Here is a 131,307-nt window from a genome sequence, read left to right on the forward strand (position 1 = left end):
ATCCCTGGAAGGTGATCCATTTATACTAGATCAGACCTATGTTGGCATTTTATACCTGGGAGACCAGTGCCTTGAGGAACTATCCACATGCCCTGCTGATTCTGATTATTCATATCCAGAAGACTTCATCTTCAATATGTATTCTGTCATGTGATATCTTTTTTTTAAATGTTTACTTATTTTTGAGAGAGATAGTACAAGTAGGGGAGGGCAGAGAGAGAGAGAGGGAGATACAGAATCCAAAGCAGGTTCTAGGTTCTGAGATGTCAGCACAGGGCTCCAGGACTTGAGGTGAAATCAGACGGTTAGCTGACTGAGCCACCCAGGCATCCATCATGTGATATCTTAAAGCAATGGCCATAATGTTTAAATCATGTAATCTCCCCTCTCCATCCACTGCCATACATCTGGGCCTGGGAAAGTACAGTTATCTCTGTTATCTAATAGCAATGGTCCTCAGGACCACCAGGGATTTCATAAAATTGTGAAGAAAGGATCTGACTCCCTCAATCCTAGAAAACCATATTTCCCAAGTCCCCATACATTTGTTCATTACAAGTAGCTTCCTAGGACCCTGCAGTGACCAAGAGGAGCTTCCTACCAGATCTTTCTCCTCATCTGAAGAGTTCTTCATATTTGCTTCTAGTAGGCTTTATCATCATCATATTTTATCTGTCCTCACACATCTTAGTACCAAGTGGCTGAAGCAATCCTGTGGCTCATTGATGGCATTTTCCTATTCCTTCAGTGAAGTGGTGACAACATAGCATTTAAGTCCTAGGTATGGCCCCACATGATCCAGTGACCAACCACTTCCCATTGAATTAAAAAATTCCAGACTACTCCTAAGAACCTACAAGGACCTATGTGGCTTATGTGGGAGGAAAGAGCAGTGAAAATGGGGTCTCCATAACACAGGGTAGAAGGACAACAGTGATGCCCTCATCACTGGAATGGAGATGAGGACATGGAAGAACTGGAGACGATTTGGAAAGAAAACAAGTAAAGTTTATCCTTCTAAACTTAGACTGAGTAGTGCAGCCTTGGACAGGTGTCCTCTACCTAAATGAAGAATTCATGCAAATGCTTCAGCCTGGATGTTTTATCTTTTACCTTGGGCTGTATTATCACTCTTACTACAATATTGTTTCTTCCTAAGTCTAGAATATCTACTAAACACCCAGGACTGTCCCAAGCTCAGTTCCTTTGAATGAATGTTAAAATAACATATGACTTATGAATCTCCAAGTTTCACCTAATCAAATTGTTCCACTAAAGTGAGTAACTTGGATGATGTCACTTCCAAGAAGGAAAAAGAACAGAAACTAAAGAAATCTTACTTAGTATTCTTGTCCAGTTGGGAAGTAATATGTAGCAATTAAACTACATAGAATTTCATATCCTTACTGTGGAATTACTCCCATATTCAAATTAATTTTGGAACATCATATCATTTCATGCAAGGTATTCTTAAGATCTCTGAACAAGTCATATAAGCAACAGTTCATGAACAAGGGAAACAGTAGATCCTACATGACTAACAGGTAGGTAGATAAGACAGGCTTTGCATGAGGAGATTCTCAAACCAAGATAGACAACGGATTTGCATGGGGAGATTCTCAAATCAAGATACAACTGATTTAGGAGAAATCAATACAATGTAGAGAAAATTATTCCCATTATGAATATATAACATTTTTGCTTGCTAGGAAATCATCAATTTGGAAATTTGGAAATTACCTTCTTTGATCTAATATTCCCTTCCATTCTGAAGATTTAGACAGGGATACACTCACACCTACACATGCATGTCTTCTTAATTTTTTCTCTTACTACAAGACATATCTTAGCTTAACATATTATATGTGCATATCAAAACCATAAAAGTGTGTTCCGTATACTCAGAAAAGCAAATAAGCAACAAATATATATAGTGTAAAGTTTTAAAAATAGTGATAGAGAATTCTGCAGATACGGCTTATAACTATATTTATAGTGACTTTGTTCAATTAGCAGTTGTTAAGTAGAACCACTAGACATTGGATGGTGAGCCAGGGTTCAATAAAAGAAAAAAGAAATTAAAATACATAAAGTTTATTACCCATAGATCCTGGAGGATGTACACAATATCCCTTGAGGGACAACATGGAGAGGTCAAGACTGAGTGCAGGCAGAGAGAATTGCAGGAACTGGGGCAGATGCCTTTCTTAGGGTCCATGTTTGGAATGCTTTGGAGTTCTGTGCTAAGTCTAGAATGCACAATTCAAGTCAAAATGAGTGGAGCATGGTAAACATTATGAGGGTCTTCTCCAAGGAGGGCTCAAGGTAAATACACGAGGAGTAGACACTCATTCACAAAGGCTACTGTATGAGGAACTTACCTTTGCTTATGACTTTGAGGACTGTTATCTAGTGTATTTGCTACTGGGTGGAGCTGGAGTCACCTCAGAAGCCCCTGCAGGCAGTCTAATTATGCAAGATGGAATCCAAGGCAACAGTATCAAGAAATTGATTAGTTACACTCTCAGGAATATTTCTGTATCATCCTCATCAAAAATATCTTAATGGGGACGCCTAGGTGGCGCAGCTGGTTAGGCTTCCAACTTTGGCTAAGGTCATGATCTCACAGTTCGTGGGTTTGAGCCCCACATCAGGCTCTGTGCTGACAGCCAGCTCAGAGCCTGGAGCCTGCTTTGGATTCTGTATCTCCCTCTCTCTCTGACCCTCCCCTGATCACGCTGTCTCTGTCTCTCTCTCTGTCTCTCTCTCTCTCTCAGAAATAAATAAAACATTAAAAAATATATATCATGTTCCAGTAGTCACAATAAGGAAGAAAATATATGATACATAAACATAGGGAAAATAATCTCAAATAATGTTCAGCGTACCCACCACTCATGCAGTTGAAAATCATGTATAATTTTGACTCCCCAACATTAATTTTAATAGCTTTCAAAAAAACAAAAAATAGGGGCACCTGGGTGGCTTAGTCGGTTAAGCGTCCGACTTTCGCTTAGGTCATGATCTCGCGGTTCGTGGGTTCGAGCCCTGCGTCTGGCTCTGTGCTGACTGCCAGCTCAGAGCCTGGAGCCTGTTTCAGTCTGTGACTCCCTCTCTCTCTGACCCTCCCCTGCTCACACTGTCTCTCTCTCTCTCTCTCCTAGAAATAAATAAAAAAATATTAAAAAAAAAACAAAAAAAACCCCAAAAAATAGCTTTCTCTTGACAAAAAACCTTATCAAAACCAGTCAATTAATATTCCTTTATATGTCATATGTTACATATGGTATTTCTACAATAAAGGAAGCTCAAGAAAATATGAAGAAAATCAGATGCAAAAGAAAATATATTTATAGTACTGTACTATGAATAAATTTGACTATAAGTGGACCCACACAGTTCAAACCCATGTTGGTCAAGGGTTGAGTGTAGTTTGTGTTACTGTCTGTTTACCTATAACCTTGATGAAGGTGGGGCAGGCTAAAACTTCATGTATTACATATCAGTGTTAACACATTAAAATCCATTCAGTGTTATTAATGAAAATATATTAAATTCAAACACACTCTAAACAAACCGCTGCAAAATTAGTGTATGATTCTTGGTCAAAATACCCATGACAAGCATTCAAGAACAATTCTTGTTCCTTTGATATAGGAATCTGTGAGTTGTGCTCTACATGCTTTCAAATAATTACTCATTATTGAGTATATGTGGATTATAATAACTTCATACCCTTTTATGGAAGAGTTAGCTATAATTTCCTCTGAGAAAAAAAATTTTAATTTCAAACACATAACTAATATTATTGACTTGTATCAATTGCTATTATGAAGATACATCTAGATTTTAATAAACTGCCATTCTTCTTAAACAGCAACTAACAAAGCTATTTAAAACTCAAATTCTTCTCTATCTTACTTTATTTCAAATAATAATGCCCTGAACCCTTACTTCATCTTGACTTGTATCACTCTTGGACACCAAACACAAACAGCATCTCCAGGTAGATTTTTCTTCATACATTGTACATTACAGTCTCAATCTTCCGTGGAAAAGCAGGTATGAATGAATTCCCCATTGTAAAAGAGCCACCCATGGCTGTGAAACAACAATCAAATCATTTTGCATGCACACAAACAATAAAGGCATTGCAGGACATGATTTAAGAGTAAAATTAGGGGCATCTGGGTGGCTCAGTCGGTTAAGCGTCTGACTTCGGCTCAGGTCATGATCTCATGGTTCATGGGTTCAAGCCCCACATAAGGCTCTGTGCTGACAGCTCAGAGCCTGGAGCCTGGTTCAGATTCTGTGTCTCCCTCTCTCTCTCTGACCCTCCCCTGCTCACGCTCTCTCTCTCAGAAATAAATAAAACATTTTTAAAAAGTAAAATTAATAATATTTGCCATGAAAAAAATTCAAATATGGTCAACAGAAAAAAGAGAGACACACCGAAATTATTTCTCTCTAGACATCCACCTTCCCTTGATCCTTTCAGGCACATTAACAAATACAGTTGACCACTGAATAAGATCACTGAATAAGATGGGTTTGAACAGTGTGGGACCACTTATACACAGATTAATTTTTTTCACAAAAACTTTGCAGTACTATAAATGAGTTTCCTCTTTGTTATGATTTCCTTAATATTTTCTTTTCTAAAGCTTACTTTATTAAAAAATACCATATATAATACAGACAACATACAAAGAATGGGATGATTGACAGTTAATGTTCTAGGAAAGACTTCTAGTCAACAATAGGCTATTTCCATGGAAAACTAAGTATGGTTTTATTTTGGGGGACTCAAAAGTTACAGTAAGATTCTCAGTTGTGGTGGGGTCATACTCCAAATGCCTGTATTCTACAAGGCATTCTCTAAAAGGTAATTTATATTAAGTTTTATACTGGATTTTTCTCTATAATAACTACTCTGATTTAGAATAGTCTCTGAAAAATGATATACGCCTTATTGCTTTCTGCTGTGAAACTTCTCATTTTATTTAGATTTTGTTTTCCATTTCAAAGTTTGTCAATTGTTTATAACTTTAATGTTTTTACCTTTTATAAAGATTTTTTCCCCTAAAGTATGTATTAAAAACAAAGGTCTTCCATCACTCATTACATTTATAGGGCTTCTACCCATATGCCTTTTCTGATGTTGAGTAAGGGTTCAAAGCCAGATAAAGACATTACCATCATTCTTGTCATGTGTAAGTTATCTCCCCAAGAGATATTGCCTATCTCTTGGATAGTTGGATAGCTTTGCTTATGAATTAAAAGCTTTACCATATTCTTGGGGCACCTGGGTGGCTCAGTCGGTTAAGTGTCCGACTTTGGCTCAGGTCATGATCTCACAGTTTGTGGGTTCGGGCCCCACATCGGGCTCTGTGCTGACAGCCAGCTCAGAGCCTGGAGCTTGTTTCTGATTCTGTATCTCCCTCTCTCTGACCCTCCCCTGCTCATGCTGTCTCTCTCTCTCAAAAAAAAAAATAATAAAGAAAGAAAATAAAATAAAAAAATAAAAGCTTTACCATATTCTTTACGTTGGTAAGGTTTCATTCACTATGTACTCTCTGATGTTCAGAAAGTTTATAGTTCTGCTTAAAGGCACTGTCACATTTTTAAAAACATTTTTCAGCCTCTCTCCATAACATATTACCTATTTTTGATATTTTAAGTGGTAAACATTTTGCCATATTGTTTATATTTGTAAGATTTCCCTTCCATTTTTAAATCTCTGTTGTTGAGTGAGTTTTGAAGACTAGTTAAAAGGATCACCAGAGTTGCTACATTTTGAAGTCTTCTCTCCAGTAAGGATACAGTGGAGTACAGTAAGATTTCACCTTTTATAAAAGACTTTCCCACATTTATTACTTTTATACTGATTCACTGGAAACTGAGTTTTCTGATGTTTACAAGGATTTGACCCTTAACAGACATTTTTTTCCCAGATTCATTGCATTGGTAAGTTGTATCTGCATTATAAACATCTCAGTAATTATGGAAGATAAGAGTTCTCACTAAAGGCCTTCTGAAGTTCACAACACATAAGAACTTGCTTCAAATTAAGTATCATGTGATAACTGTTGACCAGTGATGTTGGGATAAAGACCCTCTGAAGTTTATTAAAATTACAGACTTTAGAATGAGGAGGGATTATGTGCTGGTGGGAGAATAATGAACCCTCTGAAAAGAGCTTCTCAGATCAATCACATGTAGAATTTTTATCTTTATTTTTAAATGTCTAACTTTAAGAAGTGTTTCAGTGAATTACTAATCCAATCTTATATTTGAAATGGTTTCAATGATTACTTTCGAGATGGATTAGGTGACTTTCCAGAATTTCCAAATGTTTTTCCAGAGAATATGTAAGATTACAAAATGGATTTTGGTCCTTGGGTTCAAAGATACTTTTCTGTAAATGTCATTGACTTGGAATAGGGTTTTTCCTAAATGTTTTATACCCTTGACCTCTTCTAACAGTAAGGATTTCCTTATGGATAATTATCCCAGTTTGGTTATATCCATTCTGGGCGTCACTACCTTCCACCACCTTCCCAGTGATTCATTAAGTATAAATACTCAAGGCCACAGCTTCCATATCTTCCCATATCACTCTAGGGAATGAATCTTCTTTGCCTGTCTGCCAACAGGCCTAGAGTGTTATAGAAAGACACAACCAAAAAATACAAAATCAGTTATCCCACTTACTACACTAACAAGCATGTACATTAAAATGCTAATGTGCAAAATTAAATTTTTTAAATGTTTATTTATTTTTGAGAGAGAGAGCGGGGGGGGGGTAGAGGGAGAGGGAGACACAGAGTTTGAAGCAGAGTCCTGTGCTTACAGCTCAGTCTGACATGGGGCTTGAACCCACAAACCATAAGATCATAAGTTAGAAGATTAATTGGCTGAGCCACCCACGTGTCCCATTAATGTGCAAAATTAATGCATCAGCAGAATGGAGGAATAGGAAGCAACCAAGACTTTACTCCTCTATGGAGATAAAAATTGACCACATTACCTTTTTGAGGGCTCCAGAAGCCATTTAGAGAACACAGCACACCCAGGCAAGTACAAATGAAGATGAGCCACATCAAAGAGACAAGGAAAGTTTGTGACACTTACCCACAACAGTTGCTCACCCTCTCTGACACTCCATGGCAACACTGTGAGAAAACAGTTACCTTTCATCAGGAGAGAAACAAATAAGTGACCTGTATGTTCAGTGATCTGGCTTCTTTGTAGCTGCCCAAGGGACTTGCTTCTGTCATGCACGACGTGGAAGCAGAGGGAATGAGAGAACCCTCTGGATGCACTGCGATGGATGCTCAGACAAAAGGGGAGTGTTTGTTTAAACAATGAGCTGAAGACAAGCAGAGAGAGGAAGGTATCATGGGCTTGAAAGAAGTAATCACACTTTTGTAAACTGGAAAATTACAAAATTTCAGACGTTACAAATGCCCAGAAGATATATGAAAGGCCCCAGAATTACTATTATGTTTGTTCTCCTGTACAAAGCAAGTCCATAATCCTGGGCCCAGAGGCCTTTTATTTTTGTTTTTAATTCCCCAATGTAACAGAAGATCACAAGGCACACGAAGAAATAGAAAACAATGTTCTAATCAGAGGAACAAAATAAATCTCCAAAACTGGCCTTAAATTAAGAAAGAACTTTAAGTTTCCTAACAAAGAATTCAAATAACCATCATAAAGATGCTTATGGAAGAAGAGAAAACAGGTAACTAAATGATGCTGGAACAACTGGGGGGGACTAAAATGTAAACCCAAAGAGACAGAAAGTATATTAACCAGAAATTGGGAGCTGAAGAGTAACATCACTGAATTTAAAAATACACTAAGGGGTGAGCAACAGACTTGATCAAGCAGAAGAAGGAATCAGACAATCTAAAGACCCCTTGTTTTAAATTATCTACTGAGAAACAAGAAAAATGTGGGAAAGGAATGAGGCTCAGTGACTCATGGGACACCTACACATGAACCAGTATGTACATTAAGGGGACCCCATAAGGAGAGGAGAGTGAAAAGGGGCATAGCATTTACATGAAGAACTAAAGGCTTGTACTTCCCATGTATGTGGAAAAAAGAGACAATTCCAATGAGCTCAGTAAATTCAAAGTAGGATAAATGTCAAGGCATGAACACAGTGACACATTATAATTAAACTATAAAAAATCACAAGTGGTAAGAGAATTTGGAAAGCATGACAAAAGAGAGCTCCTGTAAGATTATTAGCGGGGTTCTTAGCAGATCTGACACAAAGAAACGCATGGGACAATGTACTCAAAACTGATGAGCTATAAGATCATGACCTGAGCTGAAGCAGATGCTTAACAAACTAAGCCACCCAGGTGCCCCCAAAACCTTTCATTTCTAAATAGACAGATATTATCAATGTTGTAAAATATGTTGACAATCACTTTATAAAAATTCAATATTTGGGATTAAATTCACATTCTGAGCAAAGTAGAAAAAATCCTACTGATTAATATTTCCTGAAGTAAAATTACATTTATGAACAATCCTTTTTTATTCAATGAGAATTTTACTAATTTTCTATTTCACTTCTTATAAAGCATATGCCAATATCATCTCAGAACTTGTGATTTAATAAATCAGAAATGAATCTCATATATATATATAGTTAGAAAGTACAAAATATATGACAATGTCACAGGAACTTATTATATAAGACAAAATTATAAAATGATACAGTTATTAAGAAATAAGTTAACAATTGAGAATTTATTTTACATTGTGAGTTTTAAGTTTTAATGTTCTAGTTCTCTTATGGCATTAATTTATATAGGATTCTAGGATATAAAAAGATACATTAAATTATTTCACCACTGAGGAATGAAACACATGGAGTGGAAATTTCTGGTTTTAGTTAACACAAAGAAAAATGAACATTTGAAGTGAAATAAAAGACTAGATTTTCTCATTTTAGGGAGGTACTTTGTTATCTGATGAAATTACCAAGTCTCTATTTTTGCACCCTTCTGCATAAAACCTTTCTAACATTGGAAATCATACATCAGAACACGTGGTATCTGCCTCCGTGTTCCCAGGGTTTCTGCACCAACCCCAAAATGCCCACCCCTACCCTGACACATTTGTCACAGGAAGCAAAGCAGAACTTAGAAAGGGCTTAGCTTAGGGGCGCCTGGGTGGCTCAGCCAGTTAAGCAAACGACTTCAGCTCAGGTCATGATCTCACAGTTCGTGGGTTTGAGCCCCTTGTCGGGCTCTGTACTGACAGCTCAGAGCCTGAAGCCTGTCTTCAGATTCTGTGTCTCCCTCTCTCTCTCTGACCCTCCCCTGCTCATGCTGTCTCTCTCTCTCTCAAAAATAAAACATTAAAAGATTTTTTTAAATAAAAATATTTAAAAAAAAGAAAGGGGTTAGCATAGAGTTCCTCAGAAATTTCTCCAGGGAGAAAGCAATGGAGAAGCTCTCAGAATATGGAGACCCTCAACACTGCAAGAGAAGTCTTCTGGCTCTCACTGTGGACGTGATGGACCATCACTGGATCTGAAGGAGAAGACTTAGAAAAAATAAGAGCATGATAATGTTGGATACCAGATGTCCTATTGTGAGAGGGAGAGACATAAATCTAGGCTTCTCAAACTATTATTCAAGGAGGGCTACTAGAACCACATTTTAAGGTCTATCTTACTCCTTCACATTTGGATTTCACCTTTGTCATCTGGTTCATTCATTTCACCTACCTGGGTGTGAGGCTACCTTCTCCTTTCTCTTCATATCCCAAAGATCCTTCTTTTGCTCCAAAAAGATGTCCAGGCCTGGCTTAGACATGAGACCTGTTTAGTACAAAAAAGAAATAGGAGTATTGCTGGAAATTCTTTCTTTTTAACTTTTTAAAATGTTTTTATTTATTTCTGAGAGAGAGAGAGAGAGAGAGACGCAGCATGAGCAGGGGAGGGTCAGAGAGAGAGGGAGACACAGAATCAGAAGAAGGCCCCAGGTTATGAGCTGTCAGCACAGAGCCCAACGTGGGTCTCAAACCCACAAACTGTGAGATCATGACCTGAGCCAAAGTCGGATGCTTAACTGACTGAGCCACCCAGGCGCCCCTGGAAATTCTAACTTTCAATCCAGTATCGTACTCAGTAGAGAGAAGAGGACATTGTAGAATTCTAGGAAGTGATTTCCCATATGCTGTTGCCCAATAACCCTTTTAGAACACACAGGAGAGATTTCCAACATTCAGATCTTGTCCTCCACTTCCAAATACTAGACACAGTAACAAAGAGAGGAAATTGGAGTTTAAGATGTGGTCAGGACATTTTATGAGTTCTAAACTGTTTAAAACTGCCACTAATCTACAGAAAAAAGTACTAAGCAATGAGACTTTTTTGGGAGATAGTGGGGTTCACAGGGTCCAGAGCCAACGGCCAAGAAAGAATTCTTGAAGATATCTTTGGTGCCAAAAGGTGATTTTATTAAAGCACAGGGACAGGACCCTTGGGCAGAAAGAGCTTCCCTGGGACCATGGAGAGACTCATTACATACTATGGAGTTGGGGAGAGGTAAAGTCCAGGGGAAGTCTCCAGTAAGATTTTCATATGCTAAAGAAGACTTCCAGGATAGTGGAGGCCTAGCTATTGTCAAGCTAAGGTGGTTTTCCCTCTAGCAAAGCATCAACATTAAGACAGTAGGGAGTTCCTGGAAAAACATTTTACTCTGCCTGCTCTCAAGTATTTGCCAATGGGCTACAGGTTATAAGGAAATTTAGTTCTATCTGCCATTTCCTTCTGCCTTTGTTTCCCCACCACTAAGGAAGGGTGATGTTGGGAGTCCAGTATATAGGCTTCTAGAGATTAGGCTATTGAGAAGTCTTTTTCTTGTGATTTACTAAGATAATTGTAAATAGATGGAGACACAGGTCCTGCGGGACTATGATCTCTATTAGTTAACCATTTGTCTGTTCCCTTTCCTTTGCTCTTGGGCAGCCAGGAGTGCCCTAGGAATACCACGTGTATCCCACCTGGGGAAGGGGACACGGGGAGTGGTGAGGCCTGTCAGCTTGCCTTATGCTCCCTCATCACTATGCTTATATCATAAAGTATAATTTGTGTTTATTTCTTTGATATAAAGTTTTGGTGAGTTACAAATATACTTATCAAATTCTAACCTGAATTAGACTTACAAAAGTACACTGGAAATCTTGTTAGAATGGAAATTCTGTTCAGGAGTTCTGCCCTGGGATCTGAGTCTAAATTTCTTTCTTTTTTTTTAATTTAAACAAAAATTTTTAGTTTATTTTCTTATTTTGAGAGAAAGAGAAAGACAGAGAGACAGAGAAGTAAGGGAAGGGCAGAGATAGAATCCCAAGCAGGCTCTCCACTGTCAGCACAGAGCCCGATGTGGGTCTTCATCTCATGAACAATGTGATCATGGCCTGAGCTGAAATCGGATGCTCAACCAACTGAGTCACCCAGGCACCCATTGAGTCTCCATTTCTTACAAGGTATTAGCCTATGGGCCAAGGGATACATTTTCGAATAACAGAGAGTTGAACTCCCAGGCAAGAATTCTTGTAGGACTTAGAACTGAGTGGGTTTTGATGAGGAAAACAAAGGCAAGGGAAATGTAGCCAAAATTAAAATTTCCTTACAACTTGCAGCCCACAGATAGATACCAGAGACAGGCAGAGTGTGACATTCCTCAAGGAACTCATGATTGCCTTAATGGGGATGTTTTGCTACAGAATAAAAGCAATCTTATCTTGCCAATAGCCAGACCTCCAAGGTCCAGTAAACTCCACTTTCAGTATATAAAAAAATTCCTTCAAAACTTATGTTATCTTTCCTCCCCTCACAAACTCAGTGCAACTCTTTCTGCCCACAGGTCCTGTCCTTGTACTATAATTAAAACACATTTTTTCACCAAAAACATCTCAAGAATTTTTTTCTTGGCCTTTTGCTCTGGAACCCAAACTTCAAATCGCATTAGGTTTTATAGCAATTACAGGTTCTACTAGAAGTGCAAAAAAGGCAACAACAAGCCTTTCTGAGCATTTCCTAGTTACTACATAGCACCTAACAGGTTTTTTTTTTTAATGTCTTATTTATTTTTGAGAGAGAGACTGGAGCAAGCAAGAGAAGGGCCAAAAGAGGAAGACACAGAATCCAAAGCAGGCTCCAGGCTCTGAGCTGTCAGCATAGAGTTGGATGCGGGGCTCGAACTCATGGACTGAGAGATCATGACTTGAGCAGAAGTGAGTGCTTAACCAACTGAGCCATCCAGGTGCCTCATCATCTAACAGTTTCTTATGAGTTAATAAAAGCATAAATAATCTAAGAGAGCAAACACATTATTCTTCCATTTATATGCAAATTTTCAAAAAAGTTTTTTAACGTTCACTCATTCTTTTTTATTTTTCTTAATGTTTTATTTATTTCTGAGAGAGAGAGAAAGGAAGCATGAGCAGGGGAGGGTCAGAGAGAGAGGGAGACACAGAATCCAAAGCAGTCTCTAGGCTCTGAGCTAGCTGTCAGCACAGAGCCCGATGCAGGGCTCGAACCCACGAACCGTGAGATCATGACCTGAGCCGAAGTCAGATGTTTAACCTGCTTAACCAACTGAGCCACCCAGGTTCCCCTAATGTTCACTCATTCTTGAGAGACAGAGAGAGAAAAAGCGTGAGTGGGGGAGGGGCAGAGAGAGAGGCAGACACAGAATCCGAAGCAGTCTCCAGGCTCTGAGCTGTCAGCACAAAGCCCACCACAGGGCTCGAACCCATGGACCACGAGATCACAACCTGAGCTGAAGTCAGACACCCAACCAACTGAGCCACCCAGGAGCCCCTGTATGCAAATATTTTGTCAAACATCCAGTACATGCAGTGGATCATGTTTTTTTGTTTTTGTTTTTTAATGTTTATTTATTTATTTTGAGAGAGAGTAAGCAGAGGATGGGCAGAAAGAACCCCAAGCAGGCTCTGTGCTGTCCACCCAGAGCCCAACACAAAGGCCGGATTTCATGAACCCTGAGACCATGACCTGAGCTGAAACCAAGAGTCAGACATTCCACCAACCACCTAGGTGCCACTCAATCATTTCTTTTGAAGGCACTGGATTTTTGTTCTGTCTTACTCAATTTCGACTTACCGAATTTCTCAATCTCAGCCATATCGAGTTTGTCAGACAAGGTTGCAGAGGAAGCAGAGCAAGACTCATGAGTGGGTCAAGTCTAGTCTGTGCAGTGGCCACCACTAAGTGCCTAAAGATTTTATGTTTAAATAATCTCTATACCCAAGGTGGGGCTTGAAATCACAACCCTGAAATGAAGAGTTGGATTCCCCACCAACAGAACCACGTAGTTGGCCCTCTAAAGGGATTTTCTTATGTTAAAGGAGACTTAAAGCATCCTGGAGGTCTGGCTACTGTCCAGCTAAGGCTGCTTTATGCCTTGAGAGTAGCATTAACATTAAAGTAGCTGTGAATCCATTGAGGAATATCTTCCTCTGCCAGTCTTAACTATTTATCAATGGGCTGCAAGTCAAAAGGAAAACTAATTTTATCTACATTTCTTTTGTCTTTGTTCTCCTCATCAGAAACTGCAAGCAAGGAGAAACTCGAAAAAAGTTTCCAATTTAAAGGTGATAATTTCTGCACATCATTCAGTAAACCCATCTAAGATCACTAGGAATGATTGAGAGTAAAAAATATGAACTTTAAAGGGGAAATATCTACCCTAGAGCCTCAAGCCAAGTAAAAGAACATCAGCTATAATGAAACAAATTGATCCCAATATCATTGGTGTGTTCTTGTGGCCAGTAAAAAATGAATCAGAATATAAGTCAAATTATGAGCATATGGTTGGTTTATACAAAGTTCAATCATATATAATTTCTATGTCCCGTAATATTTAGCATATTTTAAATAAAACATCCTTTTCACATTCTAAAGAGCAGGACTCCCTTTTTATTTGAGAACCTTCTGAGTTATTCTGGGTCTCATATCCATCCTATTTATTTGTGCATTTTCTTAATCCTGGTCTACACAGAGCTAATAAAGCATCCAGATGGGACCTAAATGTGAAATGCTTTTCTTGACTGACTGACCCATCAGCAATAGGAATCTTGGACTCAAGGCCTTCCCCTGTGAATCTGTCACAAAGGGAATATTTTCAATATTTGTAGGACTTTAATTCAAATCGACAGTTGTTGATGTGCTCTTGGAGGCCAACTTGGAGAAGGGAGAGAAGGCTCTGGGATATACAGGAGATGTGCTCTAAAGACCTGACCTCGATTGTAATTTTTAAAAAGGCTTAGGGGAGTCTGGGTGGCTCAGTCGGTTAAGCGTTGACTCTTGGTTTTGGCTCAGGTTGTGATCCGACGGTTTGTGCGTTCAAGTCTTGTGTTGGGCTTTGCACTTGTTGTGCCCGAATCACGAGTCCCCAGAGACCACCAAGGAGCCAACACCGATGCAAGTACATAAGGGTCTTTTACAAGCTCAAGCAGGGGCTCACCCGTCAACAGGCGCAGCAGCAGCAGGGTGAAGCTCCGAACAATGGCGAGCAGGGTTTTTATGGGGTAAGGGACGGGGGTGTTGCAGTGCACATGTTGTATGCATAGCATCATCACATAAGGACCAATCATAATTGTACAGCACCCATGGCAACAGTTTTGACCATTCAGTATCTGTGAGGTGTTCGTTACTTTTGGCGGGATCCAATCATGACCTTTGAGAATCCTTTGAAAATGACCAATTATGAGGTGAGTTCAAAGGGCCCACGTGGGGTTTTAGGCAAGCAGTGAGTGATTAGCTAGTTTGTACAAAGTAACTATCTATAGTCCTCAGTCCCTGACTCAGACCACAGGAATGTTTTCAACTTCTTTTGATTGGCTGATCTGAAGGTGGGCCGAGGGTAGCTTCAGCCGTGAGCAATCTGAGGCGTTTCCTGGAACTGGGGCTATGGGTAGCCTGAGGTTGCTCTTAATGGAGGCCTTAATCTCAAAATGACATTACTCAGGCTCCTCACACTGACAACACAGAGCCTGCTTGGGATTCTCTCTCTCCTCTCTGCCCATCTTCTACTCATGTGCATGCACACTCTCGCTATCTGTCTCAAAATAAATAAGTAAACTTGAAAAAAAATAAAATAACGTTTTTAGAAATAAATAAAATGGTTTAAAAATTAGGTGAACACATTAAGTCAGAAATATCAGGTCAAAAGGAATCAACATTTGCATTTTCTAAAAGCATGGAATTTCAGAAGAAGAGGACACAGCCTCTGACGTGGAACACACGGCTTACCAGAGGACTGGCCATTTCTTCTTTCATCTTGTCCTCTAGATTTCTTTCTCAGGAGATGTGGAGAAATCACAGCTGCATCAGAAGATGCCTCTGAAGCCACCAGCAGACTCTCCTCACAGTAAACTACCCGCCTGCAGGCAGGACTTTGAAATGCAGAAAACGCCCAACTTCCTAGTCCTTTGTGTCAGGAACTTTTCATAAACTATGAGCTCCTACTTGGAGACCCTGCCTTTTCCTTCTCTACTTTCGCCGGGCCTCCTCTCCCATAGATGCTCACAAATTCAACTGAAGAAAGCATAGGAAGGTTGTGCTATAGGGTCCTGAGCCTCCCACACTCATGGAGAGGAGACTTGAAGGGCCTAAGTAACGCCATTTTGAGATTAAGGCCTCCATTAAGAGCAACCTCAGGCTGCACGTACCCCCAGTTCCAGGAAAAACTTCAGCTAAAGCCACCCTCGGACCACTCTCAGGTCAGCCAATCAAAAGAAGGTAAGAAAGATAGGAGTAACATTCCTGTGGTCTGAGTCAGGGTCTGGGGACTATAGATAACTACTTTGTACAAACTAGCCAATCACCCACAGCTTGCCTGAACTCCACGTGGGCCCTTTGAACTCACCTCATAATTGGTCATTTTCAAAAGATTCTCAAAGGTCATGGTTGGGTCCCGCCAAAAGTAACGGACACCTCACAGATACTGAGTGGTCAAAACTGTTTCCATGGGTGCTGTACAGTTATGATTGGTGCTTATGTGATGATGCTATGCGTACAACATGTGCACTGTAACACCCCCGTCCCTTACCCCCTAAAAACCCTGCTCGCTATTGTTTGGAGCTTCATCCTGCTGCTGCTGCGCTGGTTGACAGGTGAGCCCCTGCTCGAGCTTGTAATAAAGGCCCTTATGTACTTGCATCGGTGTAGGCTCCTTGGAGGTCTCAGGGGACTCGCGATTCGGGCATAACAGACTCTGTTAGGTCTCCTTGAGCCAAAGCCTGCCCTCAACTTCCATAAATTAACTGGAATCCTTCCTGCTTAACCCAGGGCTCACTTAGAATCACCTGGAGAACTTAATTAAAACAACACTGTTTTTCCACTCACATCAGTTGAAGTGGAGGGCACCAACAATGATCGTTTTTGAAACTCCACACTTGAGCCTATTGGGAAGCATCTGGGGACGTGACCGGACAGAAAACTAACTATGACTATGGTTATTGTCCACATTTAAATCCATGCCTTCTACACTGATCAGAGTTTTCTGGAGATTTACACATTCCCCCTTTCTTCTACACAGAGGAAGACACTCTTACAAATGGAACTTTCCCTTATACATGCAAATGTCTTTCAAAGGAAACTTCTGTGCTTCAGAGCTTTTCCTTTATCTGCTTTTCTTTAAAATAACCAGCCTAAAATAATCCATATTTGGCGGGTGACAAAATGCTTCCCTTCAATAGGTAAATGCCTATTTTCATAAGTAACTGCCAAACAGTTTCCCAATGTAATTTTTACACTCCTATCTGTGGTAAATGAGAAGACTAATTCCTCTACATTTCTTGGAAGGTTGATATTATCCCTTTTTTTATTAATTTTAGCCATTCTAGAAAATATTAAGTGCTTTCTCACTGTAAAATATGAAGCAGCCTTGCTGTTTTTATGCTGGTGACTGAGAAGCCTGTAGGGAAAGAAACATTTTGTTCTTGGCATCTAGATTCTTTGGCTGAACTAATAATCAAACTGACATAAGACAGATTTGATAAAATTTGGAAGTGGGGTTCATGATCAGATAGCTATGAAAGAATTCTTGAGACGTTTTAGGTGCAGAAACATGACTTTATTAAAGCACAGGAGGGGCACCGGGGTGACTCAGTCGGTTAAGCGTCCGACTTCACCTCAGGTCATGATCTCATGGTTCGTGGGTTTGAGCCCCACGTCGGGCTCTGTGCTGACAGCCAGCTCAGAGCCCGGAGCCTGCTTCAGATTGTGTCCCCCTCTTTCTCTCACCCTCCCCTGCTCACGCTCTCTCTCTCTCTCAGAAATTAAAAAAAAAAAAAAATTTAATATGTTAAAAAAGAAAAGCACAGGTTAAAAAAAAAGCACAGGAATGGGAGCTGTGGGCAGAAAGAGCTGCACTGGGGTTGAGGAGGGACTGATTATATACTTTTTTTTTTTTAATTTTTTTTTTAATGTTTTATTTATTTCTAGGAGAGAGAGAGAGACAGCGCGAGCAGGGGAGGGTCAGAGAGAGAGGGAGTCACAGACTGAAACAGGCTCCAGGCTCTGAGCAGGCAGTCAGCACAGAGCCCGACGCGGGGCTCGAACCCACGAACCGCGAGATCATGACCTAAGCGAAAGTCGGACGCTTAACCGACTAAGCCACCCAGGCGCCCCCTGATTATATACTTTTAAGTTTGTGGAGGGAGGGGGGTTAGAAATAAGGTAAATTTCTAAGGCATTTTGAAACAAGGCTTTCTGGACCTTGAGGGGCTGGCTGCTGCTAAGAGGTTACTTTTAAGTCTTTGATAAAATATAAACATGAAGGCATGGAGGCAGCCACGAGTTCTTTGGGGAAGAGTCACGCTCTGCGTGTTTCAGGTGTCTGTCTCTAGGTTGCAAGCTGTAAGGAGATTTAAGCTACATTTCTCTTGCCTTCGTTTCCCTCATCAGCGTCACATGACAAAAACAACTTTAATTTCTTAATTACAGGAATCCCAAAGATCGGAGGCTTAAAAACAGGAGATTCATATCTTTGTATGAAGGGATTTACAGTTTCAAAAAAGGGGGAAGTACATTCACAGGGAAATGGAAAGAAGAAATATTTGGTAAACTAATGTTTTTGCCATACCAGGCAGGTGACTCTTTCTGATACTAAAAACTGTCACTGGAGGCGCCTGGGTGGCTCAGTCGGTTAAACGTCATGATCCCATGGCTTGTGGGTTCAAGCCCCGTGTTGGGCTCTGTGCTGACAGCTCAGAGCCTGGAGCCTGCTTCAGATTCTGTGTCTCCCTCTCTCTCTGCCGCTCACCTGCTCACCCTCTGTCTCTTTCTCTCTCTAAATAATAAATAAACATTTAAAAAAAATTTAAAAAGAAATCTACACTCTTATCCCCAAGGCTCTTCTATCTCATTATGATATACTCTATCCCTTATTGTCAAGCCAAACATATTACAAAACGGCCCATCAGAAGTCAAAACATGTTTTAAAATCATTAGATATGTAACCGACTGAGACACCCAGGCGCCCCCAGACCAGCTTTGTCCAATTGCTGCTGACAAAATCCAAGGCAGAAGAGCGGTAGTGGACAGGAAAGGGATTTCCTCCAGTGGGGCCAAAGGGGATATGCAGGTGAGCAAAACTCTGCTCTCCTTACCCTGTAAGTGTATGCCTTCACTCTGAAACTCTAGACCCCTACCGATATGGGGAATGAAGGCGTAAGAAAAAAAATTAAATCTGCTTGCAACTTGCAACCCATTGACAAATATTTGAGATAGGCTGAGTGACCTTCCTCTAGGAACTCAACTGCCTTCATGTTAATAGTTTGCTAAGGGCAAAAGGCAATCTTTTCTTTCCTTTTCTTCCCTCCCTCCTTCCCTCCCTTTCTCCCTTCCTTCCTTTTTTTCCTTCCTCCCTTCCCTCCCTCCCTGAGATCATGACTCAAACCGAAACCAAGAGTCTGCCACTTAACCAAATTACTACCCAGGCACCCTAGCAATCTGTTGCTTTAGCTTGATATTATCCCACCCCCCCACCCCCCCACCCCAGGATGCTGTAAGTTTCCTTTAACATATAAAATACCTTTGGAAACTGCCTTTATTTATTTATTTATTTATTTATTTATTTATTAAATTTTTAAAAATGTTTTATTTATTTTTGAGAGAGAGAGTGTGTGTGAGCAGGAGAGGGACAGAAAGAGAGGGAGACACAGAATCCGAGACAGGCTCCAAGCTCTGAGCTATCTGTCAGCACAGAGCCTGACCTGGGGCTTGAACCCACAAACGGTGAGATCATGACCTGAACCAAAGCCAGATGCTTAACCTACTGAGCCACCCAGGCACCCCTGAAAACTTCCTTTAACTCTACCTCCCCAAGATAACAGGTTGGCAATCATACTCCAAGCATATGGCCCACTGATATACATCTGAATTGTCTCACGACTGAGTTTTTATTAAATAGTAATAAATGACCTTTTCCTAACAACAGCTAGCCCCTCAAGGCCTCAGAACAAAATAAATAAATAGCATCATAACTGGATTATAATATCTACTGTAAGATAATATGTATACATAAGTTCATACTGACGTGAATACATAATTGAATAAACAAATAAATGAGGCAAAAGACAAATCTTCCTGGCAGAAAAATGCTAAAGAGAATATACATATATTCACATACACACACACACAGAGATATATACCTATACATATACATATATATGCCTCCTTTCAGGAGAAAGACATTAATTTAACCCTCCTTGATTTTGTTTTGGGATGGACTTAGTGACTTCTAAGCAAGTATGGAAATGGGAAGATAGCACCTTACTGGAGATACCTGGCAAGCATCATCTTAACCAAGTGATCAAGGCTAACAGCATCAGTTATACATCAAGATTATTTCCTGAATCTCTGATATGATATGACAGGAGACTGGAATATTCTTCTAAAAATCTACAAATGTGTTCTAATCATTAGATAAATATCAGACAAACTCAGCTTTAGTGATATGCAAAAAACAAAACAAAACAACAACAACAAAAAAACACCTGACCATTCTTCCTCAAACCCACTAAAGCCATGAAAAACTAGGAAGGGTTAAAATACTAACATAGCACAAGGGACACTAAGGAGATATGACAATTAAAGAAAATATGATATTCTGGGGCGCCTGGGTGGCTTAGTCGGTTGGGCGTCCGACTTTCGCTTGGGTCATGATCTCGCGGTTCGTGGGTTAGAGCCCCGCGTCGGTATCTGTGCTGACTGCCAGCTCAGAGCCTGGAGCCTGCTTCTAATTCTGTGTCTCCCTCTCTCTCTGACCCTCCCCTGCTCACACTGTCTCTCTCTCTCTCTCCTAGAAATAAATAAAAATATTTAAAAAAAAAAGAAAATATGATATTCTGAAATGGATCCTGGAATATGAAAATATATTGTTACAACTGGTGAAATGCAAATAAAGCGTGAAGTAAATTAAGAGTACTGCACCGATGTTGTTCTTCAGTTTTGTCAGAAGTGTCATGGGGGTGCCTGGCTGGCTCGGCCAGTAGATCATGTGGCACTTGATCTCAGGGTCATAGGGCTGGGGATAGGGATTAAACAAACAAACAAATAAAAAGAAGTATCTTGGTAATTTACAACATTAATATGTGGAGACATGGAGTAGGAAAGTATACAGGAGGGTGATTTTTTTTAATTTTTTAAAATGTTTTATTTATTTTTGAGAGAGAGAGAGAGAGACAGCGTGAGCAGGGGAGGGAGAGAGAGGGAGACACAGAATCTGAAACAGGCTCCAGGCTCTGAGCCGTCAGCATGGAGCCCGACGTGGGGCTCGAACCCACGAACCGTGAGATCATGACCTGAGCCAAAGCCAGACGCTCAACTGACTGGGCCAGGCAGGAGCCCCCAGGAGGTTTCTATATTATCTTTGCTACTTATATGCATATATAAATTTATTCCAAAATGAAAATTTACATTAGAAATTGTGTAACTATTTGTAATTTAACTATAGAGAAAGACATTGCATTATTAACATGTTTAAGTTAATATCCTTTTGTTGTTGCTGTTGTTCTGAAGTTGTTCTCTGGAGATTTCAAAAGCAATAGAACTCTTTACTAATCAAAAACAGGTTCATGTCTTTTGCCCCCAAATTGTTACTACAGGTGACCCTTAAACAACATGGGTATTTATGGGTATTTGGGCTGCCAACTCCCTGTGCAGTTGAAAATACATGTATAACTTTTTTTTTTTTTGAGAGAAGGAGAGAAAGAGAATGCACGAATGAGGAAGGGGCAGAGGAAGAAAGAGAATCTAAGCAGGCTCTACGTCTTGTCTGGGCTTGATTTCATGACTGGGAGATCATGACCCCTGAGTCAAAATTGAGTCAGACCCTCAACCGACTGAGCCACCCAGGTTCCCCATAATTTCTGATTCTCCCAAAACTCAACTACTGTTGACCAGAAGCCTTACCGAGAACATAGTCTATTAACACATATGCTGTATATGTGTTTTATATCTTCATACATATTACATAATTTATTCTTACATTAAAGCTAGAAGAAAATATCATTAAGAAAATCATAAGGAAAATACATTTATACTATTGTAATCTAAAAAAATCTACACATAAGCAGACCTATGTAGTTCAAAAACCATGATTCAATAGTCAACTGTATACAATATTATAAAATGATTACTTTACAAGTTTGTGCTAATTCATCATTTTCATGTAGATATTTATTATATAGATAGATTTTACTTGTCAATGACCATTCAAGAGTCTTAATAAAATGCTGAATAATTTTCTATAACCAAATTGGGTTTATAGACTGTAGGTCCGTCTTTGGATAGCAACATAAATGATTCTATGCCTTTTGTTTCTCAATGACATCAATACAAAAATTATGTATAATCTAAGTTTCATTCTAATCTATGGTATAGGAAAATTAAGTGAGAAAATATTTTATGGTAGAAAGTAATCATCACTAGAGAATATACAGTTATATATATATATTTTAGAAAAAATTAACTGAAAATAGTGAGTTGGGAATGATAAGATAGAAGACAATAATGCAAAATGGAAATTCAAGGCATTAAATTTTGTTCATTCAATAAATTGAAATGGGAGAAAAACAGGATGAACCTTAAAATAACATTAGATTTTTTTTTTTTAGAGAGGGTGTGTGCAAAGAGAGAGGAAGCAAGAATCCCAAGCAGACAAGGAGCCTGAAAAATGCTGAAGTCCTTAATTTTTCTCCTGTCTGAACCTCTCAAGTGGGATGTTAACTCTTCCAAATGTCTGAACACTCAATGGGTCAAACAAGAAACCAAAAATTATGTGGAACCAAATGGAAATAAAAACAAAACAGTCCAAAATCTTTGAGATGCAGCAAAAACAGTCCCAACAGGGAAGCAATACAGGTCTATCTCAAGAACCAAGAAATAAACAACCTAACCTCACTCATAAGGGAGTTAGAAAAAGAACAAACAAAACCCAAATTACTAGAAGGAAGGAAATAATAAAGATTAGAGCAGAAATAAAATAAAAACTATGAAAACAATAGAACAAATCAGTGAAGCTAGGAGCTGGTTCCTTGAAAAGATCAACAAAATCAATAAATCCCTAGCTGTACACATCAAAAGAGAGGGAGGGAGGGAGGGGGAACAGAGAGAGAGAGAGAGAGAGAGAGAGAGAGAGAGAAAGGAGACTCAAAATCAGAAACGAAAGAGGAGAAATAACCGACACCACAGAAATACAAACAATTGTAAGAGAATATTATGAAAAACTATGCCAACAAATTAGACAACCTAGAAGAAATGGGTAGGCTCCTAGAAACATAAATTACCAAAGCCGAAACAGGAAGAAATGGAAAATTTAATGACCAATTACCAGCAATGAAATTGAATCCATAAATCAAAAAACTTCCAACAAACAAAAGTCCAGAGCCACATGGTTTCACAGGCAAATTCTACCAAACATTTAAAGAAGAGTTAATACCTATCCTTCTCAAACTTTTCTAAAAAATAGAAAGGGAAGGAAAACTTCCAAATTCATTCTATGAGGCTACCACTACCTTGATAGCAAAACCAGATAAAGGCACCACACCAAAAAAAAAGAACTACAGGCCAACATCTCTGATAAACACAGATGTAAAAATCCTCAACAAAATACTAGCAAACTGAATCCAACAATATGTTTTAAGAAATTATTCACCAGGATGAAGAAGAATTTATTCCCAGGATGTGAGGGTGATTCAATATTCATGAATCAACATGATGCATCACATCAGTAACACAAAGAATATAAATCATATGATCATTTCAATAGATGGAGAAAAACCATTTGGCAAAATACAACATCCAGTCATGATAAAAACCCTCAATAAAGTAAGTTTGGGGGAACATTCCTCAACATAATAAAGGCATTATATGAAAATCCCACAGTAATTCAATGGAGGAAAACAGATCTTTTCGCCTAACATCGGGAATAAGAAAAGAATGTCCACTCTCACTACTCTTACTTACCAGAGTACTGGAAGTCCTAGCCACAGCAATCAGACTATGGAAAGAAATAAAAGCCACCCAAACTGGTAAGGAAACAGTGAAATTTTACTATTTGCAGCTGATAAAACACTATATAGAGAAAAATTATAGAGACTCCACCACAAAAACTACTAGAACTTATAAATTCAATGAAGTTGCAGAATACAAAATCAAGATACAGAAATCTGTTGAATTTCTATACACTAATAATGAAGCAGCAGAAAGAGAAATTAAGAAAACAATCCTATTTACAACTGCACCCAAAATAATAAAATATCTAGGAATAAATTTAATCTGAAACTTCTACTCTGCAAACTATAAAACACCAATGAAAGAAATTGCAACACAAGGAAATGGTAAGATATTCCATGCTCATGGATTGGAAGAATAAATATTATTTAAAATGTCTGTACACTTAAAGCAATCTACAGATTTAATGCAATTCATATCAAAATAGCAACAACATTTTTCACAGAACTAGAACAAAAAACCCTCAAATTTGCATGGAACCACAAAAGACCTTGACTAGACAAAGCAATCTTGAAAAAGAAAAAATAATGAGGGGCAGGGAAGGGAAAGAAAAAATTAAAATGAAAAATAAAACATTACTGGAGGTATCATAATACAAGTTATGTTATATAGCTGTAGTAATCAAAACAGTATGGTACTAGCACAAAAATAGACACATAGATCAATAGAACAGGACAGAAAACCTAGAAATAAACCCACAATTATATGGTCAATTAATCTTTGACAAAGGAGGCAAGAATATGCAAAGGGAAATAGATAGTCTCTTCAATAAATGGTGTTGGGAAAACTGAACAGCTACATGCAAAAGAATGAAACTGGATCACTACTTATACCATACACAAAAATAAACTCAAAATGGCTTAAAGATCAAAATGTGAGACCTGAAACCATTAAAATCCTAGATGAAAGCACAGGCAGTGATTTGCCTGATATTGGCCATAGCAACATTTTTCTAGATATGTTTCTTGAGGCAATGTTGAAATAAATACAACAATAAACTATTGGGACTATATCAAAATAAAAAGCTTCTGCACAGCAAAGGTAACAATCAACAAAATTAAATGAGAAAAGATATTTGCAAATGACATAGCCAATAAAGGGTTAGTATCCAAAATTATATGTATAAAGAACTGATACAACTCAACACCCAAAACACAAATAATTCAATTTTAAAATGAACAAAAGACATGAATAGAAATTTTCTCAAAGACATCCAGATGGCCAACAGACACGTGGAAAGATGCTCAACATCACTGAACATAGAGAAATGCAAAACAAAACTACAATTAGATATCATCTCACACCTATCAGAATAACTAAATGCAAAAACACAAGAAACAACAAGTGCTGGCAAGGATGTGGGGAGAAAAGGAAGCCTCTTACACTTGGTAGGAATGTAAACCAGTGCAGTCGCTGTGGAAAACAGTATGGAGGTTCCTGATAACCTTAAAAATAGAACTACATTATAATCCATCAATTGCACTGCTGGATATTTACCCCAAAAAAACCCATAAGAACACTAATTTTCAAAGGATACACACACCCCTATGTTTATTGCAGGATTATTTACAATGGCCAAATTATGGAAGCAGCCCAAGTGTCCACTGATAGACAAGTGGGTAAAGACAATGTGGTGTACACACACACACACACACACACACAGAGGATTATTATTTAGCCATAAAAAAGAATGAAATCTTGCCATTTGCAGTGACATGGATGGACCTAGAGATTATCATGCTAAGTAAAATAAGTCAGTCAAAGAAACACAAATATATGATTCCACTCATAGGCGGAAGTTAAGAAACAAAACAAATGAGCATAGAGGAAAAGAGAGAGACAAACTAGGAAACCGACTCTTAACTATAGAGAACAGACTCATGGTTACCAGAGTGGAAATGGTAGGAGAATGGGTTCACTAGCTGATGGGGATTAAGGAGTGTGCACTTGTAATGAGCCCTGAATGTTGTATGAAAGTACTGAATACTGTACACCTGAAACTAATATTATGCTATATGTTATCTAACTGGAGTTTAAATAATAGCCTTACTAAAACAGTAGGAAGAAAGGAAGGAAGGAAGGAAGGAAGGAAGGAAGGAAGGAAGGAAGGAAGGAAGGAAGGAAGGAAAGAAGGAAGGAAGGAAGGAAGGAAGGAAGGAAAGAAAGGAGAAAGACAGCTCCCACAAAGCAATCCCAAGTTTCTGTCTTCAAAAGGAGAGGGGAGAAAACAGAAATGAACACTGATGCTAATGTATAAGACAAATAACCTTTTCCTTTCAGCTCTTAAAAAACCTGCCTGAAGACCACCAAAGAACACCACCACATACTTTAAAAACCAGCCTGTTTCTCCTGCCCTCTCTCCATTCTGTGCACTATAATTCAATGAGGGTCGAAGAGTGGAAATGTGCAAGGGTGAAAGGAACCTAGGGACAGATGGCCTCCGAGTGGCACGTAACCTCTGAAACCCGAGGGCCCACAGCAATCGATCATTGCACAGCTACATGACCTTAGTGCTTCACCCTAAACTCACAGAAAAGTGCCCTTGAAAAAGTAACCACTTTCCTTTTAAGGTTAATCCTCTGGTTGCTCCAGACTTCGGATTTGGAAGGAAGAAGGCTAAAGGAGGAAAAGGAGGGTAGAGTAATTAAGAAGAAGAGATGATTTTTCCAAAGCCATAGCCTTTACGCCAAAGTGATCAAATCCATACCAACTTCTTGGGAGAAACCATGTTAAAAAGAGCTCCACGTAAGACCCTAAAGGAATACATCCACAACAAAGTAAAGGAAAATAAAAATGTCAGCTTGATTTTCAAGAGGCACCCCGCTGGTGTGACCCCGACGCCACCACACAGCACCTGGTCCCCGCCGTGCCCCCAGTGAAAGTGGAAGTTCCAAGTGCAGACTGTATGGCCTCGAGCACCTTGGCGGCCCAGCGGCTGCGGGATGCGGCGACCACGCGCCGGGAGAGGCCGGGCCGGAAGCCTCTCCGGGCGCCGCTCCTGGTGGGAAGTGCGGTGGAGGCGCGCTGCGGTCCCGCCTGGAGCCAGAGCCGCGCAGAGCCCCCGCCGGCTGCTCTGCCGGCCTCGGCCCGCAGGCGTCTCGCGGGCTGCCCAGGTGGCGCGCACCGGCCGCGGGAGACCCTTCTCCGCAGCGGCACGTCGGGAAGCAGTGGAGTCCGCGGGCGGAGCCCTTGACCGCAGCGCGGCTGCACACCCACTGCTCAGGCTTTGGGACTCGCCTGTCCCGGCCTCCACGCGCTCCGCGCTCACCCTCCACGTCCCTCAGCTTCCGCCTCCGTTTCTCCCCAGCGGCCCCGGGGAAGTTTCCCACAGGCACCCCAAATGCCAGCGAGGATCCATCCCCCGAAGGCTGGAAGCCCTCTCCGCGCCGAGCAGTGGTCGCCCCAGCGCCCCGCTCCTGGCTGGGAAGAGCCGGACTCCCAGGGTGGCACGGGCCGCTAGGCCACCCTGTGGACTCCCCAAGCCCTTGGTGTGCGCGCCGCCAACCCCCCTGCTGGTCCCGTGGAACCGCCTTGGGAGCAGGAGAGACTGAAAGGAGGCGTCCGGGACAATCAAGGGACCGGAAGAGGGTAGTGATAGTATTTCGCTGTGAAGGCTCCAGCTTGTCGCTACCTTTGGGCATCTCATGGTCTGGCCCACGCCCCGGCTTCCCCAACCGGTTAAAGAGGCCGGGATGTGGGGAAGGTGTGAGCGGATCCAGCAGTACCCGATAGAAATGGCGCTTCCGCAGCTGCAGGGAAGGGGCTCAAAATCTTTTGGTTTTCACTAAGGAGATTTAGGGGGGACTCAGGGGCTAAAAAAGGGCACCTGAGCATGTATGTAAATAAATAAATCCTGCTTGCAGGGAATGCCTGCCTGGGCGGCCGTGGTGTCGGGGAATCAGCTCTATCCTTTCGTATTTGAACTGTGCAAGTTGGATGAATCCGGTTCTTGGGGGTTTTCCATAAAGTAGAAGTCTCTACACCATCACAGAACCAAGGATCTACTTCCAGGCTGACATTAAATGGCAGCTGTTTAATGGTGACCAAAGGAGAAGATTCACTAAGGGATAGAAATCAGCCCGTCATGCTCCATGCTCTCATTGGGTCTCCTGGTCTTCTTCTTGTTGGATGGTTTTCCTAACCAAAAAGAAAGACAAAGTGCTGCCCAGCCACGGTTCCAATGAGCCCTAGGCCCCAGTACAGCTGCAGCTCCATGGAGCTGGGGAGGCAATCCTCTGATCAGATGCACTCATCTGGTGGCTCATCTGGTGGCCGGTAGCTCGTTTTCCATCCCAGTAGCACTCCCTCCCTCTGGAGTCCCTCTCCCCTCCGCTTTTTTCTTAAAAGTACAGCTTTTAGCTAAATTGCTCAGTAAAACAGGCCAGCTTTCCTAATGCTCCAAGCCTCAGTCCTCAAAGCTTGCAGGAGTATTGGATGAGGAGCGGGGTGCACCAGCCGCGAGTCTTCCCTGGGGTCCAACCCACACTGGCTATTCTGGTCAATCAAGTCCCTAATTCCCAGGAGGCTTCCGTGGCTACCTGCAAGCTCTCCAGGATCCAAGCAGCCACTAAGGTGCACACCAAGGGACTGTGGATGTGCTCCCAAAGAGTCCCATTGTGAGAAAGGGTGAGTCCGGATGTTGTGAACCCATCTCAAGCCCAGAACAGGGAGCTAGTGGAAGTTTCCTGAAAAAGTGAGAAGTGCTGCTAACTGGGAACTTTTCCTCTGGATAAAAAATGATAATAAAGGAGTATTAAAAACTTAGACTAGTACAATAATAAATTGGCCAGGAACTTTAATGGATCTTTGAATGGTCCTTGCATCTTTGACATGGTTATTGTGTCTGTTCCTCTCACATACAAACACATTGTTAAGAATTAAGGCACACAGGGCTGAGAGATTTCACTAACTCCACACCTTGTTTAGCAGCGGACTGAAGACTTGAACTTATAGGGGATGGTAACAAATCACAGGATTTAACCATGATGATATGCTGAAAAAGCTGGATGGCAATGTTCTTCCAGTAATCTAGATCGACATTTAGGTGTCTTCATAACTTGTTCTCATATTTTAGATTACAGTATGTTATTTATAATACTGGCTATGACAAGTTTCCCTTTATGTGCAACGATTTATTTTGTATGCCAGTAAAAATTATGCATAAAGCTTCTGAGATCTTAATAAATGTAGATACTCTGAAAAAAAAAATAGATACGCTGATTGTAACACAGTACAATAGGAACCTGGCTCAAGACCAAGTTGGACTTAATGACTGCAAGATTCACTCAGTATTAGTATGGTAGCAGAGAATTCTGTTTTTAAATAGGAAGAAAACAGAGTGGTACCTGTCACTATAGCATTGAATTATTTCATACGATGCTCCAAAGAATGGTAGATAAAATACCAATTATACCAAGGCTGCAGGCTACAAGGTTAAGGTACAAAAATTAACTGCCTTCAAGATACCAGAAATGAACAAGTGAATTGAAAATTAAAAACTAAAACCATTTACATTAGACCAAAACAAGAAGTTCCATCACAGACAGCATTATGGCAATACTTCATCTGTGATGAAGACACAGCATCAATAGATTTTCAACCACAGGTTCAAAGTCAATAATAAAGTAACCTCATTAAGAAATCTAAAAGGGGGCGCCTGGGTGGCTTAGTCGATTAAGCGTCTTTCGCTTAGGTCATGATCTCGCGGTTGGTGGGTTCGAGCCCCCCGTTGGGCTCTGTGCGGACTGCCAGCTCAGAGCCTGGAGCCTATTTCAGAGTCTGTATCTCCCGCTCTCTCTGACCCTCCCCTGCTCACGCTGTCTCTCTCTCTCCTAGGAATAAATAAAAATATTAAAAAAAAAAATCTAAAAGAACAGGGATGCCTGGGTGGCTCAGTCAGTTGAGCATCTGACTGTGGCTGAGGTCATGATCTCACAGTTTGTGAGTCTCACGTGGGGCTCTGTGCTGATAGCTTAGAGCCTGGAGCCAATCTCAGATTGTGGGTCTCCCTCTCTCTCTGCCCCTCCCCCACTCACATTCTGTCTCTCTCAAAAATAAATTATTTTTAAAAATTAAAAAAAAAATCCAAAGAATAAAAAGATTCTATAAACTTAAGGGGTTTCCACAGATGTCCCTGATCCTTTGACACCCATCATCTCGTGAATTTTAAATCATTTTGAGTTTTAATTTACCTGCAGAGTATAACATTTGATTTGATTAATCTTGAAGAACTAAGCTTTGTTCTCATTATTAGGAATTCTGACATGTACACAATACATTGTGGAACCTGCTTAAGCAATTTACCACCTAATTATATTTGTAGGATTTTCTCCAACATGAAATCTTTGGTAAATCCTGAGATCAAGTCATGTCATGAGGGTCGTGCTGTTAATTCTTTTATAAAGTTTCTTCACAGTATACATTCCCTTATGACTCCAAAGGTGAGAACACTTAATAAAAGTCTTATCACACTCTCTATATCTTCACTCTATGTATATTCTGATGTCTACTGAGGCTTGAATACTGCTTAAAGGATTTGCCACATTCATGACATTTGTAAGGTATCTCTCCAGTATGAATTCTTTGGTGAACTGTAAGGCTTGAATTCTGACTAAAAGCCTTGCCACACACATTGCATTTGTAAGGCTTCTCTCCAGTATGAATTCGTTCATGACGCCAAAGGTGGGAACGTATCATAAAATGCTTACTACATACATTACATTTATATGGTTTCTCTCCAGTATGAATTCTCTGATGCCTTGTAAGGTTTGAGAACCTGTTAAAGGCTTTGCCACACTCATTACATTTGTAAGGTCTTTGCTCAGAATGAATTATTTGATGATTAGCTAAGGTTGAACAATGGCTAAAAGCCTCCCCGCACTCATTACATTTGTAAGGTTTCTCTCTACTGGGGATTTCCTCATATTGTGTCAGTAATGAAGGATGCATAAGAACATTCCCATATTTATTAACAATGTTGGTTTTGACCCTAGAAGCAACTCTTTGAGGTGGTGAAACTGAGGGTGTTTTGGTAGACTTCTCAGCTTGATTACTTTCATAAACTTCCTCTTGAGTTTGAAATCTCTGCAGTTCAGCCAGATGTGAATGAAAGCTTAATCCATGCCTATTGTCCAAGCAGTTCTTATACTTGTTTCCTGAATGGCCTATCTTGTAGTTTAGTTCCTGGTTCATCATATCATGTTTGTAATATGGAGATGTACTTCTTATGGAAACACTGTGCTTTACAGGGAAATTATTCCAGGATTTAGGATGTTGTTGGTCTTCTCTACAGGTGAGATTTTTACAATAAGATGTAGTTATTCCTTCATATTTTTTTTCTTCATAAATCCACTGAGTCTCAAGTTTGTTCACATCTTGTTGGACTTTATTCAAATCAAAGTCATCAAAGTCATGACTTATGTCTCTTTCAAAAGTAAACACTTGGAATAATTCTCCATTATTAACGTAGTCTCTTGGTGATAATTCTTTGCCCACATATCTAGTAGCAATATCTGTAAAATATAAATAATTGTAGGCTTCTTATTAACCAGAGTTTGAAGATGGATCTTTACACTGAAAAGTATTACACCAAAAGTAAAACTCACAACTGACAGAGTTATCAACTATGGTGTGCAAATGTATAGAAACATAAAAAACATAAAATTCTTCAGTAAAGAAGGATGATTTCATGTGGTTTAAATTATTTTCAGGGAAACCTGTTTTGCAATGCTCTGTGGTCAAAAGTTCCAACTCCAGTGGGGTGCCTGGGTGGCTGAGTTAGTAAAGCAGCAGACTTCAAGTCAGGTCATGATCTCATGACTTATGGGTTCGAGCCCTGCGTCGAGCTCTTTGCTGACAGCTTGGAGCCTGAAGCCTGCTGGGGATTCTGTGTGTCTCTTTCTGTCCCTCCCCGATTCGCACTGTGTCTCTTCTCAAGAATAAACATTAAAGGGGCGCCTGGGTGGCTCAGTTGGTTGGGTGGCCAACTTCGGCTCAGGTCATGATCCCACAGTTTGTGAGTTCGAGCCCCACGTCAGGCTCTGTGCTGACAGCTCAGAGCCTGGATCCTGCTTCGGATTCTGTGTCTCCCTCTCTCTGTCCTCCCCCTACTCACACTGTGTCTCTCTGTCTCTCAAAAAATGAATAAATGTTAAAAAAAAAAAAAAAAGAATAAACATTAAAAAAAAAGTTTCCAGTGCCCTGAAATAATGGAATTTCCGCAGGCACCCTAAAGCTTACAGAACCTCACAAGAGGGATAAAGGTGAATCATATTTGAAAAAATGTACATACTAAAGCTAACAATACTTATTGTACACTATTAAGACCACATTTTGAAGATAATAAAACATTATTCTGAATACTTCCTCCAAAAATATATCCGTGCAAATAGGCATACCACAATGTTAATGATTAGTGCGCTGAGGTTATATACCATAATATACTTAAAAATTAATTATGTGTTAATCATGCGTGTTGAGAGAAACATACAGCAGCAATCACAAGAGACATAAAAAACCCTAGGAAGGGAGAATATTATGATCTCCAAAGTTTCAGCATATTCAAAATATCCTGTTTTAACAAGAAGGTACAAAGGAGGTAACACAACAATAAAATCACAACTTATACAGAAAAATAAATAACAACAAATCTTGGCCCTAAAAAGCCCAAACTTTGGAATTATTAAACAAGCACTTTAAATCAACTATTTAAGCTAAAGGAAATGATGGACAAATAATTAAAAAGAAATCCAGAAAACTGTGTTTAAATAAACAGAGAATATCAATACAGAGATAGAACATGGAAGATGAAAGCAAACACATTCTCAAGTTTAAATGTAAAATACTCAAAATATAAAATACACAAAATGAAAAACTTCACAGAGAAGTTCAATAGCAGATTTCATGAGGTAGAAGTAAGATTCAGGAAACTGGTAGGGAAATCCATTGAAATCACCTTGTCTATGGGGCGCCTGGGTGGCTCAGTCGGTTAAGTGTCTGACTTCAGCTCAGGTTATGATCTCACAGTTCATGGGTTTGAGCCCCGCGTTGGGCTCTGTGCTGACAGCTCAGAGCCTGGAGCCTGTCTTCGGATTCTGTGTCTCCCTGTCTCTCTGACCCTCCCCTGTTCATGCTGTCTCTCTCAATCTCTCAAAAATAAGTAAAACATTAAAAAAAAAAAAAAAAAAGAAAGAGATCACCTTGTCTGAGCAGCACAAAGGAAAGAAGGAATACAAATGAACAGAGTCTAATAGTTCTGCCAGACAACATCATGGGGACCAATATATGAACAATGGGGGTCCCAAAAAGAAAGAGAGGGAGGCAAAGGAATATGGAGAAAATAATGGTAGACAATTTCCTAACTGTTAAAAGACATGAAAATCTACTAATCTAAAAACTCAGTGAACACACAATTATAAAAAATTCAGAGATGCACACTGCAACAATTCATGATCACTACTAAAAAGAGAATCTTGAAAGCAGGAAATGAGAAGTGTCATATAGGAAGCACACACAGTAACTTCCAGAGCTGATTGTTCAGCCAAACCATGAAGTCAAGAGACCATGGGATAACATATTTAAACTGTTGCCAAAGACAACAAAAACAAAAACCTATCCATCAATTCAATCTCCAGAAACACTGTCCTTTGAAAATAAGGGAGAAATTAAGGCTTAATACAGAAACAAAAGGTGAGGAAGTTCCTTATAACTAAAACAGCACTACACGTTATTAAAAAATGGCACATCTTAATTTATTCTCTGAGGCAAACATTATTCTGATACCAAACAAAGACATCACAAGAAAACGACAGAAAAATCTCTTATTAAATAAAGATGTGTAAAAGTCTTCAGCAAAACACCAGCCAACTAAATAGAAAGCATATTAAAATCACAAAACATTAAGTAAAAGGGACTTACTCCAAGAATTCAATGGTAGAAAGTTCAACATATAAACATCTATCATTGTAATAATCCACATTAATAGAACAAAGACAAAAGGAAAAAAAAAAAACCTATTTAATGACCTCATTAAATATAGTGTATGCAGAATATTTGAAATATTCTAGAACTCTTAAATGACAAAATACTCAGCATACTCAGAAGAGAAGTGACCTTTCTCAATCTTTAAAGATTATTTATGAAAATCTACAGCTAATATTCTAGAAGAAACAGGGCAGACTTACCCTAAGATAAGAAATAAGACATGAATATCCACTTTCATTGCTGGTATCTAACACTACTCTGCAAGTTCTAGCCAGCACAATAAAACAAGAAAAAAGGAAATCAAGCACAGATAATGGAAGAGAAAAGGAAAATTATCTCTGCGTGAAGATGACACAGACAAATCGATATAATATACATAAACATATATATACATATATATTTACATACCCCCCAACATACATAAACACATACAACCTGCTAATGTTCAAAAAGATGTCAGGAAAGTTGCAGGATACAGTACCAACACTCACTTGTGTTTTATACACTATAATGAAGAATCTGAAAAGGAAATTTTTAAATTTTAACCAAGGAGGTGAAAGATCTGTAGACTGAAAACTGTAAAACACTGCTGAGAAAAAAATAAACACATAAATAAATGGAGACATTTATATTAAAAAAAAAAAAAAAGTAATATTGACCAAAGTGGTCTGGAGATTCTACATAGAAATGTCAAAATTCCAAAAACCATTTTTAAAGAGGTAAAAAACATGGGGCAGGTTGGGTGGCTTAGTGGGTTAAGCATCTGACTTCAGCTCGGGTTATGATCTCATGGTTCGTGAATTCGAGTCCCACATCGGGCTCGCTGCTGTCAGTGTGGAGCCCACTTTGGATTCTCTCCCCCCCCACAAAAAAATAAACAAACATAAAACAAAATTTTTTTTTAAGTGCAAAACATGATACAATACATACAAAAATGCAAAGGGCTGTGAAGAGTCCAGACAAAATATAAAACCTACAGACAGATAAACAGAGACAGATGCAGACTAGTAGTTTCTGGGACTGGGGACAGAGGAAAATGGGGAGAAACTGCTTAATGGGTAAACGGGAGTGATGGAAATGTGCAACTAGGCAGAGTTGGTAGTTGAACAACCTGTAAATGCGCTAAATTGCTCGCTTGAAAATGGTTAACTTTATGTTATGTGAATTCTACTTTAATTAGAAGTTCTTTCTAAACTAGCTAACAACTGAAGTTATTAATTTCACAAGAGATTAAAAAATTTGAAACTAAGTCTATTTATATAATGTAAAAATAAAAGTGTCTCTTAGGCTGGCTTCCTCTAATACCCTGAAGTTCTATCACTGGATCTATCATACATGAAACATATGTGAGGTGAGGGATGCTTTCACCAAATGTATTAAAAAGCATATAATTATCATGAATAAATAAAAATAACATGCACTTGCCCAAAATTAATAAACCCTGACTTCACAAAATTATCAGGAGACTATAGATAACCTTAAGGATCACATGACCAAAACAACAAGGAATAACTTCTAATGAAGGTGGCAGTAGCAATTAACAGCAGAAACAATATTTGCCAGTTCCAGATCAATACAAGAGGTTGTCTGTGCAGAGATACCAACAACATTAATGGTGGGACAACCCCAGGACACTGGTATGTGGGCCAATAAGAACAACGTGAACCTTAAGAGTTCAGGTTAATTTGAAGATGGGAAACAAAATAGTCATCATGGGTTAACTGAAAAATGGGATTTCCAGAACCCTAAAAATGTTGTAGAAATCTGTGTCATAAGTAACGGTAATAAAGAAGTACTTGAAAGAAATTGGTGATGTTGCTATAAAGTAAAATTAGATATTTAACTATTAGTTCTGTATACTCAGAGCTACACAGTGAATCTATACATAGAGATAATCAAAATAAAACATTTGAACTAAAATTAAAAAATATAAAATTCACATAAAATCCAACAAGTTATCTTTAGACAAATTAAAATATACTATAGAAAAATGATGATATCTTATATAACTGTTTATGGATGAATTTCTTATAATTCTAGAACAGTCATTTTATAACAAAACTACATTCTCAAGATATCAAATATTCCCAATTTTAATATCCAAATTCATTCAAAAGAGAAAAGTACTTATTTTTTTAATGTTTATTTATTTTGAAAGCAAGAGAGAGCAAGCTTGAGGAAAGGAGAGGCAGAGAAAGAGAATTCCAAGCAGGCTCCATACTGTCAGTGCAGAGGCCAATGTGGGGATTGATCTAGGGAACTGTGAGATCATGACATCAGTTGAAACCAAGAGCCAGATGCTTAATCAACTGGGCCACTGAGGAGCTCCAAGAAAGGCATTTATTAATAATGGGTTATAATGTCAAGCAAAACTCACGGAGACAAGATAACTATGATTTAATTTTCCCCACTGTAGAGGTTGTATAGGTTTTGGGAAAAGGCATGCTCAGCCATAACCCTTAATGCTCACAAAGGAAATCTTGTAAAATATATGAAACAACATTCATTCAGTGATTAAGCAGTCCCACAAATTGCAGGTATAAAACAAAGAGCACTAATTTGTTGAAGAAGGAACAAGGGCATACACATGGAATGAGCACTGTTGTATGAACAAGTTTGGTCACCAGTCTCAAAGATAGGGTCATGAAGGCAGACCATGATCTCACTAGAATAACTTCCTGTATTTCTTCACGCCAAATCAAAGGTGATAACTCTTAGTGAACTCGATCACCACAACGACAGTGCCCCCCGAGAGACACTGTCATAACACTCCAAAAACCGGAAGTCCTGGAGCCCTAAGCCAGGCTCTCATGTAATACTTGATGACAGCATCCTGGAACATGCTGACCACTCTACTCAGGTGCTTTGGAGGCACAACTCCACTTAGCAGAAGGGTGCTGTGACATCTAAATATAAGTGTCCTCCATCTAGAATGTTGTTTTTAACCAGTAAAACTTTGCATGGGAGAGTTCACAACACAAGTTGTCCAGCACCTAAACGGTGGGTTATCACAGCAGAAAATATGAGGATAAAATTTCAGACAGTGAGAAAGTATATTTCAGAACCAACAACATTTCAGAGGCAAACCACATAAATAGGATCCTGAGCATGAAATCAGGGAGAGCCAAGGTTTTCCCATATTCCCAGACTAAGGAAGACCTGCAAGACAGAGACGAAGAAGATAGGAGAGTAAGAAAAGGGGGTTATACTTTGTGGGATGTTGAAACAGGACCTGGGGTCTCTCTACAGACTCTAGGCTGATGCCTGAGATATGGTCCCCAGGAAGGACTGGGGATCAAACAAAGGTCCTCCTTCCTCACTCCCCCCCCCCCCGCCCCCACATACACTGTCTTTACAGCATTGCTGTGTAACAATCTCAAAACACCCACTCCATTCCCAGTACACATGCCCCTAGAGGGCGAAAATGGAAATGAAGAAATAGCGGAGGCATGGGGCAGGCAAAGGGCTTGAGACAAACCATGCACCTGACTCTGGCTCCAGATGCAAAAGAGCAGCTAATGTTCCCATGATGATAGGTCACTGAAGCACATGAAACAGGATACAAGCTGGAGAAGACCCACAGTCAGGACGAAGGGGGCCTCAGCTAAGATCTGTGACTGACTACAGAAGGAGATGCAAGAAGGAAGAATGGCCCTTACATAGAGCCCTCCATGTGCTCCCCAGGGTTGAATTAAGGGGCCGTAGGGGCAGAGAACAGCATATCTGGGTCATGATAAAGACTTTGCCCTTGTAACTGCCTGGAACTGCAGTATCACTGAGGGCAGGACCATACACATATGAAGAAGAGAGTGAAGGAGAATAACATCTTCCTTTGAGAGCCCATAAGAGATCAACTCTTCTTTTCCAAACACCTCTCCCATCTGAGGAGACTGTCCCAAACAACATTTCAGGGAGTCAACTGCCATCTGATGCTTACTTGGCTTCTCATCTTTGATGCCTTCCCACCCACCTGAATTTGTCGCTAGTTTTACCTCACTGTTGGCTGTCCAGGGCTCTCCCTTCCTCCACAATGGAGATAATAGTCAGCTCAGAAACAGAGTCTTGCTGACATGGAAACTGGTAGATGATATCCTGCAGCTTCTCCATAAACTAATCCCAGCCCTTTGTCAGCTGAGACCAAGGACATGCAACACAGGCAGGCTGTGCAGAACACTTCACAACTTTGTTCAGTGACCTACTTCTTCCAAATGCTTAAATGCTTGACATATATAGATATCCAGCTCTCTTCCCAGAAGTACTGGCTCAAGAGTCAGGAGTAAGACCAGGCAATCCAACATTCTAAAGTTTTGGCAGGTCTTGTTTCTCCTCAACCTCTAGCACTATCACTAACCTGCATGCAGTGAGCAGATCATCTGAAGAAACAGCGCCATTTCAAACCCAGACACCTCATTGTGAAGCTTTTCATTTCTCAATCAGCAGGGCTTCAATCTCAAACAGGGCAGGGACTCTCAAGTGACTCCCAAAAGAAACACAAAGATCCCCTAGGGCAGCTCCCAACCTCTGCAGGGAAACTATCCTCACCCAGGGAGACCAGGTTCCTGTAGGTCTCCAGCATCACGTCCCTGTACAAGGCCCTCTGAGCGGGGTCCAGGCACTCCCACTCCTCCTGAGAGAACTCTATGGCCACATCCCTGAAGGTCAACCGTCCCTGAAATGAAAGCACATTTCACCAAGAGGCCATCAGGAGAGCACTTCTTTCACAAAAATGAGAGGAGGAGAGAGGTGTAAGCGTCAGCTAGAAATGAGTAATCAGATATGTACATAAAAGATCATTTTAAGCAAGTCATTTTGCTTTGTCACACTTTTCCATCAGAGAATTTCCATCAGATAAACTACAGAGAATTTTACAATATTGTGTCACATAAAATTCACAAATGAAAAAACTTCAACAAATGCTAGACTATATGCCAGATCTAGATAGTATGTTGTATACACCTTATAACACCTAATTTCTACTTGAGCTAGATCACGAGTAGTGTCTTCAGGGATGACCCAGTCCAAAGTAGCATCAACGAAAGGTGAAAACAAGAAAAATGAGAAGCTGATGACAACAGAATCAACTAGAAGTTCTCAACACTTCTTATATGGTTAAGTATCATTCTACCTGTAGAAGAACAGAGAATCCAATTAAATTAGTAGTTGTTCCCATCATACACAGGACCCAACTCTCACACACATTCTAAGGAATGTGTGTCAGTTAGTCAGGTAATATATGGCAAGGCCTATCCCTAAGCAAGTGGTCAGGCTTTAGCATGGAACCCACAGGGCCTCACAGGGATGTAATGGACACACAGTGAAAGTCTGTTCAGAGAACTTCCTAACGGAGAAAATACGAAATAAGTTCATGGGTGAAACATAAGCCTGGATAAAGAGAAATATATTTGCTTGCACAGGCGCATGTGCACACACAGTATTCATACTGCTGTTACCTCATGTAGGTGATGGCACAGAAAAAAATTTAAGGCATGGAAAACATGTCAGACATACTTTCAAAGTTAAAATAAATCTGAAACTTATTTCTGTAATGACACAGTCTTTATACACACCACAGGCTCTTGCTCACATATGTGTGCACACACAACATGTATACTGAAAAAAAAATGAAGTCAAATTAACAGTCTCTACATAACATTTTTTATAGGTAACTCTCCATTCTCTATCATTTTTACTCATGTGCATTTTGGCATTTCTAGTACAATAAACACGTATGAATTGCATTAAAGGTAAATAAAATTGTTAATGTTACTCTATTTAGCCTGCTTACAAAAACAACCCTGCGAAGAAAAAAAATTTAAGTAATCACACTCCCAATGTCTGGCTCAAACTTCCAGATCAAGAGTCACTTGATCTACCTACTGAGTCAGCCAGGCAGCTCCCTGCAAAAACAATATTTAAAAATAGTAACAAGTAATTCAATCTCCATTAAATACATATTCAGTTGAAGTATGAACTGAAGGGGTGCCTGGGTGGCTCAGTTGGTTGAGCTTACAACTTCAGCTCAGGTCATGATCTCAAAATTAGTGGGTTAAAGCCCCACATCAGGCTCTGTGCTGACAGCCAGCTCAGAGCCTGGAGCCTGTTTCAGATTCTGTGTCTCCCTCTCTCTCTGACCCTCCCCTGCTCATGCTGTCTCTCTCTCTCAGAAATAAATTAAAAAAAAAAAAAAAAATTAAAAATTAAAAATTAAAAAAAATATATGAACTGGAATTTGCGTGGAGATAGAGGGGGTGAGGGAAGGTTCTGGGGTGAGCGTGAGCAGCAGGTCAGGAGGGACACTTCAGAGTGAGATGAGCACGTCCCAGTGGCAGTGGAGGACACAGAGGACAGAACTAGAAACCCACATATGACTTTACCTGAGAAAGAGTCATTCTTGAGTCCTGGGCTTTCCTCCTCTGTGCTTCTGTTCCAGGCAAGATGCGTCTTGAGACGTCAACCCTAAATATCAAATATATGCTGGTTAATGCTTAGAGTTAACATACCCCTTTCTGTGCCACAACTGCATGGGAAGGCATGTGGGAGACAGGCCTCATCTGCCCACTGCCACAGGAGGGGTTCAGAACAGTAAACTGCCAGGCAGAGACCTCTTTCTGCAGAACACACTCCCTTCTCGTGAGGCATGTGTACGCGCGCGTGCACACACACACACACACACACACACACACTGCACCAGGGAGGGGTCTGGGCTGCACTAACGCTCCCCTTAAAGTCACAGGCCCCCCCTGATAACACCCCATGTTGAGGACTGACTCCCTCACCTCTCTGGACCAGGGGCTGTTTTCAGTCCTCATTAACACATGAGCCAGAGCCCTGGTGCCCAATGCTCGACAAGTAGAATCCGCTGGGGAATTCTGAACACCACTAAGTCCAGTCCCCATCACCCCAAACACAAGAAGGGAATTCTGTGGAAACTGGACACAAGAGGCATCTGCAAAATACCTCAGTATTCCAACGTAGTCAGGGGCCACCAGCCCAGCACACCTCCCACCTAAGGCTCTGCTCTCCCCGGGGCCCTGTCCCCTGTATCCAGTCAGCTGGAGGAAGGAGCAGACAGACCCATGCAGAGCAGGCATTACAGGCCAGAGCTGGGGTGGGGGTGAGGCTAGAATGTGACAGGGCAGTGTCTGGGATGGCCCCACAAGAACGGGATTATCACAACAAAGCCCTGGGGAAGCAAGTTCACCACGTGCATTTAAGGAGTCTCGGACCTCTAGGCAGAGGGACCGCCCTTGGGAAAGCCCTGATGCAGTGCTGACCCTGGCCCCAGGGACAGCAAAGACACCTGTTTGCCTCTATCCGAGGGAGGGGGGAGGAGGACGCAAGCAGGGGATCAGGTGACAGAAGTAGGTCAGGAATAGCTGGCCACGGTCTCAGACACTGTCCTACCCCATCCCAAGTGAATTCCAGAAATCATGTAGTATTTTCCCCATATTATATATATATATATTAGGGAGAGAGAGAGCATGCGCACATGCGGGAGGAGCACGTCTCCCCCCCCGCCGCCCTCTCCCTCGTCCGGCCGCTTTCCTGGCCTCCCTGCCGCAGTCGCGGCTTCCACCAGGCCCCTCATCCTCGGTGCGGGAGGTGACCTGCGCTCCGACACGCCGTCCTCGGTCCCGCCCCTGAAAGCCCACTCTCAACAGTGTGCTCTTCCCGGGCATCGGTCCTCTCACCGCGTGCGGGGGTGCAGGGCGGATTCTCAGGAGGCGGCAGGGTCTGCGCAATCCCAGCGCCAGACTCCGAGCCCGGATCGGCCCAGACGCGCCGGGCTGCGCGCAGAGCGCTCCAATCCACGCCGCACTCCCGTCTCCCTAGACTCACGCGGCGCGAGGCGCACGGGTGCCCTGGGACACAACGCGGCAGGCGACGTCTGAAGGCCCGAGGGCCCGAACGCCAGAGGCGGGGACCGACTCGGAAAGACCCGAACCGAAACGAACCGGGACCCCCGAGCCGACAGCGCCGCCCTCGGGCTTCGGGGAGTCCGCGATGCCAGACTTACCGCGGGGAGAGGCGTGGGGGAAGGGACGTTAACGAGCATTAAGACCCCCGACCCTGGGCGCGTACAAATGTGACTGGAGACGCTCACGTATTAAAGTTCAAAACCCACTGAAGCCGATGTGACCTTCGCTTCTGCCAGCCGCTTCCGGGTCTTTCAATAACTGCGCGTCAGAGCAGGTGGAAGGTCGGGAATGGGACAGGCCTGGAGCGAGCGCTTCCGGTAATGGGCGGGGTGCGTCTATTGGCCAGGCCCCGACGGCCGGGCTGGGGGCGGGATTGGGGCGGGGCCTAGGTGAAGCGATTCGCGCAAAGGGCTGGACGCACGCACTTGCCAGGCCTTGGCCCAACGCTGCGGGCGGCATGGGGCGGAGCTTCGGGGGAGCGCTTCCGGAATGGGAGGAAAACGAATAGGCCTCTGGACCCAGAATGGCGGCAAGGCGTCGACAGGGCGGAACCTAAGCAGTCTGTTTCGCCCCCGAAGAGCCGCGGTGTTCGCTGGGACTGGGGCTTGAGGGCGAGGCCAAGACCTCTGGGCCGGGTGTGCGGGAGAGGGGAGTGGTCTCCTCTGGGTGTCCACCGCTGGGCGTGTCTTTTTTGGAATTTCTCACCCTCTTGGTTGTGTTTTGTGTCCTCTGGATCAAGACTGTTCCCTCCCCATTTTAAGTTCATGCTTTCAACAGTTTCAGGTAGAGCTTGGAGTTGTGTGGGCCATTTGTGTTGAAAGTTTACATTTTACTAAAGGTCCACTTGTGTTGAAAGTTTACATTTTACCAAAGTGAAAATGACTTTACTCAAAAACTATTTCCGGGACAATCCCTTTCTCTCTCTTTCGCTGCCCCTGCCCCACTTGGACTTTCTCTCTCAAAATACATGAACTGAAAACAACAACAACCTGTTTCCACAACAAGAAAACTAAGCCTTGGCAAGGATGTGGAGAAAAACGAACGCCCCTGCACTGTTGGTGGGAATACAGTGTGAAGGTTGCTTAAAACTTTTAATTGTGTAACTACCTTATGACACAGTAATTTCATTGCTGGGTATTTACCCACCTAATAGGAAAACACTGGTTCACAAAGATATATGCACTCCTGTGTTTATAGCAGCATTATTTATAACAGCCAGATTTTGGAAAGTAGGCAAGTGTCCATCCATAGAAGAATGGGTAAAGAAGCCATTGTATAAATACACAATGGATTATTAGCTATAAAACGGAGTGAAATCTTGTTCCAAAAGACATGGATGGAGCTAGAGTGTATTATGGTAAGTGAAATAAACTGGTCAGAGAAGGACAAATACCATAGAAATTCACTCACGGAATTAAGGGGAGGGGGAAACAAAAGGGGAAAAAAGAGACATTTTTTTTGATTCTTTTTTTTTTTTTTTTACTCTCTCTAGAGAGAGCACGAAGGAGAGAGGAGCAGAGAGAAAGAGAGAGAGAGAGAATCCCAAGCAGGCTCTGCACTGTCAGCGCAGATCCTGACAGACTACAGCCTTGATCTCACCAACTGTGAGATCACTACCTCAGCTGAAATCAAGAGTCAGACACTGAACTAACTGAACCACCCAGGTGCTTCCCCCCCTCCCCTCAAACAGACCTTTAACCTTAGAGAACTTATAGTTAGCAGAGTGAGTGGGGAGATGAGAGAACTAGGTGATGGGGATTAAGACTACACTTATAATGAGCACTGGGTAATAAATATACAGATTGGTTGAATCATGCATGATACTGTACACCTGAAACTAATGTAACACTGCATGTTAACTATAATGAAATTAAAATTTTAAACTTAATTTAAGAAAACTTCACAAAGTGGTAGAGATGCACATCCTGCGAGAGGCAGGCAGGGTCTGCAGTCTGGGACTAGGTCCCTCATGGGGAGTCTATGTGGGGCCATGGCTGGATCCAGAAATGTCTCCTGCATTAGAATTTAAGCAATTTAACTAAGTAAGGAGTGCTCCTGTCTGTGTAGGGGATGCAAACTGAAATGTGGTATGCAATACTACCAATGTGAAATGTGCCATTATTTACCGACATTTTTCAGAACCTCATTTCCATTTCTATCCCCATTTACCATGTGCTCAATCCTGTGTTCATTTCCAGAGATGTTCATAGCCACAAGTCCTGGGGTGTGGGAGATGAGGGATAAGGCGTGATAATTTATCTTACCAACTATTGCTAAAACAAAAACAACAACAAACAAAACACCAAAACTTCAAAATGTGGAACTAAGCTGAGTCGTTCTTTATATTTGTTATCGTGTTCCACAATTGAGGTGACTGATAAACTCAAATAACTTTCAGGTAATCTTTGTGACATAAAAATTCATTTCTCAGTAATTTCTAAATATAATTTCAAATTCACTTTACTCTTTTTAACTTCAGAAGTTTTATTTTTAAAAAATTTTTATAGTTTTTAATTTCACTTAGCTAACATGTAGTGTTGTATTAGTTTCAGGTATAAAATATAGTGACTCAGCATCAGCCATCAGACAACAAAAGGAAATCAAAGGCATCAGAATTGGCAAAGAGGAAGTCAAACTTTCACTCTTCGCAGATGACATGATACTCTACATAGAAAACCCGACAGACTCCACCAGAAGCCTACTAGAACTGATCCAAGAATTCAGCCAAGTTGCAGGGTACAAAATCAACGTACAGAAATCGGTTGCATTTTTATACACCAATAATGAAGCAACAGAAAGAGAAATCAAGAAACTGATCCCATTCACAATTGCACAAAAAACCATAAAATACCTCGGAATAAACCTAACCAAGGATACAAGAGATCTGTATGATGAAAACTATAGAAAACTTATGAAGGAAATTGAAGAAGACACAAAGAAATGGAAAAACATTCCATGCTCATGGATAGGAAGAATAAATATAGTTAAGATGTCATTACTACCTAAAGCACTCTACACATTCAATGCAATTCCAATCAAAATTGCACCAGCATACTTCTCAAAACTAGAACAAACTATCCAAAAATTTGTATGGAACCACAAAAGACCCCGAATAGCCAAAGTAATACTGAAAAATAAAACCAAAACGGGAGGTATCACCATCCCAGACTTCAGCCTCTACTACAAAGCTGTCATCCTCAAGACAGTATGGTATTGGCACAAAAACAGACACATAGACCAATGGAACAGAATTGAGAACTCAGAAGTGGACCCAAAAGTATACAGCCAACTGATCTTTGACAAAGCAGGAAAGAATATCCAATGGAAAAAAGACAGCCTTTTTAACAGATGGTGTTGGGAGAACTGGACAGCAACATGCAGAAGAATGAAACTAGATCATTTTCTCACACCATGCACAAAAATCAACTCAAAATGGATAAAGGACCTGAACGTGAGACAGGAAACTATCAACACCCTAGAGGAGAAAGCAGGAAACAACCTCCTTGACCTCCACCGCAGCAACTTCTTACTTGACACATCCCCAAAAGCAAGGGAATCAAGAGCAAAAATAAACTGTTGGGACCTCATCAAGATTAAAAGCTTCTGCACAGCCAAGGAAACAACCCAGAAAATTAATAGGCAACCAACGGAATGGGAAAAGATAGTTGCAAATGACATATCAGATAAAGGGTTAATATCCAGAATCTATAAGGAACTCACCAAACTACACGCCCGAAAAACAAACAACCCAGTGAAGAAATGGGCAGAAGACATGAACAGACACTTCTCCAAAGAGGACATCCAGATGGCCAACAGACACATGAAACGATGCTCAGCATCCCTCCTCATCAGGGAAATACAAATCAAAACCACACTGAGATACCACCTCACGCCAGTCAGAGTGGCTAAAATGAGCAAATCAGAGAACTCTAGATGCTGGCGAGGATGTGGAGAAACGGGCACCCTCCTACACTGTTGGTGGGAATGTAAACTGGTACAGCCCCTCTGGAAAACAGTGTGGAGGTTCCTCAGGAAACTAACAATAGAACTCCCTTATGACCCAGCAATAGCACTGCTAGGAATTTACCCAAGGGATACAGAAATGCTGAGGCATAGGAGCACATGTACCCCAATGTTCATAGCAGCACTCTCCACAATAGCTAAAACATGGAAAGAGCCTAAGTGTCCATCAACAGATGAATGGATCAAGAAGATGTGGTTTATCTATACCATGGAATACTACATGGCAATGAGAAACAATGAAATCTGGCCATGTGTAGCAACATGGATGGACCTTGAGGGTGTTATGCTGAGCGAAATAAGTCAGGCAGAGAAGGACAAATATCATATGTTTGCACGTATAGGAGGATTAGGAGGAACTTGACGGAGGAACAAGGGGGAGAAGAAGGGCGGAAATGGTGGGGGAAAGGGAGAGAGGCAAACCATGAGAGACTCTTGAATGCTGACAAAAACTGAGGACTGATGGATGTGGGGGGGAGGGGGGATGGGCATGGAGGAGGGCACTTTGGGGATGAGCACTGAGTGTTATGTGGAAAATAATTTGACATAAATAAAAATAAAAATAAAAAATAAAAAGGGGCGCCTGGGTGGCTTAGTCGGTTGGGCCTCCGACTTTCGCTTAGGTCATGATCTCGCGTTTCGTGGGTTCGAGCCCCGCGTCGGGCTCTGTGCTGACTGCCAGCTCGGAGCCTGGAGTCTGTTTCGGAGTCTGTATCTCCCTCTCTCTCTGACCGTCCTCTGCTCATCCTGTCTCTCTCTCTCTCTCTCCCCTAGAAATAAATAAAAATAAAAAAATAAATAAAAAAAATCTTAAAAAAAAAAGAAAATAATTTGACAATAAACTATTTGTAAAAAAAATAAAATAAAATATAGTGACTCAGTAATTCTATACATCACCCAGTGTTCATCAGAACAAGTGCAATCCTTAATCCTCATCACCTATTTAATCCATCCCCCCATCCACCTCCCCTCTGGTAACCATAGTTGTTGTTTTTTTTAATTTTTAAGTTTATGTCTTTATTTTTGAGAGAGAGAGAGACAGAGTGAGAGAGAAGGAGAGAAAGTGGGTGGGCAGAAAGAGAGGGGGAGAGATAAAATCCCAAGCAGGCCTCCCACTGTCAGCACAGAGCCGGTCACAGGGCTCGAACCCACAAACCTTGAGATCATGACCTGAGCTGAAATCAAGAGTCAGATGTTTAACTGAGCCACCCAGGTGCTCCCTACCCCCATCAGTTTGTTTTCTATAATTGAGTCTGTTTCTTGGTTTGTCTCTCTCTCTCTCATTTTTTTCCCTTTGGTCTTTTGTTTTCTTTCCTAAATTACACATATGAATGAAATCGTATGATATTTGTCTTTCTCCAACTGACTTATTTTATTTAGCATAATACATTCTACCTCCATCCATGTTGTTGCAAATGGCAAAATTTCATTCTTTTCTATGGTTGAATAATAGTCCACCATGTGTGCATGTGTGTTTGTAGTACATATTTTATTATTATATTTTAATCTTTTAAGTAAGCTTTACACCTAACATGGCACTTGAACACACAACCCTGAGATCGAGAGTTCCATGCTTTACCAACTGAGCTAGCCACATGCCCCTATACTACATCTTCTTTATCCACTCCTCAATCGATGGACGCTTGAGCTGTTTCCATATCTTGGCTATTGTAAATAATGATGTTTAAAACATAGGGGTGCATCTATCCCTTTGAATTAGTGTTTTTGTATTCTTTGGGGAAATACCCAGTAGTGTGATTGCTGGATCATAAGATAGTTCTTTTTAACTTTTTAAGGAACCTCCATACTGTTTTCCACAGTGGCTGCAATGGTTTGCATTCTCACTAACAATGCACAAGCCTTCCTTTTCCTCCATGTCCTTGCCAACACCTATTGTTTCTTATGGTGTTGGTTTTAGCCATTCTTTTTTTTTTTTTAATATTTTATTTATTTTATTTTATTTTTTTTTACAAATAGTTTATTGTCAAATTATTTTCCACATAACACTCAGTGCTCATCCCCAAAGTGCCCTCCTCCATGCCCATCCCCCCACCCCCCCCACATCCATCAGTCCTCAGTTTTTGTCAGCATTCAAGAGTCTCTCATGGTTTGCCTCTCTCCCTTTCCCCCACCATTTCCGCCCTTCTTCTCCCCCTTGTTCCTCCATCAAGTTCCTCCTAATCCTATACGTGCAAACATATGATATTTGTCCTACTCTGCCTGACTTATTTCGCTCAGCATAACACCCTCAAGATCCATCCATGTTGCTACACATGGCCAGATTTCATTATTTCTCATTGCCATGTAGTATTCCATCGTATAGATAAACCACATCTTCTTGATCCATTCGTCCGTTGATGGACACTTAGGCTCTTTCCATGTTTTAGCTATTGTTGAGAGTGCTGCTATGAACATTGGGGTACATGTGCTCCTATGCCTCAGCATTTCTGTATCCCTTGGGTAAATTCCTAGCAGTGCTATTGCTGGGTCATAGGGGAGTTCTATTGTTAGTTTCCTGAGGAACCTCCACACTGTTTTCCAGAGGGGCTGTACCAGTTTACATTCCCACCAACAGTGTAGGAGGGTGCCCGTTTCTCCACATCCTCGCCAGCATCTAGAGTTCTCTGATTTGCTCATTTTAGCCACCTGACTGGCATGAGGTGGTATCTCAGTGTGGTTTTGATTTGTATTTCCCTGATGAGGAGGGATGCTGAGCATCGTTTCATGTGTCTGTTGGCCATCTGGATGTCCTCTTTGGAGAAGTGTCTGTTCATGTCTTCTGCCCATTTCTTCACTGGGCTGTTTGTTTTTCGGGCGTGTAGTTTGGTGAGTTCCTTATAGATTCTGGATATTAACCCTTTATCTGATATGTCATTTGCAACTATCTTTTCCCATTCCGTTGGTTGCCTATTAATTTTCTGGGTTGTTTCCTTTGCTGTGCAGAAGCTTTTAATCTTGATGAGGTCCCAATCATTTATTTTTGCTCTTGATTCCCTTGCTTTTGGGGATGTGTCAAGTAAGAAGTTGCTGCGGTGGAGGTCAAGGAGGTTGTTTCCTGCTTTCTCCTCTAGGGTGTTGATAGTGTCCTGTCTCACGTTCAGGTCCTTTATCTGGTTTTAGCCATTCTGACAGGTGTAAGGTGATATACCTCACTGTCATTTTGATTTGCATTTCCATAATGGTAAACGGTGATGAACATCTTTTCATGTGTCTCTCAGCCATCTGGTTGTCTTTGGAGAAATATCTGTTCATGTCCTCTGCCAAATTCACTTTACTTTTATCCATAGTAACTAACATGTTTTCATTGAAAAAATTATTTTATATTTTAGCAATTTTGTTTCTTTTCTATTTCATTTTGGATAAAAAGACTTTTAATATATTAAATTTGTAAGGTTTTTCTTCCATATGCATTATGTGGTATATTTAAGTAGTGCTTATAATCTTATGATGGTCATTACATTGAAATCACTTAACATTTACTAAGGTTTGAATATCATTACTCATAAAATTCTTAAGTTTTCATTCCAAAATTAATATTGTGATGATCCCAAAAGGATTGAATTTTGGATGAAAAGGTTGCAACATATATTACATTTCTCATAATCACATAAATTAGATTTCTCAGCACCTGGGTGGCTCAGTCGATTGAGCATCCAACTTCAGCACAGGTCATGATCTTGTGGTTCATGAGTTCAAGTCCTATATTGGGCTCACTGCTGTCAGTCTCTCAGTGCAGAGCCTGCTTCAGATCCTCTGTCCCACTCTCTCTCTGCCCCTCTCCCACTTGAGCTCTCTCTCAAAAAATAAATAAAACACTTTTTAAAAAGGTGTCTCTGAGGTATTTATTTATTGGTGTTTAGTAATGTTTGACTCTTGGTTAAATACAGCGCCCTGTACAGTATAATTGTAAGATCTCCCCAGTTTGAATTTCTGATTAGTGAAGATTTATCTTGTCTAAAGACTTTCCAAGGTCATTACTTTTATAGGTTTTTTTTTTTTTTTGGTAATAACTGTGATATTTTATCAACAAAGAAGGGACCAAAACTTTCCCACATTTTTGCAAATGTTGGTTTTGACACTAGGAAGAATTCTTTCTGGTCGTGACACTAAGAGACTATTCTGATAGATTTTACTTGATTACAATTGCAATGTGCATCCTCAGCCTGGAATTCATCCAGATGTAACTGAAAAGAGAACCCAATCCTATTAAAATCATTCCATGGATTTATTTCCTCACATTAAAAAAAGCACAGTGCTGGAGATAGATTTGGGGATCTTCAGAAGGTAGTGTATATAGATTATGCTGAATTATGTAATAATGACAACCACCCATGTTGGTGTGAAAGAGATTTTAGCATGGACTCCCATGTTCACAAGCAAATAAGTGACTTGTGGAACTTCCATCAAACTCTTTTCCTAAAAAAAATTTTTTAATGTTTCATTTATTTTTGAGACAGAGACAGAGCACGAAAGGAGGAAGGGCAGAGAGACAGGGAGATACAGAATCCGAAGCAGGCTCCAGGCTCTGAGCTGTCAGCACAGAGCCTGACGCGGGGCTCAAGCCCACAGACTGTGAGATCATGACCTGAGCAGAAGTCGGATGCCCAACTGACTGAGCCACCGAGGCACCCCTTCAAACTCTTAATAGTTGGGGAGAGAAGCCAATTATTGGTTGAAGTCATGGACCCATTTTGTTTATGGGGAATTTTGTTCCTTATAAAAATTAATGAGTCAGCAAAATGAAGACATTCACAGGAAAAAGAAGAGACGATTTCCTCAATCACAGGAAGATTTTGACATATGTCTCCCTGTTATATCATTATAAAACAGATGCAAATTATTAAAGATTGGAGATCTCGAAATCATTAGACTTCAAAGTTCAGAAAAACATAGGAACTAGCTTAACTAGGTGAATTAGAAATTAAACTCTGTCACAAAAACAGAAACTATACATTTTTAAGAACACATGATATGTATCACTATAAAATTTTTTAAATCTGGACTTAGATAAGGAGAGACTATATACAAAACATTCCTGCCATACAGAAAATTCTCTGATCACAAAATGTGCAAAGATCTCAAAGGTCAGACAGAAAAAAGTTTTTCTTTTATAAAGAGGAGAAAACAAGACCAGAGAGAAGAAGAGATGGGATAGTGGATGAACAGGTGTCATTAGCTATAATTGATCAGGGAATGTTTTGCCCTGAGGTCAACCCTCTCTTTGGACAGACTATTAGGAGGAAAGATTTTTCCTAATTATAACACTCAAGGATGAGTGAATGTTCAGGCTCCTTAGGAGATAAACTTAACTAACATTTGATTAAGTTATGTTACAAATATTAAATTCTAATTGATCAGTAGGGACAATCAGTTCACCTAATTATTCATAAGACAAAAAATGGGAATTTCAAGGATCTGTGTCTCTTTCCTAAGTAATCTATGGACTACCTGTAAGTCCTACCAAGTAACATAAGAAAGGGTGTTTTTTGTAGTAAGCTGTTTCCTGGAACAGAAATCATTGGGGGAAATTCTTAACCATATTGTTTTCCAGGATTCCATACTCAGATAAATTTCAATACTGTCAGTACTCATTAGGAGACCCTAAAATGAGTATAGTTCAAAAAATGAATACATGTTATATTTGTAAAAAGTAACATTAAAAATGTGGATTAAAAACAATGACAATCAACTTGAGAAGGAACTTTGAAGCATATGCCTTTGTATGTCATTGAAAGGCCCTGTATCTTTATTATGCATTTTTGCAAATTTTTGACAGAAAAATAGTTTAAAAATTATTATACAAAATACGATGAGGTGCAGAATGATAACCCCATTTTGTATGATAGTATGACATTTTGTGAGAAGCCATTTCATCCTAAAGGAGTCTTCTAAAAACCCTGAAAAGAGAGTCCATATGTATTTCCTTGGATACAGGGGAACAGATAATATCTAGGTAAGCAAAAGAACATGGGGAAGCAAGGGTCATATAATTGACAAAACTGGTAATGTTTAGTTCTGCTAGTATGGCTATGACTGGGGAAAGATCGAAACAAGCTATGGGAACACCCGGTCATAGCAACCTAATTTGATAGGTAACATACATAGGCTTTCAGGTATAATCAGTAGTAGTATTTGGGACTAAAGGGAAATTGGTTACGAAACCAAGTAGTCTTCAACACAGTGAAGAGATCACAATTTTTGGTGACAGATCCAACAGTCAGAAAGGTTTTCCCCTTTGGGAATGGATTGAAACAGTGCACATTAGAGTACTGTGTAGGAAAAAAAAAGAAATTAAATCTTTGTGTGAAACCACACAAGAAGAGTGTCCCTTGCTCAAGCACATGAAAAAGTCCTGGAATAGAATCGGGGTAGTGAGGAAACCAAACCCTGACCACTGGCCCCTCCAAGCCAAGGGCTTATTTTTTGGTTGGGAGGTTTTGATAACAGATTCCACTTCCTTACTTGTCATTAGTTTGTTTAGATAGGTTTTGTTTGTGATTTAGTCTTTGTAGATTGTATATTTCTAGGTATTTTTTTTAGGTTATCTGATGTGTTGGATGGTTCATTCTTTCTTATGATCCTTTGTATTTCTATGTTATAATGTAATTCTATGTTGTAATGTCTCCTCTTTCATTTGACTTTGAATTTTGTCTCTTTTTTCTCCTAGTGTAGCTCAAGTTTTGTCATTTGTATCTACTTGCTAAAAAAAAAAAAGTCTTCAGGGGCACGTGGGTGGCTCAGTCGGTTGAGCGTCTGACTTTGGCTCAGGTCATGATCTCGCAGTTTGTGGGTTCGAGTCCCACGTCAGGCTCTGTGCTGACAGCTCAGAGCCTGGAGCCTATCTTCGGATTCTGTGTCTCCCTCTCTCTCTCTGACCCCCCCCCCCCCTCACGCTGTCTGTCTGTCTGTCTCTCTCAAAAATAAATAAAACATTAAAAATTTAAAAATAAATAAAATAAAAAAATTTTAAAGTCTTTAATAATAAAGGGGACAATCCAACAGGAAAATATAACAATTATAAATATTTATGCACCCAACATTTAGAAGCACCAAATACATAAAACAGTTAATAACAAATGTAAAGGAACTATTTGGTAATAATGCAATAATAGTAGGGGACTTTAACACCCCACTTACATCAATGCACAGATAATCTAAACATAAAATCAACAAGGAAACCATGGCTTTGACTAACACACTGGAACAGATGGATTTAATAGATATATTCACAACATTTCCTCCTAAAATAGCAGAACACACATTATTTATAAGTGCATATGTAACATCCTCTAGATCCTATAGTAGCTCACAAAACAAGCCCCAACAAATTCAAGATCACGTTCATATCATATATTTTTCTGACCACATGCTATGAAACTAGAAGTCAACCACAAGAAAAAATGTGGAAAGACCACAAACACACATAAGTTAAATAACATGTTACTAAGCAATGAATAAAAGAACAAATTAAAAAAATATATGGAAATTTGAGGTGCCTTGGTGGCTCAGTTTGTTAAGCTTTTGACTTTGGCTCAGGTCATGATTTCATGGTTCAGCAGTTCGAGCCCCACATCGGCTCTGTGCTAACAGCTAAGAGCCAGAAGCCTGCTTCAGATTCTCTCTTCCTCTCTCTCTGCCCCGTCCCTCCCCTACTCTACTCCCATTTCTCAAAAAATAAACATTAAAAAAAAAATTTTAAATCTCATTTACAACTGCACCCAAAATAATAAGATACCTAGGAATAAAACCTAACCAATGAAGTGAAAGACCTGTACTCTGAAACTTTTAACACTGATGAAAGAAATTGAAGATGATGCAAACAAATGGAATGACACACACATATACAAGGAAAGACATTCCATGCTCATAGGTAGGAAGAACAAAAATTGTTAAAATATTTATATTACCCCCAAGAAATCTACACATTTAACATAATCCTTATCAAAATATCAACAGCATTTTCAACAGAACTAGAGCAAACAATGCTAAAATTTGTATGGAACTGCAAAAGACCCTGAATAGCCAAAGCAACCTTGAAAAAGAAAAGCAAAGCTGGCGGCATCACAATTCTGGACTTCAAGTTATATTACAAAGTTGTAATAATCAAAACAGTATGGCATTTGCACAAAAATATTCACATAGATCAGGGAACAGAATGGGAAGTCCAGAAATAAACCCACAACTATATGGTCACTTTATCTTTGATAAAACAAGAATATCCAATGGGAAAAGCTAAGTCTCTTCAACAAATGGTGTTGGGAAAACTGGACAGCAGCATGCAAAAGAAAGAAACTGGACTACTTTCTTACACCATATACAAAAATAAACTCAAAGGCCTAATTGTAAGACCTGAGATTATAAAAATCCTAGGACAGGAAGTAACCTCTTTGACATCATCCATAGCAACTTTTTCCTAGATATGTCTCCTGAGACAAGGGAAACAAGAAGAAAAATAAACAATTGGGACTTAATCAGAATAAAAATCTTCTGCACAGAGAAGGAAATAATCAACAAAACAAAAAGGCAACCTACAGAATGGGAGATGACATTTGCAAATAACATATGCAATAAAGGGCTAGTATCCAAAATATATAAAGAACTTATAAAACTCAATACCCAAAAACTAACTAATCCAATTACAAACTGGGCAGAAGACATGAACTTTCTCCAAAGAAGACATCCAGATGGCCAAGAGACACATAAAAAGATGTTCATCACTTATCATCAGGGAAATGCAAATCAAAACTACAGTGAGTTATCATCTCACACCTGTCAGAGTGGCCAAAATCAATAGCACAAGAAATAACAGGAGTTGGCACGGATGTGGTGAAAAAGGAATGCTTATATACTGGTTGTTGGGAATGCAAACTGGTGTAGCCACTCTCTTTTGGTTTCCGTTTACATGGAATATTTTTTTCCATCCCTTCACTTTGACCCTTTGTGTATCCTTAAATCTCAAGTCTTTTGTAAGTATCATGCAGTTGGTTTTTTTTAAGTCTTCCAACAACTCTATGTATTTGATTAGATCATTCATTTACATTGACTATTTATCAATAGGTAAGGACTTACTAATGCCATCTTATCAATTGTTTTTCTGGCTGTTTTGTAGTTTCCTCATTTTTTTCCTTTCTGATTTCCTTTAGGAATTGATAATTTTCTATAGTGGTATGCCTTAATTTCCTTTTCTTTGTGTGTGTGTTTGTCTACTGTAGGTTTTTGCTCTGTGGCTGTTATAAGGCTTACATAAACCATCTTATAGATAGAAGTTTATTTTATGGTGATAAGAACTTAAATTTCATTGCATATAAAAAGTGTACTCTTTATTCCTCTCTCACATTTTGTTTTTGACGTCACTTTTTACATTGTATGTGCATTAAAAATATTTGTTATATTTTTATGACTTTTGTCCTTTAATTTTTTATACTTGATCTAAGTGGTTAACACACCACTATATTGCAATATTAGAGTATTCTGAATTTGACTACTTAACTTTACCAGTGTGTTTTCTATTTTCATGTTTTTATGTTACTAATTAGCATTCTTACATTTCAGCTTGAAGTCCAATGTCTGGGCATGCACAAAACAGTTTCTTTTAATTTCTTTTCTTGTGTGACTGAGTCATACTTTTGTTTCTTTGCATTCCTTATAATTTTGTTGAAAACTTGCATTTAAGATAGTATAAAGTGGAACTTTGGAAATCAGATTCTCCTCATTTTTTAGAGTATGTTTTTGCTGTTTGTTGTGGGTTATAACTCGCTTAGTGACTTTCTCAAGCTAATTTTGTAAAGGCTGTTTCCATTATCATGTGTGATCAATGTAGTCTCTCTTCCATTAGCTTAGTTATCATATTGCGGTTTGACAGAGATTTCACCAATGTCTAGTGCTAAAAGAAAGAAAAGAGGAAAAGAAAAAGAAAGAGGAAAAGAAAATTAATTATTCTCCCATCATTTGCAGATTTGCTGTTAGTTGTGACACTCCAACTCTTAACCAAGTCATTTACTACTCTTTTACCTTCACTTTCTGTTCATGCAGAGCCAGAGGAGATAGCTTATGGTCTTTATTCCACACACGTTTCCTTATTTTTTTTCTCAGGTTCTCCTCATGCTTTCGGTCTTTCTATTGCTTATCCCATTATCCCAGTCTGCTATGGTCAATACTTTTGGTTTTAAATACTGTATGATTCTCACTGAAATTTGCCAATTAGAAAAACCTAAATGGAATTTGGAAGACAAAAGTGAAGCAGATAAAGTTAATCTCAGGAGACACCAGTGAACAGATAAAGACTCTGCAGACCTCCCCACTAGCTCTAACTACATATTTAGGGCAACTAGGGCACTAACTTCTCAGACATATGCATGATCTTTGGCTTCTCTACCCACCATGGACCTTTAGGATGTAGCTTTTTTAGTAACTGTTCTTATGATCCACCGGCCTTTCATACATTTCACTGCTCGAACTCCTTTCCAGCTCTTGCCTTAATTTACATAATTCTTACTCTTGAATAATTGTATGTATATGTTTCCTGATATATACTGATCATTACAATCCCTCAGAATACTACTATTTACATGCTTTCAAAGTCTAACAATGTCAACCAGAATGACTGTATTGGTTCAATGGGCCATTTGTCCTACATTTCATCTCAATGAAAGGGAAATTTTGACCTTTCAAAATATAGTAAAGGAACTCTGATGCTTAAAAATATTGAATAGATAAGGAGCGCCTGGGTAGCTCAGTCAGTTGAGCGTCCAACTTTGGCTCAGGTCATGATCTCACGGTTTGTGGGTTCAGACTCTGTGTCGGGCTCTGTGGTAATAGTTAGCTCAGAGCCTAGTGCCTGTCTTCATATTCTGTCTCTCTGTGCCTCCCCTGCTTGCACTTTCTCAGAAAATAAATTAAAAAACATTAAAAAAAATTTTAAAATATTGAATAGGTAAGACAACTGGATATCTACATGGAAAATTATGAAGTTGGACCCCTACCTCACACCATATATAAAAGTCAATTTAGAGGCGACTGGGTAGCTATCAGTTAAACATCCCACTTCTGTTCAGGTCATGATCTCAGAGTTCATAGGTTAGGGCCCCACATAGGGCTCTGTGCTGACAGCTCATAACCTGGAGCCTGCTTCAGATTCTGTGTCTCCCTCTCTCTCTCTGCCCCTCCTCTGCTCATACTCTGTCTTTCAAAAATAAATAAATGGTAAAGAAAAATTTTTTTAAAAAGTCAATTCAAAACAGATCAAATACTGCAGGAATTATAAATATAAACTACTTGGAAGAAAACATAGGTAGAAGTCTTCATAACATTTAAGCAATGGTTTCTTAGATACAACACCAACACAAGCAACCTCTTCCCAAAATAAAGTTTCACTAAAACTTTTAAAGGTTGTGCGTCAAGGACAATGTCAAAAAAAATGAAAAGATAACCCGTAAAATATTTGCAAAGCATATACGTGATAAGGGTGTAATATATCTATCATATGTAAATTATTCTTAAAGACAACTTCCCAATTTAAAAACATGTATAGCATTTGAATATATTTTTTCTCCAAACAAGATATACCTATGGCCAACAAACACATGAAATATCATTAGTCATTAAAGAATGCAAGTCAAAAACACAGTGACATACCACTTGACACCTGCTGGGATAGCTATAATAATAAAAAAAAAAAGATGGAAAATAACAGCTGTTAATGAGGAAGTGGAGAAATTGAAATACTTGTCTATTACTAGTGGGCATGATTCTTATGCTACTGCAATCTCACCCCAATACATGTACCCAAGAGAACTGAGAATGTTTGTCCACAAAACACACACACACACACACACACACGTGTGCACACACACACACACACACACCAAAAAACCAAAACTCAAAAGCTTGTAAATGCATTACTTGAATAGCTTAAAAGTAGGAGTCCAAAGAATTTCATACGATGATTTCATATATCATACAATACTTCATGATATTATTATAATACAACAATGAAGTATTATTCAGCCATAAGAAGGACTCATGTAATGATACACATTACAACATGGACAGTCTTGAAAACATTTTCACAGAAGAAAGGTAGACATGAGAGGCCACATATTGTATGATTTCATTTATGTGAAATGCCCAGAATAAGGATAAACACTGAGATAGAAATTACAGTGCTGGTTTCTAAGGGGTGGGGATGTGAAGTGCTAAAGGGTTTGGGGTTGCTTTGTGGGGTGATGAAATTGTTCTGGAGTTAGTACTGACAGGTTTTACAAAATTATGAATACATACAAAGTGACTTAATTGTGTACAATTAAGGTGTCAGTTTTATGGCGTGTGAATTATACATAAATAAAATGAACAAATATCCATTATATTTACATTGAATTCAGGAAAACATTCTGACTGATCCTAGCCTGCAAGACCTTGGAGATATGGAGTCCAGTCTCTACTACAATAGAAGTGATGTTGACAGCAAATGTAACACCTGGAATAGAATGTATTTTAGATACTTTTCAGGTGAAATGAGCATATTTTAACTAAAATTATAGGGGCGCCTGGGTGGCTTAGTCGGTTAAGCGTCCGACTTTCGCTTAGGTCATGATCTCGCGGTTCGTGGGTTCGAGCCCCGCATCGGGCTCTGTGCTGACTGCCAGCTCAGAGCCTGGAGCCTGTTTCAGAGTCTGTGACTCCCTCTCTCTGACTCTCCCCTGCTCACGCTGCCTCTCTCTCTCTCCTAGAAATAAATAAAACATTAAAAAAATAAATAAAATAAATAAAATTATAGTGTGACTTTCAGGGAAGCACTAGGTCTCCTGCCTCCACATTATAAGATGTCAGTTCATCATCATGTACCATTGTAATTGTTACCTTGAATTAACAGGCACAAAGGACACTCTTTCTTTACATTCATAAAGCACTTTGTACCTCTTAATTTTACGTTGTAAAAGTTTCAGAACCCCTTTGCCATACATCCTCCAAATTTTTTACTGAGTAAAGGGATGAAATGTAAATTAAATATATAAATTGATTTAAAACACACGGAGGGAAAAGTTGTAGGGAAAAAACTTACAAGAAAATCAAAATGAGAGGTGCCTGGGTGGCTCAGTTGGTTAAGTGTCCGACTTTGGCTCAGGTCACGATCTCACAGGTTGTGTGTTCAAGTCCCACATCAGGCTCTGTGCTGACAGTTCAGATCCTGGAGCCTGCTTCAGATTCTGTCTCCTTCTCTCTCCATCCCTTCTCTGCTCACACTCCCTTTCTCTCTCTCTCTCAAAAACATATAAACATTAAAAAAAAAAATTTAGGGGCACCTGGGTGGCTCAGTTGGTTGACTGTCTGACTTTAGCTCAGGTCATGATCTCACGGTTTGTGGGTTTAGGCCCCACATCAGACTCTGTGCTGACAGCTTGCTCAGAGCCTGGAGCTTGCTTTGGATTCTGTGTCTCCTTCCCTCTCTGCCCCTTCCCTATTCATGCTCTCTCTCTCAATAATAAATAAATGTAAAAAAAATTTTTTTAATAAAAAAAATAAATCTCTAGCAAAGTTGAAAAAGAACCATGAACCATAGAGCTTGTTACCATAATCCCAAATTGGGATTTTGATAGCCTTTGAAAAATTCCTTTCCTACTAAAATCCTTAAATCATATCTATTGTCTGATAAAACTTCCTACACATTTTCATGAAATTACCATAAAAATGTCACAGGCAATATATCTAAACAATATTTCACACTTTCAAAAACATATTGTATAAATAATCCTACATGTGAGCAAGAAAGGACATGCAGTTATTAGCACAAGGAAAATTGTCAGCTTTCCCAACCAAGAAGTGAGAAACTTTGAGTAAACATTCAGTGTTGAATTTATTTTTTGTTTGTTCATTTAACTTGAGAGAGAGAGGGAGGGAGGGGCAGAGAAAGGAAGAGACAGAATCCCAGGCAGGCTCTACACTGTTAGCACAGATCTGATGTGGGGCTCGAACTCAGAAACTGACCATGACCTGAGCCAAGATCAAGAGTCCAACACTTAATCGACTGAGCCACCCAGGTGCCCCATTCTGACTTCATTTTTCATTATTTGACTATTAACAGCTTCAAATCACCCATCCGTCCTACCATTCTACCAATTAGGTAAGCTGATTAGATAGCCTATGTACTCTTTCTATGGCACTGGTGGAAAGTTTAAGCCACATTCAGTACCCTCTCCTCAGTTCCGCTATAAAAGCCTCATACCAACAAATCTGGATAAGACAGTCCTTAACACATTAATCTTGATGACTTAGATCGTAGTTTTACATCCACTATATGCCACCCACGCTGTCATTCAAATTTATATTGTATTGTATTATAAATTCACTGTTCTTGTTCTTGCAGGAAACTCTGGACACGGATGAATGTCACCTAATGAAGTTTGCCCTTTTATCTTATTCAACCCTTCCAAGAGATTTTCATGGTGAAATGAAAGGATTGCAATGAAGGTATAACATGAACAGATTTCAAAGCTCAGGATGAAAATCATCAACAGTAACTTGGCTTTTTCATAGATAGCCTTGTAACTTAGTCACTATAGGTATTACTATTTTGATTTTTAACTAATCACTATTAACATTTAGAATTTAATTGAATAATCTTTCAGAAGAACTTAGAGATTGTTTTCTCTACTATGAATTATCTGATGTATAGCCGATTGTGAGAAATTTTTAAACAATTTATCAATCACATCATTCCATTTTTAAGGTTTTTCTACAATATCAATTCTTTGATGAATCTTGAGGTCAGACCATTGTCTAAAGGACTTGCCATCTTTAATACATTTGTATGTTTTAAACCTTAGTTTACAGTTGAAGAAACCTTAGTAAACAGTTGAATATCTGATAGAAGTTTAACATATTCATTATATTTATGTGGTTTCTCTAGTACAAGACATTACATATGCTTGATCTTTGGATAAAAGCCTTGCCATGTCCATTACATTTTTGTGGTTTCTTTCAAAGATGCATATTCTGGTGTCTAATTAAATGGGAACCCTGCAAATATATGCCTTTAATATGGTTTCTATTCAGTATGGATTCTTTGATATTAAGTCATGAACACACATTAAAGGTTTTACCATACACATTACATTTGTGAGGTTTCTCTTCACTACAAATTTCTCTGATGATCCCCACTGCTAGATCTTTGGATAATAGCATTTCTACATATGTTGGATTTACAATGTTTCTATTCAGTATGCATCTTCTGATGTCTAGTAAGGTTTGCAAATTGGGTAAAGGCCTTGCCACATTCATTACATTTGTAAGGCTTCTCTCCAGTATGGATTCTTTGATGTCGGACAAGACTTGAACACACGTTAAAGGCTTTGTCACACTCATTACATTTGTAAGGCTTCTCTCCAGTATGAATTATCTGATGTATGACAAGGTTAGAAGACTGGTTAAAGGCTTTGTCACATTCTTTACATTTGTAAGGCTTTTCCCCACTATGGATTCTCTCATGTTGCGTAAGGCTTGAACGCTCCATAAAGGCTTTGCCACACTCATTACATTTGTAAGGCTTCTCTCCTGTATGAACTCTCTGATGAATTATAAGATTTGAATATTGACTACAGACCTTGCCACACACATCACATTTATATGGTTTCTCTCCGGTATGGATCCTCTGGTGTCTAATGAGATGTGAGATGCGGTTAAAGGATTTGTCACACTCATTACATTTGTAAGGTCTCTGCCCAGAATGAATTCTCTGATGATTGGTGAGATTTGAGCTTCCTCTAAAAGTCTTTCCACACTCATTACATTTATAAGGTTTCTCTCCAGAATGGATTCGTTTATGTCGAGTAAGGCTTGAATACTCAGAAAAGGCCTTGCCACACTCATTACATTTGTAAGGTTTCTCTCCCGTATGAATTTTCTGATGCCGTGCAAGATTTGAATTTTGACTACAGCCCTTGCCACATATATTACACTTGTATGGTTTCTCTCTGGTATGGATTCTCTGATGTCTAGTAAGTTTTGCAAATTGGGTAAAGGCTTTGTCACATTCTTCACATTTGTAAGGCTTTTCCCCACTATGGATTCTCTCATGTTGGGTAAGGCTTGAACGCTCCATAAAGGCTTTGCCACACTCATTACATTTGTAAGGCTTCTCTCCTGTATGAACTCTCTGATGAATTACAAGATTTGAATACTGACTACAGACCTTGCCACACACATCACATTTATATGGTTTCTCTCCGGTATGGATCCTCTGGTGTCTAATGAGATGTGAGATGCGGTTAAAGGATTTGTCACACTCATTACATTTGTAAGGTCTCTGCCCAGAATGAATTCTCTGATGATTGGTGAGATTTGAGCTTCCTCTAAAAGTCTTTCCACATTCATTACATTTATAAGGTTTCTCTCCAGAATGGATTCGTTTATGTCGAGTAAGGCTTGAATACTCAGAAAAGGCCTTGCCACACTCATTACATTTGTAAGGTTTCTCTCCCGTATGAATTTTCTGATGCCGTGCAAGATTTGAATTTTGACTACAGCCCTTGCCACATATATTACACTTGTATGGTTTCTCTCTGGTATGGATTCTCTGATGTCTAGTAAGTTTTGCAAATTGGGTAAAGGCTTTGCCACACTCATTACATTTGTAAGGCTTCTCTCCTGTGTGAACTCTCTGATGAATTATAAGATTTGAATGTTGACTACAGACCTTGCCACACACATCACATTTATATGGTTTCTCTCCGGTATGGATCCTCTGGTGTCTAGTGAGGTGTGAGATGCGGTTAAAGGATTTGTCACACTCATTACATTTGTAAGGTTTCTGCCCAGAATGAATTCTCTGATGATTGGTGAGGTTTGAGCTTCCTCTAAAAGTCTTCCCACAATAATTACATTTGTAAGGCTCTGCATTACTATGTGTTTTTTGATATGTAAGTAATGGATGATGAATAAAAAGTTTCCCGGATTTACTACAAATGCTAATGTTGATGCCAGAAGGAATTCTTTCAAGTGGTGAAGCAGAACTACTGTTGATCAACCTCTCAACTTGATAACGTGCATAAATTTTCTCTTTAGTTTGAAACTTCTGAAGGTCAGTCATATGTGACTGAAATCTTAATCCAATTCCATTTTCAAAACATTTTATATATTTGTTTCCTGTACACATTATGTTATTTTTTAGTTTTAACAAATATCTTTTATATGACTTCTCATATTTGTAAGATTGATAAGTACTTTTTCTTACAGAAACATCCTGCTTTAGAGGGAAAATATTCCAGGATCTGTTATGCTGTTGATCTCCTCTACCAGTGAAATTATGGTTATGGGCTGCAGTTACTCCTTTGTAATTTGTTTCATTATATCCATACTGACTCTCAAACTCATGCATATTTTGCTGGACCTCTCTGAAACCGAAATCTTTGATGTCATTTTTTTTGTGTCTTTCCAACATCAATGTTTGGAATAATTCTTCTTTGTTAATATCCTCTTTTGCTGATAATTCCTTAATCACACTTCTAACAGAAGTATCTGAAAGATATAAAGAACCATAGGTTTCCTATTAACTAGAGTTGTAAAAGGAATATTTTACCTTGAAAACATAATATTAGGCCAAAACTAATTCTTAAATAGTTATAAAACTTCTCAACCAATGTATGCAACTATTTAGGAATACAAGGGGAATCAGATTCCTCAATTAAGAAGGAGTGATTACACATAGATAAAATTATTTTCAGGAAAGCCTACTTCCAACACCCTATGATCAAAACACTCAGAGTACTTACATAGGCCCTGAAACAAGTAGTATCTTTCTGTTGCCACCTCAAAGTCCTCACCATTTGGCAGTAGACATTTGGGTGTCTCATATTTGAAAAAAAAGCAGTATTATATTAATGCATATACACTGTAAAGGTACCTAACTATTTAGGTACAACAATAAAGGGTAAAGCAAAGGATTCAATAATATAATGATAAATAATATCTTATTTTTTATGCTTATTTATTTTTGAAAGAGAGAAAACACAAGCAGGTGAGGGGTAGAGAGACAGGGAGACACAGAATCCAAAGCAGGTTCCAGGCTCTGAGCTGTCAGTACAGAGCCCTACGCCGGGCTCGAACTCACAAACCACAAGATCACAACCTGAGCTGAAGTTGGACACTTAACTGACTGAGCCACCCAGGTGCCCCAATGATAAACAGTATTTTAACAAACTTCTCTAATAAATAAATGGCAATTCACAATTATAAAATTAAAATAGCAATAAATACATTGCCACATTCATTACATTTGTAATGTTTCTCTCTCCCCATGCAAGACTTGAATTTTGACTACAGTCCTTGCCACGTATATTACACTTATATGGTTTCTCTCTGGTATGGATTCTATGATGTCTAGTAAGTTTTGCAAATTGGGTAAAGGCTTTGCCACAGTCATTACATTTGGCTTCTCTCCTGTATGAATTCTCTGATGAATTATAAGATCAGAATGTTGACTACAGACCTTGCCACACACATTACATTTATATGGTAAACTCGATAAAAAAAAAATTCTAAGAATAACAAAATATTGTTCTGAATTTCTATAATAAAACTATCTATATTTGTGCAGACATTAACCACTGGTGCATGACAGTCATAATATATAATACATATTGTAAATTATCTGTAATTTCTGTAAATCATAATAAAAATGAATCTAACATTTTAGAATCTGTATTATCTGTAAATTATCTGTAAATCATAATAAAAATGAATCTAACATTTTAGAAACCCACAATAAATCTAGGAGATAAATAATAAGCAAATGCAATTAGAAACCATTTTAATCTGTGGCATTCTAAAGACCTCTCTCTTCCATCAGAACAAAGAAAAGGCCTCCTATTCCAGAAAGACTACATAATATGAGAATTGCAGTGAGATGTTCTACCACTGAGCTATACCCCCACCATAATAGGAGAATTGAAACATAGATTAAGAACCCCTGACTTTTTAAATAGTTGGTTCACGTATATACATATTTTAAGACAAAGAATTTGGGAAGGTGATCAGAAATCAGAATTATGATTTCATACTTGCAGTTAACTAACAACCAATACAGCTGTTTCCTAACTAAGAAGCAACCGTTAATTATGCAATTCTGCAGTCATGAAAAACATGTACTAGAGTATGTGCCTTGAAAATTCACTAAGGCAGAGACAACACTGAGACAAAACAAATTACAAAATAAATACAAACAATATACTGTAGGCAAAGGTCAATCACATAAGAAAAGATTAAAGAATATTAGTAAACAAAGGTAAATTTTCATTCCTTGCTATATGCTATACAAAAATCAAAATCTTCTAACAGAATTAACATATTTAATATTCTTGAGGTAAATCATCACACTACTTCAGGTAAAAACAATGGGCCCATGGTGTTTATGTATCCAGTACTAATTCTCATAGAAAGTAAATGTGAAAGCAAAAACTTGAACCTGGGCCTGAAAGCTCAGAGCACATGTTCTTGAGCATTAGACACCACTGCCCACTCCAGGAAGTGAGCACAGAGCACAGGGCATAATAAATCCCACCAACCTGCAGAGAAATGCTTCAAGAAAACTACAGGAATTGAGTTGTGTTACTAATATGGTTACTGACTCATCCCTCCTGGATAACAGCATCTGAGTCATCACTCCTTAAATGTGTTGATTTACAGAGTGACCAGGTGTCGTGCTATCCTGAGCAAGCTGGCCTCTGGAAGAATAAGGATCTTTATACAATGTGGGAGATCTTTATACAATAGGGTTCTCTGAGGAGACTTGGGTGTCCAGGGGCTCAACAATAATATGCTAAGGAAGGAACAGTATGCCCCATCCAAATCAATGAACGATCTAAGGAAAGGTACAAGAACAGACTTATGCTTGCGAATTTATGTGAATACAATTGTGCTGGGACAGTACAAACCTTTATCTTAGAAAATTACATGAACTGATTTAGCAAGTGGCACAATATTGACCTAATCTTTGGGAAATGTACTATGAGTGTGGGGCAGGGTTGGGGCAGGGAAGAATGGAAGAGATTAGAAAGGCAGTCATCTGATACAGTGGGAGGAATATAGGTTTACCTTCTATTCTAATATTTGCCTTAAAATTTATCAAATTGAATATCCTTGGCTTTCTGTTTATAAGCATATACTCAAAAGAATTCTACATACATATTACATCAGGCATGTACGATAATGTTCTTAACAGGTATCAAAAGCAAAATTTGTAGGGCGCCTGGGTGGCTCAGTCAGTTGAGCATCTGACTCTTGGTTTAGCATCAGGTCATGATCTCACAGTTCATGGAAATGAGCCCTGTGTGGGACTTTGCACTGACAACATGGAGCCTGCTTGGGATTCTCTCTCCCCATCTCTCTCTGCCCCTCCCTCATGCTCGATCTCTCTCAAAATAAATAAATAAACATTATAAAAATAAAAGCTAAATTCTGGACATGGCCATCAAGGGGAGAATGGATGAATTCACTCCAAGTACACAAGCAGATGCAAAGAAAGTCTGTCAAGAATTCAGCAATGGAGGGTGACGTGTGCAAGATGATGAATCCCTGGTAGGGAAGACAAAGAGTTTGTAGGGAGGAAACAAACTTAGCAACAGGTTTTTGTGAAGGTCTGAAGTTACAGGAGATATGGGTAGATTAGCTAAAAAAAAATAGATAGATAGATAGATATAGATAGCATACCAACCAAATTATTAATTACATATTTTGCAAACAGAAATTTACTAGGTTTGGCATGCTAGACTTTTTGAGGCTAAGTGTCCTTGTTTGTTATATAAAAATAAGAATGCTTCTTTTGCAGCCTCCTCTAATTATCTGAAATCATACATTTGGATCTCTTCATACAACTGTTGGCATAAAGAGACATCAGGTAACGGACGCTCTTATTATATGTATTGGTGGATATTTGGTTATTATGAATCAGTGGAAATTATGTGTACTTAGCCAAAATTAATAAATTCTGATTTCATTAATAATCATCACAACCTAGGCAACCTCAAGAGGAAAATAACTTAGTGACTCACAGTGGGGAATGGATTCTACTGAAGGGCAATGTTAGTAACAGGTGACTGCTTTTGGAAGTGCCACACAGGAGGTAGATGTGCAGAGAGGTGGTCAGCAATGTAAGCAGTTGACAGGAGCCAGAGGACAGTAGAGTGCTGAAATGTGAGTCAACAAGGACCAGGCAAACTTTTTACGGAATCCCTTTTTACGGAATCCATTTTAAAAGATGAAGATCAAAACAGCCTTAAAGTGTTAAGCAAAAAATGTAATTTCCGGAACATGAAAAATTTGGTGGAAAATCCCAGGAGTTATATAAGCAACAGTGGTGAGGATGTACCTGGAGTGGAAGAGATTGGCTAAATTCCCAATAAGATACAATGAGACATTCAAATATTAGTTTAGTATACCAAGATATACATGATAAATCTAGACAGGAAAATTTATTATTAGAATAAAGCACTTGGGGGTGCCTGGGTGGCTCAGTTGGTTAGGAGACCGACTTCGGCTCAGGTCGTGAGCTCATGGTTCATGGGTTTGAGCCCTTCATTGGGCTCTGTGCTGACAGATCAGAGCCTGGAGCCTACTTCAGATTCCGTGTCTCCCTCTCTCTCTCTGCCCCTCCCCACTGGTACTCTGTCTCTCAAAAATAGATAAACATTTAAAAAACTAAAAAAGAAAAAAGCAACAAGCATTTGTAAAAAGTCAGTAAAATTCAAATAAAATTCAAGAAGTTGTATTTATCTATGTATGTACGTATGTATGTATTTTGAGAGAGCATGAACACGAATGGGGTAGGTGCAGAGAGAGGGAGAGAGAGAATCCCAAGCAGGCTCCATGCCTGGTGTGAAGCCTGATGTGGGGCTCAATCTCACGACTATTAAATCAATCATGACTTGAGCCGAAATCAAGAGTCTGATGCTTAACCAACTGAGCCACCTAGGTGCCCCCAAGGAGTTGTATTTAGAAAACTTAAATATACTATAAAAAAGCAATGTATCCTGTATAACAAATTGTAGCAAATCAATTTAATGGTTTCTGGGATGAACACAATAGACTGATACAAAAATATTTTCACAAGATATCCAATAGTCCCACTTTTTAAAATCCCATCAATTTGAGAAAAGGGTACTTTATTAATAGGTAAACCACGTGAAAGAGAAATAAGGGGACTAGGATAATTTTTTCACAAAATTAGGAGTTTGAATAGGTTTTGAGGAAACTGCGGCTGACCATAACTCTCAGACACTGAGAAGCAAAGCAAATCTTGTAAAACACATTTAAAAATATTCATTACTTGATCCAGCAGCCCACAAATCACAGATATAAAACAAAATTCTGAGTGTCATCAAAAATACATAATCAATGATTAAATTTTTGAAGTTCAGTTTTTTTCAATATTTATGAGAGAGAGAGCATGAGTGCGTGAGGGGGCAGAGAGAGAGGGAGACAGAATCTGAAGCAGGCTCCAGGCTCTGAGCTGTCAGTACAGAGCCCGATGTGAGGCTTGAACTCACAAACTACAAGATCACGACCTGAGCCAAAGTTAGACATTCAGCCGACTGAGCCACCCAGGTGCCCCTAAAGTTCATTTTTAATATGTACATAAAAATGTATATAATGAAAACTACTGTGGTTTAAGCATAATAAATTTGAATTTAAAATGGAGGCATAATATTGTACACCTAAAACTAATATAACATTGTACGTTTGATAGGGAAAATCTGTTGTAAGATGGCCGACAGGATTGATAAGAAAACACCTGTCCCTGATCAAAGACTCCCCCTTCCGGGTTCTTCTTCCCTCCCTGCTTGTCGCAGCATTAATGAGGAATGTGGAAGTAACAGGTTATAAATTATTCCCTCTGCTGATGCTCTGGGCTCAGCCCTTGGAGAATGATCTCCTCTGAGCCCACCAGTGTAAAATAAACCTCCTGCCTTCCAAGATCTCCGAGTGCTGCTTGGTTCTTTTGTTGGGTAATCCAGACCAGGTTCTGTAACATGTTAACTACACGAGAATTTTTTAAAAATGGAAACATCATTTAACTTCAGAAGTTCCCTCAAGATGTATCACAATCAGGGACGCCTAGATGGCTCAGTCAGTTAAGTGTCTGACTCTTGATTATGCCTTAGGTCATGATTTCATAGTTTCATGAGTCTGAGTCCCATGTTGGGCTCTGTGCTTACCTGGCAGAAGTTGCTTGAGATTCTCTCTCTTTCTCTCTCTCTGCCTCTCCCCTGCTCATGCTCTTTCTCTCTCAAAATAAATAAACTTAAAAAAAATCATATTTGTTTAAAGGAGAGTGAACAATGGTGCATGCAGGGGGGGAAACAATTTGACATGAACCACAGTTTGGCCAAGTTGTGACAATGTTTTCCTTAGGAAAAGTTCCTACACCTTTGATTGCTGGCTCAAGGGAATGATCATTAGATATGTGATCATCACCACACTGCCTTTGAGAGATACGGTGACACCCTACCAACAGCAGAAAGATACCTATTATCACTGATCAGTCGGGTTACCCTGACACTTTCCATGTCAGCATCCCTAGGACTTGCTGACCAATCCACCCGGTGGCATAAATGGGCACTTCTGTAAGTAGCAGGACAGCACTGTGGTATGTTAATCAAAGCGTTCTTCAAAAATTTTGTTACCCACTAAGCCCCCTCCATGGGTAAGTCCACCAGAAGTTGCCCATCATCGAAAAGTGGGTTATCACAGCAGATAAAGAAGCTATTTCAGACCCTAGGAAAGCAAGTTTCACAAGCAAGTTTAGCAAGTTTCACAAAACTGCAGAGACTCAGGAAAATACAAAATCTGGAAGAGCCCAGTTCCATCTGCATCCCTAGCCTAGGCAGAGCGCTGGAAGGACAAGGCAAGATAACAGAAGTAAAGGAATGGAGTTAGATCTCACAGGGCCTTTGAGAAGACTCAGGTATGCTCCCCATGTGGGGCTGGGTTTCAAAGAGACGCTCTCTCTGTCCACTGTCTTTACTGTACTGCTGACTAACAATCTCAGAAGACCCACACCAACCCCAGTGCCTGATTATACTCTTGATGTGTGGCCACAGCAGGTCAGACAAAATGGCTATGAGGACTTGAGACGGTCCCATGAAGCCTTGGGACGCCAAATGCAATGGGGGAGCAGCCAGTGTTTTGCTATCTTGTAAAAAGGTCTCCCAAACACAGGAACTGAGGACGAAACCTGGACAGGCCCTGGAGCCGGGGCTACAGAGGAACCGATGCATCGGATGCAATCAAGTACAGGAAGAGAGACCACTGGGAAAGAGGGCCCTGTGACACAGCCCTCCTCAACCCTCTCAAGGCCAAGGGACCAAAACGGTCACAGCCACCAGATAATAGAGTGTTGTAGGTCATGATAAAGACTCCGCCTTTGTCTCTGCATCAGCTGGAACACCGTCAGGGGTTTGGAGGATACTCCAACCGCATGACAGAGTAATGGGGAAGATTTCCTTCAGGTGCTCACAAGTGTTTTTCTTTTCCTACAAACCTCTCCTCTTTGGGGAGGGTTTCTCAGACAATATTTGACAAAGCAGCTTCGTCTCTGACCGTCTCAGCTGTTACCAGTGTTCACATTTGACACAGTGTCAAATGTGTCAAAATGTGGAAATAATATTCAGGCCAGAGAGATTCCTGCTTAAAAGAAAGGAAAGTTATGTGCCGGGGCAGGGGGAGGAGTTCAGAATATAATCCCAGCCCTTATTTCATCTGAGGCAGGAAGACATTACAGATGGGTCTACACTGATTTCATCCACTAACTGCCTCCTTCTGCTTATATTATATATATATATATATATATATATATATACACACACACACATCTAGCTCTCTTCTGAGAACTACGGAATCAAAAGCATGGGAGTAAAACCAGGGAACGCAATATTTTCAAATTTTGCTACAAGGTCTTGTGATTACTCAAGTGGTGGAAGCAATGCTAATCTAGTGAGAAGTGGGCAGATCATCTGAAGAAAGGTGGAGATGAATGTCCAGATAAACGTTCACCTCATAAAGTTTTCATTTCAGAGTCAATACAGCTCTGATCACAGCTAAGCAGAGCAGAGGCTCCCAAGAAACTCACTAGGGCAGATCCCAACATCTGGACGGATACTATCCTCACCCAGGGAGACCAGGTTCCTGTAGTTCTCCAGCATCACGTCCCTGTACAAGGCCCTCTGAGCAGGGTCCAGGCACTCCCACTCCTCCTGAGAGAATTCTACAGCCACATCCCTGAAGGTCAACAGCACCTGCAATGAAAAAGACCATGGGGAGGGTTCTTATCTTCACACAAATCATAAGAGAGAGATGTAAGGACTGATTTGGCTGTAGTGAGTATTTTGACACATCAGTAGAAGACAATTTTGAGCAAGTCATATAGCCCTAATTTTGTGTTATTATACTTCTCAAAGAGAGGACATAAATCCACAAAATCACTGTGCATTCTGCAATTTTGTGAACTAAATACACAAACTAAAAAATTCGTCACAAGGAGGACTATACATAAGGGCTAGATAGTAAGTACATTTTACACACCAATGACTTCTCTGATGAGCTATGCCACGAGTAGTGTCTTTACAGATTACAAAATTCAGAAACTTTTAAGAAAGTTTGCAATCCAAGAATGTGATGATGATTAGAACAACAGAGACAAAAAGTTTTTGAACATTTACAATATGCTAAACATTACTCAAATAGGCAGTATTTGGTGCAATAACATTAGAGAAATATCTGTTCCCGTCGTATAGAGGAGACAACTGCCACAGAGACTCTAAGAAACTTGCCTTGGGCCAAACAGCTAAGAAATGGCAGAGCCGGCACTGACATCAGGTGCTAGGAATTTAGAAGTGAACCTACGGAATCCACAGTTAAGTAACAGAAGCAGTATTAAAATTATAGTGAGGGGTGCTTAGGTGGCTCATCTGTTAAGCGTCCAACTTCAGTTCAGGACACGATCTCACAGTTCGTGGGCTGGAGCCCCACATTGGGCTCTGACAGCGTAGAGCCTGCTTCAGATATTCTGTCTCCCTGTCTCTGCCCATCATCTGCCCACATGTACTCTCTCTCTCTCAAAAATAAACATTTTTAAGAAAGTACATTGCTAGCGGGTTTTCTAAGTGAGAAAGCATGAAAAAACAAAGCTAAAAACATGGACCACCTTGGGGCGCCTGGGTGGCTCAGTCAGTTAAGTGTCTGACTTCAGCTCAGGTTATGATCTCACGGTTCATGGGTTCAAGCCCCGTGTCGGGCTCTGTGCTGACAGCTAGCTCAGAGCCTGGAGCCTGCTTCAGATTCTGTGTCTCCCTCTTCCCTGCTCACACTGTATCACTCTCTCTCTCAGAAATAAAAAAATTAAATTAAAAAAATATTAAAAAAAACATAGACCACCATATAATGTCATTATATATGCACACACATAGTACATTACTATTCTTACCACTATTCATTCACTAAGGAGTTAGTGTAGAAAAAATTTTAAGGCCATGAAAAGTATGTAAGAACAATTTTCAAAGGCTAAAATAAATATGAAAGTTATTTATGGGAGCTCCTGACTGGCTCAGTCAGGTAAGTGTCTGACTCTTGATTTCAGCTCAGGTCATGATACCACAGTTTCATGGGTTCAAGCCCCATGTCAGGCCTCTGCACTGGCAACTCAAAACCTGCTTGGGATTCCCTCTCTTTGCCCCTCCTTGTTCATGCTCTCTCTCAAAAATAAATAAATACACATTTTAAAAAAGTTATTTACATGACAATGTGTCTTTAATACACACCACAGGTTTCTTTTTTTCTTAACTTTTTTTTATTGTTTATTTATTTTTGAGAGAGAGAGAGACAGAGTGCGAACAGGGGAGGGGCAGAGAGAGATAGAAACACAATCCAAAGCAGGCTCCAGGCTCTGAGCTGTCGGCAAAGAGCCCAATGTGGGGCTTGAACTCACAAACCATGAGATCATGACCTGAACCAAAGTTGGACGCCTATCCGACTGAGACACCCAGGCACCCCTCACACCATAGGTTTCTGCTTGCATACATGCACACACACTTACACTTTCATTAAAAGCAGTCATCTCAGACAGATTTCGGGGATGAATTTTTTGAATCTATCATTTTTTTTTACTCATCTGTATTGCAGTATTTTTGGTAAAATGAACATTCAGAAATTGTACATTAAGTACAAGTAAAATTAATTTAATAAGGTTCTTGTCAACATTATTCTTATATTAACCTAGTTATTAAAAAATAGAAAACTTTCTTTTCCACTAAATATATATACGTAAATACCAAAATTTTGTCCATTTAAATGTCCATTTAAACATAAGCCAAGTGGAGTTTATTGAATAATAAAACAACGATTGAAGATTTTAAGATATTAACATTCTATATCAATTTATAGATTATGATAGAAAAATTTTTGAAAGCATTAGATTTTTGAAGATATTGGATAGTTAAAAGTCATGCTGAATAAAAAATTGGAAGTGTTATTAAGTAAGAAAATTCCAGTAAACATTGTGATTGTCAGTAAGCAGAAGCATATCCATTGAAATGGAAGCTAACATAAGGGATATTATGGCCTCTGCCATTCACCACTGCACACAGTGTTCATCAGGAACCATGTGGGATCCAGGCGTCTTCATTCAGAGAATGCTGTAATGAGTATCTCAAAGAAGAGATATCTCTATGTTTACTAGCATGAAAAACAACTCCAAGATCTGTGTCTGGAATAAAATATCACCATATAACATTCACTGAAGAATTTTAACTAAAATCAACTAATGCTGGTAAATGCATTTTTATAAGACTTGCACTTAATCTTGCGCAGAACTGACAAGTGATTAGAAAGTCGGTGAGTCATAATGGAGGGCATGGTGGGGAAGTAGAGGTTTTACTTCTTAGTCCAGAAGGTGAAACACAGTGGAGTTTTACCCCAAAACCAAGGTACAGAGCATGTGATGTTTAAAACAAATTGTTGTTCAGTAATAATTGGTGGTACCAGAATTTGCTTCCAGGCACTCTGATGACAAAGATCAAGTTTTCTGCTCCAATGGAATGGCTGAAACCTTTTTACCTAAAACACCTTGGGCACAAACGTCCGTGCATGAATAAGGGTTTCACGGGATGGATATGCTGTGAGTGGTTTTAAAGAACTTCTTGTTAAAACAAATTACACAATAAAACATCCTTTATCATTATGTTTCAGAACTTTCCATTCTAATCCAAATCATTACTCTCTTAGAGCCAGAAATAGGCCAATTCACGTGGTTGGTTTCAAACATCTCGTAAAATCAGGGACAACAGGTTTGCCCTCCTCAGTCTTCTTCTTCTTCCTTTTTTTCTTTTTAATTTAATTTAATTTAATTTAATTTAATTTAATTTTTTTTAAAACTTTTTAAAAATATTTTTATTTATTTCTAGGAGAGAGATAGAGAGAGAGCGTGAGCAGGGGAGGGTCAGAGAGAGAGGGAGACACAGACTCTGAAATAGGCTCCAGGCTCTGAGCTGGCAGTCAGCACAGAGCCCGACGCGGGGCTCGAACCCACGAACCGCGAGATCATGACCTGAGCGAAAGTCGGACGCTTAACCGACTAAGCCACCCAGGCGCCCCTTTTCTTTTTAATTTTAATGTTTGTTTTTGAGAGAGACAGAGTGTGAGTGGGGGAGGGGCAGAGAGAGAGAGGGAGACACAGACTCAGACGCGGACGCAAGACTCTGAGCAGTCAGCAGAGCCCGATGCGGGGCTCAAACCCACAGTGCGAGATCATGACCTGAGCCGAAGTCGGATGCTCTACCGACTGAGCCACCCGGGTGCCCCTCGGTCTTCTTTTCCAGCTGTTCCCACACATTCATACCGCACCCAAATGCGCAGTTCTTCATGCTGCTTTACGAGGAGCTGCAGCACATTCGTGTGCAACCCCCGAAACGATCCCCTTTGCCAACCTCACTGACACCAAAGGAACACTCCCACCTTCCGATCCAAACCTAAGTATGAAACCCTTCCCTCTAGCTGATGCCCCCCCAACAGGGCCTCTTCACAAGTTCCACGTCTCCGGGGCGCCAAGCTGGAGGGATGGAATCTAGGTGACGATGAGGGGCACCGAGGCAAGTTCTGTTCCAGCAAACGTTGTTAGGCAGGTCCCTTGAGAGAAGATTACCAATTTCAGTTAGAGAGACAGAGGAAACAACCAAGAACGTGACTGTTACCTGGGAACGAGTCATGTCGCCCTCCGCTTTCTTTCCTGCTCCTCGGGGCTTCCCTCTCGGTAAGCTCGGTCTTGAGAAGTGAGCCCTGAGTGCGGAAAAGAGGCTGTTTCATGCTTAGAAGGAACAAACCGCCTTCCTGTGACACAACCACACACGCAGGGAGGACCTCAACACGGGAAGAGACTGCTCTGCCGCCCGCGGAGGGGCTGGTGAGCAGAGCCGAGCAAGTGAGCTGGCTCTGCCCCTTTTCTGCAGAACTCCCCGGCCTGTGGAGAGGCCCGCGCGCTATGCTGCTGCTGCAGTGGGGCCTGGGCTGGACGGACGCTCCCCTCCAAGCCACACACCCTGCCCTGGGCCCCTCCCCTCCCCCAACCCCTTTCTAGATCGGGGACGGAGAACAGGCCAGGGAGCGCGCGAAGCCGCGGTCTCCACAGCACCGAGGGGCTGGAAGTGGAGCCGGACGCCCGAGCACCGGAGCGTCTCACGGCGACGCCGGGTCTCACCGTGAGCGGGAGGGCGAGGACGGTAGTTGTAACTGCCACAGAAACCCGGTGTGGAGGACAGGGGGCTGTGCTGCCTCGAAACACGGGTTTGATACTGGATATCCGAACTTCACTCACCTGAGCGTGTCTATCGTTCAGTCCGACTCACTTCCTGGTCTGAAGGAAACTGCGCGTGCGCGGGCTGGAGCGCCGTCTTGGGGGCGGGGCCTGGGCGGGGCCGCGTCTGGCGGAGAGCGGTTGGGACTGGGCAGGAGGCGCGCGGTGGGGGCGGGCCGGTGTGGGGGCGGAGCCTCGACGAGACTGGCCCGGCTCGGCTCCCGGCTGTGTATGGGTCTGCTGGTCCTTCTTTGGAGCAGAGCTGCCTCCTGCATGTTCTAAATTAATGTTTTTTCTTTTTGTAAAAAAATGTTCTATTTATTTCTAGGACAGAGAGAGAGACCGCGTGAGCAGGGGAGGGTCAGAGAGAGAGGGAGGCAGAGACTCTGAAACAGGCTCCAGGCTCCGAGCTGGCAGTCAGCACAGAGCCCGACGCGGGGCTCGAACCCACGAACCGCGAGATCATGACCTAAGCGAAAGTCGGACGCTTAACCGACTAAGCCACCCAGGCGCCCCTCTAAATTAATGTTTAAGGTAACAGAGTAGTTATAATGGCCGCTTATATTAGAAGCTGAGATGTTTTCCTCAAGTAGAGAATCACTAAATTGAAAAGCTCTTTGTGCCAGCTGGTGGAGATGTGCCTTGCGAGTGATGGACACTGGAATGACATCTCAGGAAAGAACTAAGAAGTATCATCGAGAGCTAGGACTTAACAACGAGTAAGAAGGATCTTCGTTTACATTTACTCTATTGCCACAGTTACTTGAATTTACCAGTTTGCTGTCACAACTTAGAAAAGATTCGGATTTGATATAGATCCTGAGTGTAATTATATGCTATATTGATGATATCATAAGAATATCAGAAACTGAAAAATAAGCTACGTGAAATTGATCTAAATGCATTAATGGCGCCAAAAGAGACTGGTTGTTAAATCCAGCAAAGATCTAGAGACTTGCCCAAATGGTGAAATTCTGGGTAGAAACCATCCATGACGTTCCACAGGTGACTAAAAATAAACTGGTATCCCTACCTACACCTAGAACGAAACAAGAAGCCAAGTGTTTTGCTGGTCTATTTGGATTTTGGAGAATGCATTTTCTACATCCAGGAATATTGCTTGCTCCTATCCATGAAACTATCCCAAAGAAGGCTATATTAAATTAAGACCTAACAAAGACATGCCATGTCTAGTTTGCAAAAGTAGTGTCTCTCAGTGTCTATGGATCCCTGTGATCCTTTAATAAACGATTTTGGAAGTGACTGCGACGCATAGTAATGAGGATTGTAAATAATGGTAAAAACCTTTGAGTGCCACCTAGTGGCGACCACTAAGATGTGGGACCAGAAAATTTTTGGATGCCAGGGTTAGCATACCATCTGAGTTACAGTTACTAGCTTGCTACTAGGTGTTAATTGAGATGTCCTTTGGGGCTAAAGAACATAAAATAATATTGAAACATGAAATTCTGATAATGTTTTGGACCATGTTGGAGAAACATTCTAATAAGGGATGAAGTGCCTATATTATAAGTGTTCCATAATAAAAAGGAAACCATTTTTACAGAGGTGTGCTGCAGGGGGGTGCAAGTATGCAGCCATAATATCCACAGCCGGTAGCCTCTTTTCTCTTAGGAACAATTTTAGCAACACCCAGCAACACCTGAGTTGCTGCCAGAACTTACTGCTGCTTGTTTTTGTGGATGGAAAGCTATTAAACTGAATAGGAGAAAACGATGGGCTTTTGATGACCAGTAGGCATCTTACAGTGGGTCTGATTCCCCTGGAAAACTGCCCCATCCTGAGCCTAGGAAGGCAATGGGAAACCCAATGACATACCTAAAATAATTTTATCTAGGTGTAACTACTATGCATTTAACTCTAGTTTGAGGGACTCAGCATTTTTGGATACAAAACATGTATCCGCCTCACATACACACACACATGTGGGTATTATTATTGTTGGTAGAGCTGCTATAAACATTGTGTGTCCCTTTGAAACAGCACAACTGTATCCCTTGGATAAATACCTAGTGCAATGATTGGCTCGTAGGGTAGATCTATTTTTAATTTTTTGAGGAAACTCCATACTGTTTTCCAGAGTGGCTACATCAGTGTGCATTCCCACCAGCAGTGCAAAAGAGATCCTCTTTCTCCACATACCATCTGTTGTTGCCTGAGTTGTTAATGTTAGCCATTCTGACAGGTGTGAGGTGGTAGCTCATTGTAGTAATGATTTGTATTTCCCTGATGATGATGATGATGTTGAGGATTGTTTCATGTGTCTGTTAGCCATCTGGATGTCTTCTTTGGAGAAGTGTCTGTTCATAGCTTCTGCCCATTTCTTCACTGGATTATTTGTTTTTGGGGTGTTGAGTTTGATAAGTTCTTTATAGATTTTGGATACTAACCTTTTATCTGAAATGTCATTTGCAAGTATCTTCTCCCATTCTATTGGTTGCCTTTTAGTTTTGCTGATTGTTTCCTTCACCGTGCAGAAGCTTTTTATCTTGATGAGTCCCAATAGTCCATTTTTGTTTTTGTGCCTCCAGACACATATTGAGTATGATGTTGCTACGGCCAAGGTCAAAGAAGTTTTGTCTGTTTTCTCCTCTAGGATTTTGATGGCTTCCTGTCTTGTGTTTAGATCTTTCATCCATTTTAAGTTTATTTTTGTGTGTGGTGTAAGAAAGTGATCCAGGTTCATTCTTCTACATGTGTCTGTCCAGTTTTCCCAACACAATTTGCTGAAGAGACTGTCTTTATCCCATTGGATATTCTTTCTTGCTTTGCCAAAGATTCGTTGGCCATATGTTTATGGGTCCGTTTCTAGGTTCTCTATTCCGTTCCACTGATCTGAGTGTTTTTCTGCCTGTATCATACTGTCTTGATCATTACAGCTTTGTAATACATCTTGAAGTCTGGGATAGTGATGCTTCCAGCTTTGGTTTTCTTTTTCAGGATTGCTTTGGCTATTCGGAGTATTTTGTGGCTCCATACAAATTTTAGGATTGTTTGTTCTAGCTCTGTGAAGAATGCTGGTGTTATTTTGATAGGGATTGCCCTGAATATGTAGATTGCTTTGAGTAGTATTGACATTTTAACAATATTCATTCTGCCAATCATGAGCATAGAATATTTTCCCTTTTTTTGTGTGTCTTCAATTCCTTTCATAAGCTTTCTATAGTTTTCAGTATATAGATTTTTCACCTCTTTGGGTAGGTTTACTCCTACGTATTTTATGGTTTTTGGTGCAATTATAAATAGGATTGATTCCTTGATTTCTCTTTCTGTTGCTTCATTATTGGTGTATAAAAATGCAACCGATTTCTGTGCATTGATTTTGTATCTTGTGACTTTGCTGAATTCATGGATCAGTTCTAACAGTTTTGGGGGGGAATCTTTTGGGTTTTCCATATATAGTATCATGTCATCTACAAAGAGTGAAAGCATGCCCTCCTTCTGGCTGATTTGGATGCCTTTTATTCCTTTGTGTTGTCTGATTCTGAGGCTAGGACTTCCAGTACTATGTTGAATAACAGTGGCAAGAGTGGACATCCATGTCATGTTCCTGACCTTAGAGGGAAAGCTCTGTTTTTCCCCATTGAGGAAAATATTAGTGGTGGGACTTTCATATATGGCTTTTATGATCTTGAGGTATGATCCTTCTATCCCTACTTTTTTGAGGATTTTTATCAAGAAAGCATGTTTACAAATGCTTTATCTGCATCTATTGAAAACATCATATGGTTCTTGTCCTTTCTTTTATTGATGTGATGTATCACATTGATTGTTTTGCAAATATTGAACTAGCCCTATATCCCAGGTATAAATTCCACTTGGTCGTCGTGAATAATTCTCTTAATGTATTGTTGGATCCAGTTGGCTATTATTTTGTTGAGGATTTTTCATTCATGTTCATCAGGGAAATTGGTCTGTAGTTCTCCTTTTTAGTGGGATCTTTCTCTGGATTGGAATCATAACCCCTTTTTCCCCATGATCTGTTCCCTTTTAACTCACTTATTTCCATCATATTTGTAACACTCATCCACCCAGCATACATCTCCAGTTTCCTGAACTTTCTGGCACACTTTGCTCATTGTGCTCTTGAATCCTGCCCTTCAACACTGTAACTTCAGCCTTCTTGTGTCTTTTAACCTCTTTCCTCTCTATCATTCCTTCCATGTCCTGTGCTGTCTGCACTGTTACTGCATACCCCTTCCCTTGCTCTCACTTTACCCCTCTCTCCCCAACTCCCCTTCCCATCCCTTCACATGCGCATGTGCATGGTCACTCCCTGATATCACTGCTTTGCAGCTATGTGCCTTGAACTGAAATGACAGTGCTCACAGCAGATTTGAAATGTTGTGCTTCCTTGTTGGGATGAGCACTAGGTGTTATATGGAAACCAACTTGACAATAAACTATTAAAAAAAAAAGAAATGTTGTGCTTCATAGATACCCTCTTTACAGGTTGGAGAGATGGAAAGAGTAACAAAGTTGAAAAGTGCCCTTTTTGGGAGCATCTAGTGGTGAGATGAAACTATTTTCCCATATATGAACATCTTATCCAGATACACACACACACACACACACACGATGATGATGTGAATGTGACTTTGTGTAGCTGTGTGTCATAGGGTGTACAAATGCAACTGTGTGTTCATATGTGTTGAACTGTGGAGGAGTCTGAGTTTATAAAGCAAAGTCTATGTAAGTGTGTACGTGGTTAAGTATGTGAGGATGTGTGACTGTATTTGTGTGGGTGTACATGCACATGTGTGTTTACATATTTATGTAAGGGTATAAATCAGAGTGTATGTGTGTGTGTGTGTGTGTGTGTGTGTGTGTGTGTGTGTGTGTGTACCACCATTATGGTATTAATCCATGACTCTAAAATTGGGGGTGCATTAAATACTGAATGTGGATCATAGTGGACATTTGTTTGTAGGAAAAAGCAATGGACTAATTAGAACTCATTGTTCATTAATTATGGAAGAAGACAAGTCTTCTTATGAAAATTGAGCAAAGAAATAAATAAGAGAAGGAGACTGGTAATCAGTGTTCTAGAATTGAGGAAGTGACATTGGCTTATCTCATAGTTGAAGGAATTGTAAGAATTATCTGTACAAATCATCTGATCCTGCCTGTAAAGCCATGCTTTATTAGTGAAGAGTTCATAAACTTCTGTCTTTCAATGGATTTTGTTCTATTTATAATTCATATCCCTATTGGAGGTTATAGGGAAGCATGAATATGGAGAGAGTTCATATTGCTATAAAATTTCCAAATCACCTAGACTTCCAAATCAATTGCCATTGGGTTGTGGGTTTCTAGTCCAGAGGTTTCCAGTGAAAATTGTCTTCATGTGTTTCCTTGACATCTGTCACTTTCAAAATCCTTCTCAGGTATGTCATCTGTTTCCACTGCTCTACCATTAATTAAATGATGGTGTAGCTTAGTGGTCTGAAGAGTAATACAGAACTCTCTTTGCAGGGGGGAGAAAAAAAACTTTTCTGGAGAGCAGAGAATCCAGTGAGACACATGAGCTTCCCCTGCCAGCTTCTCACATGTCAGAATTTCTTTCTCCTTCCATCTGATACCCTGTCTGTCTCCAGGGATAAAAGGAAGAGCCTCTTCCAAACTCTATAATGATCTCTTTGGAGATGATACCTACAAACTTGTAATTGCTTTTTTGGTAATTAGCAACTGAGGGGAAAAAGAATTTGTCACAAATATTCCTAGTTTGCCAAGCATGTTTTTTCCCTGCAGCTACAGGTGAAGAAATTGTTGCATTTCCACAGGGAGGTGATGTTACAAAACCAGACATATATCTAGTGGTCTGATCGCCTCCCTGTCCCATATGCTGGCTGTTGCAATTGTCACTCTGACCTCCATGCTGGTAGCCAGAGGAAGTCAGGTGAGTATTTTCTATTTTGGTCTAAGAGGTAGGGTCTGCAACCAAGGAATGGTATCAGGGGTCTGGGTAAGCGATCATCTTGGGAAAAAAAGATTCTTCTGTGTTTCAACCTGGTCCAGAGCCAAAGCCACATGGGAAGGAAGCATAACTCTCAGGCTTGAAGTGAACTAGTAAAGAGAGAAGGGGTTGTAGACCTTCACCATCTCTGATGGCTCCTGATGTGTTTACTGTAATCTTCACTGAAAGTGACTATTGGTATTTTAATCAAGTGATTTGGAAACCTGGTTTCCAGTGCTTAGGACTCAACTACCAGAATCAATCTGTTGTTCCTGCTATCTAGCAGGATTCATAGACTAAATTCTCAGGATATCCAGAGGTGCCTGTAACACTTCTGTGTTGTAATAATTAAAAAAAAAAAAAAAAGTGGGATGAAACCAAAGAAATCCTCTAACCTTGTGCAGAAAGGGTACTTCCAAATGGTAAATGCAAGAGTAGAAAGGCTTTCTACTTTCTACTCTTTGAGTATGTTAAGTGCTTAATAAAGACAGTGATTGTTTCCTATTAAGAAGCAGCAAGAAAAGTAATGGTAATAGAATAACAATTGGTTTCAGATAGTGGCTTTAGGCACAATGTATCTGTTGATGTACTCTCTGATTTAAAAGTAATCTCAAGGCCACCTGGGTGGCTCAGTTGTTTGAGTGTCTGACTCTTGATTTCCGATCAGGTCATGATCCCAGGGTTGTGGAATTGAGTGCAGTGAGCACCCTGCACTGAGCCTGCTTAAGATTCTCTTCCTATGCCCACCTCCCCTGCTTACACACTCTTTCTCTCAAATTAAAAAAAAAAAAAAGAGTTATCTAATATGAATCATAAACTCTATAGTTTCAACTTATAAAATACACATACATCACACCCTTGAGATTCTGTTTTGAAATGAGTATATTTTAATAGTTCACAAATCTTGCCTTACTGTTAGTACTTTTTACTTTAGTCATATTTTAATAAACACATTAGCTTCTGATTTGAAAATGCTAATATTTAGTTTCTACCTTACATGATTTTATCACATCTTTTGGTTCATGTCCCACAGTTCAGGAACTGACATCATGTTAAATGATTCCTGTGAAAGGTGTCATTTTGCTCCCTGCATAAAAGCACATTAGTATTTCTGTTGCCATCCCAGAATAGAGCCAATTGTACCTTCTTTAAAGATAATTTGTCATATCCACTGAAGAAATGGGCTAACAACATGAACAGACACTTCTCCAAAGAAGACATCCAGATGGCTAACAGACACATGAAACAATCCTCAACATCACTCATCAACAGGGAAATACAAATCAAAACCACAATAAGCTACTACCTCACACCTGGTTAAAATGGCTAAAATCAACAACTCAGGCAACAACAGATGGCTGGTGAGGAAGTAGAGAAATAGGCTCTCTTTCACACTGCTGGTGGGAATGCAAACTGGTGCAGCCACTCTGGAAAACAGTATGGAGGTTCCTCAAAAAATTAAAAATAGAACTACCCTACGAGCCAGTCATTGCACTAGGTATTTATCCAAGGGATACAGTTGTGCTGTTTCAAAGGGACATATGCACCCCAATGTTTGTAGCAACTCTACCAACAATAGCCAAAATATGGAAAGAGCCCAAATGTCCATCAATGGATGAATGGATAAAGAAGATGTGGTGCATATATACAATGGAGTATTACTTGGCAATAAAAAGAATGAAATCTTGCCATTTGCAACTACGTGGATGGAACTAGAGGGTATTATGCTAAGTGAAATTAGTCAGAAAGACAAAAAGCATATGACTTCACTCATAAGAGGACTTTAAGACACAGAACAGATGAACATAAGGGAAGGGAAGCAAAAAGAATATAAAAACAGGGAGGGAGACTCTTAAATATGGAGAACAAACAGGGTTCCTGGAGGGGTTGTGGGAGGGGGGAATGGGCTAAATGGGTAAGGTCATTAAGGAATCTACTCTTGAAATCATTGTTGCACTATATGCTAACTAACTTGGATGTAAATTTTAAGAAATTTAATTAAAAAGTTTATTAAAAAAAGATAACTTGTCATAATGCATTCCCTGACAGAATTATACTATAATTGATGTATCAATATTTTATTATGAAATCTATATCTATAATTTGTAACAGCCTATACACATAAATGGAATCTTGTCACAACAAAATGGTAAAACAAAGTAGAATCAATCTAAAATAAGAAGACAAGCTATGAAAATGAATAAATATTCATCTGTATTCTTCAGGAACACAGCTAAGTAGTTATGTTAGAATAGTTTAGTGGGTTTTTTTTTTTTTAATGTTTATTTTTGAGAGAGAAAGAGAGTCTGGGAGAGGGGTGGGTCAGAGAGAGGGGGACAGAGGATAAGAAGCAGGCTCGTGCTGACAGCAGTGACGACAGCGCAGAGCTGGAACTCCCAAACCTGGAGGTCCTAAACTCAGCTGAAGTCCGACACTCAACGAAATCAGCCACCCAGGTGCCCCAGAATAGCTTACTGTTTAAATGCACGGCCTTTGGGCACCTGGGTGGCTCAGTTGCTTAAGCATCGGACTTGGTTTCAGGTCATGATCTCATGGCTCATGAGTTTGAGCCCCGCGTCAGCTCTGTGCTGACAGCTTCAAGCCTGGAGCATATTTCAGATTCTGTGTCTCCCTCTCTTTCTACCTGTCCCTCGTTTGCACTCTCTTCCTTTTTCAAAAATAAATAAACATTCGGGGCGCCTGGGTGGCTTAGTCGGTTAAGAGTCCGACTTTCACTTAGGTCATGATCTCACGGTTCGTAGGTTCGAGCCCCGCGTCAGGGTCTGTGCTGACTGCCAGCTCAGAGCCTGGAGCCTATTTCAGAGTCTGTATCTCCCTCTCTCTCTGACCCTCCCCTGCTCACGCTGTCTCTCTCTCTCTCTCTCCTAGAAATAAATTAAAATATTTAAATAATAATAAATAAATAAACATTGAAAAAAATTTAATACACTTTTTACCAGCCACGCCAGGTCAAGTCCACCCTTTGCCCATAATATGGCTTACATTTAGATCATTAAACTTTATCTGTCCAAGCGCTCCTTATTTTTCCAATAGAAATAATGCTACTGCCTGTCTCATAGCGTTATGAAGAGCACAGAATTTATTACAGGTATGGCCTCATGGGAGTGACTTGTGTTTTGTGAAAACTCTTCAAAGCTGATGTATTCAGGGACACGTAGGTGGCTCACTCGGCTAAGCAACTGACTTCGGCTCAGGTCATGATCTCACAGTTCGTGGGTTCGAGCCCCATGTCAGGCTCTGTGCTCACAGCTCAGAGCCTGGAGCCTGCTTCAGATTCTGTATCTCCCTCTCTCTCTGACCCTCCCCTGCTCACGCTCTCTCTCTCTCTCTCTCAGAAATAAATAAAAACATTAAAAAATATATAAAAAAACAAAGGTGATGTATTCACCTCTTAAAAACATGTAATAAGAAACATTAAGTAAATATTTCTAAGTACAAACTAAGTTAAGTGGAGAACACTGAATTCCAGCCTACATGACATGTGCCTCATGTCTCCTGTTCCCATGCAGGAATCTGGCTCAGAAGAATTTCACTCCTTGGGATTTTACAGAATGGCCACCAGTGATTTGGCAATGGTAATGATCTTCTTATTACAAACTATAGTTGGACTTCTGGGGAATTTTTATCTTCTTTACCATTATCTCTTACTTTCTCTAACAGGATGGGGGTTCAGGTCCACAGATTTGATCCTCAAGCACCTGACTGTAGCCAACTCCTTAGTCATTCTCTCTAAAGGAATCCCCCAGGTAATGACAGCTTGGGGGCTGAAAGACTTCCTCAATGATACTGGATGTAAATTTGTTTTCTATGTTCACAGAGTGGGCAGAAATGTGTCCATTGGCTCCATCTGCCTCTTGAGCCTCTTCCAAATGATCATCATCAGTCCCAGGGATTCCTGGTGGGGAGGGCTAAAAGCGAAAGCTTCCAAGTACCTGGGCACCTCCAACCTCCTCTGTTGGATCCTGAACATTATGCATAATATTATTATTCCTGTGTATATAACAGCCAAGTGGAGCCACCAAAATGTCACAAAGAGAAAGAGTTATGACCCCTGTTATTCTAGAGGTCATGACTACATAGCACAGCCACTGCATTTAGCATCATTATTATTCCATGATGGCTTCTGTTTGGGGATTGTGATCTGGACCAGTGGCTCTATGGTTTTAATTCTGCACAGGCACAAGCAGCGGGTCCAATACATTCATAGGAACAATCTCTCTGCCAGATCATCCCCTGAGACTACAGCCACCCAAAGCATCCTTATCCTCGTCATCACCTTTGTGTCTTTGTGCATTCTCTCCTCCATCTTTCACAATTGTACAGTGATTTTTGACAATCCCAGCTGGTGGCTGACGAACACCACTATACTAATCACCTCATGTTTTCCAACTATAAGTCCTTACCTCCTCATAAGCCATGACTCCAGGTTGTCCCGGTTCTGCTTTGCCAAGAAAGGAAATACAAAATTACTTAAATTTATCATAAATATGTAAATTATATACATATTCACAACAGTTAGCTTTTTAGTTATTAATTCATTTGACAGTTTAATCACAATCCTGAAAGTCATATTGCAAGAGGGTGATAAACGACACAGACTTGGCTTCAGTGCAAAATGAGTAAGTGGAATGCAATTATAAATGAAGTATTATGTGATTATCACATTAATACAATGTAATATAAGTGTCTTAATATTTGAAGTGAGGGGGTTTGAAACCCATGTAATATTTAAACAACAGTTCCTGAAACAATCTGGAGATTATGAACTCATTGAGCATGTAACTTTCAATGTGATATAATAAATTTTCTCCAAAATTAACTAGTTATGGGATTATACGACAAATTCCCTAAGCTAGGGACACCATTTGATGTGGCCCTTCAATATACTGAAGACAACAAAATTTCCACAGAATAATGGATAACCTGGAGTTAAGCTGGAGAGTAAATTCGTTTTCAGAGAATGGAGGCATCAGGAGCCAAGTATGAGTTTGGTATGTCACACTCTTGTAGAGATGTTAATCATTTGAAGTCTGATGTTTTGAAGGGAGATTTAAGCATTTTCTTACAGAAGGACCACATTGACCTCGTGTAGGTTAGGGAAGAGCACAAAAGTATGTTTTGCTGTTTTCAAGTGTTGACTCGTAAAAAACACATGTTGTATGGGATAAAAATGCATAGATTTGGGGATCTGTGGAAGTTTCCTCTTGATCTATTATGCAAAGATGCCATTAAGGCATGTTGGCAAGAAGCAGCCTCCATGGTACACTCTCTGGTTTCTTGGGTGAGGAAATAAGTTTATTTAGGGAACTTTCATTAAACTTGAGTAGTGGGGGAGTAGCCGTTGGAAGAGTAAGTCATGGATCCAATTTGTTAATTTGGAGTTTTTGTGTGAGGTTGTCAAAAGATGAGAATGGACATGTCCTTAATTTTGGGAAATATTTTAATGTAGCTGTCTGTACATATAAAGTTGATGTAAATATTAATGATTCAAAATTCAAAAAGCAAAAGAATTAGTTTGATCTAATGGACATATATTGACCCCTTTGCCACAAAAAATAGAGAAATGCATTTTTTAGCCCATGTGAAACACAGAGAAATATTTACCATAATTATACCACAAGCAGTATGTAGATGGATAGATATAACATATCAATATTTGTGCATATATATGTGTAAGTTTTTATATGTGTATAAGTTTGTGTATATACATGTGTGTATATATGTACATATATGCTCATATAAAATAAGTTATTTTTCTGTCAATAATATTGGAAAACTAAATTGAAGAATAAATATAATACTAATTATAATGTTTTAACTGTAAATTATATATTATCTGATCCCTCCATCCTAGTGGTTTAATTGGTAAAAGTTACATAGAATACATTTTTAATTTTTCAATTTTAATCCTTGACTTATCTATATCTCTGGAAAATAAAGCCAGTTGGATATACTAAGAAAATGTTTGACTTTATTAGTTGTAATTTGTCTTTTATGGTTAATGTAAGAGCGGATATATCTAGAATTGGATTTATCAACTTTTTATATGCTCTTTATTACACCTGTTCTATTTTCTTATCTTTTCTCCATTATAATTTAAAAAAATATTTTAGAGAAAGAGAACAAGTGCGTGAGCTTAAGCAGGCTCCAAGCTCAGTGTGTAGATGGAGTGGGGCTAGGTCCCACAACTGAGATCATGACCTGAGCTGAAATCTAAAGTCAGATGCTCAACCAACTGAGCCACCCAGGCACCCCTGTATCTATTTTTTAAAATAACTCTGTATTTTGTACCCCCTTTTGGAGTATGTGTAATTACTGAGAAAATTATATAGAATATGTTTTTCTTTTTTCAATTTTAATTCTTATATTTAACTGTATCTCTTAAAAAATACTCAATTACATATAGTAAAATATGTTTGACTTTAATGAGATTAATCTCTTATGTTCAGTATCATATTAAATGTATTTCCAATTGCATTTATCAATCTATACTATGTTCTTCATTACACCTATAGTCTGTCTGTTCTTAGTTTGCCAATTCCAACTTCTGCATTAATTTTAAATAATTCTACATTGTACCTCTCTTATCTTGGAGATCATATATTTAGTATTTCTTAGTTTTTAATGTAGAAATTACAGTATACTTTAAAAAAACAAGTCAGAACTGGGCTCTGTGCTTTCAGAGTAGAATCTGCTTTGGAACTTCTGTCACACACTCTCTCTCTGGCCCTCCCCAACTTGTATTCTCTCTCTCTCTCAAAAATAAATAAATAGTTTTTAAAAACTATTCAGAGTGTAGTTATTTAATACATCTACTTCTACCTGGACAATATGATGGCAATGCAACACTAATAGATTAACTTTCACTCAATTTGTTTTTGTTTATATGCTGTACATTACATGATCAGGACTTATTTATTTTATAACAAGAAGTCTGTACCTTTCAACCACCTTCACTTATTTCACCCACAAGGGGTAGCCCTTGTCTCTGGCAACCACTAATCTATTCTGTATATTTATGAGTTCAGGCTTTGTTTGTTTGTTTTAGATTCCAGATATAATTGAGATTATATGGTATTTGTCTTTCTTTGTCTGACTTATTTCACTTAGCATAATGCTAATGGACTGCAAATTTCATCTATATTGTCACAAATGGCAAGGTTTCTTTCTTTTTAATGGCTGAATAATATTCACATATATACTGCATCTTCTTTATCCATTCATCCATTGATGAACACTTAGGTTGTTTCTATGTCTTCACTAGTGTAAATAATGCTGCAGTGAACACAGGAGTGCATATATCTTCTTGAGTTAGTATTTTGTGTTTCCTTTAAATAAATACCCAGAGGTAGAATTGCAGAATATGGTAGTTTCATTTTTAATTTTTTGAGGAACCACCATATAATTTTCCATAGTGGCTGCACCAATTTACATTCCCACCAACAATGCACAAGGGTTTCCTTTTCTGTCCATCCTTGTCAACACTTGCCATTTCTCATCTTTTTTATAATAGCCATTCTAATGGGTGTGAGGTGATATTGTGGTTTTGATTTGCAATCTCCTGATGATTAATAATGTTGAGCACCTTTCTTGTATCTGCTGGCCATCTGTATGTCTTCTTTGGGAAAATGTCTATTCAGATCCTCTGTCCCTTTTTACTTTTTTTTTTAATGAAAAATTTTAAATGTCTATTTCTATTTGACACAGAGAGAGAAAGAGAGAGAGACAGAGTGAGAGCTGGGGAGGGGCAGAGAGAGAGGAAGACACAGAATCTGAAGCAGGCTCCAGGTTCCAAGCTATCAGCACAGAACCCAATGGGGGGCTTGAACTCATGGACCATGAATTCATGACCTGAGCTGAGATCAGATGCTTAACCAACTGAGCCACCCAGGTGCCCCTCCTCTGTCCCTGTTAAAATCAGATTGCTTGTTTATTTGTTTTTGTTGTTGTTCTTGGTGTTTGTTATAGTCGTTGTTGTTTTTCCTATTGAGTTATATGTGTTCTTTATATATTTTGGATACTAACCCCATCAGATATATGGTTTGCAAATATTTTATTTCATTCAGTAGGTCGTCTTTTTCATTTGATGGTTTCCTCTGCTGGGCAGAAGCTTTTTAGTTTGAAGCAGTCTCATTTATTTATTTTTGCTTTTGTTTCTTTCTATGTCAAATCCAGAAACAACATGGAGGAACCTGGAGAACATTATGCTAAGTAAAATGAGGCAGGTACAGAAAGAGAAGCACTGCATGATCTCACTTATTTGTGGAACCCTGAAGAGTTAAACTCATAGAACAAAGACTACAGGTTTTCACAGACTCAGAGGTGGGAGAAATGAATAGATGTTGGTAAAATGGTACAAAGTTTCAGTTGTGCACATTGAAAACTTCTGAGGATCTAACATGAAGCATGGTGACTGTAGTTGATAATGTATTATTTGATATTTACACTTTGCTAAGAGAGGAGATATTAAGTGCTCACTACACACACAGAGAAAAGATAACTATGTGAGGTGATAGGTTTGTTAATTGATTTTATTTCATTAATCACTTCACAGTATGTATATATATACACACCAAAACATTGTGTTGTACACTTAAAATATAAACTATTGGTTTGTCAGACCTCAATAAAACTGGAGAAAAATAATTTATTTAAAATCTGTCTCATTATGGATAATTTTGTGAATAAGATATGTATTATACTTTGGAAACATTAAAGAGTTTTTCATTGTGTCCTATTTCAGCACAAGACCTCAAGACATAGGCCAAGTTGGGTGGCCCTCCAGGCACTTCTTTCCTTTACTGACTACCCAGTACCAGTTAACAGCCCCTCCTGCCACCCAGCTCACATCCTATATATTTGGTATTCTGAAAGAAGAGCAAGATGGCTGGGCCATTGTGCACCCCAAGTCCTACATGCAGACATCTACTCTATATCCAATTTAAAGCATTTTGGTGGGGGGCTGTTGGGGGGACACCTGGCTGGCTCAGTCGGTGGAGCATGCAACTCTTGACTCGGGGTTGTAAGTTTGAGCCTCATGCTGGGTGTAGAGATTGCTTAAAATTAAAAATAAAATCTTAAAACAAAAATTATTTTAGGGGTATTTTATATAGGTACTTTTTTGGCCTAATGAGCTGAAATTATAATCTATTTATGATTAAATCATGACTGAGTCCTCTAAGAGGGAAATAATGAATGGGCACCAAATTGTTGACTTCCAAATTGCCCTTGTGACTTTCATTACAACAGCCTGCATTCTGCACCTAGATCTGCCTCAGTGACCCCCACCCTGTGAACTGTAGCCCTCCCCTAGAACTCCTGTAGATACCCCCACCATTGCTAGATTCTTACAGTTAACCTCTGTCTCCATCTTGTGAACTTTATAACCTCAAAATCTTCAAAAGTTCTCTCTCCACATTCCAATGACCACACACAAATGTTCTTTACTTTCCATACCCCTTGAATGCACCAGCCTCGCTTCCCTCCGTCTTCCTATTCCTAAATTTACCCTCCTGTTTCAGTGATCTCAAACCATTTCTTATGTCCTCTGTGGCCCTTGAGCCTCAGCCCTTAACCATTGGATTTCCTCATTTTCCCCATGACTTTCATGCATTGTGCCTACCCTGCAATCCCTACCTGGTTCTCCTGGGCCCTTTAGCTCATGATTCCCACTATCCTTCCCAGCTTTCAGCAGCACTCTGCTCCCATTTTGCTTCCCTGTACCCACTCCTAGCCCTCAAGTTCCATCTCTCTCTCTCTACTCTGCATCTCTACTTTGATCAATTACTCCCATGAACTGAATACCCCAATAGATATACTGCTTCATTTGTTGTATTATCTAAGTTCTCACAGACAATAACTATAATGTATGTTTTACCTAATCCTGTGCTTAATTCACCTTCTGTCATTATTAGTCCATCCTTATTAATCCCTTCATCCCCATGACCTTCTTCATCCATCCACAAAGTCCACAATTTCTCTAGTATCCTTAACTTCCTTGCACGCTAAATCTCTTATACCAATAAATCCCTTTGTTTAGGTTCTCAGTTACTTGAGCCCACTTGTTCCTCTTAACCCTCTTTCCCCTCTCTCCCTCCTGTTGATTCCTACCCTTCTCTGCAAATTCCCGGATGTTATCAGAAACTGGCCTCAGTACATGGAGGGCAGGGAGAGATGAAGAGGCTGGCCACTCCACATTGGTGGGTAGCAGTTTTAATAAGTAAAGAGAACTTACATATGAAACTTGTCTTGGGCAGTGGCACAATAAGTGGATCCCCATACCTGCCTGTCCAATCTTAAAGTTTATATAGAGAGAAGCCTTAACTGGACTCAGTCATGTACACCATGCAGGTATTCTCAACACTATGTCACCATCTCAAGGCTGTGTCCTTGGAGCAGCCTCTGGGAGTGGGAAAGGCAAGTAGAACCCACATTCCAAGGACAAGGGAGCAGGTGAGGGGCCTCTGAGTGTCTGGGGCCAAGCTCATGGGTCAATCAGTGATCACATTTTATTTTTTTTGATGATGTTCCCCAACACCCCTGAGCTCTCCCTTCCTTCACTCCCTATGCTGTCTGCACCCTACCTGTATGCCCTTTCCCTGTGTCTTCATTTTACCTTATATGCACTCTTGGGACACCTGGGTGGCTCAGTCAGTTAAGCATCTGACTTTGGCTCAACTCATGATCTCATGGTCTGTGAGTTTGAACCCCGCGTGGGACTCTGTGCTGACAGCATGGAGCCTGCAGTCCGCTTTGGATTCTGTGTGTGTGTCTCTCTCTCTGCCCCTCCCCTGCTTATACTCTCTCTCTGTTTCTCTTTCTCAAAAATGAACAAACATTAAAAAATAAAATACATATGTACACTCTCACACACACACAGAGTCACTCCGCCAACATTTCACCTTTTTTGCTATGCACCTTGACCTGTGAGCTAGTAATGCTCACAGCAACATCTAATGTTACACATTCTAAATAATAACTTTGTGGGTTGTTCAGGGATGAAAAGACTAAAAAGGGCCTCCCTTTCTATACCTCCAGAAGGTGTGAACATACCACAATTCGTTCACATGTGAACACCTTACTGAGATACAAATATCTGTGTTGATGGCGTGAATGTGACTTTATTAATATGAGTCAGTTGTGTGAGCTTGTGTGTGTCATAGCATGTATGACACACTGTGCATATGTGCATATATAGTGTGTGTGTTTATATATAGTGAGTTTTGGATGCATGAGAGTTTGTTAAAGAAAGTGTGAGTGTATATGCGTTCAAGTAAATGAGCATGTGTGACTGTGATTGTATTTGTGTGTATGAACACGTGTGCGTTTGCATCTGTGTGTAAGGCTGGAAAACACATGTAGATGAGAAACTGAGCACCATAGGATTCTAATCCCCCACTTGGAAACGAGGGGCTCTAGACAGAGGTGCTAGATCATATTGTGGATTTGTTTGAAGGAAAAAACAAAAGGATTGATTTGAACTCATATTTAAAAAATCAATTATGAAAGCAATCAGGCTCATTACTAAACATTCAGAAAAAAAAAAAAAAAGCTTCAGGGGCACCTGGGTAGCTCAGTCAGTTTTATATCCGACTTCATCTCACGGTTCATGGGTTCGAGCCCTGTGTCTGGCTCTGTGCTGACAGCTCAGAGCCTGGACCTGCTTTGGATTCTGTGTCTTCTTCTCTCTCTGTCTCTCTCCCACTCATGATCTGTCTCTCTGTCTCTCAAAAATTAAAAAAAATATATATTTAAAAATTTAAAAAAACCTTGAGGAACAAGGTAACCATTCAATGCCCTTGGATTAAGGAAGTAACATTTGCCTATGTGGTATTAAAAGCATTGTAAAATCGACTTTTTAAATTATCTGATCCCAGAGACATTTGGGTGACTCAGTTGGTTAAACATCCCACTTTGGCTCAGATCATGATCTCACAGTCTGTGAGTTCAAGCCCTGCATTAGGCTCTGTGCTGACAGCTCAGAGCCTGGACCCTGCTCCAGATTCTGTGTCTCCCTCTATCTCTGCCCCTTCCCCAGTAGTGCTCTATGTCCCTCTGTCTTTCACAAATAAATAAATGTTAAAAAAAAAATTTTAAGCGAATTATCTTATGCTGTCTGAAAAAAGCATGCTTTCATTGGTGAGAGGCTCATGAACATGCATATTTCTATGGTTGTTGTTGTTGTTATTATTATTATTATTAAATAAGTAGACTTCACATCCAGCACAGAGCTCAATGCAGGGCTTGAACTCAGGACCCTGAGATCAAGGGTGGGATGCTTAACCAACTGAGCCACCCAGGTCCCCCTCTATGATTATTATTCTGTTTAGATTTCCTATATCTACAGGGGTAGCAGAAATGGTGAATATTGGTACCGTATTTGCAATATATCCAGCCTGAAGACTAGGAAATAATTCATTTGGTGTAGAAAAACTTTTCAAGGGAACAGACAATGCAGTGAGACACACAAGGTTCATGGCTAGTCCCACATGTGTCAGACTTCAGTGTTTCCTGCTCCCTTCCTCTGAAACCATCTGCCTTCAGGGATCAAGGAGAAGAAAGAGCCCTCCCAACACTTGCAAAGATCCCTTTGGAGATGAAAACTAGAAACTTGCTGTTGTTTTCAACAATTAAGAATTGGGAAAAAAAGTTTGTCACAAATATTCCCAGTTCTCCATGCCTGTACTCTCATTGTGACTATAGGTGAAGAGAAAATTGTAGTTCCATGGGGAGGTGACATCACACGACTACAAGCCCATATCTAGTGGTCTGACAGCTTAACTTTTCTCTCACACGATACTAGCTGTGGTGACCATCATGTTAATCCCCCCGTCCTGGCAGCCAGAGAAACTCCAGTGAATATTTCTATTTCAGTCTAAGGAGCAGAGTCTGCAAACAAAGAGAGTTATCAAGAGTCTAGGTAAGTGATTATATTGGGGAAACAAAATGACTCTTCTGGATTTCAGACTTGTCCAGGGCCAAAGCCACACAGGAAGGAGGAATAATTCTGATGCTTGAGTTGAATCGGTAAAGAAAGACAGGGTCCTAGACCTTCACCAATCCCTGATGGCTCCTGATGTAATTTACTATAACCCTGACAGTGACAGTTGGTGTTTAATCCAAGTGATAATCAAATCTTGTTTTTAATGTGAATCATGGCTGTAGTTCTAAAATAGATCTGCAGCCAGGCTACCTTACTAGCTGAGAGTCAGGATAACTACAGGTGCCTATAATACCTGCATGGTTAATAAAAGCTAGAAAAAAATCTACAGAATTATCAAATCCTTTGCAGAAGCAGTGCATATGAATAACAATGACTGGAGGAGAAATGTTTCTCTATCTCAGGGTGTATGACATGATTAGTGGAGACATTAATTATTTCCTATTGAAAACATCTATGATCTGTTGATTTTGGTAAGACCATTTTTCCATCTTTGAGTAAGGGGGGGAGCATTGAAGGAAATGGCAATGTTATAAAATGGATTTCAGATGACAGACACAAAAGTATCTTGTGAGCAATTCTCTGGTTTAAAAATATTATCAATCACAAGCTCTGAAATTTCAATTTATAAAATGTACAAGTTTTCACATCCTAGAGATTTCATTTTGTATATGCGTTATAGGAAAACATGTTTAACAAAGCTTGCCTTATTGTCAATGTGTTTTCTTTGTTTTCAAAATTTATTTATTTTGAGAGAGAGGGAGTGTAATTATTAAGAGAGAGAGGAGTGGCAGAGGAAGAGAGGGAGAGAGAGGATCCCACGCAGACTCCACACTGTTAGTGCAGAGCCTGACGTGGGGCTCAATCTCACAACCCTGGGATCATGACCTGAACCAAAATCAAGAGTCCGATGCTTAAACAACTGAGCCACCCAGGTGTCCCGCCAATGCGTTTTCTTAAGTTATGTTAGTAAACATTAGTTTGGAATTTGAAATTAGTGATACTGAGTTTCTACTCTATAGTACTTTCTCATATTGGTGTTTCAAGTTCCATAGTTCAGAGCACAGTAGAGCATTAAGTGATTTTTGTGTAGGTGTCATTTCATTGCTGATATAAAAGCAAATTAGTGTTTCTGTGGCCAATCCAATACACAGCCAGTAGTACATTCTTTGTATATAATTTGTCATGGAGTAGGTCTGTATACAATTATACTACAATCAGCACAGCTAGATTTTATGAAGATATTTATAGCCTTATTCATAATAGGTCTTAGCCTATACAATAAAATTTTACACATAAATGGAAACTTGTACAAAAATATAAAATGCCAAATATAAAATAGTATGTGCAAAAACATCTAAATACACACCTATATTTTGAAGAATACATCTAACTAGCTTTGTTAGAAGAGCATTGTGCTTAAAGGCACTGCCATTATATCAGCCCAATGAGGTTCAAATCTCCCCATTCCCATAAATATGGTTTGAATTTGACAAATCACTAGCCTTTCTCTGCCTCAGTGCTCCTTATTTTTTCCATGAAAATGCTCATACACTCTCATGAAGTTGTGAAGAATCCAGGATGCTACACACATACCCTTTCTAGTATTAATCATACTCTGTAGAAAGCACCTTACATTAACAGTCAATACTTGAAAACCTGTTAAAATGTGTTAACTATAAACAATGATTTCTAAGTGGGAGCTAAGGTAAGAAGAAAATACTGAATTCAAGCTATGACACATGTAGCTCATGCCTCATGTTCCCATGCAGGAATCTCTGGCTTGGAAGATGACTATCACTCCCTGGGAACTGGCAAAAAGGCCGACAGGGGTTTGGCAATGAGAATGATCTTTCTATTACAGACGATAGTCGGGATTCTGGGGAATTTCTCTCTTCTTTGCCATTATCTCTTGCTTCACTTGACAGAATGTAGGGCAAGGTCCACAGATCTGATTCTCAAGCACATGATTGTGGCCAATCTCTTAGTTATTTTTTCCAAAGGAATCCCCCAAACGATGGTAGATTTGGACGTGAAATATTCCCTTAGCGATTTTGAATGCAAACTTGTTTTCTATGTTCACAAAGTGGGCAGGGATGTGGCCATTGGAACCATCTGCCTCTTGACTGTCTTCCAGGTGGTCATGATCAGTCCAGTGGACTCCAGGTGGTCAGGGCTTAAAGCGAAATCTCTGAAGTACATGGGCATCTCCAACATCCTCTGCTGGGTCCTGAACATGATGCTTAATATTATGGTTCTTTTCGTTATGACCAACAAAAGGGGCAACACGAACATAACAAGGAAGAGAGATTATGGCTACTGTTATTCCATAACTGGGGGCTATATAGCACAGTCATTGTATGTAGCAGCAGTATTATTCCATGATGGTTTCTGTTTGGGGCTCATGATCTGGGCCAGCGGCTCCATGGTCTTCATCCTGCATAGGCACAAGCAGCGGGTCCAATACATCCTTAGGAACAATCTCTCCGCCAGACCCTCCCCTGAGACCAGAGCCACTGAAAGCATCCTTGTCCTGGTGAGCACCTTTGTGTCCTTGTGGGCACTCTCCTCTTTCTTGCACATTTGTTCGGTCCTGTTTAACAACTCCAGTCTGTGGCTGAGGAACACTTCTGCACTAATCGCTGCGTGTTTCCCTACGGTCAGCCCCTACATCCTCATGAGTTATGACTCCAGAGTGTCTACCCTCTGCTTTCCTTGGAAAGGAACACGGATCACCTAAACTTGTAATAAATATGTAAACCGTATGTTTATTTAAATGGTGGTTTGTTTATTCATAATCCCCTTCAGTGGATAAGCACAGCTATGAAATAGTCACAAAAGTAGAAAACGAGGACTGACCTTCTGCTCCTAAGTAAATAATAATGCGAATGGCAACTGTAAATGAAATATAATCATGTTAATATTTATGTAATTGAAATTGACTAATATTCGCAGTGGAGGAGTTCAGCTTCTATACAGTGATTATTCCAGAGACAATTTGGAGATTATAAAGAAGTCATTAAGAATACAACTTTCAGGGAGTCTGGATGGCTCAGTTTGTTAAGCATCCAACTCTTGGTTTCAGCTCAAATCATGACCTCATGGTTTGTGAGATCGAGCCTTGCATTGTGCTGTGTACTGACAATGGGGAGCCTGTTTGGGATTCTCTCTCTTTCTCTGCCTGTCCCTCACTCATGCTCTCTCTCTCTCTCATTCTCTCTCTCATAATAAATAAGCCTAAAAAAAAAAAAAAAAGAATACAGCTTTCAATCTGACACAGTAAATTTTCCAGACATTAAGTGCTAGTAGAATTGTAGGAAAAATCCCCTAAAACAGAAGCACCAATATACACTGTCATCCAAGAAACTGAAAAATGAAGAGCAATAGTGAAACTGGTAGGTAAATTCAATTTCAGATAGTACAGCCATTGAGGGATAAGTAATGAATTTTACATTACTTCCTCACAGGGACCCTAGTCATTTGAAGTAAGGTGTTATAAAGGGAGAGGAGTATATTGAAAACATTTTCATGTGGAGGTAGCCATTTAAACTGGAGTCAGACAACTGAGATCTATTTTTTTTTTTTTGCAGATTTTTAAAAGATATTGTGTAAAGTGTTGCTTATTAAAAATGCATTCTGCTTGGGATAAAGTTATATGGATTTGGGAATCTGTATAAGGTAGTTTCTTTCTAATAATGTGAAGATGCCAGTTGGGCATGTTGGCAGAAATAGGTTCCCAAGGTGCAATCCCATGACCCAAGGTGAAGAATAATGTTAGGGTAGTGTCTTCCATCACTCAAGAAGTGATGGGGGAATGGTCATTTGGAGGGGTTAACCATGAATCCATTTTATTGATGTGTAGTTTTTGGCCTGTGGCTATTGAAAGGAAGAAAATGGACATTTCTACAATTTTACAAATTAATGTTGGTTTCTGCTATATTTATATCATAAAGCTCATATGAAGAACTGAAGTTTTAAATATTAGAAACAAAGAATTTGTTTTGCCTGATGTGTATATATTAAATGTTCTGTCAAAGAAATAGAGAAACATATCTTAAATCACGTTACACTTAAAGATACGTACAACATATTCCACACTAAACAACGTGCTTGCGTGTGTATATTTCTGTGTATTTGTATTTGAAGGTATATACATATGTGTATTCATGATTGTTGTGTTTATAAATGCACAAGCATACATTTTAGATCAAATTATGTTTGTTTTGCATCCAAAACATTGGGAAATTGTAAAGTAATAAAACATAAACTGCTGTAACATTAAATTCTATTTTATTTGATATGTGTGTCCAGATATGGTTGCATAAATTTACATGGAACACATTTTTCATCTTTTTATATGAACCCTTATATTTGAGATATCTCTCTTGGAAAAGTATCCAAACGAACATACTAATTTTTTTTAACTTATTTAGAAGTAGCCTTTAAGGCTAATGCAAAAACGCATATATTGAAGAATGAATTCAACAAATTCTTGTCTGATCTTCATTATATCTGTTATATTTTCTTATTCTTTCTAAATTAATTTTTTATATCAAGTATTTAAAATAACTATAACTTGGGGCACCTGGGTGGCTCAGTCTATTGAGCATCTGACTTCAGCTCAGGTCATGACCTCGCAGTCCATGAGTTCCAGCCCCATGTCTGTCTCTGTGCTGTCAGCTGAGAGCCTGGAGCCTGCTTCAGATTCCGTGTCTCCCTCTCTCTGCCCCTCCCCTGTTTGTGCTGTGTCTTTGTCTCTCAAAATAAATAAATAAATAAATAAATAAATAAGTAAATAAGTAAGTAAATAAATAAAAAGCATTAAAAATTTTTCACCAATAACTTCTTTCCTTTAGGGCGTGTATAATCAATTAATTAAGCTACATGGAATGAATTTTTTAATTTTAATCCTTATATTTTAGCTATGTTTCTTGGGGAAAAAATATCCAACTGTATATAATAAAATGCATTTAACCTTAGCAAGAGTACTTAGTGTATTTGTATTTTATGCACTAAATGGTTATATTCTGGACTGTAATTACCAGTTTATAGTGTGGTCTTCATTACACCGGTTATATGTTCTTTGTTTTTCTATAGTAACTTTCTTTTTTATTTTGGAAATACTTCTAAGCTTTACCCCTTTCAATTTGGTGGTTGTACGTTGGCATATTTTCATTTTTAACTTAAAATTACAGCATACTATGCTTTCTTTGGCAACACACATACTAAATTTGGAACAATACAGAGATTAGCATGGCCTCTTGCAAAAGGATGACTCACAAATTCATGAAGCATTCTATATTTTTTTAATTACAGCATTCCATTAAAAACTAATCAGAGTAGAATTATTTGATAGGTTTAAAACACTGGACAGTATGATGGCAACCCAACAATAAACCAGTCCACTCTCCCAGCACGTTTCCTTGTTGATCTGTATTTTTAAAAGTGTTGATGTCATATGCACAGGTCATAAACTCACAGCTCAGTGAAATGTCACAAAGTAAATAGACCTCTGTATTGAACACCTACATTTTAAAAAATGCATGGATGTAGAATTATTGGCACATTCCACAGATACCCTACTCTTCCCCCTAAAGTTTCAGTATTTTCACCAGGTAACCAATAATCTGACATCTTAGAGCATAGAAAATTTTGAGGCAATTTTTAATTTCACACCAATGAGCGAATACAGCATTCACTTATTTTTAATTTTTATTATTCAATGTGTTATTTGTGAATATCGATATTGAATATCAAAGGGTTAATTTAATCATTCCTCTGTTGTCATTCACATGAGTGGTTTTCAGTTTGGGACAATTAGGATATTTGCAAATTCTTTTCTCTTTGTGAGACTTGTACGTATACCTTTGGGTGTACACGTGATGGTGGGATTTTTTTTTAAATCCTTATTCATTTTTGAGAGAGAGAGTGTGTGAGGGGGGAGGCCCAGAGAGAGAGAGGGACAGAGGATCTAAAGTGGGTTCTGCACTGGCAGTAAAGAGCCCAGTGCAGGACTCGAACTCACAAACTATGAGATCATGACCTGAGATGAACCAACTGAACCACCCAGGTTCCTCGGTAGTGGTTTTACCATACACATATACCTGTCTTGCTTTATCACACATTGTGAAATATTTTCCAAAAGGCTCTTTTTGAAACTAATTTTCATACCAAGTAGCAGAGTATGTGATATCTGGTTTATCCCCATTGTACCAACACTTAGTATTTTCTGTCATCGTCATTATAACTTTCTTGTTGATTGTTCCAATAAGGATTTTGTCTTCCCTTGGTAACTAAAAAAGTTGAATATCTTTTTGCATATTGACTTCATATAAGCTTTTTAAAAATTTAATGTCCTTTGGGATATTTTTGCCATTTTTTAAGTTGTGTCCCTTTTTCTACTTGGCCTATACTAGTTCTTTATATGTGCTGCATAAATTGTCTTTTCATGGTGTGTTATCTATCTCTATACTCATGAAGATCAGCTCTAAATTGTATTATAACTTGTCATTTCCTGTTATATTTAATGTCTTTTTGTTCGGTGTCAGAAATATTTTCCATACTAAGAATGCAGAGATTATATCTTCTGTTTTTTTCTTACAGGGCGCCTGAGGGGCTCAGTTGGGTAAGCGTCCGACTTCAGCTCAGGTCATGATCTCAGGATGTGTGGATTAGAGCCCCGCATTGGGCTCTGTGCTGACAGCTAACTCAGAGCCTGGAGCCTGCTTCAGATTCTGTGTCTCCCTCTTTCTCTGCCCCTCCCCAGCTCTCTCTCTGTCTCTAAAATAAATAATAAAATATTAAAAATTTTTAAAAATTTTTACATTTTTTTTGAGATAGTGCCAGCAAGCAGGGAAAGAACAGAGGAATTGGAAAGGAGAGGATTTTAAGTAGGGACTCAATCTCATAAACTGTGAGATCATGACCTGAGCTGAAATCAAGATTTGGATGCTTAACCAAGTGAGCCTCCCAGGTGCTTCTGTTTTCTTCTTAAACTACATTATTCACTATATCATGTAGAAATCATTCAGAATCACTTTGTTGTAATGTGGGTAGCAATTTATATTGCTTTCCAGTAAGACTAATAAATTGCAATTTATTTAGCAAATACTGTCTTGTGGTTCCTTTTCTTTCACCTATTACTGCCTTACTAGGTAACAGCACATCTTCCTTGGGACTGACTTTTTAGGTATGAATTTTGATGGTCATTCTGCCCTTTTCTCCTGCCTCCTAAAGCCGTTAGGAATCCCCTGCACCACACATCAAAGTCCTGATGCCCAGAACCATTTTGTTCAAATGATCAATTTTTTTTCATACATAAAGGAAGAAGTCAACCCTGATGTGATATAATTTCCTTAGGCATTTATCTTATTTATATCTTTTATTAGCTTTCATTCCAAACTATCTTATCAAGGATAACATTTTGTGTAAAGAATAGTCTTTAATGCGGATGTTTCTTAATTGGAGGTAATGGACTGATTAATTGATCAATAATAAGAAAGGTAATGGCTTTCTCTGAGGCAAAAGCTGGGCAAGTTGGCTTATGATCCATCTTAAAATATTGGGGTTTCTTAAGTTTGTGGCTCCTCAGCTATGGTGCAAATTTACAAATGTACAGAACCTCCTGGAGCTGTTTGCAATCCCCCTCAATACCTGGTCTTGGGGAAAGACAAGGGGAGGAAAGGCAGACATGAAGATCTTGCTGTCAGTTGTGACATGAAACATTAGGTCTTTTGTTGCAGACCTAGGATTCTCAAATGTTCTGCCACCAACCATTAAACAGACAACCTAATTCCTTTGCTACCAAATAGAGTAAGATTTAAGATCCTTCTTGGGGTGCCTGGATGGCTCAGTTGGTTAAGCATCCAACTTTGGCTTAGGTCATGATCTCATCGTTCATGAGTTTGAGCCCTGCATTAGGCTCTGTGCTGACAACTCAGACCCTGGAGCTTGCTTTGGATTCCATGTCTCCCTCTCTCTCTACTCCTTCCCCAGTCACACTCTGTCTCTCTCTCAAAAATAAACAAACATTAAAAATTTAAAAAAAGAGATGCTTCTTCTTTTTGGTAGGTCCTGCAGACCCTAGATAGCCAGAAGTATTCATTTTTTGGTAAAGACTTGAGGAAATCTGAGTTTGGGGCTGATCTTCGTGTTATTGGTGGAAGAGGTCATCAAGAAGATGTGACCACCGCTTGACTTGAGAGCTTGCCCTAGGCAATAGATTCCTCCCCCCATCTCCTGTCCTTTGAATGTATGTTCTACCCACTGTTCCTAGTGGGAGCTGTTCCAAGGACATAGCCTTGAGAGTAAGAGCTTGTGGAGACCATCTGGGCAGTGCATGTGACTAAATCTGCAAAAACCACACCAGAAACTTCCAAGATTCTGGCAGGTGAGTATGGAGATCTACTCATCTTGTGGCCACCCAAGACAAGCCACTTAAGTTCCTTTGCTCATTAAACCTGCCACCTACCAAACTGAGTGGCCTACCTCTTTCTTCAGTGTCTCTCTACCCTCTGTGGACAGCCAGTTTCAGATTTCACCTCAGAAGCTCATGAGTTTGTGACCCAACAGTTATGCTGGAAGCACCAGGTAATCTGGAGGCATCTATAAGGTGCCAATTTGGAATAGGGTCTGTAGGGAATCATGGCCATTTATACCATGCAGGGTGGTTCTGGGTGTCCAGTTCCAGGACCTTGATGCTAGATTTCAGGCAGATGATTTAAAGGAAGTACTGGATTCAGGTTATGCATGTCTGTCTTTGGGCACCCACCAGTAATGGATTTATCTTACCTATCCTCCCATACATCCATGGGAAGGAAGTGAATTAAAGCAGAGGAGAAACAATGAAGGACCCATGAAAGGGATGGTATAGAGTTGGTGGAAAGAACAGTTTTGTGCTACAGATTCTGGTCTTAGGAGTGCCTGGGCTCTGACTCAGACCTGTTCTTTTGAGGCTGAGTACATTCTAGGTAAGTGGTTCATAGACTGGAATCTTTGGAGGGACCAGCTTCCTTTACTGTTCAGGGCCAGTATGGAGTAGGGATATGCTGGGAGTCTTTTGGAGACATAGTCTAATGTGTGGCATTTGTGTGGGGACTACTTGGAGCACCAGGACATGAAGAGTAAGTCCTTGGGATTGAGTAGGACCCCAGAGCCCAGAGTCACAGCACTGCTCTGCATATACACTTGGGTCTGCAGGGTAGAAGATACCCACATTTCAACATAAGAATTCCTCCCTCTAGTCCCTTCTTCTGGGGAAGCCTCCACTCTTTCTGAGGCCATTCCACAATGGGAGAGAGGTGAAGGAAGCCCCAGAACAGGAAAGGAAATAAAAAAATATATGGGGTGGCATGTAAAGTGACAGTTGGTGGGGTATTATGTTTTATATCCAAGTGCAAGGGCCTATTAGCAATTCCCCATCAGTAGTGAATGTGTGTACTCATAATGGAGAAGGAATCTCATGTCTCAGAACCATATAGATAATCTACATGTGCACAGATCAATATGATTAAGGATCTGTTTGTCATAATGTGTCTGATATCAGGAGACAGACATATTTAGCTCTGGACATGTATAAATAGGAAATATTTCAAGCAGATGGTTCATTGGTGATCCACATGGAATATGATGTAACACTTCAGAGGAAGAATATCTCCTTCCTAGGTCACTGATTGAGGAAGAAAGAATTATTGGATAAGTCTAATATTTATGGAAATAATGAACCAAGAATAAAAGAATTAATAGTGTATCTGTGTGTATATTTTTCATACAATTTCAGACATAGTCTAAATTCCATAAGGAGGAAGATACAAGACAAACAGCTAAAACTGGATGTGGGATAATTAATGGTTTCTTTTACTTTGTCCTATAACTATTTATAATTACATTTATTTCTACATGTACAAGCATACCTCAGAAATATTGTGGATTTTGGTACAGACCGCCCTGACAAAGTATCACAAAAAACAAGTCAAGTAAACATTGTCATTTCCTAGTGCATATAAATGTTTACATGACACTGTAGTCTAGTGAGTGTGCAATAGCATTATGTCTAAAACAAAAGCATATATACTTTATTTTAAAATACTTTGTTGCTACAACATGCTAATCATCATCTGAGCTTGTCCTCAAGTGAGTTGTCATCTTTTTGCTGGTGGAGAGGGTCTTGCCTCCATGTTGATGGCTGCTAACTTGTCAGAGTGGTGATTACTGAAGATGGGGTGGCTGTGACAATTTCTTAAAATAAGAGAACGATGAAGTTTGCCACATGGATTGACTCTTCTTTTCACAAACTATTTCTCTGTAACATGTGGTGGTGCTTCATAGAATTTCACTCACAGCAGAACTTTTAGAATTGGAGTTCATCCACTCAAGCCCTGCCGTTGCTTTATCACCTAAATCTATAATATTCTAAAGATTTTGTGGTCATTTCAACAATCTTCACAGCATCATCAGCAGGAGTAGATTCAAGAACTACTCAAGAAACCACTTTTATTGCTCATCCATATAAAGCAACTTTTGCATTCATTGAAGTTTTATCATGTGGTTGCAGCAATTCGGTTCCATCTTCAAGCTCCACTTCTTTTTAAAAAAAAAAGTTTAAACATTTATTTTGAGAGAGAAAGAGTGCACGCACGCGTGCACACACACACACATGGGGGAGGGGCAGAGAGAGGGAGACACAGAATCTGAAGCAGGCTCCAGGCTCCAAGCTGTCAGCACAGAGCCCAATGTGGGGCTTGAACTCAGAAACCACAAGGTCATGATCTGAGCCAAAGTCAAACACTTAACCCACTGAGCCATCCAGGCGCCCCCAAGCTTCTAATTCAGGTTTTCTTGCTGTTACCACACATCTGCAGTTGGTTCCTCCCTGGAGTCTTGAACCCTTCAACTTCATCCATGAGTGTTGGAATCAACTTCCAAACTCCTGCTCATATTGATATTTTGAGCTCTTCTCATGAATCACAAATGTCATTTTAAAAAAATGTTTTATTTACTTTGACAGAAAGAGAGAGTCAGAGAAGGACAGAGGAGAGGGAGAGAAATCCCAAGCAGGCTCTGTGGTATAAATGCAGAGCTTGATGTGGTGCTCGATCTCATGAACTGTGAGATTATGATCTTATCCAAAATCAAGAGTCAGATGCTTGACCTACTAAGCCACCCAGGCACACCTGAGTCACAAATGTTCTTAATGGCATCTAGAATGGGGAGTTCATTTCAGAAAGTTTTCAATTCACTTTGCCCAGATCCATCAGAGGAATCACAATCTATGGCAGTCAAAGCCTTATGAAATGTTTTCTTAAATAATAAGACTGGAAGGTCAAAATGACTCCTTGATTCATGGGCTGCAGAATGGATTCTGTGTTAGCAGACATGAAAACAACATTAATCTCATTGTGCATCCCCATCAGAGCTCTTGGGTGACCAGGCGCATTGTCAATAAGTGGTTATATTTTGACAGAAACTTTTTTTTTCTGAGCAGTATGTCTCAGCAATGGGCTAAAAATATTCAGTAACCATGTTGTAAACATATTTTCTGTCATCCTGGCTTTGCTGTTCCATTTACAGAGCACTGGCAGACTACATTTAGCATAATTCTTAAGGGATTTACGACATGCAAGTGGTCACTGAGCACAGGTTTCCACTTAAAGTCAGCAGCTGTGTTAGCTCCTAAAAGGAGTCAGCCTTGAAGCCAGGCATTGACTTCTCTCTAGCAATGAAAGTCATACATGACATCTTCTTCCAGTAGAAGGTTGTTTTGTCTGGAAACAACTGGAAATCTGTTGTCTGGTGTAGTCATGATTTTAGCGACCTCTGGAAAACTTGCTGCAACTTCTACATCAGCACCTGCTGCTTCACCTTGCACTTGATGTTACAGAGATGGCTTCTTTCCTTCAATCTCCTGAACAACCTCTGCCAGCTTCAGACTTCTCTTCTGCCACCTCCATGCCTCTCTTGGTCTTCACAGAATTGAAGGGAGTCAGGGCCTTGCTCTGGATTAGGCTTTGGCTTAAGGGAATGTTGTGGCTGTTTTGATCTCTGCAGACCACAGCAGATTTCTACATATCAACATAGGCTCTTCTGCCTTTTTAAAATAATATTTATTCATTTAAAAAATAAAAAATAAAAACAAATTATTCATTTATGAGAGACAGAGTGTGAGTATGGGAGGGGCAGTGAGAGAGGAGACACAGAATTCGAAGCAGGCTCCAGCTCCAGATGACAGCTCAGGGCCCGATGTGGGGCTCGAACTCATGAGTCAAGAGATCATGACCTGAGGCGAAGTCAGATGCTTAACAGACTGAACCACCGAGGCGTGCCTCTTCTGCCTTCTTATTTGTGTGTTTACTGGACTAGCACTTGTAACTTCCATCAAGAACTTTTCCTTTTCATTCACAGCTTGGTTAACTGTTTGGTACAACAGACCCAGCTTTTGGCCAGTCTTGGCCTTAGACATGCCTTCTCACTAAGCTGTAGCATTTCTAGCTTTTGACTTAAACTGAGAGGCATATGACTCTTCCTTACACTTGGAGGCCACTGTAGGGTTATTAAGTGGCCTGATCTCAGTGCTGTTGTGTCTCAGGGAATAAGGAGGTCTGGGGAGAAGGAGAGAGATGGAAAAATAGTTGGCCAGTGGAGCACTCAGAACACACACAACTTTTATCGATTAAGTTTGTCATGTTATGTGGGTGTGGTTTGTGGCACCCCAAAGCAATTACAACAGTAACTTCAAAGATCACCCACCACAGGTCCCCATCACAAACATATTAATGGAAGTTTGGACTATTGCAAGAATTACCAAAACGTGACATAGAGACACAAAGTGAGCAACTACTGTTAGAACAATGGTACTGATAGATTTGCTGGAGGCAGGGTCACGACAAACTTTCAGCTGAAGCACAGCAAAGTGATGCATAACAAAATGAGGAATGCATGTATTCATTTTCTATTTCCAATCTAACAAATTGCCACGTACTTAGTGGCTAAAACAACACCCACTTATGGTCTCACAGTTCATAAATCAGAAGTTCCGTAGGCTTGGCTGTGTACTCTGCTTAGAAGCTCACAAATCAAAAATCCAGATGGCAGCCCATATGGGCTCTTCTGTGAAACACGAGGAAGAATTCAGGTTCCAAGATCCTTTGATTATTGTCAGAAATCATTTCCTCTTCATGGTTTCCATGTGCCCCTAGTCACCTGTCTCCAAAGACAGTCACAGCATGGGAAGAAACTGTCAGGCCTCTCATCTCTAACGTACTCCCTGGTCTAAAACTTCCTATGGTTACATTGTGCCCATTCAGATAAACTCTTTTATGGTCACTTCATCACCTAAGTGCAGAACCTTAAAGACATATACAAAGTCCCTCCTGCAGTGCAACATGCCATAAACCTCACAGTTACAACAGTGGGTGGAGATGTATCTGCCACATTATGAGACCAGTGATTTTTCTCAATGAAAACATAGTTTAAAATAAATTTCAGTAAATCTACAAAAATAGCACAACCTTACCTCTTCAAATATTTTCTAATAAGGGGAAACATAAAAAAGAATACTTAGAAATTTAAGTTTTACCTTGCTGTTTCATATTTTAATAAAGCACATATTATATTCTAGTGGAACAAAGGGATTTTCATCATTAAGTTTAAGGTACTCAAGGTCTTCAAGACAAAGATAAAGCCTAATAAGGGACATTCTGACACCAATTTCCATCACTGAGTACTGTATACTGGTTAAAGGTGCTCCTGCCCAAACTGCCGTGGTTGCATCCCTTGTGCCACATCTTAAAAGAGCAAAATGAGGGCCCTTGGGTGGCTCAGTCAGTTTAGCATCTGACTCTTGAATTCGGTTCAGTTCATGATCTCATGGATCATGAGCTCGACCCCCACTTCATCCAGCTCTGTGCTGACAGTGCAGAGCCTGATTGGGATTCTCTCTCTCCCTCTCTGCCCTTTCCTCCTTTCTCTAAACAAATACATTTAAACAATATATTAAAAAAAAAAGGGGGGGGGAGCCTGGGTGGCTTAGTCGGTTAAGCGTCCGACTTTCGCTTAGGTCATGATCTCGCGGTTCGTGGGTTCGAGCCCCGCGTCGGGCTCTGTGCTGACTGCCAGCTCAGAGCCTGGAGCCTGTTTCAGAGTCTGTGTCTCCCTCTCTCTCTGACCCTCCCCTGCTCATGCTGTCTCTCTCTCTCTCCTAGAAATAAATAAAAATTAAAAATAAATAAATAAATAAATAAATAAATAAATTAAAAAAAAAAGAGCAAAATGGCTGTGGCTTGCAGTACACCCCAAATCCTGCATGAAATTCTCCATTACATATTCAATTTCCAGTATTTTATGCCTAAAGTTTTTTTGCTTTTTTGTTTTTTCCTTGTGAATTAAACTTAGAATTTTTCCAAGATTAAGTTGTGAGTCAAATGTAAATGAGAGAATTAATGAATGTGGGGAGTGAATTAGTGACATCCAGTCTTCCCCAGTGACCTCCATCACCCCAGGCTCTATCCTTCCCCACCCTTTTTCTTTCCCCACTCCCGCCCACTTGACCTTGAACATCCCCTAAAACTCCATAGGACCTCCTGTCCTTCAAAACTCCTCTGACCTCAAATCTCCACCACTCCTACCCCACTGCATTCCAGATGCCACAGACCAATTTCCTTCACCTCCCATCACCCTTGTGTTAGACCTCCAGTGCTGCCTTTCCCTAGACATTTACCAGTCCTCTGTTCCAGAGATCCTAGGCTGTTTCCACTGAATTTGGTATTCCTGAACCCTAGCATCCCCCGCATCCAACCACCCAACTTTCTCTTCTTTCCCAATAGCCTCACACAACATCTCAACCATGAAATCCCTGCCCCTTTCCCTGGGCTCTTTAGCACATGTGGGCAGTATCTTCCCAAGCTCCCTTCATCACCCCTCTGCCATTTTGCCTCACTACGTCCTTCATTACCATGGCCCCAGAGCTCCACCTCCCCTTCTACTCTTCTCCCTTGCTTAGGCTCATTAACCACCCACAGGACTTGCATGCCCTACTTGTAATACCCCTTCACCCATCACAGTCTTTAACCTGTCAAAGATGTAAAGTCTCATGTGGTTTTTACACACTCTGGCTCCCTAACCACCTTCTCCCATTACCTGTCCATTCCCATTAAGTCCTTCTTTCCCCGGACCCCCAAACACTTATTCACCCAGCACACACAGTATCTTTCTACCCTTGACTTCCTTGCACACTTTGTCCCTCACATACTGAAACGCACACTTTAATCACTCTGTGACTTTATCACTCCTGTGTCTTTTAAACCCCTTTCCTCTGTTCCTCAATTTCTCTATCTCCCCACACCCCCATGCTCTCTGAACCATATCTATACCTCCATCGTGTGCTCTCATTGTAGGTCACCTATCACACATTCTAGTTCTCTGTCACACATGCAGAGCAGCGCATCCCCAACACCCCAACTTGACCACTGTGTGCCTCAACCTGAAGCAGCCTTATCACAGCATCTTTGAAGTGTTGCAGTTAGTAAATAACATCACAGGATGGAAGGACGTAAAATGAGCAAGACCTGCCCCCTATGCAGGTACCTAGAGTTCTCAAGCTACCACTGTTCTAAATGTGAACCTTCACTAAGACTTATTGGGGTTTTGGGGCGCCCGGGTGGCTTAGTCGGTTAAGCGTCCGACTTTCGCTCAGGTCATGATCTCGCGGTTTGTGGGTTCGAGCCCCGCGTCGGGCTCTGTGCTGGCTGCCAGCTCGGAGCCTGGAGCCTTTTTCAGAGTCTGTCACTCCCTCTCTCTCTGACCCTCCCCTGCTCATGCTGTCACTCTCTCTCCTAGAAATAAATAAATCATTAAAAAAAGACTTATTGGGGTTTATTAGGGCCATGTGACTGTGGCTGATCACGAGTTTGTCACAGAAAGTACATGTGAGTGCGGCTGTTTAAGAATGTAAGTGTATGTTTGAGTGTGTTGATATGTATGTGGGTAAATTTACAGTTGTAAATCTGTGAAAGTGTCAAAGTGTGTGTGTGTGTGTGTGTGTGTGTGTGTGTGTGTGTGTAGGGGTTATTGTCATTATGTCTCTAATCCCTGATTTGTAAATTGGGGAAATTGAATAGTGGAATAGTGTCAAATGTTGGATTTGTTTCTTAGGGGGAAAAATAAGCAATGGATTAATTCTAGAAGTTCAGTGATGTTGAAGTAATATCAACTTACTTCACAGTTAAAAAATTGTACAATCAGCCTGAATAACCCTCTGATTTTAGTATTTTTCTTTGTAACAGACACCTATAAATCTATAACTTTCCATAGATATTGCTTTGTTTAGACTTCCTATTGGAAGTTTTTATAGACATCTATGGAAGAAAAAAAATCCCATTTTACCTAAAGTACCAAATTAATTGACACTGACCTCTGGGGGGAAAAGTCCAATGTTTTCTAATATAAATGTCATTATGTTCTATTTTAAACCACTTTAAAAATCCTTCTGAGGTATGTTGCCTGGTTTACATTCTCAACTCATAACTTAAATGATGGAACAGAATACTGGTCTGAAAATTAGGTAAGGCTCACTTTGGGGATGAGCAACTTCTCAGGGGAGCAGAGAATCCCATGAGACACCTCAGCCTTACTGCCAGTCCCACATGTGTCAGACCTCAGTATTCTCCACTCCCATCCTATGAGACCCTGCCTGCTTCCAGGGTTTAAGGAAAAGAAAAAGCCCTCTCAACACTTGCAAAGGTCTTTTTGGAGCTGCTAACTATCAACCTGTCATTGTTTTCAGCAATTAGCAATTGCGGGGAAAAGTTGGTCACAAATATTCTCAGTTCCCCAAGCCTGTCCTCTCACTGTCGCTACAGGTGAAAAGATAATTCTGCAGGGAGGTGAGGTCACAGAACTGCAAACCCTTGTCTCATGGTCTGGCTGCCTCCCTATCACATAAACCCTGATTGCCGTAACCAGCACACTGAGCCAGCTGGAGGGAGTGGAGTATTTTCCGTTTCAGTCTGAGAGGCAGAGTCTGTGAGCACAGTGAGGTGTCAGGAGTCTTGGAAAGTGATGGTCTCAGAAAAAGAGATTCTTCTGGTTGTATGCCAGAGCCAGGCGGGAAGGAGGAATAATTCTGAGGCATGGGCTGAGCTAGTAAAGGGAGATGGGTTCCTAGACCTGAAGGCTCCTGATGTGACTTAGTGTAATCCTGACAGTGACTGTTGGTGTTTAACCCAAGTGATAGGAAAACAGATTTTAAATTACTTAAAGACTATAGACAGGAATCACAGGCTACATTTTCAGGATTTGTAGCAGTGTGATTCTAACATCTCCATGCTTGTACTAAATCTACAGGAATCCTCTAAACTAGTGTAAAATCAGTGTCTTCAAAAGGCAGTTTCAGGAATAGAAATGATTTCTCTAATTTTGGGTGTATGAAGAGCTACAGAGACAATAATTGTTTCCTACTTGGTCTATTGATTTTGAGGAGACTGTTTTCCATCTTCAAATTAAAATTAGGGGAAGCAATTAAAATAGCAACATTACAAACTGCGTTTCAGATAGAAACTATTACCTGGGAAATATCTTGTGGTGTAATCCCTGATTTAAAACTATTCTTACATTAACCCCAAACTCTACAGCTTCAATTTATATAATACACACACTTTCAAGCTAAAAAATTCTTTCGTGTATGTCTTACATTTTGATTTTTCATAAGCCTTATCTTATCGCTAGTACCTTTTCTTTTTTTTTTAATTTTTTAATGTTTTATTTATTTCTAGGAGAGAGAGAGAAAGCGTGAGCAGGGGAGGGTCAGAGAGAGAGGGAGTCACAGACTCTGAAACAGGCTCCAGGCTCTGAGCTGGCAGTCAGCACAGAGCCCGACGCGGGGCTCGAACCCACGAACCGCGAGATCATGACCTAAGTGAAAGTCGGACTCTTGACTAAGCCACCCAGAAGCCCCTCGCTAGTACCTTTTCTTAAGTAATAGTAAACACGCTTAAGATTTGAAATTAGTAATACTGAGTTTCTATTCTATACTAGCTTATCACATATTGACATTTCAGGTCTCACAATTTAGGGCATGGCACAGCAGTAATTTCTACGGTAGGTATCATAAAGAAAAATAGTGAATTATTTGCCAATATACAATAAAAGTAATGGCACACTCTTTAAACACAATTTGTCATGGAGCAGGTCTTTAGAATTATACTACAATCAGTGAGTCTACATTTTATTGAGGTATTTAAATATTAATTCATTATTGTTAGTGGCCAATACAATAAATCTTTAAACATTAATGAAAAAATACTTAAAATAAGATCACTAGGTATAAAAATGTCTGAATATACACCTGTGTTTTGAATGTTTTTTTTTTTTAAGTTTATTAAGTAATCTGTACACCTGACATGGGCTCAAACTCACAACTCTCAGATCAAGAGTCACATGTTCTTCCAACTGAGCCATCCAGGCACACCTATTTTTTTTAACAAATTAATAAAAAATATTTTTAAAAATATTTAATGAGAGAGAGAGAGAGCATGAGCAGGGGAGGGGCAGAGAGAGAGGGAGAAAGAGGGAATGAATGAATGAATGAATGAATGAATGAATATATCCCAAGCAGGTTCCACACTCAGTGCAGAGACTTGAGTTCACGACCTGAACTGAAATCAAAAGTTGGATGCTCAAGAAACTGAGCCCCCAGATGCTCCTATACACCTGTCTTTGAAAAATATATCTAACTAGCTTTGTTAAAACATCATTGCATTTTAAGGAACTGCCATTATACCATCCCAGTCAGGTTCAAATCACCACATTCCCATAAAAACTATTTCAATTTGACAAATCACCAAACTTTCTCTGTCTCAGTGCTCCTTATCTTTTCCTTGAAAATACCAATACTGACTTTCATCAATGTATGTAGAATACAGGATGTACTACATACACAGCCTTGATAGCAACGATTTATATTATGTAAAAATCTCTTCTAGTGTTCTAAGTCCAGTCCTTGGAAACTTGTTTAAAAGTAAATATTCTAGAAGGACAAATATATGTTTGCACGTATAGGAGGATTAGGAGGAACTTGACGGAGGAACAAGGGGGAGAAGAAGGGCAGAAATGGTGGGGGAAAGGGAGAGAGGCAAACCATGAGAGACTCTTGAATGCTGACAAAAACTGAGGACTGATGGATATGGGGGGGAGGGGGGGATGGGCATGGAGGAGGGCACTTTGGGGATGAGCACTGAGTGTTATGTGGAAACTAATTTGACAATAAACTATTTGTAAAAAAAAAAAAGAAATATATATTATGTTATATATAAAGTAACTACTAAAACAATGCTGCAGATAATTAAAAAGAAAATCTTTATATGTCTTTTTAATGGCTTCATAGTATTCAATTTTATAGTACTACTGCTTGTATTATTAACTTGTAATTATTAGACATTTCTAGAACATAAAAAATGATTAAATAAAATCATTTTATTGATTGATTTGATTCTTTCTCAGTAGTATATTAAAAAAAAAAAGTAAATATTCTAAATGCTTATTTCTAAGTGGGAACTCAAGTAAGTGGAGAACATTGGATTTAACTGACATGACAGATGTGTCTCTCGCCTCTTGTTCCCATCCAGCAATCTGGCTCAGAAGAATTTCACTCCCTGAGATTTTACAGAATGACCACCAAGGATTTGACAGTGGCAATGATCTTTTTATTACAAACTATAGTTGGACTTCTGGGGAATTTCTCAGTTTTTTATCATAATCTCTTCCTTTATTTGACAGGATACAAGCTTAGGTCCACAGATTTGATTCTTAAGTATCTGACTGTGGCCAACCTCTTAGTTTTTTTTCTAGAGGAATCCCAAAAATAATGGCAGCTTTTGGATTAACACATTTTCTCAATGATTTTGGATGCAAACTTGTTTTCTTTGCTCATAGAGTTGGCAGGGATGTGTCCATTGGAACCATCTGCCTCTTGACTGTCTTCCAGGTCATCATCATCAGTCCCTGGGACTCCACGAGGGCAGGACTTAAAATAAAAGCCAAGTACCTGGGCACCTCCAACATCTGCTGGGTCTTGAATATAATGCCAAGTATTGTGGTTCCTTTTCATATAACTGACAAAAGGAATAACATAAACGCCACAAAGAAAATAGATAGGGACTACTATTATGCGATATCTTATGGGAAAATCCCAGGGTTATTCTATGTGCCATTGCTAGTATTCCATGATGGTTTCCATTTCGGGCTCATGATCTGGTCCAGTGGCTCCAAGGTCTTCATCCTGTACAGGCACAAGCAGCGGGTCCAATACATTCATAGGAACAATCTCTCCCCCAGACTCTCCCTGAGATCAGAGCCACCCAAAGCATCCTTGTGCTGGTGTGCTTCCTTATGGACTCTGTCTGTCTTTCACATTTGTTTGTCAGTTTGTAACAACCCCAGTCTGTGGCTGAGGAACACTTCTACCTACTCACTGTGGGTTTCCCTACTCTCAGCCCCTACATCCTCACGAGCCATGACCCCAGAGTGTCCACCTTCTGCTTTGCCTGGATAAGGAAATGAAATCCCCTAAACTTATCGTAAATATATGTAAGTTATATGCCTATTCACAATGGTTGTTTATTAACCCCGTTCAATGTGCAAGCACATTTATAAAATATTCACATTATGAGAGTGGGGTAAACAAGATAACCTGAGCTTCTGCTCCTAAACAAACAACACCCATAGCAATTATACATGAAATGCAGTGTAGCTGTCAAGTTACCATACAGCAGTGTCTCCTTATCCAAGGTCTCACTCTCTGCAGTTTGAGTTCCATGTGGTCAATGGCAGCCCACGAGCAGACAATTCTACTTTTTTTTTTTTTTTTTACAAATAGTTTATTGTCAAGTTGGTTTCCACATAACACCCAGTGCTCATCCCCACAAGTGGGATCCTCCATGCCCATCACCCCCCTCCCCCCCACATCCATCAGTCCTCAGTTTTTGTCAGCATTCAAGAGTCTCTCATGGTTTGCCTCTCTCCCTTTCCCCCACCATTTGAAACAGATTGTGAAGGTCTTCACATGCCATGTCTTCTTTTCCACTGTAGGGAGAGCTGTGTTTGGTGTGAAAACCAGATGCTTTGGTCTCAATAGTCCTAATAGGGATTGAGTCTTCTGTTCATGACTGTGGTGAATAAAATCTTCAATGAAACACTGAGTCCTGTATTCATTTTAAGGCTTTTGAAATAATGTGGTCAGTTTACATTGCCCCAGTCTTCCGGCAGTTAGAGAAAAGGGACAGATTCTTTTTCCGTCCCCCAATTTTTATTTTTTTTTCATATTTTAATTTAAATTCTAGTTAGTTAACATACCATGCAGTATTGGTTTCAGGAGTGGAATTTAATAATTCATCACTCACATACAACACCCAGTGTTCACCTCAACACACATCCTCCTTAGTACCCATAATCCATTTAGCCCCCCCCCCACCCATTTCCCCTCCATCAACCTTCTATCATTAAGAGTCTCTTTCGGTTTATTTTCCTCTCCTCCTCCTCAATATATTCATTTGTTTTGTTTCTTAAATTCCACATATGAATGAAATCATATGGTATTTGTCTTTCTCTGACTTATTTCACTTAGCATAATATATTCTAGTTCCATTCACATCATTGCAAATGGCAAGATTTCATTTCTTTTGATGGCAGAGTAATATTCTATTGCATATATGTAGCACATCATTTTTATCCATTCATCAGTCAACAGACATTTGGGTTCTTTCCATAATTTTTCATTGATAATGCTGCCATAAACATCGAGGTGCATGTGCCCCTTTGAATCTTTATTTTTGTATCCTTTGGGTAAATACCTATTAGTGTAATTGATGGACTGATTTTTAAAAAATTTTCCCTTAATGTTTACTTTTGAGAGAGGGAGGGAGGACGGAGGGAGAGAGAGAGAGAGATGGAACACAGTGGGGTAGGGGCAAGAGAGAGATGGAGACACAGAATCTGAAACAGGCCTCAGGTTCTGAGCTGTCAGCATAGAGCCTGGCGTGGGGCTCAAACTCATGAGCCATAAGATCATGACCTGAGCCAAAGTCAGATGCTTAACCAACTGAGCCACTCAGGCATCCCTGGACTGATTCTTTTATAACCCAGAGCCTCTGGCAAAGGGACAGTTCTTCCACCTGAGGGCCTCCCTCAGGGTTTTGACTTTATGGCCTCCCTCTCAATCCCACTAGCTACACTGCCTTTGGAAGTAAACTATTATCTTGCTACTTAACTTTTACCAAAACTGATCCATGAATTAGAGATGCTTTTTGGCTCCCCAACCTGAAATTTCCACTTTAAAGTAGGTTCACATGAACTACAACACTAATAAATTTAAAAGGTACCCAAATTCTTGACAAATAGAAGCGTTATATTCAAGAACAAAACCAGACTGCCCCAGCAACATCTTAGTAGTATTGGAAACAATTGAGAGAGCTCTCTTTAGTGTAAATGATATACCTCATCAGACACATCAAGCAGAGTCTTGTGGAAACTTTCCATTGCAACTCTCCCTCCTGAACACAACAGTGACTTGCATATTAGGCATGAGAGGATCCATTCATCTTGTTGCTGGCCAAGACAAGCCTGGTATAGAAGTTCTCATTGCTTTTTAATACTATCACCAACCGACCTGGAGTGGTCTGTCTCTTTCTTCAACTCTCTCTGCCCTCTGTACAGGGGCTGGTTTCAGATTTCACCAGGGAAGAAGATCCCAAGAGAGTTTCAAACTGACAACCATTTATATTCAACCATCGTATCTCAAAACAGAAACTCATGGATGGTTCTCCATGAAGACCACCCATCACTTCCTGGAAAGAACACTTTCTTTACTGCTCTTTATGAAGATGAGAAGTTAGTAATGTGGGAAACAAAGACAAATGAAAAATTTCCTTACAACTTACAACCCATGAATAAGTCCTTGAGACAGGCAGAAAGACTGTCCCCTACGAATTCAATTCCTCAAAGATGACACTTTGCTAAGGGCAAAGGCAATCTTAGTCTGCTTAGTCTACTTGTATCAGGACCAGAGAATATTTGTGAAAACTTTTATTTTTTTCTCCAGTTGTTAATTACTGAGAAACAATGACAAATTTGTAGTTATTTCTAAAGACTGTTGCAGTGTTTAGGAAAATCTCGTCCTTTCTCCCTGGAGGCAGACAGGGCATCCCCTGGAGGGGACAGGAAATACCCATTGGGCTAGAAATGAAACTCCGCTACCTCCTCCAATTTTCTGCTCCCCTGAGAAATTGTTCTACCCAAAAGGGAAGGGTCCCCCATCCTCAGATCCCTAGTCTGCACCATCATTATATTATGAACAGATACACTTAGCTAAAGTTGCTAGGAAGAATTTTCAAAGAGATACAAGTAAAAGAACACCATGACAATAATTTACATCGGAAACCACTGGACATTTTATTTTTGTTTTTACAACTCAGTATTAATTTTTCTACAACTCAGCATTATTTATTTTGGAGGTGTAGGTGAGTTGGAAATTCTCTAGCAATGTAATTTATGAATATTAACCTCTCCCCACCAACCTCTAGTAAGGATAAAAATGCCCAACAGGACAATATCCATTAGAGAGATGTAAAATGGTCTCCTACAAATAAAAACACAGGGATGAGATGGTTAAATGGGCAGATTCTAGAAGTCTGGGATAAGCCAATGATGCTGACTCATTTAAATGGCATTGGGTGGTTACATTTTTATACACCTATTTTTTTTCTGAAAGTGCAGTCATCACCTGTGATTGCTTTTTTAAATTAAAAAAACCTAAAAGGAATTCAAATTCTTTTTTTTCCCCTAAAAAATAAAGGTACAATTTTATGTCCACTATCAATTACTCCCCATATCCAAGTCCAGGATTAGAGGTATAACGGTGGACAATTCTTACTGCACATGTGCCCCCCCCCACTTCCACATAAACGACAACATATGTATATGCACAAAATATACTCAGATACAGCCAGATACCCTGACATCTTCCCCATAACACACACTGACCACACCCACACATTCCCATTCACATTAATAAAACCATATCATGCGATCAGTTGTGTATCTTAATAATATGGTGATATATGGGAAGGGAGGATATATTGTAAAGCATTGGCCCATGGGATTAATGGGGGCTGAGAAATCCCAGTATCTGGGGGCCTGGATACTCAGCAGGTTGAGCGTCTGACTTCAGCTCAGGTTATGATCTCGCAGTTCGGGAGTTCAAACCCCACATTGGTCTCACTGCTGTCACCACAGAGCTCACTTCAGATCCTCTGTCCCTCTCTCTCTGCACCTCCCCAACTCATGCACTCACTCTCTCTCGAAAATAAACATTAAAAATTGTTTAAATAAAGATCCCCAAATCCGTAGTTGGTAATCTGCAAACGCTACCTCTCCAAGTCCAAATGCAAGAGAAAACCTGTGTCCTGGCTGAAAGGCAGAGAGAACAGGTATCCTTTACTCAAAGTATTTGTCCTATACAGGCCCTCAAGGAATTGGAGAGAGCCAACCCATACTGGGGAGGGCAATCAGCTTTAATCTGCTGATTCAAATGTTAATCTCCTCACACACCCTCACAGACCCACACAGAATGGTGTTTAAATATGAGGACACGCTATGCACGGGGCGGCTGACACATAAAACTGACCATCACACCTCTTAACGCCACAGCCGTCTTGCCACTCAGAGAGGTGTGAGGTGATGGGGTAGAGCCTGCAGGCAGGAGGCGGCTGGGTCCCGGATGACTTCCTAGAGCACCTTTCCCATGTGAATGGAAGCCTCTACACAACCTATTTATTACAAGAGATGATAAACCCATTGATCTGGATCTCCAGGTTCCAGCTGCTCCTTCCTCCACAAATCTTATCTGCCTGTGCTCCTGAACAATGGGCCATGGATCTGAGGTTCCCAACAACTCCCTCCTTGGGTTTGATGTACTTGCTAGAGTTGCTGACAGAGCTCAGGAAAATAGTTCATATACCAGATTAGTCGTTTATAGTTAGAGGAGGGAACTCAGGAATAGTCAGATGGAAGAGAAGCACAGGGTCAAGTGGGAGGCACAGGGCCAAGTGGGGGCCACAGCGCCAGAGCTTCCAAGCCCTCCCCAGCCTGGGAAGCTGCCCGTGTCCAAGAACACTAGGATTCTGGTAAAGCAAAGGCAAGCCCTTCACCTGCCCCTTGAGGAAGATAGGTCCAAACGATCAAGCACAATTCTTTGAGAGGAGGTTCTAATCACTCTTCCTGGCATCAGTAATAGGAACAGGGATGGGGGCTGGCATCCGTAGGCCACCATGCAGGTGGGGTGTGGCAACAGCAGGCAAGCAATTAAATGCCCTACAGTGCTCTCCTCTCATATGGCAAAGTGGGGTCTTCTTGCTACAGGAAGTCTTCCCCTGGTTGTAATTTTTTATTTGTCAGCTCTTCAGCTGCTTTTGTAGACAGATGGGGTCTGGAGTTTCATTAAGTCACTCCACTATGTTTTTTGTTTGTGTTTGTTTCCTGCAAAAAGCTTTACTGTTTCCTCTAATCTGCAGCTTAGAACAGGGCTCCAGGGTGGTTAAGCAGCTGCCTAGTGGCTGCAGGGAGAGGCTCAGGCACAAGCTGTGGCACCTGGGGGATTCCAGAGGCTCCAAGTCATGCCTGAGGATGAGCCTTTCTAGGTGATACTCACCCAGTCCAGCCTGGGGGCCAGTGAGCTCATGGAGGTTAGTCAGCTGGTCAACCACCTTAAGTTTCCCCTCCCGATTTAGGAGGTGGCTCCCCAAGACTTCACAGAGACGGGGTGTGGGGGTGGAGAGGGAAGGCCTGTGCGAGGACAACCCAGGACATGCAGATCCAAGAGGCCCTGGTTCTGGTTCCTGTCCAGGACCATGGCAGCTGGTTTCACTGAAATCAGTGATGCCATTTTTTTTACATGCAACTGATCCAACCAGGTGAGGATGGTGTGGTCGCACAGAAACAGCACGGCTTACAAAGACTGAAACCATCTGGCCATTTACAGAAAAAAAATAAGCGGCCAATTCTGATGTGGATTCACATTTTGTCATGCATGTGTAAAACTATAAAACTTCAGAAATTAAAATGTACTCTTCTGTGTTCTCTTGAGTCAAATTTTAAACAAGGAAGACACAAGATTGGGCTCAGCTGAAAGAGGAAAGCAGCATTCCTTCCCAGCCACCAGGTGGTGGACTGAAAACAGGGAGGAGAAAGAGATGAGGGCTTGTATTGCAGTGGTTGAAATTGCTATATTTCATGTTAAAATATTTTTCTTAACATTGACACTGAAGTTACAGGGTGGGGACACTGTAGTTAAGATGTTTGTTTTAGATACTAACTAATTTCACTTGCTGAGTGCCCATAAGTTGAGGAAACACCACCCCCTGGGTGGCTGCTGTGTTAGGCTCCAGGAGAAGGTGGTGTCCTAAAAAGTATGTGCAGGGCTACCATCACAGACATCAGCCAGTTCTGGAAAATGGCAAAAACAGTCTTCCCATTACTTAATTATTCCACCCCACCCTAGGAATTACTGAGGTTATCCTAAAGGAAATGGTCCAGGAGTTCCTCAAACAGGTCATCCAGATTCTGGATCCACTATTTTTTTTTTTCAAGATTAATGGTGTCATAATATAATTTAGGGATTTAGATGAGCTTTGGCCATTAGATTATTTCTCAACACAAGTTTACAGTGAAGTTGAATTAAAACAGACAAGGTCAACGGAGGTGGTTAACTCTCAGGATAAATCATAAACTAACGTGATTATGTATCTGGAAGTAAGTACATCACCCACATCACATGACCAATTCAGAAAATGCAAATCTAAATGTAAAGAGAAACACAAAATGACAAAATGGAATAGAATAAAAAAACCTGAAGAGTATGACCAGATATCTATTTTTATATTATAAAGTTGTGGAGTCAGAGATTGATGGCCTCTCCTTTCAGATTTTCATCAGGTTTTTTGTTTGTTTGTTTCATATTTGTTTTTTTTAAAGACCTTAGTTGTTGTTGTTTTTTACAAATAGTTTATTGTCAGGTTGGTTTCCATATAACACCCAGTGCTCATCCCCACAAGTGCCCCCTTCCATGCCCATCTCCCCCCTCCACCCCCCACACCCATTAGTCCTCAGTTTGTTCTCAGCATTCAAGAGTCTCTCATGGTTTGCCTCTCTCCCCCTCCCCCACTATTTCCTCACTTCTCCCCCAGGGTCCTCCGTTAAGTTCCTCCTAAACCTCCTATACATGCAAACATATGGTATTTGTCCTTCTCTGCCTGACTTATTTCGCTCAGCATAACACCCTCAAGGTCCATCCATGTTGCTACACATGGTCAGATGTCATTCTTTCTCATTGCCATGTAGTATTCCATCGTATAGATAAACCACACCTTCTTGATCACTAGTCTGTTGATGGACACTTAGGCCCTTTCCATGTTTTGGCTATTGTTGAGAGTGCTGCTATGAACATTGGGCTACATGTGCTCTTATGCATCAGCACTCCTATATCCCTTGGGTAAATTCCTAGCAGTGCTATTGTCGGGTCATAGGGGACTTCTATTGTTAATTTTTTGAGGAACCTCCACACTGTTTTCCAGAGGGGTTGCCCCAGTTTACATTCCCACCAACAGTGTCGGAGGGTGCCCGTTTCTCCACATCCTCACCAGCATCTAGAGTCCTCTGATTCGCTCATTTTAGCCACTCTGGCTGGTGTGAGGTGGTATCGATTTGTATTTCCCTGATGAAGAGGGATGCTGAGCATTGTTTCATGTGTCTCCTGGCCATCTGTATGTCCTCTTTGGAGAAGTGTCTGTTCATATCTTCTGCCCATTTCTTCACTGGGTTGTTTGTTTTTTGGGTGTGGAGTTTGGTGAGTTCCTTATAGATTTTGGATATTAACCCTTTATCTGATATGTCATTTGCAACTATCATTTCCCATTCCGTTGGTTGTCTAGTAGTTTTATGGATTGTCTCCTTTGCCTTGCAGAAGCTTTTAATCTTGATGAGGTCCAATAGTTTATTTTTGCTCTTGATTCTTTTGCTTTTGGGGATGTGTCAGGTAAGAATTGCTGCAGTGGAGGTCAAGGAGGTTGTTTCCTTCTTTCTTCTCTAGGGTTTTGATGGTTTCCTGTCTCACATTCAGTTCCTTTATCCATTTTGAGTTTATTTTTGTGTATGGTGTGAGAAAATGACCTAGTTTCATTCTTCTGCATGTAGCTGTCCAGTTCTCCCAGCACCATCTGTTGAAGAGGCTGTCTTTTTTCCATTGGATAATCTTTCCTGCTTTGTCAAAGATTAGTTGGCTGTATATTTTCGGGTCCAATTCTGAGTTCTCAGTTCTATTCCATTGGTCTCTGTGTCTGTTTTTGTGCCCAATACCATACTGTCTTGATGATGACAGCTTTGTAGTAGAGTCTAAAGTATGGGATGGTGATACCTCTCGTTTTGGTTTTATTCTTCAATATGACTTTGGCTATTTGGGGTCTTTTGTGGTTCCATACAAATTTTAGAATAGTTTGTTCTAGTTTTGAGAAGTATGCTGGTGCAATTTTGATTGGGATTGCATTGAAGGTGTAGATTGCTTTGGGTAGTAATGACATTTTAACTGTATTCTCCCAATACATGAGCATGGAATGTTTTTCCATTTCTTTGTGTCTTCTTTAATTTCCTTCATATAGTTTTCATCACACACCTAGGTACTTTATGTTTTTTTGTGCAATTGTGAATGGGATCAGTTTCTTGATTTCTCTTTCTATTGCTTCATTGTTGGTGTATAAGAATGCAACCGATTTCTGCACGTTGATTTTGTACCCTGCAACTTAGCTGAATTCTTGGATCAGTTCTAGTAGGCTTCTGGTGGAGTCTGTCAGGTTTTCTATGTAGAGTATCATGTCGTCTGCAAAAAGTGAAAGTTTGACTTCTTCTTTGCCAATTCTGATGCCTTTGATTTCCTTTTGTTGTCTGATGGCTGATGCTAGGACTTCCAGCACTATGTTAAACAACAGTGGTGAGAGTGGACATCTCTGTCGTGTTCCTGATCTCAGGAGGAAAGCTCTGTTTTTCCCCATTGAGGATGATGTTAGCTGAGGGCTTCTCATAGATGGCTTTTATGATGTTTATGTGAGTTCCTTCTATCCCGACTTTCTCTAGAGTCTTTATTAAGAAGGGATGCTGTATTTTGTCACATGCTTTTCTGCATCTATCGACAGGATCATATGGTTTTTATCTTTTCTTTTGTTGATGTGATGTATCACATTGACTTGCGAATATTGAACCAGCCCAGTAACCCAGGAATGAATCCCACTTGATCTTGGTGGATAATTCTTTTTACGTGCTGTTGGATTCAATTTGCAAGTATCTTGTTGAGGATTTTTGCATCCGTATTCATCAAGGATACTGGTCTTGATGATTTCTGGCTACAACAACCAGAAAACAGCTACTGTAGGGGATGGGCATGGTTTGGTGTAGGCAGGTCTGGTCTCCACTGTGTCCACTAGCCTCCCTGAGGCTCCTCCTTGGGGTTTTGGGGAGAAGAATGGTGTCATCATAGTCCCTTCTCAACCAAGCGTTGCAAATCACTTTTTCCGTCCAATCTCCCTGTGCTGAGGATGTAGCCAAGGTGGGCTGAGTTCTATGCCCCACACCCCACCTGTTTCCCGGTCCCAGTCCATGGGCTTTGTTATACTGCCCTGAACAGTCCCGCAGGCCACTGCTTCCCTGTTGCCTGGGAGTTGAGTGTGGGGTGGGGGAAGTGTCGCAGCCTCATATCCGCCGGGGTCAAGCAGGGATACAACCCGAGTGCGTTCGGGGAACATGGCAACTTCAGGTCCGTAGAGTCTGCACTGCTGCAGTGCGCCGCCATTGCGCGCTGCTGCTGCTTTACCGGGCGCTGGCACTGCTTCTCTGGGTCGCCGCCGCCGCCCCTTTAGCAGGCCGCTGTCGCATGCGCCACTGCGGCTTCACCCGGCGTCAGGACCGCCTCCACAGGCGTTGCTGCCAGTTCACCGGGCTGCTGCCGCCATGGATGGTGCCCGGTGCACGGCAGTTCAGTTTTTCCTGGCGCCTTCTGGGACCAAGGCACCTAGTTTAAAGTCAGCACCCCAGCCAGAGCTAAAAAACAGTGTCTTTCCAAGCCGAGGTTTTCTCTTCTCCAGGGATGGTTCTATAAGCAATCTCAGCTTTTATTTCCTTTCCCCTGGAGTTGCGGCAGCTTACCCCCACTCACCGGTTAATCACTGCAGCTGCACGCAATCCAGGTTCCCTCCCCTCCCTCCATATCTCTGGGTCCTGTCCTGCTTTTATCTTCCCCAGTTCGCACTCACGCACTTATGAGGTTTCCTTCCCAGTGTACTCTGTCTCTTTCTCTTCCCAAACTCCTGTGGCTTAGTGTCCTACGACTTCAGGCCTTCTCTGTTTGAGAGATGGGTGCAGGCAAAATGTATGGAGCTCCTTACTTCTCCGCCATCTTGCCTCCCTCCTCTGGATCCACTATTTATATGTGAAGATCCCTAGGGAATTTTTTCTTTAGGGTGGTCTTAAAAAGAAATATCAGTAATCAAAAGTATACAAAATAAGTTACATAGGTCTTAACTCCTGAAGTTTTGAAAAACAAATTCTGAAATCCAAAATTTTATTTTATTAATTTTTTTTAAAAGACACATTTATTCAGCGTCATGATCAGACTATTACATTTAGCAATCAACAGCATGGGTGCAAAAAAAAAATCTACATTAAAACCCTTTGTTGGAATGCTTTACACTTTCCACAGAACAGAAACTAAAATAACCAGTTATACAATTAGTCACAAATACAATCCTCAAGTTTTTTGCCCATACACATGAGTATTGTCTAAAACATGTCTTCTTTGTAGCAGCTAGGCCCTGCCACCGCTGTGCTTGGCTGAGTTCACAAATCTGTTGTAACCTGTAGCTTCCCTGTCATTTCTCTGGCTCTCCTCTCCTGCTAAGCTTTGTTTCCTGGCAGTAATTAAAACCTTCTGCCACTGCCATAGCTATTGCTGCTGCTGGAACCGCCATAGCCACCTTGGTTTTGTGGTTTGGCAAAGTATTGGCCTCCACCACCATAGGGGCCAGAGCTTCTGCCTCCAAAATTTCCTCCTTTCATGGGTCCAAAATTTGAAGACTGATTGTTGTAATTGCCAAAATCATTATAGCTTCCACCACCTCCAAAGTTGCTTCCATCATTACCAAATCCGTTATAGCCATCCCCACTGCCACCATATCCACCACCACCTCGACTGCCACCAAAGCCACCACGCCCACTGAAGTTTCCTCCACGACCAAAGTTGTCATTCCCACCAAAACCACCTCCACGACCACCACCGAAGTTTCCAGAACCACTTCGACCTCTTTGGCTGGAGGAAGCACTAGCCATCTCTTGTTTAGACAGAGCCTTCCTTACTTCACAGTTGTGGCCGTTCACAGTATGGTATTTTTGAATAACAATCTTGTCTACAGAGTCATGGTCATCAAATGTTACAAAAGCAAAGCCTCTCTTTTTGCCACTGCCTCGGTCAGTCATGATTTCGATCACTTCAATTTTCCCATACTGTTCAAAATAATCTCTTAGATGATGTTCTTCAGTGTCTTCTTTAATGCCACCAACAAAAATCTTTTTCACAGTTAGGTGGGCACCAGGTCTTTGAGAATCTTCTATCGAGACAGCCCTCTTTGGTTCTACAACTCTTCCATCCACCTTGTGTGGCCTTGCATTCATGGCCGCGTCCACCTCCTCCACAGTGGCATAGGTGACAAACCCAAAGCCTCTGGAGCGCTTGGTGTTTGGATCTCTCATTACCACACAGTCCGTAAGCGTTCCCCATTGCTCAAAATGGCTCCTCAGACTCTCATCGGTTGTTTCAAAGCTCAAACCTCCGATGAAAAGCTTCCGCAGCTGTTCAGGCTCTTTGGGAGACTCTGACTTAGACATGACGGTGGTGGGAGGGGAGACTTTATTGATGCTTACTCGGCGGCGTCCATGGGCAGAAAGGAGTCTTATTTTATTAATTTTTAAAAATATTTATTTTGGGGGGGAAGAGAGAGAGAGAGCACAAGCAGGGGAGGGGCAGAAAGAGAGGGAGACACAGAATCCAAAGCAGGCTTCAGGCTCTGAGCTGGCAACACAGAGCCTGATGCAGGGCTTGAACTCATGTACCACAAGATCATGACCTGAGCTGAAATCAGATTCTTAACCGACTGAGTCACCCAGGCTCTCCATGGAATCCCAAATTTTAAATATGTGCGATAGAAACTCACACACCTCATAAATACATCCCCACCCCAGAAATATTCTATTTTCTCTAATTTAATTCTGTCCTTCTCATTTGCATGAGACACTACTTCATTTATTTCAGTAAGAATCCTAATACAGGTATTTTTATTATCCCCAAATGCTACAATTTAAACCACCAAAAGTAACTACTATATGAAGATATTTTCAAAAACCAAGAATTGAAACAATCTCTACAAGGATACTTAAAAACACTCAGAATTGGAAATCTATCTTGAACATAGGAAATTGAACATTTCCTATGATGGTTTTCCACTCTATCCATTTTTAATTAGCACATGGTTACCAAATTTATACCAAACACTTTAAAACTATTATGTGTTGCTACCTTATCTCATTTTTACTATTTCTCTCCATTGTCAAACCTCTTCCAGACACTTGTTTACATTAAATTCTAGGCCCAGTAAGCTAGGTTCAAACTCAGTCTCGAAGCTTCACTATTGGGGGCCATTTCCAACTCATAAGTTGAGAAAGAACTCCTTGTGAGGTTAGGGGAAGTTGCAAGGACTCTTACCGACAGATGGCGACCGATACCTACTCCCACCCAATTGTTTCTGCTTGAGCACCGACTCCCAAGGCACCTTGTTGATTGGTGTTAGGAGTGACTCATTCTGGCTTTGATATGCTGATTGCACTTTGTGAAGGAACTTACTGTAGGAGTTCTTTTGTGGTTATGGGAGCCACACTGTGTTCCTGGAAGACCTGTTTTTCTTAATACCTCCCATTAAGTGATAAACAGGCTATTGACCCCTACTCACAAAGAACTAACTTTTGCCTTTACTATGCTAATGCCACCTCTGGGCTGTTCCCCATACCTTTTGCATATCAATGTTCTGGAGAATCTTTACTGATAAAAGGATTTATCATTAGAATGCCACTTCTGTGCCGTCCTGCAAACACTAAATCATAAAATAGAGTCTCAGACAGTGCGGAGAGGCCTGGCTGGTGACCACGAAGAATCTCGGGCCTCTCTCATCCCTCCCTCGCCGACACCGTCCATCCTTAGGGACCCCTGGACCAGCCGGAGCTGGATTCTGGCAATTCACTAGATGTTTCATACAACATTCTCCTCAAATGGGAATTATGCTATCTCATGAATTTGTCATTGTATACATTAATGTAATGATAACAACATAAACAAATGTTCATAATATAGTCAAATGATATCTAAAATGTAAGTATTATTTTAGATCTTTTCATTTGTGTAATTTTTTTGTAACATGAAACACAGGAACAAACCATACATTTCGTGATTTTAAAGTTATCCAAGGAATATTTTTTAATGTTCTAGCTCCTTACCATTCACAGGGTGATCCATGGACCTGTAACTTTGAGTGGACCTTGTCACATGTTAAAATGTGGAATCTCAGGGCCCACTCCAGACTTGCTGACACAGAGTCAGTATTGTAACAAGACCCCAATAGAAACTTGTGCAGATTAAAATTTGAAATGTCCATTTAAAAAAAAAATTTATAACGTTTATTATTGAGAGACAGAGAGAGACACAGTATGCATGGGGAAGGGGCACAGAAAGGGGGAGACACAGAATCCGAGAAAGGCTGTCAGCACAGAGCCCAACATGGGGCCCAAACACACAAACCAGGAGATCATGACCTGAGCCTAAGTCGGACGCTTAACCAACAGAGCCACCCAGGCGCCCCGGAAATGTACAACCCTGACTTCTCCCAGATGAGAAGAGTAGAGTATGTTGTGTACATGATACGAGGAGCACTCAGCACAGTGGGAATACATGTGTGTGTTGCGTCTTACACTCCCCACCAACCCACATAGGGTGACCTGCCTCTTTCCTTGGTCCCTCTTGGTGAGAGAGAGACAGGACCTTGAGGGGCAGGGAGGAGAGAATTACAAAGCTCAGGGCTAAGACTCTTCGGGAGCTGAAGCACAGCTCTCCTGTATCAAGCCTTTTCTATTTTGTAATGTGTCGGACAACAGCAAGCATATACAACAGAGTATTTGTCATCTTGCCAGGCCGTGCATCTGCTATGTGCTCCATACTGGGTCAGGAGTACAGCTGGCGCCAGAGAAAACTTTCTTATCCCTGGCCTGGTGTCTGAGTGATGTCCTTCTGGAGAGAACATGAAGTCACTGCGGCTTTCCGCCTGGGAACGGAACTGCTTTCAGTTCCTTGCTGCTCCATGCCTTTCCCTCAGGACATTTTCACAGTGTCTCCAGCTTCTTGTTCTCCAACACCCTGGCCCTCTGTGCAGGGGGCTCCTTTCCGATATCACCTGGGAACCTCCCCAGTTGGCAAACCAACACCTGATGTGTCCTCTCTTTCCATTGGCACCTGAATGTCTACACTAGGGATCAGGGCTGTGAGAAGATGGAAGGACCTCAAGTGTGTAAAAACCACTCAGTTCAGGGGCGCCTGGGTGGCTTAGTCGGTTAAGCGTCCGACTTTCGCTTAGGTCATGATCTCACGGTTCGTGGGTTCAAGCCCCGCGTCAGGCTCTGTGCTGACTGCCAGCTCAGAGCCTGGAGCCTGTTTCAGTCTGTGACTCCCTCTCTCTCTGACCTTCCCCTGCTCACGCTGTCTCTCTCTCTCTCCAAGAAATAAAAAAAAACATTAAAAAAAAATTAAAAAAAAAAAAAACCACTCAGTTCAGCTCCCATCATGGACCAACTGCTAGCAGGAAGAAGGATGTTGTCACCATTTTATAAACAGATGTGCTAATGTTCTTCATACAGTGTTTAGGCATAGTATGGGGGAAAAATCAAGTATTAAATATATGTTTTTTTTAAGTATTTATTTATTGAGGGGGGAGGGGGAAGGAGGGGAGGCACGTGCACGAGCACTCACACACAAACAGGGAAGGGGCAGAGAGAGAGATACAGAATCTGATTCAGGATTGAGGCTCTGAGCTATCAGCACAGAGCCTGACATGGGGCTTGAATCCACAAACTGCAAGATCATGACCTGAAATGAGGTCAGACACTTAACCAACTGAGCCACCCAGGCATCCCTTAAATGGGTTGTAAATAGTTACATATATGAAAGAACTTACCAAAGTCAACACCCAAAAAACAAATGATCCAGTGAAGAAATGGGCAGAAGACATGAATACACACTTTTCCAAAGACATCCAGATGCCTAACAGACACATGAAAAGATACTCAACATTACTCATCATCAGGGAAATACAAATCAAAGCCACAATGAAACACCACCTCACAGCAACAAGAATGGCTTAAATTAACAACTCAGGAAATAAAGATGTTGGCAAGGATGTGGGGAAAGGGGTACCCTTTTGCACTGTTGGTAGAAATGCAAATTGGTGCAGTCACTCTGGAAAACACGGTGGAGGTTCCTCGAAAAATTAAAAATATAACTATCCTACAACCCAGCAATTGCACTATAGGGAATTTATCCAAAAGGATACAAAAATGCTGTTTCAAAGGAGGCCATGCTGCCCAATGTATATAGCAACACTATCAACAATGGCCAAGGTATGGAAAGAGCCCAAATGTCCATCAGTTAACAAATGGATAAAAAAGATGTGATACACACACACACACACACACATACACACACACACAATGGAATACTATTTGGTGATGAAAAAGAATGAAATCTTGCCATTTGCAGCAACGTGGATGGAAATAGAATGTATTCTTCTAAGCAAAAACAGAAAGACAAGTATCATATGATTTCCCTCATATGTAGAATTTGAGAAACACAGCAGATGAACATAGGAGATGGGAAGGAAAAATAACACAAACCTCAGAGGGAGATAAACCATAAGAGACTCTTAAATACAGAGAACAAACTGAGGCTTGCTGGATGGGGGATGGGTGGAAGAATGGGTTATATGGGTGACAGGCATTAAGGAGGGCACACTTTGCGTGATGAGCCATTGGTGTCTGATGTTAGAAATGAATCCCTGGGTTCTACTCCTGAAGCTAAGACTACAGTGTATGTGAACTAACTTGAATGTAAATCAAGAAAAAAAAAGAAAGGAAAATGAAACCACTTGCTTTCATTAATCTAAATTTTTTTTTTTTAAGTTTAAGCATCTGTGGATTTAGGTAGATCCACAAGGTTTTGGCAGCAGAGGTGAAGGATAAATTCATAAAATGGAAAAAAAAACCAGATGTAGAAATAAAAATTTTTAAAGTAAAGAAAAGGGGGACAAAGGTCTTCTTTCAAACGTATTCACTCCCATGTTGGTCCAATTGACCAGCTGGGTAATAGTGGGAAAGAGTGTCTAATGCTGGAAATTGCACCAGAACACAAAATGCATCCCAGGTGGGTCTCTGCGTCGGGATTTCCCCATGAGTGTTTCTTAGTACTTATCTCTAGGTCACCTGCCTCAAACACCCCCAGGCCACTGACACTCATCACCAGTTCCAGGATCAACACACTGAGGATTTCCTTTGTGGGCCCAGAGTTTCCCGTTTATCAGAGCATCACTGGTGATAGTAAGACTCACATTCCCAGCTGCCTGCAACTTCCTCTAACGTGCACAGCAGGCCTGGGACACAGGAGCCTGGGGACTCACTGAGACTCGGAAGCTTAAGCCTGTATCATGTGGTTATCCTGCAGCCCCTGATGGGCATCCTGGGCGTGTGATTGTGGTTTCCAGGAAACCCCATTGCAGCAACCTGGGTAGCCCCAAGTTGAGGAACCAGTGCTGATGTAGAGTCTTTTCTTCTCCCCTGTCTCCTCCTGGGTTTGATGCCCTGGACGAG

At 40.2% G+C, this 131,307-nt stretch overlaps 3 protein-coding genes, 1 long non-coding RNA gene, 1 other non-coding gene and 1 pseudogene across 7 annotated transcripts; 4 read left to right on the forward strand and 2 right to left on the reverse strand.

Moving 5' to 3' along the window:
* Positions 1–29,611: 29,611 nt before the first annotated feature.
* On the reverse strand, positions 29,612–41,788 carry LOC120226565 (zinc finger protein 677-like). Of its 2 annotated transcripts, XM_039224736.1 has the most exons (5): positions 41,583–41,788; positions 39,940–40,021; positions 38,108–38,234; positions 30,314–31,095; positions 29,612–30,229 (listed from the first exon to the last, which is right to left on the reverse strand). In XM_039224736.1, exons 2-5 carry the CDS (start codon positions 39,952–39,954, stop codon positions 30,059–30,061), a joined length of 1,095 nt encoding a protein of 364 aa, XP_039080667.1. In that variant the 5' UTR covers positions 39,955–40,021; positions 41,583–41,788; the 3' UTR covers positions 29,612–30,058. The 2 variants fall into 2 exon arrangements, with proteins under 2 accessions (XP_039080667.1, XP_039080666.1); XM_039224735.1 differs by having other exon boundaries at positions 29,612–31,095.
* A 17,712-nt stretch (positions 41,789–59,500) lies between these two features.
* Positions 59,501–75,396, reverse strand: LOC120226564 (zinc finger protein 665-like). Of its 2 annotated transcripts, none has more exons than XM_039224732.1 (4): positions 75,356–75,396; positions 74,736–74,820; positions 70,661–70,787; positions 59,501–63,015 (listed from the first exon to the last, which is right to left on the reverse strand). In XM_039224732.1, the coding sequence occupies exons 2-4, from the start codon at positions 74,748–74,750 to the stop codon at positions 60,713–60,715; spliced, it is 2,445 nt and encodes an 814-aa protein (XP_039080663.1). In that variant the 5' UTR covers positions 74,751–74,820; positions 75,356–75,396; the 3' UTR covers positions 59,501–60,712. The 2 variants fall into 2 exon arrangements, with proteins under 2 accessions (XP_039080663.1, XP_039080665.1); XM_039224734.1 differs by lacking the exon at positions 75,356–75,396 and adding an exon at positions 75,239–75,317.
* Positions 74,745–85,050, forward strand: LOC120226566. The gene is made up of 3 exons (XR_005527054.1): positions 74,745–74,794; positions 84,842–84,907; positions 84,993–85,050. It is a non-coding gene; the product is annotated as an uncharacterized LOC120226566 (long non-coding RNA).
* A 10,957-nt stretch (positions 85,051–96,007) lies between these two features.
* LOC120226568 (vomeronasal type-1 receptor 4-like) lies at positions 96,008–97,012 on the forward strand. Its single transcript, XM_039224737.1, has one exon. It carries the CDS (start codon positions 96,008–96,010, stop codon positions 97,010–97,012), a length of 1,005 nt encoding a protein of 334 aa, XP_039080668.1.
* Positions 97,013–99,475: 2,463 nt separating this feature from the next.
* On the forward strand, positions 99,476–99,578 carry LOC120226569. Its single transcript, XR_005527055.1, has one exon. It is a non-coding gene; the product is annotated as a U6 spliceosomal RNA (small nuclear RNA).
* Positions 99,579–113,930: 14,352 nt separating this feature from the next.
* Positions 113,931–114,843, forward strand: LOC120226567 (annotated as a pseudogene).
* Positions 114,844–131,307: the final 16,464 nt, after the last annotated feature.

This window comes from Hyaena hyaena, unplaced genomic scaffold (genome assembly GCF_003009895.1).
Source record: "Hyaena hyaena isolate Hyena2069 unplaced genomic scaffold, ASM300989v1 scaffold_1768, whole genome shotgun sequence".
Classification (NCBI taxonomy): domain Eukaryota; kingdom Metazoa; phylum Chordata; class Mammalia; order Carnivora; family Hyaenidae; genus Hyaena; species Hyaena hyaena.

Coding starts and splice junctions, on each gene's coding strand:
- LOC120226565 (XM_039224735.1), bottom strand. Junction 31,096..38,107: donor CAGGAACCTGGTCTCCCTGG/GTGAGGATAGTT, acceptor TATATTTTACAG/ATATTGCTACTAGATATGTG.
- LOC120226564 (XM_039224732.1), bottom strand. Junction 63,016..70,660: donor CAGGAACCTGGTCTCCCTGG/GTGAGGATAGTA, acceptor TATATCTTTCAG/ATACTTCTGTTAGAAGTGTG.
- LOC120226568 (XM_039224737.1), top strand. CDS start 96,008: ATGACACATGTAGCTCATGCCTCATGTTCCCATGCAGGAATCTCTGGC.